Here is a 144,179-nt window from a genome sequence, read left to right as displayed (position 1 = left end):
GCAAAAAGACAAATATATAAAGGAAGCTACTAGTCAAATAGAAAATACTGAATGGTACAGGAAAATATCAGAAGATCCCGCCAATAGGATTCCGACAGAGATACTGACTAAACTTAAAGAAGGACTTGATGAAGGCATATTGGGCTCAAAAGAATGTGATTATATGTGCAAGAAAAACCCGCGCACCCCAGTGATTTACTTCCTGCCCAAGGTGCACAAAAACCTGCAAGATCCACCCGGAAGACCGATAGTCTCCGGGTGTGATTCCATCCTAGAACCAATAGCTAAATACGTAGACGTTTTTTTAAAACCCTTTTTGAGCGATGTAAAATCCCACATTAAGGACACAGCCGATTTCATCAACAAAGTGGAAAATCTTCCGTTTGATGAAAATAATGAACTGTTGGTGGCGTTTGACGTCAATTCATTGTATACTCAGATCCCTCAAGAGGAGGGATTAGAAGCTATTGAGTTTTTCCTAGATACCAGACCAAAACCACAAAGAGTCCCCACAAAATTTATAATTGAATTGGCTAGCGTAGCACTAAAACGAAACTTTTTTCGATTTATGGACACCTTCTACGTGCAGGTGAAGGGCACTGCCATGGGGTGTCTTTATGCCCTGGAGATGGCAGTGCTCTTCATGGCCTTGTTCGAAGAAAGGTTTGTCTACCAAAATAATCCGTATAGTAAACACATTTTAAAATGGTATCGCTATATAGATGATATCTGGTGCCACTGGAATGGGACCCAAGAACAACTAGCCCATTTCCATGAATGGCTCAATAGTGGGCATCCAGATATCAAATTCAGCATGACACATAGCAACTCACGCTTAACATTTTTGGATGTTGAGGTCTTTCATCAGAACAAAGAACTGGCTACTACATTACACCGAAAACAGACAGATAAAAATACCATTCTCCATTACCGGAGCTTCCACCCACAAAATTTAAAAGAGAACCTACCATATAGCCAACTGTTAAGAATTCGAAGAAATTGTTCCAGAAAAGAAGATTACATAACACATGCAGAAATCTTTTGTGAACAATTAAAAGCCAGAGGCTATCCTAAGAAACTGTTGAAGCACGCAACCAAACGTGCATGGTTCACACCGAGAGAAGAGTTGTTAACCAAAAAAGAGAAAAAAACACTGGAACAGCTGGTTTGCGTCACAACGTACGGTCCACTCACAAATCGATACAAATCGATAATTCTAAAAAACTGGCACCTGTTGTCAAATCTTGAAGCTCCATTCGCAAGACCGATGTTTGCCCTCAAAAAAACACAAAAATCTCGGTCAACAATTAATAAGAGCAGACCTAGGCATATCAAAAGTAAAAAGTGACCTTTGCACTATATGGAACCTAAATCCAGTGCAAGGACATCACAAATGTGGCACTTGCATTTCATGTGCAAGTACCATTGAAGGCACTATGTTTGAGCATAACAACATAAAATGGAGCCACAACGAATTCACCAACTGCAAAAGCAAAAATATAGTCTATGTAATAATTTGTCCATGTAATAAAATTTACATTGGAAAAACAAATCAGCAAATAACACAAAGACTGGCACAACACCGTTCCAGGATAAAACAAAAGGTACTGACTGCACCCATGGTGCAACACTTCCTTGACCAAAACCATACTGAAAAAGATCTAAGAAGGTCGGTTCGCTCTGGAATAAAAGCTCCATTAAGAGGAAATGTGGAAACCCTTTTACTCAGGAGAGAAGCGTATTTAATCATGAAGTTCAACTGCGTGACCACAGGACTCAATGAACAATTTGAAACTGAAACATATGACTGTGTCTTCTGTATAAGACTATACCACCAAAAATTGTCAGGACTACATATCCCATAACCGCTGAATCACATGACACGAGTACTATTTAAACAGTCATGTGACCTGCACCGTGAAACAACCCGTTCAACATAGAAGCAGGCAGGAACACTTTGGAAATCATGAACAAACCCTCAGGTAAGAAAACAAACGAGGGGAACACATAAGCCATTTAGTAGAACCCAATACTAAAACTAATCCCTTTCGTCTTTTCAGTCAATGCGACAAAACCCTAGTTGAGAAAAATAGAGACGCCGCGGATATTGCATGAGCAGCGGCCAGCCTACGGGCTGAAACCCCAAGTAAGTAATTGTCAGAAATGGGGAAACAGAGTAAACAAGTCCTGGAAAGGTTTAAATGCTTAAATCACAAATTTTGCAACCCTTTGTCGTTAACACAGACCCTGCCGCTACCTCTTAAACAAAGTGTGAATAAAGAATAAAGAAAACCAGATTTCCAACGACGGCTTTCACTAACAGAGAAAATAGGTAAATGCAAGTCCTGACCTTGTTATATTCAACAGAATGAAAATGACACGAGGCATGTTGTATGTATAGAGAAAACAGACACATGATGTGCTCTTTACCTCTGCAGAACGACCTGCCAGCCAGAAGCCCTGTTAAAGACAGACCCAAACTCCCTTTCGTGGAAAGGTAATACCGAACGTAATCGACTAAAAAGCACTCACCCAATACTAGAGAGAGGTCCCATTCTCAAACGTGTTCCATTTTGTCTTTACATAGGTACCCAACTAACCAACGCCCTGAAGAAGAGCCTGACGATCATACACACAGGCTTGGAAACGCATTGGCTTTCTTTGGTTCACTTTAATAAATGAACTTGAATTGCGCAAAGGGCCTAGAACATTACGTTGCACATTATGGTTAAAAAATAACTTTCGTAAATTTTGCCCTTGCGTTACCAGACCTTAAACACACAAAGGTCACATGATGAAGGTCTGGTGTTGAAACTAGTTAGTAGGGTACAGCTTATAACTCCCTCCATGTAATATATATTGTGAAAACTGTATAGTATAAATGTTCTTGTATATTTGTAACATAATTGTTTGTTTTTGGTGTTAAATGTAAATTTTGTACATAACAAATACCCGCTTGTGTATGACAAGGCAAGTCCTCAGACTACTTTAATAATTCACACAAGTGAAGTAACTTGTACATTGAAAAAAATAATTATAACACCCACTGATTAAACACGGTAGGGTGCAAAAAATCTGCTCAAAATAAAATAAGTGGCAGAATCAAAAAGTGACTGGGTCCCCGTTTATTTCTTCTAATAGTATTGTGTCCTACCCAGGGCTTAACAGGACACGACCCCCTTCTTGTTCTACTCATCCCCCAAGAGACAGAATCATATCCATCCAGGGGCCAATGTCCCACAGCAATTCAGGCGGACATTTACTGTAGGCTGCCGGGCTCTGCTTGGCAGCACAGAATTGGGCAGGTCAACCACCAGAAAGGGAAGGATGCCTCTCCTGCTGGACTGAGCCTGGCTCCAGGCTGATTTGCCTGTTCTCTCCGGCCCTCATGGCATTTCACAAACGGGTGTTTTCTTGGGCCTAGAGGGCATGGCCCAGGTCCTCGAGCAGGCTGAGGAGAACACCACTCAACCCCACCTTCTGCCTTCAAGGGTCAGAGGCACATTCTGTTTGGAGTTGGACTGGAGCCTCACAACAGTCTTGGCAGGCCCAGGCCATAGTTGGCCGCTGAGCACTGTCGCGGTCAGGCTGATGGCCCAAGTGCCATCTTGGGTAACCGATGGGCAGCACAAAGTCAAGTAATTCTACTGCCTCCGTGTATTGGGACCATCTGAAGACCCACTGGCCATCTTCTCCTTAGGTTCCTCTTGTCCCCAGTAATAACAAGCAAGACAATGGCTGGGACGAGGGTGGGAGGGATGGAGCAGACCAGAGATGAAAGCAGAAGGAGAAATTGGAGGCAGGGGGAGTCGATGACTAATGAAAATAAAAGACTGACGTTGAAGCACAACAAGGGTAAGTAACGGCAGCGTGGTTGTGTGTGTTCAGCTGTGAGTGATTGTGTGTGCTTGTGTACATTTTTACTACGTATATGTCTTTACCAACCATACCTTTACAACGAAATTTAAAGAAAAGGCATGCGTGGTAGTTGCATGCATTATTCCGTCACACAACCCATTATTCTGAATTCAATTGTTCTCCAGAACAGGTATGGAGATGTGAGGCTCGGCAATCTGCAGTATTTTACAGACAATGGAAGGAAAGGAAGTCAACAAAGAGAAGTCAAGTTACTATAAATCCAAAGGGATTGAAGTGATTAGGCATCTGAACCAGTGGTGTAACAAAAACCCCTGCAGCCCCTGCAGGCCCTGGGACTGGAGCATGGGGGGGCCTGCATTTCTTTGCAGGGGCCCCCCTCAAGCTTCATTACTCCACTGATGTGAAAATTGTTTTGAGTGCCTGGTCCTGTTCCGGCAAGATAGGTTACATTTGTTATTAAAAAATCAGGTTGCATTTGGAAAAACTAAATGAGGTGTTGGTTGTTTGGTGAGCCAGACATGGTTAAAGAAGAAAAGAGACAGAAACAACACTTCAGGGAAGGATTTTCCTGGTGTCGGTGTGATGGCTCAAAGGAAAGACATTTGGGCAGCACTTAATGGAAGAAGGGGAGAAGTAGCGAAACAGAAAGGTAAACCAGGAGGTAGGCCTGGGCCTGGTCCAGGCAGGCTAGGCAAGCTCGGTGAAACACCAGGCGGGAAAACATCTGGAGGCCATAAGACATAAAGTTGTTTGGAGGATGTCTTGTTTATAAGAAATGGTGCATTGATGCCGTTTGGGTGGGACTTTGTTTAGCAGTTGGAGGAAGGTATACAGCCAGATGCATCAAACCAAAAAGTGCTCGCAAAAACAGCGATTAGCTATTGGCGAGCGCTTTTTGGCATTTTCCAATGCATCAACCAAAAAGAACAATCTCGCAAAATACCGAATCGCTAAATTAGGGAAAAGATCATTTGCGATTCCATATTAGCGAGAAATCAAAAATGCAATAGCAAATAAGGAATCACAAAAAAAATTGCAATACAATGCATGAAAAATCGCTAATAGCGATTTCATCAAAATTCGCTATTTAGCAAGAGCAGATTAAGGGGAATCACAATCAGGTGGTAAAAAAAAAAACCTACTCACCTGCAAATCATCAGAAGGTTATTTAAACTGACCCATGATGCCATAGTGGCCTTTCACAATGGCAGCACTCTACGTGTTTGCGAGGAGGAGGAGGATCCTTGCAGCAGGCCAGCCCAGAAGGAGAATCCAGGAGAGAATCTTCCGCCTGCTCATCACTTTGTTGGGACAAACTGTTGAGCAAATATATGATAAGTACAGGGTGAATGCTGCAATGATTCACTACTTAATAGATGAATTGGACCCACTAATGCAGCGCCAGACACTTAGGACCCAGGCCATCCCAACTCATGTCCAGGTGCTATGTTGCCTGCACCTGCTTGCGTCAGGTAGTTTCCAGGATGTAGTGGCAGAAGCTGGAGGGGTATCACAAAGCTCCCTTTCGCGGTTCTTCAAATCCTTCCTGGCCGCCATGATGGCTATGATCCACAACCACATCACCTTCCCCACAACCCATCAGGAATTGACCCAAACTAAACTGGACTTCTACCAAGTTGCCCAGTTTCCACACGTGATCGGATGCATAGATTGCACCCACGTAGCCATATGTCCCCCAGCAGAAAATCAGTATATCTTCCGTAACCGGAAAGCGTATCACTCAATAAATGTACAAGCAGTGTGCAATGCAAAAAACATCATTACCGACCTCGTAGCACAATACCCTGGGAGCACCCACGATTCATACATCTTTCGCCATAGTGGCATACACACACGTCTGCTCAGGGGCGATTTTGGCGAAGGACACCTGCTAGGTAAATTTCATACATGTACTCATCACTGATGTATGAAATGGCAATGTATACCTGACACTAATACTTTGCTTGTTACCCTGTAGGTGACAGTACATACGCGGTGAGGGATTTCATCATGGCTCCATACTTGAACCCAGCCAGCCCACAACAACAGAGGTACAACGCAGCCCACATCAGAACACGTAATGTCATCGAACGGACATTTGGATTGCTCAAGAGTCGCTACCGCATCCTGCATAAAACTGGAGGAGCAATGCTGCACCAGCCGGACACATGCTGTAGGATAGTGGCTGTATGTGCAATGTTGCACAATATAGCAACTAGGAGAGGTATCCCCATTGAGGAATCCGACACTGAGGACAGCCAGCCCCCAGCACACCCACGCTGGGCCCATTTGGCTAGTTCAGCGGAGGGGCAAAGAAAACGTACAGACATCACCCAGCATTATTTCTGAGGTATGTAATGATGAGACACAACACTTAATTTCAGGAAATGAAAAGTATTTATTAGCACATGAAGCGGTAGGGGTGTTTATTTAAACATAGATGGTGGCCATTAGCACATTTACTGTATGCACTACAGGACAAATGAGACATACAAAGGACTTTATATTCAGTCACAAAGAATGTCTTGGACATGGTTACGTCACCATTAAGAATTCCACGATTCTGATTGTGTTTAGCGTTTCCTCCCTCTCACACCCAAACGTCTTTCACCTGCATCTGCATCTTCATTCCTGGATGCAGCAGGAGGTGTTGGTCTACGGGTACTGCACCTCCCGCCAGTGCTGACTTGTGCAGAGCTGCTGCTTAGGCTGGATGCCTCACTACCCTCTTCCCCTGTTACATTGCCATGCTCACCAGTACTAGACTGCATCAGTTCAATGGCAGTGGTCATTTGGCCGAGTGCTTTGGACACATCTCCACAACAATGGCCCATATCTATCTGCATTTCCACCGAGCGACGTGACAGCAGTGCAATGCTGTTGCATATCTGGTTGTTAGACCTGGTATAGCCAGCCATGCAGGTCATAAACTGGTGATGCCTCCTCCTCTGTGTGTTGTTTGATTGTCTGTTTGCTTTCACAAGTGCTGTAGTCAGTTCCCTCCCACTCTCTGCCATGACTGACATGTTTTTATTCATCTTTGTCATCTGCAGATTGATGGCTCCCATATGCCTCGCTTGCAGGCGCTGCACCCGCAACATCTGTGGCCCCACGCCACCCCACACATTGGGAGTTCCTGCCTCCTGTGCCCCGATAAGGGTCCTTGGCCTGCGTCTTATTCTCATCCGGACATGTGCCTGAGGTGTAGTTGTGGGGCTCACACTTGGACGGCTTGTCTCAGGAGCAGTTCCATGTCCCTGGTCTGTCTCCATTGGCTGCAGTGGTGTGACTGTGGCCCTGCGTTTTGGCGGTGCCTTGGGTTTGGTTGGTGGTGTCACCGGTTTCGACACGGCAGCCTCTTCAATGACCTGTGTGCTGTCTCCACATTCACTGTCATCAGTGTCTACTTCTGCTGCATCTGTGATGTGAAACAGTGCAAAATAATTTTGTGTTGGTTCTAATGTTGTGCAACATTAAATTACTTTACTTTTGAGCCTTCACTCTCTCTCATCACTGACTGTGCTGCATTATTGTAGCATTTAGGCTTACAATGTTGTATTGTGACTGGCAATTTGGCTGTACAGCCTACAGGTCCCATAATGCATTTGGGTCCCTGTGTACAATGTGGACTGGACTATTTTTACAGTGGTTTTGCTGGTTGTTTACAGTTTGGGCACATTTGGTATGTACATTGATATGTTGCTTTTCATGCATCCTACCTTGTGTGCTACTGGCCGCCCCAGATGTATCCAGCTGCGTTACTTCCACAACTGCTTCAGGCTGGATAGTGCCCTCAACCAGGTCCTCCAGGGCTGTGTTTTCTGGGACTGTTGAGCTTCCTCCTCCGGTCACCTTCGCCTCCTTCAGCCTTTGCGCTATCCGCCCCTTGGCACGGCTACGCAGGTCGTACCATCTTTTCTTCAAATCATCTATGCTGCGGTGTGTCACCCCCACAGCATTTACTTTGTTCTTGACCCTGTTCCAAATCCTTCTTTTTTCAGCTTCAGGTACTTTCAGTGAGAGCTTCCCAAAAAGCTTGTCATGGCTGTTTGTCACCGCCTCAATGAGGATCTCCAGTTCTCTCTCACTGAACTTTAGTTTTCGCTTCCTGGACACTGCACCCTCTTCTGTTGTTGTTTGGGACATTTTGGCTGTCGCCACCTGTCAGCAAACAACATTTGTATTTTCTGCTCTCTCCTCCAGCACTCTGCTTCTGCCTCTCAGTTCCTCTGTACACTGGTGGCAGCATGCTCTGATTGACTTCCTGGTTGTGATGTCATCATCCTGCTCCCAATGTGACTGTAGTTTTCCCGATCTCGCAATTTGCGATCTCGCAATTTGCAATCTCGCAATTTGCGATCTCGCAAATTGCGTGATTACAGGTTTTACACAATAGTTCCTAATTATAAGAAACGGGCATAGACCATTATGGTTTAAGCAGCGTAGCCAAAAATGTAAACGTGTCAGCTCAATTTGCACTGATTAAAAGCAGTTATTCCTCTCCCAGTAGCACTTCTTACTGTAGATATTTCATGGTTGAGAAGTATTTGAATATTGGATACCAGGGCCCAGATTTACAGAGGGCTTGCATTCAATCAATCAATCAGGTCATTTGTAGAGCGCACTACTCACCCGTAGGGTCTCAAGGCGCTGGGAGGGGGGGGGTGCCGCTACTGCTCGAACAGCCAGGTCTTGAGCTTCTTCCTGAAGGAGAGGTGGTCTTGGGTCAGGCGCAGATTGGTCGGAAGTGAGTTCCAGGTCTTGGCGGCCAGGTAGGAGAAGGATCTTCCTCCTGTTGTCGCTCTTCGGATGCGGGGGACGGCGGCGAGGGCGTGGTTGGTTGATCTGAGGAGGCGCTTGGGAGTGTAGAAGTTGATCCGGTTGTTGAGGTAGCTCGGGCCTTGGTCGTGTAGGGCTTTGTGCGCGTGGGTGAGGAGCCGGAAGGTGATTCTCTTGTTGACCGGGAGCCAGTGCAGATCTCTCAGGTGTCCGGAGATGTGGCTGCGTCGGGGGATGTCGAGGATGAGTCTCGCCGAGGCGTTCTGGATCCGCTGGAGTCTCTTCTGGAGTTTGGCAGTGGTTCCGGCGTAGAGGGCGTTGCCGTAGTCCAGTCGGCTGGTGACGAGGGCTTGGGTGACCGTCTTCCTCGTCTCGGTGGGGATCCACCGGAAGATCTTACGTAGCATGCGCAGGATGTTGAAGCATGACGAGGAGACGGCGTTGACTTGTCTGGTCATGGAGAGGGAGGAGTCCAGGATGAAGCCCAGGTTGCGTGCGTGGTCCGTCGGTTTGGGTGCGGTGCCCAGGGCGGGGGGCCACCAGGAGTCGTCCCAGGCGGAGGGCGTGGAGCCCAGGATGAGGACCTCCGTCTTGTCTGAGTTCAGTTTCAGGCGGCTGGTCGTCATCCATTCGGCTACGTCTCTCATCCCTTCGTGCAGGTTGGCTCTGGCGGTGGCGGGGTCGTTGGTCAGGGAGAGGATCAGCTGGGTGTCGTCAGCGTAGGAGATGATGTTGAGGTTGTGTTGGCGTGCGATGGTCGCGAGGGGGCTCATGTAGACGTTGAAGAGGGTGGGGCTCAGTGAGGATCCTTGAGGGACGCCGCAGATGACTTTGGTGGCCTCTGACTTGTACGGTGGTAGGCGGACTCTCTGTGTTCTTCCGTCGAGGAAGGAGATGATCCATTCCAGTGCTTTCTCCTGGATTCCGACGGTGCTGAGGCGCTGCACCAGGGTGCGATGGCAGACGGTGTCGAAAGCCGCGGAGAGGTCTAGGAGGATGAGGGCTGCTGTTTCTCCGTTGTCCATCAGGGCTCGGATGTCATCGGTGGCAGCGATGAGGGCGGTCTCGGTGCTGTGGTTCGCTCGGAAGCCGGACTGTGAGGGGTCGAGGGATCCATTCGTCTCGAGGAAGGCGGCCAGCTGTTTGTTGACGGTCTTCTCGATGACTTTGGCCGGGAACGGGAGGAGCGAGATGGGACGGTAGTTCTTGAGGTCGGTGGGGTCTGCTGTGGGTTTCTTGAGGAGAGCGCTGAGTTCGGCGTGCTTCCAGCTCTCAGGGAAGGTGGCGGAGTCGAAGGAGGTGTTGATGATGTCCCGCAGGTGGGGTGCGAGGACAGCGTCGGCTTTGTTGAAGACGTGGTGAGGGCAGGGGTCGGTCGGAGATCCGGAATGGATGGAGTTCATGGTGCGGATGGTGTCTTCGGTGCTGATCGGGGTCCAGGTGCGGAGGGTGGTGGTGGGTGGCGTCGTTGCGGTTGTGGCTTGCGTTGGTTGGTTGTTGAAGCTGTTGTGTATGTCCGTGATCTTGTTGTGGAAGTAGGACGCGAGGGAGTTGCAGAGGTCTTGCGACGGGGTGATGTCGTTGTTTCCGGCGTTGGGGTTGGAGAGCTCTTTCACGATGTTGAAGAGTTCCTTGCAGTTGTGTGCGTTGTTGTCCAGCCGGTCCTTGTATGCATTTTTCTTGGTGGCGCGGATCAGTTGGTGGTGTTTCCGGGTGGCGAGCTTGAGGGTGGTCATGTTGTCCGTCGTTGGTTCCCTTCTCCAGGCTTTCTCGAGGGCTCGACAGTTCTTCTTGGAGCACTTGAGTTCGTCGGTGAACCATGGTGTTTTTCTGCTGCAGGATCTGCTGGGTGGGGTTCTCAGAGGGGCGAGTTCGTCCGCGCAGTCGTTGATCCATTTCGTGAGGTTGTCGGCGGCCTGGCTGGGGTTCGCTGAGTTGGCGGGTGGGTGCTGGCTCAGGGAGGCGGTGAGCTGGTCGGCTGTGATCTTGTTCCAGCTTCTTCGAGCAACCTGTTGCTGGTGGTGGTGGATCGTCGTTCTTCTGAAGGTGAAGTGGACGCAGCTGTGGTCCGTCCAGTGGAGTCCTGTTGCGTGGCTGAAGGTGACGTCTTTGCTGGATGAGAAGACGGCGTCGAGTGTGTGTCCGGCGAGGTGGGTGGGGGTGGTCACCAGTTGCTTGAGTCCGAGGTTGTCGAGGTTGTCGAGCAGGGTGATGGTGTTGCGGTCGTTGTTGTTCTCCAGGTGGAAGTTGAGGTCCCCCAGGAGGATGTAGTCGGCGGAGGGGAGAGCGTGCGGGCTGACGAAGTCGGCGATGTCCTCGCTGAATCGTGTGCGTGGTCCCGGGGGTCGGTAGATCAGGGTGCCTCTGAGGGTGGTCTGTGGGTTGGTGTGGATCTGGAAGTGCAGGTGTTCAGCGGTGGTGAGGGTGTCATCGGTGTTGGTCGTGATGCGGATGGTGTCTCTGTGGATGATGGCAATGCCTCCTCCGGTCTGGTTGTCGCGGTCCCTCCGGGTGATCTTGTAGCCCTCTGGGATGGCGATGGCGATGTCTGGGGCTGAGGAGGCGTTCATCCAGGTCTCGGTGATGAAGGCAACGTCGGGGGCGGTGGTGTCGAGCAGGTTCCAGAGTTCTACGGCGTGTCTGTGGACGGAGCGGGTGTTGAGCAGGATGCACTTGAGGTGGGTGCTGCTGGAGTTCGGCTTGGCGGGTGCAGGGAAGGTCCGGATGCAGGTGAACTTGCAGGCGAGGCAGCTGAAGGGTCCGTGGGTGTGCCTCGGGGCGGCTCGGTGACATCCTGGGATGCGGCCGGTGTTGAGCGCGATGAGGTCGGCGGCGCTGTAAGTTCGTCGGGTCGGCTTCCATCGGTGGGGGCCAGGGGTCCTGGCGCTGGGCGCGGTCCAGGCGCAGACGGGCGCAGACGGGCTTACCTTTGGCGCGCCTTCGGCGCACAATCGGCGCGTCCGCTGCGCGTTCGCACGGTCGCCATTTAAGGCGAAGTGCGCGGGTGGGCGGAGCAGCTGGGAGGCGGGAGCGGGGAGGGAAACAGAAGAGAAAAGGGGCGGGGCTCAAGGCGGTGGCGGGAAGCGGGGGCAAAGCACGACGAGAAACGGCAAGGAACAAGCACAAATCAAAGTAAAAACAGGGAAAAAAGACAGCGACACACGTTCTGGGAATAAAACAAGCACAAATTCAGGCAAAAGAACGGGTAAAAAAGACAGTGACACACGATCTGGTGAAGAAAAATAAACAAGCACAATTTCAGGCAAAAACAAGCACAATTTCAGGCAAAGACTGGGGAAACACCAAGGAGATCGCTCAGGGCGGCAGCGAGGCCGGCGCTGAGACAGAGGCAGGCACTGGGGGCACACGCAGCAGCTGGTGGCCGTGCGGCGCGGGGGTGTCCCACAAGTGCCTTTGCCTTTGCGTCACCCAACGCAACATAAGGCAGCACACGCCCTTAAGTGGGATTTACTAAGCATACGCAAACCGTCTTGTGTGGCTCTGCATGGTTTCAGTAAATCCAAGGTAACACAAGGCAGCGCATTTCACTGCCTTCCATCACCTTGCAGCAGAGAGGCGTTCCGAGGGTGAAGTATGGGTGTTCCCACGCATTCACCCATGGATTTTGGTGCATTCCCAGATTTCCATGTGTCAAAAAGGTACACCTCACACACACAGGTGTAGCGAGGAGAAATATATTTATTTCTCCTCATTACTTTTATACGTATCATGCATTTTGCATCACACATAGAAAAAAGAAACTGCCTTTAATGATTGTTTTTGAGCAGGAAGCTGCCCCTTTCTGCACAAAAACAATCCTGCTTATACCGCTGGCACCCTCGCACCATGGTGCAAGAGTGCCTGCATTGGCGTCAGGCCGCACAGAAGGAACCAGCACAAGGAGGCAGCAGAAATGCGGCATATATTTTTTAATATGGGGCATTCCTGATGTCTCCCTTTCACTCAACACAGCTCAGCAAGTTGCAGTGCTGCGCTGCGTTGCATGAATTGTTAGTAAATCTGCCCCCTAGTGTCTTTGTAAAATTGGGTTATAAATGCACCAGTTGGGCTTCTTTTGAGCTCCCTCACTTCACACCCTCATTACCAGCGACTCAGGGTAGGTCTTTGTGGTACACCACTTTGAAAGATCACCACCTATCACTAAGAGATGTGTATATTTGTATAAAGACCTTCCTGTATATAACATTATCTCATCTCTCTGCTCTAAGCAGCAGTGAACAGCAGAAGGCATCCTTGCAGGAACACGAAGAAGGCAGCAGGGTGTTTCTTTTCTCGGGCTCACCCCCCTAATATCATTTACACAATTAAAGGGTGATGTTGTCTATCGCTATTAAATTCCTTACAACAGCCTTGAACCTCTGTTAATAAAGTCTGCAGTTTCACTTATGAGATTAAATATTGCACGAGTTCGATGGGATGTCCCTGCTGCCCTGGTGCTGTGCTGAAATGATGAATTAAACGTGTTATGTTCTTTGAAAGCAAGTTTCAAAATAAACAGAGGTAAGTGGCGGGGTCAAACAGGGCTTTAGACATTTCATGAGTTAGTGTGATGTGTTTCAGCACAATCAGTGTTGATAGTAGGGCTGAGCCTTGCTCGACTAATCCTCTTACCACCCTTAACTGATGAGATAAAACACTCAGCTTGTCGCTGCTCGTTTAACAGGTTCTGTTTGCTGCTTCACCCAAAGTGATCTCACCGTCTTTCTGTTTTATGTTATTCTTGATACGATTTCCGACCTTGTTGCAGGTTATATTGTGCGGTGTCTCAGAGGGTGATATAATGTACAAATACACCATAGTGCCGAAGTTGATGTGAAGTGGTCAGACGAGTTGGCGCTGTACAATGTCTCAAAAATAATCACAGAATTAAAAAGAATCACTCGCTTAACCTCTTTCCAATTTATCACCAAATAACACACAAATCTACATTAACCGTAACCCATGAAAACTCCTAGCAATACAATCATAAATGCCACACCCATCCCAATGACGAACTTCTAGACACAGAATCACACCTATCACAACCTACTAAACAGTAATAGTGGCCCACTTCTAACAATGCTATTCTAGTCTTAGAATCACATAACTAAGGGGCTCCGTATGATGGCGGGAGGATCGCCACCGCCGGGCTGGCGGTGACGATCCTCTCGCCATCATGATGTGATTCACCCAACGCCAAATTAGGATGATGGTGGGAATCACATTGGTTGCGCTGCGGACGGAAAGTCCATCCGCCATTGTCCTGCAAGGTGGTCCTTTGCGCCCGCCTTGCGGAACTTGGAACCAGGGCATCATTTCGGCGATGTCATGAAGGCACAGCTGTAGTGATTAGCATGAGCCCTTCCACCTGTCTTTTTGCGGCTGATGTCCCGCCGCAAAAAGACAGGCAGAGAGAGGCTTTTGGGGCCCATTGTGGGCCCCCTCTGTGAGTGGGGGGTTCACTGGAGGGGTACGGCCCCCTACATTTCCATGCACAAGATGGCAGGCACCGCATGGTGCCTGCCACGTTGTGCATGTAAATGCACAGTGTGTCATTTTCACATTGAGTATGGTGCTGCAGCCAGCAGCACCGCCCGCAATGTGAAAAGGCCAAGATGCACCCACCAGTGTGGCGGGGAGCATCCTAATTGGGCTAGTGGGACCGCCGCATAGCTGCCCTTTCACCGCTATGATGGCGGGCGAATTGATGTCCACCCGCCATCATAATGAGGCAGCCCACGCAGCAACCCCGTGCACACGCCTAATCCCTGCTGATGAGCGTTAATGAACGCGAAACACGTGTCCAGGGATGGCAAGCACACCAGTGAACACCCTCAGGACTCAAGACTCGGGTAGAAGCGCACCCGCTGATACCGACTACATCGACCATCATGCTCCGGGGTCACACGCTGATGGGACGAGCAGTGTGCGACCTCATTCGGACATACTATTTATACAGGCTCCCTTGAGCCGGTGGAGGTGGCGACCTCGAGACAACGCACCTGCGCGCCTTAAGAGGTATCGGGACCTACGAATATTTTCGCCAGCCCACGCAGCAACCCCGTGCACACGCCTAATCCCTGCTGATGAGCGTTAATGAACGCGAAACACGTGTCCAGGGATGGCAAGCACACCAGTGAACACCCTCAAGACTCAAGACTCAAGACTCGGGTAGAAGCGCACACGCTGATACCGACTACATCGACCATCATGCTCCGGGGTCACACGCTGATGGGACGAGCAGTGTGCGACCTCATTCGGACATACTATTTATACAGGCTCCCTTGAGCCGGTGGAGGTGGCGACCTCGAGACAACGCACCTGCGCGCCTTAAGAGGTATCTGGACCTACGAATATTTTCGCCAGCCCACGCAGCAACCCCGTGCACACGCCTAATCCCTGCTGATGAGCGTTAATGAACGCGAAACACGTGTCCAGGGATGGCAAGCACACCAGTGAACACCCTCAAGACTCAAGACTCAAGACTCGGGTAGAAGCGCACACGCTGATACCGACTACATCGACCATCATGCTCCGGGGTCACACGCTGATGGGACGAGCAGTGTGCGACCTCATTCGGACACACTCGCTTAACCTCTTTCCAATTTATCACCAAATAACACACACATCTACATTAACCTTAACCCATGAAAACTCCTAGCCATACAATCATAAATGCCACACCCAATCCCAATGACGCACTTCTAGACACACAATCACACCTATCACAACCTACTAAACAGTAATAGTGGCCCACTTCTAAAAGATGCTATTCTAGTCTTAGAATCACATAACTAAGGGGCTCCTTATGATGGCGGGAGGATCGCAACCGCCGGGCCGGCAGTGGCGATCCTCCCGCCATCATGATGTGATTCACCCAACGCCAAATTAGGATGACGGTGGGAATCACATTGGTTGCGCTGCGGACGGAAAGTTAATCTGCCATTGTCCTGCAAGGTGGTCCTTTGCTCCCGCCTTGCGGAACTTGGAACCAGGGCATCATTGCAGCGGTGTCATGAAGGCACAGCTGTAGTGATTAGCATGAGCCCTTCCACCTGTCTTTTTGCGGCGGATGTCCTGCCGCAAAACACAGGCAGAGAGAGGCTTTGGGGGCCCATTGTGGGCCCCCTCTGTGAGTGAGGGGTTCACTGGAGGGGTACGGGCCCCCTACATTTCCATGCACAAGATGGCAGGCACCGCATGGTGCCTGCCACGTTGTGCAAGGAAATGCACAGTGTGGCATTTTCACATTGAGTATGGTGCTGCAGCCAGCAGCCCCGCCCGCAGTGTGAAAAGGCCAAGATGCGCCAACCAGTGTGGCGGGGAGCATCCTAATTGGGCTAGTGGGACCGCCGCATAGCTGCCCTTTCACCTTTATGATGGCGGGCGAATTGATGTCCACCCGCCATCATAATGAGGCCCTAAATTCCATTGTAGGAGGATAACATTTACACTAAACACAAAGGGGGTCATTATAATGGTGGTTGGATGAGTGTTCGACCGCCATCGTTGTGAGATTGGGACTTGCCGACAAGTAGTCGGGGGTCCCACCCACCAGATAAGGATGTGATAGCTGTACGGGAGTCATAAACATGCCTTTTTCAATTGCGGCTTGTGCTGCGTGCCGCAATTTAAACAGCATTTACAATGCAACGGTTTCGCCTTTGGAAAAGTTAGAGCTATTGGCATTGTAAATGACAAAATTTGTATTTATGTGTTGGTTCTGAAAACAGATAAATAAATGGCATTGTCATTTACATTGCCAATAGCTTAATCTCTTGCAAATGTGAGACCTATTTTACCCTACGGACGAGCCCACAGAGTGCTTACCTGTCACTGTGCACTATTACACACATCACACAGTGTTACGCATAGTAATGGAAATTCAGCCTTACACAATTCGCTGGAAGGTAATGCATGCATTCAGTGTGCAACCACACAGACTGTGAACTTCTAGCGAATGTGAGCTCCAAAGAGTGCAGTGCTACTGGAAGTGTGCAGTGGTAGTAAGTCTGCACTGCTAGGCACAATACTTCAGTCAGTCTGCAGTGCTATGGAACGGACTCTTGCTACGCCAACGTGCAGTGCTACAATCAGTGGCAAATCTGACATTCAGTTGACAGTGCCACAGGCAGTGAACAGTGTCACAGACAGCAAACTGTGTTGCAGTGTGCATTGATTCATAACAGTGCAGGCAACTTGCAGTGCAACAGGAAAGACGCAGTGTCCCATTTACAGTTTAGTGTCATAAATACTTTTACTGCAGTACAGATGGCAGCTAAAAAGCTAGCAAAGACAATAGGGCTCGCCCTAGGGAACCACCGTCATTGCCAAAGGTTCTAGCCATGCTGTAAAGCACTCCCAATGCTGTGCTCTAACCTCTACAGCATGGCTTAAAAAGTTCTTTGTTTTCCGATCCTAGTTGTATTGGTAAACAAAATGAAATAATAAAAAATAGCATGAGTAAGGGGAAGCAAGGCGAGAGTGATGGGGGAGCGGAATCACGGAGGGCTGGGGGAAGCAACACGGGTGAGCAGGGAAGCAACACAGAGGATGGGGAAGAAACACGGAGGGCGAAGGTGGGGGTAGTGAACATGGAGAGAGGAACGTGGTTACATGGGGGCAGCAAACAGGCAAGAGAGAGCGCAAGGTGGGGCTGGGGTGCAGAAGAACACGGATTCACAAGAACTTGGTGGCATAAGCGCACAAGCAGGGCATCACGTGAAAGGCAGCGAAAGGCCAACACGAGCAAGTGCAGCGGGGTGGGAAGAGTACACAATTAATGAATCAGTGGGTGGGTACACCAAAACACAACGCGACCGCGGCCCCTCGGTAATGCTCTTTCCTAGACGCACTTATTGGGGACCAGTTGAGTGGGAACAGACGTGAGTGGCCAGGCCGTGGGAGGGACTCAGTCTCAGTGCACTGCCGGCTGCTGCACACCTTTATTAACTTTCAGATTCATTAGGGTTTATTTAGGCCCTGTCTCACCTGGTGCACTGAAGGCTCACAACGTCGTCCGGCCGCCGGCCGGGTCACTCACTCAGTAGTAGTGAGTGCAGTAGTCAACGGCCATTGAACGAACCTGCGGGATGGAGACCATCGCTGGGGCGTGGCACTAACTGGACAAATGCTTGCGCACAGCCCCAACCCCCAAGAACCCAAATCAAGCCCTGCCCAACAGTGTCCCGCCCACTGGGCCGGTGGCGACACTGCATCAACATTCAACCCCCAAGAACCCAAATCAAGCCCTGCCCAATAGTGTCCCGCCCACTGGGCCGGCGGCGACACTGCATCAACATTCGAACCACTCCTGCAAGCCGTCTCAGCCGAGCAAGCAGTCAGTGAGATCAGAAAGAAAGTAAAGAATCTGATCGGAGAACTTGAAGAGGCCAACACGAGCAAGTGCAGCGGGGTGGGAAGAGTACACAATTAATGAATCAGTGGGTGGGTACACCAAAACACAACGCGACCGCGGCCCCTCGGTAATGCTCTTTCCTAGACGCACTTATTGGGGACCAGTTGAGTGGGAACAGATGTGAGTGGCCAGGCCGTGGGAGGGACTCAGTCTCAGTGCACTGCCGGCTGCTGCACACCTTTATTAACTTTCAGATTCATTAGGGTTTACTTAAGCCCTGTCTCACCTGGTGCAGCTGAAGGCTCACAATGTCGTCCGGCCGCCGGCTGGGTCACTCACTCAGCCAAGTCCCGTAGCGATAGCGCAGCAACTAAGCAAGTAAATTACGAGTAGTATCAATTAACTACATGCACTAGCGTGTGCACTTAAAACCGTCACATTTTTGGGCTACAATCATAACAAGCATTACGGGCAGAGCTTACTCTCCTGCGGGATACAGAGCAGGGGCTGAAATCACTCTCCACCGGGCGCCATCTTCAACGAAATGCCGAAAACAAACGTATTAAAAAAAAAAAACACTGCCCACCGCCGCATGACGTGGGCAAAAGCCTAAAATTCTCGGGAACGCCCACGAATCTGCTCTGGCATTGACGGACAGATCTCTGTTCCAATGGCTAGCCTCAATTTATGGAGCTAGCCAATGGAACAGGGGCGGGACAACACACACATACTGTAGACATAAGATTTCGCCTGCGCGAAAAGCTGCGCAGTGCGCAGCTTTCGACAGGCGAAACCTTAAAAGGATGTTTCTAAACATCTATATGCACCGTGTGTTGCCTGGCACATGGTGAATGGATGTTTGGTGGGGCAACACATGTGCCTCCCTGGCCGCATAGCTGTGGCTGAGGTGTGGCGGGGGACCTGCAAGAGGCCCCCAAACTCGCTTTCCGGCTGCCTGTTCATGTTGGTGGGACTGCCATATGCAGGCAGTAAGAAAGGGATATCCTAATCCTCACGGTGGTTCTTGCACAGGCACCACCCTCTCCACCGGGCGCCATCTTCAACGAAATGCCGAAAACAAACGTATTAAAAAAAAAAACACTGCCCACCGCCGCATGACGTGGGCAAAAGCCTAAAATTCTCGGGAACGCCCACGAATCTGCTCTGGCATTGACGGACAGATCTCTGTTCCAATGGCTAGCCTCAATTTATGGAGCTAGCCAATGGAACAGGGGCGGGACAACACACACATACTGTAGACATAAGATTTCGCCTGCGCGAAAAGCTGCGCAGTGCGCAGCTTTCGACAGGCGAAACCTTAAAAGGATGTTTCTAAACATCTATATGCACCGTGTGTTGCCTGGCACATGGTGAATGGATGTTTGGTGGGGCAACACATGTGCCTCCCTGGCCGCATAGCTGTGGCTGAGGTGTGGCGGGGGACCTGCAAGAGGCCCCCAAACTCGCTTTCCGGCTGCCTGTTCATGTTGGTGGGACTGCCATATGCAGGCAGTAAGAAAGGGATATCCTAATCCTCACGGTGGTTCTTGCACAGGCACCACCCTCATTATAGGGATTAGGAATACAACTGCTGTCCCGACAGGATCTTTATTCCTGTTGAAGTTGGCGGTTCTAGCACCCCACCCCCACCTCTGCAGTCTGACCAGCTGCTTTGCAATGCAGTGGTCAGACCGATGCCCTAGATAGCGGGGCAGACCGCCAACGACAGCTTGTCGGTAGTGGTCAGCCCACCATCCTAATGAGGACCAAAGTATTATTCTGTGTTTTGTCCTCATATTTATCACTAGTCACAAAATCAGACCAATCCAACCGGACATGGTGGTACAACATTGCTGATATTGGGCTTGATTACGAAATGTACGTTTGCCAAAAGTGGTTGGAAATTGCTTATTGACTTTTTGAAAATGGAAAGGAATTTTACGAACCAACCTTTGTGTTAAATTCTGAATGGTAGTGGCTCGCAATCCAACCTAACCCATCAATATTTATGAGTTAGACCTTAAATTGTGACTCACTACAACTGGACGCCATCACAGTGATGACGGCATGCTGGGGTCAGCAGACCACCATGCCTGTGATAACATTTTAAATAAAGTCACTTTATTTTAATTGTTTTTTTGAGAGTTGGTATGAGAGTTGGTAGTGGTCTTGTGAACCTCTGCCTACCCCCAAACAAACGTTTTTTAACACTCACAAAGGTGAACAGGTTAATACATCCTTTGAGATGTAAAATGTCCATGATTTATAACCGGATTTTGGTCACAAAACAATGATACGTTCACAAATCGCTGTTAGGAAGGGATGCCCTAAATACTCCCCTTCCAAATATAGATATGTTATAGGTTTCTAAACCCATTTTGCAATTTCATAGCCTGTTACCGAATCGCAAAATAGGTTTAGTACATTTGTAGTCGCAAACCCTGTGATTTTGTGAAGCGCATGCTTAGCAACTGCAAAACTGATTTTTACATCAGGCCCCATATTTTTCCTGATACATATGATCAGACATAAATCCAATGTTAGCAGAATAATCTCTGAGGAAGATCAGCTTAAGCGAGTAATGTAACATAACCAACTCTCCACATTGATTCCTTTTAAAGCTCCTAACTATGATTATCATATTCTTATATATAAGAACATATGACTCATGTTATACAAGTCATAACATGACTCAACATCATCTCCTACACCCGACTCATTCTCTCCCTGACTAACAACCCAACGACCATCAAAGACAAGATCCAAATATGAATTAAAGATTGGCTGTCTGGGTGAACAACAACTGTCTCAAACTCAGCACAGAGAAGACAGGAGTTCTCATCTTTGGAAAAGATAAGGGCACCCTCTGGAACAACAAATGGTGACCATCTGAGCTGTGGCAGACCCCCAAACCCACCGAACATGCCAGCAACCTCAGTATCATCCCCGACAGCCAGTTTTCCATGAAGAAGCAGGTCAGGGCAATCTCCGCCGCTTGGTTCCTCACCCTCCGTATGCTCAGGAAGGTCTTCAGATGGCTCCCACCCAACACCAGGCATACCGTCACGCAAGCTATCGTCACCAGCAGACTCGACTATGGCAACTCCCTCTATGTAAGAATCACCACATGAGGAAACTCCAAACCATCTAGAACACAGCAGCCAGAATCATCCTTGACCATGTCAGACAGATGCACATCACCCTCCACTTCAGGAAACTCCATTGGCTATCAGTCGTGAAGAGATGTCAGTTTACCCATGCTTACAAGGCACTACACAACGAAGGATTGGCCTACCTCAACAATCAAGTGAATTTCCACTTATCCACCAGAGAACTTCATTCCAGATCCCTCTCCCTAGCAGCTACCCAATGCACCTGCTGGGCAAACAGCGGAGGCCGCTCCTTGTCCCACCTGGCGGCTAAGACCTGAAACACCCTCGCCCTGTACCTTAGACCCTCACCTTCGCTCCAGCAGTTCAGGAAGGACCTCAAGACTTGGTTGTTCAAACAACAGTAATAGGCAGTGCAATCCCGCAGAATGATCGCACATAGCCCTGAGACTCTCAAGGGTGAAGTAGCTGCGCTTTACAAATCCTGATTGATTGATTGATATTTATTAAGTAATGGTTATTGACATCATCACCAGGCAATAACAGCTGATGATAAAAGCTACTTATGAAAAAGTGTCCAGATTCGATAGCAAGCTATTTTAACATCACGTGTCAGAAGTTCAAGTGGGCTCAGCGTGTGAGAATGAACACCCCTACCCTGCAGGGGACATCTCTGTCAACTTAACACAGATTTGAGCTCAAATCAGATAAGAAAGTAACATCTATTCATCCCTTCTTGGAAATTATGTTTATTGATGTTAGGTATGTTGGTGAGGGAGAGGATCAGCTGGGTATCATTGGCGTTAGAGACGATGTTGAGCCCATGGTTCCTGACGTTGGTTGCGAGGGGGGCCATGTAGACGTTGAAGAGTGTGGGGCTGATGGAGGAGCCCGGTAGGGAGGGAGTCTGACGCGCTGAGTTCTGCTGGTGAGGAAGGAGCGTATCCAGTCCAGGGCCTTACCGCAGATGCCGGCGTCGTGGAGTCTGGTGGCTAGGGTGCAGAGGGAGACAGTGTTGAATGCAGCTGAGTGGTCCAGGAGGATGAGGGCTGCTGTTTCGCCCTGGTCGAGGAGTGAGTGGATGTCGTCGGCGGCTGCAAATAGGGCGGTCTCAGTGCTCTGGTTGCTTTGGAGATGTCCAGGACATTGTTAGCTTTGATGAAGTTTGCTAGCTGGGTGTTAACGGCCTTTTCAATGACCTTGGCTGCGAATGGAAGCAGGAAGATGGGCCTGAAGTTTTTGAGGTCCATCGGGTCCGCAGAGGGTTTCTTCAGGAGGGGTTGACTTTGGTATGTTTCCAGTCATCGAGGAAAGTGGCGGTCTTGAACAAGCGGTTGATCGTCTGACATAGTTTGAGTGCAATGGCAGAGGCAGCTCTGTGGAAGATGTGGTGTGGGCAGGGGTCTGTGGGTGCTCCGAAGTGGATGCCTTTCATGGTTTTCAAGGTGTTTTCTGTAGTGAGAGGGATCTATTTGAGCAGGGTCTGTTGGGTGGCTTCGCATGAAGTGGGAGGTGGAGCAGTGAGGTAGTCTTGGTTGTCTAAGTTGTAGATCATTTTAATCTTGTGGTGGAAGAAGGTGCTGAGTCTGTTGCAGGGGTCTTGGGAGGGTGGGGTGTCTGTTGTTTTTGCTACAGTGTTTGGCGAATTCCTTGATGATGGAGAAGAACTCTTTGGTGTTGTGCACGTTGGTGAGGATTCGGTCTTAGAGGGATTTCTTCCTTGTGGATTTGATGAGTTGTTAGTGTGCAGTGGTGACTGATTTGTAGGTCCACTTTGCGATGAAGATCCGGTAAATTGAAACAAAATGGTGTCTTCTTCTTGATGCGACAATGATGTGTGCACACCCGACGGCCGTGCGGCGACTCAACAATTCTTCTGAGCCGCGACAGGCTCTGCAACGCGCTTCTCCGGTGATGCGACGGCGACACTCTTCTCTGGTGATGTGAGGCGCTTTGGGTGCTGCAATGGCAACAGCAGCAGTGGCAGTATGCTTCTCCGGTGATGCAACGGCGTCTGCTGCGATGGCGACACTCTTCTCCGGGGATGCAACGACAACAGCTGTGGCGGCGGCACATTTCTTCGTCTTGAGTCGCGCTTCTAGCCCCCAATGAGACGCAGTCTCTCAGAAGGCCCAGCTCAACAGCAGACACTTCAATTCCCAGCAAGGGAAGGCAGGGGAGCTGGTTGGTGAAGTTTGTTGTTCCTGAGACTCCAGCAAGAGGCAAGCCCCCTCTCAAGCCCTTGGAGATCCTTTACAAGTTGAGTTGAAAGTTGTCCAAAGCCGTTTTTCCTTTCTTTGGCAGTTAGGCAACCACTGTAGACCAATCCTCCAAACAGCACTCAGCTTAGGGATAGTCTCCCCCTCAGTTTCTCTGGTTCCTCTCCTCAGCAAAGGTTCTTCTTGTTTCTCAAAAGGGATCTAAAGTTCTTGGGTCTGGGGCCCAATATTTATACTAGCAAATCCTTTGTCCTCTGAAGGCAGGGGGTCCTGTATCCAGTCCAATCTAGTTCTGTGCAGTCCTGGAGCACTTTGTTGACAAGACTCCTTCTTTCCTTTGACAGTGTGGGCCAGAGACATCAGATGCACCACAGGAAGTGGAGCCAGCCTTGTGGAAGGCAGGCACAGTCCTATTCAGGTCCCAGGTGCACTCCTTCCACTCATCTACATGCAGATAGCTCTATTCAGCCCTGTTCTGACTCACCCTGTCTCCTGGAATCCCCCAGCCCCTGTCACTCAAACTCCAGACAAGGAATACACAACCTAGAAGAGGCAGGCTTGGATAGTTAGGCAAGAAAATACATACTTTCTAAAAGTGGTATTTTCAAACACAGAATGTTAAAACCAACTTCACTAAAAGATGTATTTTATCATTCTGAGTTCAGGCACACTAAACTCGAATTTCTACCTAGTTCCCTGAGCCAGTTAGGATTATGAGATGTTCTAATCCAACTGCCCATTCTGGCCTATGGGGAACAGGTAGCCTTCAATAGTGAAAAGCGAAAATGGCTGTAATTCACTATGACATGCCACACACATCAGGGCACAACGGAATATGGATAATTGCAGGTGAGTAAACAATTTAATAAATAAAACGAATTTCGTAGCGCACCCATGCAGCGCGCGCTACGAAATTCATTTTATTTATTAAATGGTTTACTTACCTGCAATTATCCATATTCTGTTGTTTACCACCCTCCACCCTGGCGCTCCCCCGCACCGCCTCCCTGCCCCACCAAACTCCCTCCACAGGCCGCGGCTGATTTGGTTTACAAGCCCTCGGCCCATGCAGTGCACTGTACTAGGGTCTGACAAGTAAGCCAAATTAGCCAATCATGGAGTCACTAATTCATACATCAATTTACAATAGGGAGAGCATATGCGCTTTAGCACTGATCAGCAGTGGTAAAGTGCCCAGAGTCATAAAACCAACAAAAACAGGTCAGACAAAATACCGGAGGAAGGCAAAAAGTTCTGGGATGACCCTGCAAACAGGGCCAAGTCCAATAGATAGATAGATAGATAGATAGATAGATAGATAGATAGATAGATAGATAGATAGATAGATAGATAGATAGATAGATAGATAGATAGATAGATAGATAGATAGATAGATAGATAGGTGGGGATGAGGAACGGAATGACAGATGGATGGATGGATAGATAGATAGATAGATGGATGGATAGATAGATAGATGAAGATGATGACTTTATAAAGAACAGTTTCAAATGGACACAATCTGGTATGCTGCGAAAAAGCATCAATAAGAAAAACAAAGCCATTCCAAAAGGAATTTACAAAAGCATTAGCATGAAACAGGAACTGAAAAAGATGGAATGTGTCCTGTGCTCACATATGGAATAAAGCATCCTGCTATCACAACTGGCTTTACACCTAATGGTAACCCTAAAGTAATACTAAAGTAAACACAAAAACACTGGCTTTAGAGGGAACTACTTTGTGTGTAGATGTGCTCCTTGTGAAAGAGCAAACTGCAGTCACTCAAAGTGAAGGTGTACAGTGGCTTTAGCAGGCTGATTCATTGCCCCATGCTGTATGCTTTAGTGGGTGGAAGCAAAATGTGAATGACACAACAACAGAACAGTGAATGTAGAGAGCTTGCTAAAATGTCATTTAAGTAAGTATAGTTTCCATATAATTTTAGAAAATTCAAAAGTCTTGGCTAACACCAGACCTAAAAAACAATTATTAAGTTGTCTACGGAAAGTATGAGATTGTTATGTTATTGGCCCTTTCTATGGCACTTAAGGGGAGCATCTCCTATGTGGCTGGTAATTAAAACCAACAAACGGACTTTAGACTTGTCACTATTTACTGTACAGTCTGAATTCTGGATGAATTTCTCACTTTACTGCTGAAGCACAGAGAATATTTGGCCATGGTCTTAGGTGTAGGTAAGAGTGTCATCTGTGTATAAGTCACTGAAACTGATTAGGATAGTTTTAATCTCTTCAATACCTCTGGGAGAAAGGTTCGATATAGAGATTAAAAAGTGCAAGGAAAAGGGACCAGCTCTGTCTGTACATCCTTGTATACACAGTGTTTCTGTGAGAGACCCATTAATAACTAGTCTAGCTGAGGGAAATGCGTATAGTTGTTGCTTTGAATGAATGAAATTGGCTTGTAACCCAATTTATTTTTAGCACTGGTGGCATATAGCACCACTTTAAATGATCACATTCTTTGTAAGCATTGATGGCCATCATCAACAAAGGCTGTGTGTATGGCTGACATGTAAAGCTCCCATTACATTATGGGTTAAGGTAAACAAATCTCTCCCAGATGTGAAATCATTTTGGTTCTCTTTTACTAGGTCAGAAAGAACACTTTTCATACTAACCTGCAAACACTTGTAATCTATAATAAGGCTATGAACATGAGTCAATTTTTACCTGGTAAGAGAATAAGTGAAATAGCGGTCTCTGTCCAACTCTCTGGAATGAGGATTCCATCCAAAATCATATTTAAGTATTTATAAATGATCTAAATGATACATGATGATACGTGATGAAGTTCGGAGGATAGATTGTTCGGTCCAGCAGCTTTGCTGCTTTTCAGCCATTTGGATGTAAGTCGCTACTTCAAGTGTTGGAGCCGTTCTATCATAATATCAGCTTCCTCTGCATTGATTTTAGGTAAATGTTTCTATCTGATTGTACTTGGAGGTGTTTTCCTTATGTATCTGTTGATAAAAACAAATGTTGCCTGATTACTGTTCCAGACCCTATTACTGTTTGGCTATTACCATATTTGAGTAATAATCGATACATTTCTTATTTCAGTGTGCCTTTCACTTCCAGGCAAATATTTTCAAAGTTTTCTCCCCCTGTTGAATCTCATTGAGAGCACCAACTCCACTATTTTGGATACATCCGCTCTAAATTAAACAGTATACACAGCCTTTTGCACTAGGAGCTTATTATGTAACTTGAGTCTAGAATTGACTTAGAAGCTTACATCTTAAAGACAGAAGTCCCTAATTATTAATTCTGCATCTAACCATTAGCCACTCATGTTTCTTACTTCTAGATGATTTCCAGAAAAAGCCCGTAGTAACACCTCAAAGAAAGGCCTTAAAGGCATCCCCCACACAGCTGCAGTCCTGTCAAAAGAATTCTACTGAATGTTATTGAAGTTCAACCTGGACCTCTTCTTCCAAGAGAATGTTAGCACCTTCTGAGCATCTGTAGCAGAATGAACCAATTGAAGGTCCAGACATAATACTGAATGGTCACACAGATGACAGACCATATATTTACCATCCAACATTCAATGTTTGCGACTTTGGTTTAAGGAATGTAGAACAAATTTCAAGTGCTGCCAGATTTCCATCAATAATGTGAATGAACTGTAACAGCTTTATTCTTCTTCTTCCAAGTATCTGCTCAAATCATTCTGCTTATTAGTTGTCTTTGTGTCCGGTTCTTTGTTTTCTAGATAGAATACACTTCAATGTAGAATAATAAAAGAACCTAAGTACATGTTAAATCCCCAAATAGGACAACCCAAAGGCTATAGTAAGCCAGTGCTAGCTTAATGGTGACTAATGGTTCTGATTCATCAATGTTGTTGCTGTAAATACAAAATTTCCCAGCCTTCAAACACCCACATCGCTAACAACCACCCACCCTAGTTTCCTGTTTTGAGAATTGCACGTTTAGAACTCTACTGTTTTTAACGTGTATTGCAATTTCCCAGGTAACCCCCACAAAAGGTGATAAAACAGCTTATGAAAATCAGTCAGTGTTGTTTGTGCAGACTCCAGAGTGCTTAAGTGGATCACTTGTAGTAAAATTACATGTGCCTCAAAATGGGTAATATTTTCTAATATTAGTCTCACCATGTGAGGATTCCATAAGCCAATGATGTTCTAAGAGGGGAACCTAATTTTGAAAAAGTGTTTATTATTCTTTACTAGAGCTGAGCAGAATGCGGAATAGTTAGAGCAAATTGAAGACAATATGTTTCGTAATATTCACCTCTACCTCATAAACTGACCCCCACCCCAGCACACCTCTCTGGAAAAGCACTTGAATTTCACTGAGTGCAACAAGGCTCAGTGCTCCTCCTGTACTCTTACCCTCGCTGCTTCAAAGGCTTATAAACAATTAAAAACCAATGTTAAAACTGTAGTACAATCTTCACAAACCTAGCAAGTCCCAGACTTTGATTCCTCATGCCTAGATTCTAGTAGTATGAGAAACAGAAATGCCGTGCATGCTGGATATTAGCTAACAAGTTAACAAATCCTTGCCCTCCTCTTGCATTTGACATATATCTTACTTTGGAACATAAATTTGAGGAAAGCAGGAAACTTCAGACCTTATTTAGAGTTTAGCAGACTGGATACTCCATCAAGACATGGCTATAGTGCACCCATAATACAGTGGACGGGACATTTGCCACGTTTGTGACAGAGTAGTGTATCTACCAAACATAGTCCCCATGTGGACTATGTGCCACATTTTTTTGCTGACTGACAATTTGCCATGTGCACTACAGCACCTAATTAAACAGTGCTGCAGATGGAGGTGGCAAAATGCCCATTGGCAAGGTGAGGACGGCAGCACGGGGGGCACCACCCATGAAAATTAAAAACATCTATCACCATGGGCAAACACTGCTGCAAGAGTGGGATGGTGTTTGCATGTCAGCAACACCTTCAATTCCTCCATTTCTGGCTCAATAAAGATTGAATTTCTTCTGTGATATTATTTATATCTGCATGGACTGTGAAAATAAATCCAGCTGCTAGAATCAATTTCTGCTTAATTGCTTCTGTAAGGATGGTTTCCTTGACTAAGAAAATCCTTAAATGAATTAACACCTTTCTTGACTTTAACCTCTTAGGATTAAGTCAAAATGATCCATGTGACTCACTCCCATCCTCGAAGCATCCATCACCACAGTCATCTTCCCCGACACATAGAAACACCCAGAGGTCAAGCAACTCCTAAAGAAACCCTCTGCTGACCCCAGCAAACTCAAACATTACCTCTCACTTCACTACTCTCGTTCCGCACCAAGGTCCGTGAGAAAGCCATCAACCACCAGCTTGCCAAGCACCTGAAAGGTAACAACCTACTCAACACACCCCACTGCGGCTTCCATGCCAAACACAGCACGAGACCGCTCTGATCGCTGCAACCGATGACATCAGAACCCCTATCAATCAAGGTGAAACAGCAGCCCTGATCCTCCTTGACCTTTCAATGAAATTCAACACTGTATATCACAACACCCTCATCAGAAGACTCCACCACATCAGTGTCCAGGGAGAGGCTTTCAAATGGATGGCCTCCTTCATTACAGGATGCACCCAGCGAATCTGCCAACCGACCATCACCTTCAAGCCCAAGAGTACCCTCTGTGCGTCCGCCAAGACTCCTCTCTCACTCCCACCTTTTTCAACACCTGCATGACACCACTGGCTGACATCGTCCGCACCCGTGGACTCAACATCGTCTCCTACGCAGACGGCACCCAACTCATTCTCGCTCTCACAGAAGGCCTCACCACCACCAGAACCAACTTCTGCAATGCCATGACAAGCATCTCTGATAGGATGAGGTCCAGCTGCCTGAAGCTCAACACGGACAAGACGGAAGTGCTTACCTTTGGGAGGAACACCTTACCATGTGATGACACCCTGATGGCCCCCGCACTTGGACCTACACCTACCCCCACGGACCACACCCGCAACCTCAGCATGATCCTGGACAGCAAACTCACCATGAAGTCCCAGGTCAACACAGTATCCCCCTCCTGTTTCCACACCCACTACATGCTTTGCAAGATCTTCAAATGGCTCCCCATCAACACCAGGAAAACAGTCACGCAAGCTCTCATCACCAGCTGAATAGACTAGTAAATGCGATCTATGCTTGCACCGCCACCCAACTTCTCAAGCGACTTCAAACCATACAGAATGCTGTAACGAGACTCATCCTCAACCTCCCCAAACAAACCATCATCACCCCCTACCTCAGAAGCCTCCACTTGCTCCCCATCCAGGAGAGATGCCAGTTCAAGATGCTAACTCACACCTACAAAGCCCTCCACAACCAGGGACCAGCCTACAGTAACTACTGTCCGACATTCCACCAATCCAATAGACATTTGCACTCCGCCTCCCTAACCCTCGTCCACATACCCAACATCCTCTGAAGTCACAGCAGAGGTCATTCCTTCTACTACCTCACCGCCAAGTCCTGGAACTACCTCCACCTGCGAACTTTACCTTCACTTGCTGACTTCAGAAATGGACTCAAGACCTGGTTCTTCGACTAAAGACCCGCGAGACCTCAGTGCCTTGATACGCCCAGGCAGTGCTTAATTTGTGCCGGTGGTTTCCAGTGCTTAGCACCAGCACTTATTTCTCTGTGCCGGGTCTACAGGCGATATCGGTTTGCACGGTCTCCCCGGTGAAGAGCTGATATGTCAGGGCCATACCAGCCTGGGTTTAGCATTGCCAGGTTGGGGATTTTCCGCTCCTATGGTGATATTTTTCTCATTTGTTCGGTAAAAACACCACTGGTGGGTCACTGATTGGGCTGGATTTGGTCCTTTGTGCATAATATTTTTCAAATTGGACACCACGCCCGCCCGCCTTATCATGAGGCACATAACACCAGACACTGCCTGGGTCCCTGCCTCAGCATAACAGGTCCATCAATGATAGTAGCGCTAGTGTGCTACCAATGACCACTTGTAAAATAGATTATTAGCCTGCCTGTCCCTCCTTGGTGCTGAATCATCAAGTGTGTCCCGTGTCCCGAGTTGCACCAATGTAGAACAGTGTCCCCACTTTTCACCCGCCCCAGCATACTTTGGAGCTGCAGCGCTAGTCATACAACAGAAGAAGCAAGCAGCACGTCTCGCAACAGCAGGCCTCAGATTAATTACAACTAAACGGCAGTAAGTAATGATTTCGTAACATATTAGTAGAGCGAAGCGAATAATGGGACATCAAATGTACTCTCACCTCTTTTAACTGATCCCAGGAGCCGCCACACCACCAGCACTGTCTAGAGGTGGGACCTCACAAGTCAAACTTGTTTGGATTAGTAGTCAAGATCAGCCTGATCAGCCTCCTCACCAGGGGAAGGCGCACACCAATACCCTACGTTCCTCTTATGAGACCCACATTAGTTCCCAGGAGCTCGGACCTAGGGCTTTATGGGAAGACATTGTGTTGTTGTTGTCACCCGCCCCGCTCAGCCCCAGTGCTTAATTTGAGCTGATGGTTTCAGGTGCTCAGCATCAGCACTTAATTGTCAACACAGGCACTTGTGACAGTCTGCCACAAGGTGGCATTGTGTGGCTAATTTAGAGATGACCACAACAACAGTTGAATATTAATTCAATCTACATTAAAAATGACTACTACCTGCTGCCAAAGCCATTCTTATAGTTTTGGGGGCCTGAAATTGCACAAACTGTCGCACTTGTAGAAGTGTGATGGTTAGTAGTTGTGTAGGACTGTCATTGGAAGCATGGAAGGGGCAAAGTGTGGTGCAAGGCGCAGTGACCTGATGAGAGCCCTTGCACTTATTGTTTTACAAATTACACACAGCTCAGCCCAGGACTTGGGAAAAAGATATGAAGTGTGGATTCCTGCGGCTAATGAGGGGCGCTATAGGCTGCACTATCGGCAGGATTGTAAATAATCTCTTGACAGACCCAAACGTCTTACACAAAACTTAACTTGTGTACAGGAGCAAAATACAGTGCAGTAATTTGCCTCAAAGCTGCTGGGTGGACACAGGCCTTTAGGCCGAAGATCAAACAATGAGACAACTGCAGAGTAGAGTTGAGACCTCATGTAAAAGTCCCTGTACCTCCACCTTACTTTGCAGCAGGGGTACTCTCACAGTGTTTGCAGCTTGGTTTGAAGGGTGCAGCGTGCTCCCCAGGGCAGCATTTTATTTTCAGGAAGTGGGCCTTCCAGTGAGACGGCATTCAGTGGTTTGTTGATTTAAGCCCCTGTTGGCCTTTGGCACTGGCTTAGATGTGATTGTTGCATTGCACCCCCATTTCACGAAATAAAGGATTTACCACATTTACCATATACAAAGCAAAATTGTTACAAAAACATGTCAATTTAATTTTTGTGCATGGGATTCAGGCACAGCACAAGAGTTCTAATTTGTATAGCTGGGAGACTGCTTGCAGAATCATGTGGGAACTCCAAATAATGTCTGACTTGCCATGACCACCTGCAAAGTGCTGCCAGAGATTGCACGCTCATATGTCAAGGAACAAGTCGAATAAAAGGTGCGCGCTTCATATTCCCACAGTGAGCATGCAGAAATATGTCACCTCTACAGATTGGTCGAGTTCCGACATTAACTTAATTATGAAGGACCTCTGTTAATTTTAATTTCAGTCAGGCCAGCCATAAAGAAAGTGTGCAAAGCTGTCTACTTCACAGGTGCAGCATTATGCTGCAAGACGACAACGGAGAGTTCAGTCTCTCTCTTACGTGAAGAGCTCCTATGCCCCTCAAAAAGAAAATGAATTCTGCCTGTCACCTTCGCTATAATCTCGTCTTTCAGAAGAAAATGTTACCCTTTGATGTCAGAAAAACCTGCCAGTTGGTGGCTGAATTGAGGTGAAAATCTTGGATCACTGCCAGCTTCCCTACTTAGCCAATTTGTGTGTGTGATCCTAGGCTGATATGTTCATTCATTGACTCTCCCTTTTATTCATTGGTGTAAACAAGAAGAGAGCTAAAGCTGAGGACGTCTATTTTTCTGAGATGGTCTTAGATGTGTGTCCCATTCATACCTCTTCACATGTCTCCCAGGCAAAGACAAAGATCTGACATAAAAACTTATTGTTGCTGAGCTGCAACAAGTCCATCCAGAGCCGCAAATCACAGTTGTTGCTTTTCTTTTTTTCTGTTCTATTTTAATAGTTTACAAAAACAAGCAGAGAGACTGTGTTTATTATTGCACTCCTTAGAGAAAAGCTAGAATCTGTTTCTGCATGTTTCGACTTTCTACACGTTCCAAGCTACCGCAGCTTTTTTTTTTACTGGTTTGTATTGAAGTGTTTCTACTATCTGTGTGCAACACATATTCAGCAAGCTTTTGGTGTGTATGATTTTGCAGCACGAGATATTTTATGTTTATTCTTCATGTTTGCAAACATGCTCGCTCTATCACATACGAGCGCTATGCAGCAAGGTTTTAAGTGGTTTGTGGGAAAGGCGATGGTGTGACCAGAAGTTATATGGGATAAAGACGTACACCCTCGTCCTGGACATCATTTAAGGGTCACCAGGGGTCGCAGCTGTGTCCCCTGGCTGTCATCTTGCTACCTCTGGTACTGCCTTTGAGACCCCTAGCCTTAGAAGTGGCAAAAACAGTGCCAGGAACACACTGGCAGCTCGTCCTTATAGACGTTAGTTGGGGCTGCACTATCTTTGTATTCTGTAAATTATATTAATAAACTAATAGTGGATTTTATCTATAATAGCAAGCTTCAGAGATCTTGAACACTGCACCTGGCCTCTACTAGAGTGAGTCCTAAACCCCCTAAATGGTGACTTTTCAGTCCTGGATCCTTGCTTGTGGTGCTGAGGGTACTGCCCCTGTCTAACCCTAAATGTTGAGACTTAGAAACATTGTCACCAAAAAGTGGCCTGAGAACTAACAGACGGCCACAACCTACCTACTCACGGATCCACCTAAGGTGCATTGCTGGTCGACCTGACTCAACGGTAGCTCCCACTGCATTCTTAACTACAGTAACAACTCCTGCTCAGCGGGTCCTCTACCCAAAGGTATCCAGCCTCATGGAGCCCTCGTCGGTTACAGCCTGCAGCTTCGTCTTGCTGGAGATTTTCGACTTTCAAAAAAGTGACAAAGTCTGAGGGTAAAATCTTCACCATGACTGTGTCCAGCAGGGATGTATGACATTACAACGCATGCTTTTACATCGCATGCCTTTACAACGCAAGTATTACAACGCAGTCCATTACAACGCATAGTGCTTTGGGGTGCTGGATAGTGAATAGTTTAATTTACTATTCCAACTCCAGTCCCCGTGGACACTAGGGAAGGTTATTGGATAGTAAATTAACCTATTCCCTATCCTAGAGCGCCCCCCAGAGCAATGCGTTGTAATAGTTTGCGTTGTAATGGTTGCGTTGTAAAGGCTCTGCGATGTAAAAGTTGCGTTGTAAAGGTTGTTTACCGTCCAGCAGCTCCCTGCAACCACACCTCCTTCTCGAACACCGCTGGCTGTCTTGCCCAGTTGAACTTTACCTTCTCTGGAACTTTTCTTCCAAATTTCTTTTAAGTTTGAAGGTAAGCCAAGACTTGGCCCAATCCACCTCATGTAGCTGAAGTGCGCTCTATCGCTGTCAGCTTTAACTTTTGCCCTGGTATTGCAAGACCAGATACCTGGGGTTAGACTTTGATCTTTTAGGCGCAAATTTCCACAAAAGGTTTTTAACATTCAGAACTCCGGTTCTATTCAGGGGCGTAACAAGCTCCAGCGGCCCCCTGCAACGCACAGCACACTAACCTAAGTGTCCGTGTTTGGGAAAGTTTAAGGTTATGATTGCCGCTTTTTGTTGTGTGCTGCTTTTGGGGGATGATTCAGGTCTCACTCTGGCTCATGAGGCAGCGCGGGGGCAGGTCGTGCAGCAGCAAGCAACCCACACCGACACAATGCTGCAGTCAGAAGTGGCGTCCTCGAGCGGGCGTCCTCCTTTTATTTAACCCCGCAGGCCACGCCTGGCCTGCGGATGTGGGGATGCATGTGTGCGTGCCACCACTAGACCGCTGGGGATATTACATCCCTATCCAACTATATATATATATTTCTTTGTTTACACAACAGACAGGAACAGTCCCGGACTACAATATTTGAAAAGAAAAGGGCCGGAGTACTTGCGTGTCCCTTGGTGACAGCTTCACGGTCTCAGCAAACAGGCATAGTCTCTCAGTCTCTGGCTTGGTGGCGGGTTGGGCCGCAGGTTATACCGCTGTTGGTTGGCCCTACCATTTTCGGCATCTTGGCAAACACTACTGGTCGGGATGGCTGGTGTCAGAGACACTGACGCATTCTCGGGTCCCTCTGCCTGCCTTTCCATTAGCGCGTCTTCTTCTCCTCCTTCGGGGGCTGTCGTCACACTCGAGTCGGGGCTCCTTCCGTCTGGCTCTGAGCCCTGTCCATTTCCTGGCGATATGGCCTTGAACCAGGAGGCATTCCTTGACACTTCCTCCTCTCCCTTTTGTGCCGTGACCATGGTGCCTCTCGTGGACGTAACCGTCCAGGTGCCGGGCTCATACCGAGTTTGGAACTTTCCCCCTGGGCGTCTGTTCCGTATAACCACCCGGGTCCCCGGGCTCATTCTTCTCGGGGTGGCTTTTCTGCGGCGACTAGCTCGTTGGTTCCCCTGGTGCCTCCGTTCCTGGGCCTCACTGGTGAAGGCTGGAGGTGGTGTCCACCCCGGCGCATTGGGGAGAAGGTCTCTTCGTGGTCCTTGAAACATGAGGGTCCACGGACTGCTCTGGGTGGTGCAGTGGGGGGTGCCACGATACTCACGCAGGAATTCATGTAGCCTCTGCTCCGGGTCGGCCTGTTCCACCATTGCTATCCGGAATACTTTGTTTAGGGTCCGCATAAATCTTTCAACATCTCCATTTGCCTGGGGCCATTGGGGTGTGATGCGGCGGTGTTGAATTCCCCTTTGTCGGAGAAATGTGGCAAACTCAGCTCCTTGGAACGGTGGACCATTATCACTTCGTATTTCCGACGGGTATCCAAACATGGAGAACATCTTTTTTAGGGCCGGACCCACATGGGTGAATGCAGTGGAAGCTACTTTATCTACTAGTGGATATTTTGAGTAGGAGTCGATTACCACTAGCGTGTGTCCCTCTCCCGGAAAACTCCCAAAGTCTATGCTCACCTTGGTCCAGGGAGATGTACAGGCTTCTTCAGTGATCACGGGTAGGGGTCTTTCAGGATCACTCGTCAGCTGACAGGCCATGCATTGCCGCATGTGTTCTTCCACCATGCTCTCCAGCTCCGGGAACCATACTTTCTCCCTCATGCGCGCCTTCATCTTCGTGGTGCCTTGGTGCCCCCCATGGGCAAGTTGCACCGCTCTGCCTTTCAAGCTCTGGGGAATGACCAGACGCACCCTCTCAGTAACACCCCTTCTTCAGTGGCGCTTAGATCATGTCTGACTCTCCACATCTTCGTGAGGGACTCTCTGTCTTCGGCTGACCGGGAGTTGGAGGGGCTGAGGTACTCAGCCCACGAACCTTCTTGAACCGCCTTCAACGACCTCAGGTAGATGTTGTCGGTGGCAGCTGCTTCTTTAACTTCTTCCAGTGTCATGCTTTGGGGGCATGATCTGAGTGCCACCCACTGGGCATACTCCTCACACTCGTCGTCCACCGACTCTGGTTCGGGTAGGGATGGATGACGTGACAGAAAATCCGCGGGGTTTTTGGCTCCCGGCCGATATACGACTTCCATCTCGTATGGTTGGAGTTGAATTACCCATCGTTCTATGCGGGGTGGCGGATATGGAGCAGTCCCCTTGAAGAGGGATACCAGGGGTTGGTGGTCGGTGACCATGACGAAAGGGTGTCCTCGCAAGTATAGATGGAAATGGCCACAGGCCCACTTGATGGCTAGGGCCTCTCTTTCAACCTGGGCATATCTGGTCTCGGTTGGGGTAAGGGCTTTGCTGGCGAAGGCTAGCGCTGTCCATTGGCCGGGTTCATGTTCCTGAGTCAACACCGCGCCGAGGCCCACCGGGCTGGCGTCCACTAGCACCTCCGTGCGTTTCTTGGGGTCAAAATACGACAGGGTGGCTTTCTCCAGGAGAGCGTCCTTGATCCCCTGGAACGCTTCGTCTTCTTTCGGACCCCACTGCCAGACGGCATCTGCCTTGGTCAGCGCCCTTAGTGGTTCACTCCAGGTAGCTAGACCCGGTATGAATCGGCCACAGTAAGTGGCCATCCCAAGAAAGCTTCTTATTTCTGTTGGGGATTTTGGCGCTAAGGTGTCCTTGATGGCCTTGGATTTCCTTGGGTCTACCTGGATACCTTCCTGATTGAAGACGTACCCGAAGAATTCTATGGAGGGCTGGAAAAACTGACATTTTTCCTTGTGAAGTGTTGCTCCATGGGCACTCAGTCTCCTCAGGACATCCCTGAGGTGTTTGTGATGGTCCGAAGCGGTGGCAGAGTGGATCAGGATGTCATCGCTGACATTGATCACCCCAGGCAGCCCAGACAGAAGTTCTCTAATGGTGTTTTGGAACAGCTCGGCTGCTGAGGAGATGCCAAAGTTCAACCGCTTATATCGTCGTAGACCAAGATGGGTACTAAAAGTGGTGATAAAATTACTCTCCTCCGCCAATGGTAGCTGGGGGTATCCAGCGTTCAGATCAATCTTCGAAAACCACTTCGACCCATTTACGTCCGCAATAATATCGTCCATGGTAGGGGTCAGGTGTCTCTCCCTCCGGATCGCGGTGTTCGGTAGTCGCATATCAATGCACAACCGGATTTCACCCGGTTGTTTAGGTTTTTCCACAATAACCATTGGTGACACCAACGGAGTGGGTCCCGTGACCTTTTCGATGACGCCTAGGCTTTCCAGCTTCTCGAGTTCTTTCTCCACCAGTGGACGTAAGTGGAACGGAATCTGACGGTGTCGAAGGGCGGTGGGGGTGACGGACCTATCGATGTGTAGTCTGATTGGTTCACACTTTGTACAACCCAGGCCCCTGAAGAGTTCGGGGAATCGTCCCAGTAGCTCGTCCACCTGGTGTGCTCTGATGCGATTGGCAAACGCTATTAACTTCAGGTCTTCAGCCGTGTGGCTGCTTAGCAGAGTGTCAGCCTCTCTGTCAATTATGTGGATCGTCGCCACCACCTCCGATTCATCAGCCTTGATGGGTACTGTAATTTTGCCTTTGAGGGGTAGTGGTGTATCCGCTCCATATGCGAATATTCTCGTTTTGGACGGTAGCAGCTGGGGGCGCGGGCATAGTTTCCTGACTGCTGCAAGCCCATGACATTCACGGTGGCCCCGGTGTCGATTATTGACTTAACTTCGTTTCCTGCCACCTGCACAACACACGTCGGCTGTGGCCGCCGCCGCTGCTTGAGTTCCCGCGCAAAAGAGACGATGTATGCCTCTTCATCCTCGGATTCCGAATCTTCGTCCATTGTGGGTAGATATTTCTCTGTTTTCGGTGATGGTGGCTCAGCTAACGACAACTGCCGAATTGCTTTGGTAGGTGTGCGTGGTTTCTTGAAAGTCCTTGACGTGTTCCTCCTTCGGCACACCGCCGCAAAATGGTTTGGAATCCCACAGTTTGAGCAGGTTTTGCCCTGGGCTGGGCAATCTTTGGCCGCATGGGGCTCGTGCCCGCAATACCCACACCGTGCTCGGGACTGGTCTTTCCGGTATTCCTTTTGGGGTGGTCCACGTGGCTGGGTCTTCACCGCATCTGCCCGTTCACTCTTGATGGCCTCTGGTTTGCCTTGGGGTTTGTGGAGTGCTTGTTCCATGGCGGTAGCCCTGACATTCGAGAAGTCATGGGACCTGGCGAAAACTAGGATGTCCTCAAGTGAGATCCCTGACTTGCGTAGTATCGATCCTCTCAGCGCCTTGCCCCGAAACCCTTGAATGATCTGTCTCCGTATGGCTTTCGGTTGGTCCTCGTCAGTACAGGAACTTGCTAGCTCCCTTACGCGAGCATAAAAACGGTCCATGGTCTCGCCTTCCCTCTGACGTGCCTGTCCCAGTTTGAAAACTTTAAAGTCTAGGTTCAATTGTGGGTCAAAATGACCGTTGAGGGCAGCTACAGCAGCGTCATAATCATCCGCCGCCCCCGTATTGGGCAAGTGTTTGAATAGTCTGAATATCTCATCCCCTGCATAATGTAGTAATAGAGACCTCTTCACTGTCTCTCTCGTGACCACAAAATAATTTTCCAGTCTCTCGAGCCATATCTTCCAACGTGGGGACGCAGTAGACGGATCCTCCATTTCGCTGAATGGCGGTAAGACCCCAGATGCAGCATGTAATGGTGGCTGCTGGCGCTTCTTCATCCGCCATGGTGGTCGCTCGTCGGGATGATTACCCCTTCTTCCCCCTTTTCTGCAACCTTATCAGGATGGTGCGTGCCCTCGCTGAGTGTTCCCCCCTTATCACCAATTCCGCGACGCCACGTGGCAGCTGGGCGGCCTACCTCAGCTCCGTCGATTGTTCTGCGGGCGTCTGGGTGTGTAGAGGGGTTGGAGTCCTTTCGCAGGCCAGAATGCTGCCCACTCTCCCTCCAGGGCGCAGTAGGGAACACCAGGAGTCGTTTGCAGCGTCTCACGCGCGAAGCGTGAGCAATGACAGGGTACTCCGCGTACCCGCGACTCGCGCGAGAACCGTGAGGTATGGCACCAGGTCGCACCGTTGGTCCGGTTCCTCTCCCCGATGCACCGACTCCCGGGGCAAACACTGGGGCCTCCCGCGACCCCCAATGTGGAGTGGCAGGGGTGGCCAGGTGGGGTCAGGCTGGGTCAATGCCGCAGGCAGGCACGCTGTAGGGCCGCGTCAGGAAGCAGGGTGCTCTGCTTCACTCTCCGGTGCACGGGTGAGGGTTTGGGCCCCCTCCGCTCGTCGCCAATGTTGTGTGCTGCTTTTGGGGGATGATTCAGGCCTCACTCTGGCTCATGAGGCAGTGCGGGGGCAGGTCGCGCAGCAGCAAGCAACCTACACCGACACAGTGCTGCAGGCGGAAGTGACGTCCTCGAGCGGGCGTCCTCCTTTTATTTAACCCCGCAGGCCACGCCTGGCCTGCGGATGTGGGGATGCGTGTGTGCGTGCAACCACTAGACCGCTGGGGATATTACACTTTTCACTGCATTCTGCACGCGCTCCAACTCTGCCTTCAGCCTCAGGGTGAGGCAGAGCTGCGCTGGTGTGACAGAATTGTCATGCGCAGTGTAAACGACACGTGCAGGGGCCGATGGGTCCGTGTCAGAGTCAGAAAAAAGCAAAATGGAATTGGCAGTTGCGGTCTTCTGCCGCCAGGCACCGGCCTTTGCCTTCCACCGAAGTTACAAGTCTCAGGCAAGTCGGTAAGAGAGAGTAAGGCGATGGCATGACTGGCAGTAGTAGTCCAGCCGCTCATTACTGTCACACTGCACTTTAAGTTCTTAAGAAGAACTGTGTGATGTGAACACGGGAATAAACAGATTAGCATTGACATGCTTCTTTCCTGAGTGCAGCGAGCTTTGGAGGTCTTTGTTTGGCACACCTGCTGTCAGGTTTTGCATGCCTTTTGATATTCCTGTGAGCTAGCAGTTGCGTCTCCCTAGCACAAGTGACTGTTATGCAATCATCTGAGCTGGAGTGAAACTCACGTAAATGGAGCAGGGGAGAGGAGAGCGGCGGTGAAATAATTTCCTGATCGAGTCCCACACCAGCAAGTGAGTCATCCCTTGATAAATTAATGATTTTAGTCTTGTTTGTATGTTCTCCATTTAATGTTTTCAGTTTCAGTTTTCATAAGTCTTTATTTCGGTAAATTAACCATAAAAGACCACACAGAATAGACACAATATAACATTAAAACCAACATAATACATGGATTGCATAATACACGGTACATCACTGACTATTCAGTAATATACATAAAATTCATAAAAACAACACTCATTATATACACATCATTAAGAACCATTTCATTAGAATAATTGATGATAAGTTAAGACATTATTAAATCAATTCAACGAATTGCTAATCACTGGATACCACTACTAAAAAACACTTCATGAAAAATAATTTGGGATAGGATTGATGAAGCCATTCTGTACATACACACTCCGGTCCTGCCGATAATTAATCTCTAGTCTTGTTTTTAAGGGCCGAGGGTAGCGGGACCTAGGATAGAAATCATGGAGTCCCCAGACAGAGATCCGGCCATCCCCTAATTGTGAAAACCAAGTTTGTAGATAAGGCACCACCCGATCGCTCCAGAATCTAACTAACACCAGGTCGCCTGGGAGATCTTTTGGAAGGGGGCCGAGCCATCCCACCCTTCTAACACTTCGAATGGCACCGTCAATGTTAGCTGGCAAGGGTCGATTCCTAGACAGCCAATAGATGACCTTGTGTTTTAGATCCTCTGGTCTCTCGGTTTTTCCCTTTGTAATTGGTGAAACACCAGTAAGAACACAAACAAAGGGGGCGGCCATTGGGGGCAGATGTATATGTTTAGTATAGTCTAGGTTGGCAGTTTTATCCTCATAAGGTGGAGGAACATTTGGCACCCCTACATCAGTGAAGATACTCTTGGTGGAGAAGGGCTCGGTATCGGATGAAGAGGGGATGCATGGGCAGTTCTGTGGAACCATGGGTCTGTTAAGAGGGATGCTACTTCTTTGAGGAGCTAACTTAGAAACCACGGTAGCGGTTAAGGGCTGTGGTTGGCTCAATCCTGCCAGGTTCTTGTTAGGTTGAGTCGGTGCCCTAAATGAGGTCTCAATATCCCTTAACCTATCCCCTAGGGAGTGTCTTGCAGACAATGGGGATATTAGAGAGGTAACCAGGCGTTCAATCTGGTCCAGAAGAGCGGCCTGGTAGGGGGGTGCAAAGGATTCAGTATTATCGCGGGCCTGGGAAGCTGTAGGTGGGGCGCTGACGGACAGTAAGGAACTTATACAAGGCTTAGGCAGTTTAGCTTCCCTCCCCATACTGTTATCCCCGGGGCGCTTTCTTGTGATCATAGGAGTTTTAGGGTTCCCTAGTTGTATAGTGTTTACTTTTACTAACGGGGATAAGAGTGGGGCAACCAGAATGTTATCATTTACGTTCAATAAAGAGTCCGGCAGCAAAGGTACGGGAAGTATTGGGCTGGATAGAACTTGGGGTGGGTCTGGTATGGTTTCAACTGATGCATATCGAATGTGGCATAGGGCGTTCAAATCCTCCAACCAGGACAAACTTGATGCTGTATCGACTAGCTGCTCCTCGGGATGTTTGCAGGCTACGCTATGTGAGGGCAAACGGGTTTCTAAATCTTCCAAATCATGAATCACTGGTAATAAAGCCTTGTCTAAATAGCTGTCTAACCTCCCCCTAATAGAATCACTGGGGAGAGTTCTGAGTTTGGAAGCCCCCTTAAAAGACATGGCAACGGTGCAGCAAACAGAGTCCCGCAGAAAGTCAATGGAATTCCAGATGTCTCTGCAGTGTGAGCAGTGATGTGGGTCAAAGTTTCACTGTACCTTGGTCAGTAGGAGCTAAGGGGGGTGGTCCGTCCGTCCTTCTCGGGCCTCTGAGGGCCACAGAGGGCCCGCCCTTTGCCCGGGCTTTGCCCGGCGCGTCCCGCGCGCGTCCTCATGGGACGAGGGACCTGACCAGTCTTTATGCGCCTCCTGGCGTGCTCCTGCTCTCGTCGCGCCTCCATGGATGCTGGGGGATGTAGTTTTTCAGCTAGACCGGCGGATCCAAGCCTGGCCGGGCGTCCATTGTGCAGGAGGGGCGGAGCCAAGCCCGGCCTCGGGGGGGGGCGGAGCCAAGCCCGGCCTCGGGGGGGCGGAGCCAAGCCCGGCCTCGAGGGAAAGGTCCCTGGGAGCCCCGGTGGGGGAGAGCAGCCCAAACGAGGAAAAAAACAAACAGCAGGACACCAGGGGACTCGGCCCCTGTCCAGTCTTATTGCGCCTCCTGGCGCGCTCCTGCTCTTGTCGCGCCCCTAAGGATGCTGGGGGATGTAGTTTTTCAGCTAGACCGGCGGAGCCAAGCCCGGCCGGTCGTCCAGTGTGCAGGAGGGGCGGAGCCAAGCCCGGCCTCGGGGGGTGGAGCCAAGCCCGGCCTCGGGGGGCGGAGCCAAGCCCGGCCTCGGAGGGCGGAGCCAAGCCCGGCCTCGAGGGAAAGGTCCCTGGGAGCCCCGGGGGGGGGAGAGCAGCCCAAACGAGGAAAACCAAACAGCATGTTTAATTTCAGGCCCCTCTCATACAAGTTCACTTAAAGCGGCCGAGTCCTCCGCTTACACTGTATGCATTAACACAGAGACGTTTTTAGGCATGGGCAAAGTGGGTTTCGGCCTAGGGTAGGGTGACCAGGTGTCCCAGATTTGCCAGGACGGTCCCCGTTTTTCACCAGCTGACCTGACAGATTGCAAGAAATTTAGCTCATGTCCCGGTTTTTAAAGAGGGATGACTGAAAATGGCAGGAGGTGTTTTGTTATGTTTTACGAAGCAGGGATAGTTAGCAGTTGTTTCAAGAAAGCAATTTCATTAACAGACAAGCTACTACACTCAAAATTGTATTTTATGCATGTTCTTACTGCTTGTTATATAATTTTCTGCTGATGAGCGCTGTCATTCTGTGCGCCGTCTTGAAGTAAAATTGTAGTCCTTCTTAAATTTTTTCGAAATGTCCCGTTTTTTGGCTTTAAAATTCTGGTAACCCTTGCCTAGGGACCCATCTTTTAAGAGGGCCTTTCGTAGTTGATCAGAACAGTAAGGCTGTAATAACTACTTTAAAACATTTTTTTTATTGTTTTGTGATCCAATCAGCCTCTGCATCAAAAATTTGCCAATTTGAGCGAGAGTTAATAATGACATCATAGGAGCCATGTTCTGTTTGGGCTTGGCTAAGCGACAGTTACATTTTCATGCCCAGCCCAACTGCATAGGCCTTTCATTCTGCCCCCAAAGACAACTAAAGGGAGGAGTGTGCTGCCACCTGTTGCCTTTTGCCATCAGTGCAATCCACTATAATTGTGCCCAGTGCCATGCATTTGTGGCCTTGCTGGGAGTAAAACAAAGGTTTGCTTAAAAAATAGAGGCAGCATGTTTAAAAAGTGGAAGGCGAACGTGGTGTGTCACCTACAGCTATGTGCTGTTCTTGTCCTGCGCTCGGGGCTGGTTGTGGTCTGCTGTAAGGTGGGGCTGATGTCGGTCCAGTCAAGTCATTGGATGTACTGGCAATCCCACAAGGTATGTTGTAGATGGCAGTGCACAGTGGCATCCCTTCGTCAGTGGCTGCTAAGCATCTCTTCCTGGCCTGATGTGCCCATACTGAGAGCCCCTAGAGATGAGTCTTACTGTTCTCACACTTGCACTGTTCTTTCTGAACTCTTCACTATGTGTTGACAAGCCCATGTAATTTAAGAAGTGGAATACATAGAAGAAAAAGTCATACTAGTCATGACATCCTCAGAATTATGATAAAGGTATATCTGATGAATTTATTTGTGAATATAAGTAAGGCTATCTGTGCAGCGATAAATGAAAGAACCCAGGAGATTATGTTTTTAACTAATGCAGCTGTATTCAAAAGGTGTATAAAACATTATTTAAAAGTGCAAACTGTCCCTTTATGAATGTTCTTCATGTTATTTCTAAAGAGGAGGAAGTTGGGTGGTTCACTCTCCAGTAGCTGCAAGGGGGAGAGGGGACACATACCTAAATAAAATCGTGGCAAATGACTTTTGCAGCTGCTGCAGCCATTCTGAAGGATTATAGGCAGCAATTCCTTTACACCCTTATTAGGAACTATGAAAAAAAGTGGACAATTGGCATTCCATGTCTAAATTGTTTTCTATGATCACATACTTCGTCTATAGGAGCGGTGTGGTGTTCTGTTAATATGGTAATGTTAATTTTTCATTTTGCTAAAAATACCCAACCATGCTTCGCATCCAGACATAAGTGAATTACAAATGCCCCCATTTCTGTTTTTTATGTGAATATTAGGCAATATTTGAAGTGAATATGTACTGCAGAGATGATGTTCGACAACCACTTGCTTGCTTTATTTTCAATTTAGGTGATATGTGATTGTGTATTACAGACATTTTGTAGCGAAATGTTGTGTTTATGTTACATGCATCAGCCATAAAAAAAGGTTTCTTTAAGATCAAATCAGGACCTCACATATGAGAATGTCAGTGTCACGGAGATTATTTGCCGTTAATATTAGTGAGTTGCTGCTGTGTTACCATATTGCAAACACACATCCTATTCCTGAATATTACATGTAAACATTATTTGAATTTGGATGAGTGTGACTGTGCACTGGTTCTGACATGGCCAACGAGGACATGAAAGAGCTGAAACTAGATCGTACATTTTAAGCTGTCCCTAACAGGAGCCCCCAAAATATGCTTGGCCCAGGGCTTCCAAAATCCTTGAGATGTCCCTGGGGCCATCTGTAAATATGATGGTCATAGTTACCAAGTGTGCCGGCATGTCTAGGCCCATTATGGAAAAGACATTTCCATTTCTCTTTGTATTACAAGTGTGCTCACATCCCATTCCCTCAACGTGAAACATTACCTTACTGAAAGAGTATCATGCTGCAGAAACAAACGCTACATCTACAGATATATTTCATCTATACATCTCTGGGTAAATTAAGATGGGCGAATTCTGACTTGGCCGAAATTTACAGAATTCGAAGCTGGTTGAACCGACATAGCATTTTTCAAATGCGAGATTGTGGTTTGTGCAATGCATAGTGAATAGTCTGGCATTTATTTTAACTACACTACTCCAACATGGAAGAGATATTAGTAGTAGTCAGAAGTACTACATATGATTGCACCTACTTCCTCTTCCGTGGACTGGCTAGTGTCAAATAGCAAATATTCTAACTTCAAGTCATCAAGAATGGAACAACAAGATGAGCAGCGTGACAAAGTCTACATTTTTATCAAATGCATGTATTTTAAAACATATTATTCATTCACAAGGGAGGTAATAATGCCTGTCCCCTATGTTATTTACCACAAAATCATGAAAAATATGTTGTATGAACCGGGGCGTGAATAATGTCTCCCTAGCACAGTGGCCTGGAATCCTGAAGTCAATTGGGTGGTGTTGATGGAACCAAACACTGCCTGGCTGCTTTAAATTTGAAATACACTCCAGGTTTTTTTATCAACAGTTGGCATTAATGATGACAATCAATTCCGTGGAGCTGCTGGGGGCTGACAGTGATTTGTGGTTTTCAGACCTGCCTCACTCATGGTACTGTCTAGATAGAGAGGGTCAGCCTGAATAACGATATGTGCTTTTGTCCTCCACTCGCATTTATTTTAGCTTTTAATGATGTTTTTGTCCTGCTTACTAATAAAGACATGATGGTAGAAATTAAAATTGCTTCCTCAGTTCACGCTATTATCATGCACACCCTTGACTGTCGCAAGTGTGTGGCATGCAGATAATTCACTCATTTATCTCTCTTGGGGCTGGCAGGAATCTTAGTTATATCTTGGGTACTCCTCATGTATATTGTCAGTCGAGTCTGTGAAATTAAAGGTTTGGGTTTGCCTTTAAAAGTTTCAAGTTATTGTCAATTAATGGTAAATTCTAATTCAGACGCTAAATAGTTCTTTGTTATTCAGCGGTAGGCAGTTCCTACACAAATAGGACCACTCCTTGGCATTGTTCTGATTGTTGTCTCAGTTAAATAATCTGCTCTTGACAATAAAAAAACTTTGAATGAGAGGCATTTCATTAAATGTTGGCTGGTTTAAATAAAAATATAACAGATTTTTGGGTGGTGGTGAAAAGAGGTAGGTGGTGGGCTGGGCCGCTGGGAGGGGGCCCCCTCCATGTACTTTGCAGGGGGGCCTCCTTAAGTTTTGTTTCGCCACTGGTTCTATTGATTGGATTTCATTTGTTTTGGTGTCATTTTTGTCTTGTGTTGTTTTTTCACTTTATTACTGTTTGTGTGCTGATTAAATACTTTATACTTGCCTCTAAGTTAAGCCTGACTGCTTTTTAGAATTAGGCCTTGACACTACTATAATAGGTAGGATATTTGTGGTGCTTTGCAATAAAAGTCGAGGTATGGCTTTGCAGACAGTGTCTGTACTATGCTTTATAGAGGATGTCTAGTTGAGAGTTCTGTAGAGCAAGTCTGGATGCTAATTTGCCAATCATTCAGGATAGGCTGTTGTAACACGGTTGGTGCTTTGCATTGAAAGGCTTCCTAGTGCTTTGATGAGAGTATCTGGATCAAACTTTAACCCAAAGTGACAATAATTTAGTAAGCTGCCTTACCTGTGTCTCGGTCTTACCGTACGAAGGTTTGAAGGGGGTCCGGACCCCGAAACATGTTGCCCGGTGGACTTTGCATAACAGAGTCTGAAGACCACTGTGATGGAGTGATACTTGGGACTGAGGAGCATGTCGCAGGTGCATAGATAGAATGGCAGACTAGCTGTGTGTATACTGTATGGATGCAAATGCATACATTTCTAGGTAATGCCAGGAAGAATAACACCTGGAGTACTGGAGTTTACCAAACACAATTGAGACATTCATTTTTGATTTTGTCAGGTCAATAAAAGGTATTGAAACTCACCAAAGAAAGAGAACTTAAACTGGGATTTTTTTAATTGTTCAGGATTCAGTGCTGTTATGTGTCTGAGTTCCCAGTTTAAATTTTTGATCGTCTTCTGTAATTTCTACATATATCCTTTTCACATATGAAACAAGTATTTAGGTAGTTTATATATTTGTTGTCATACTAACTTCCTGAGTTGTGAACAGGTTTCAGTTTGCCCCATCAGACTATTGACTACAGCAGGCCCCACTCAGTATATAATGCATTTTAAGAAAGTTGTGCATTTTGCCTGCAATGCATTTCCACATATTTATTTAGAAAAGAAATAAGACACAGATTAATGAAGGAAAGGAAAAGTTAGAGTCCACACAATGTAACTGTTTACTATTTTCTTCAATTGCGACCGTATTTTGGAGATGAGGTTCAGCTGACAGCAAGCCCAATATTTTTCAATCACAAGTGCAGTTCAAGTGGCGAGTTTAGCTGAACCCCTATCTGCATAAGATAGTTTTGAGAAGTTTCTTAGTTTGCTTGTTACTGGGTTCAGCTCTCAAGTTGGCGTTGAGGGCATTCCATGGTCACTTGCTTGTACACTCAGATACATACTCAGCTCTGTGTTTAATACTCCTGAAAGATGGTTGGTTAAGAAGATGGTCAGAGAATGAGTGGATATTTCTGATAGGGCAAAGTGTGATATAATTTTCTCTAGGTGTTCTGGGCCTTTGCCTCAATGTGCTTTATGAGTATTGCACATATCTTTACATCAGATCATAACTTTGACTGGGAGCCAAAGAAGTGCTTTAACAGTGTGTATATGTTGGTCTCACTTATGTGCACTTTTTGGCTGCCTGGTTCTGGAGTCTTTGCATCCTGACAATAAGTTTCCTAGGGAGACCCGAGTAGATGATATTACAATATCCAAGGTGTGCCGAGACGAGGGCTCACATCATCTTGAGTCTATGGTTGTATTAAAAATGTGGAAGGATTTCACAAAGTAAAGAGTGCTGAAGATTCATACCCTTATTCATGGCCTTTTCTTGAGGAGCAAAAGTGAATTTGGTGTTGAAGAGTATACCTAAATTCCATACTTTCAAGGCATTTGAAGAGGGGCAACAAGACCTTGAGTAAGTCAAAAGGTATCAAGTCTGGCTCAGAATCTCAAATTTCTACAATCTGTAGAATATCACGCTTGGCTCCAGTCAGGCACAGGAAGCCGTCATTCATGCAGTGGAAGACATGATCCAGGTATCAGGTGATGTTGATTGGATTCTCTGAACAGTTTTCCAAGTGGAAGTAGATTTATATGTCATCATTCTACATTCTGAGGTTCTCCTGGTAACTGTTCAAGAAGCCGTGCCAGGGACATATTTTGTTGCTGAACTGTAAACGAAGCATTGATGATACTCATGTATGTTCAAAGACACCGTAGGCTTGATTCACAAACTGCACTTTGTAGTATTTTTTGTAGCACAACATAAAGTACAACAAAAAGTATGTGTGGCATTCTCTGCCCCGTTTGTGGAGTCTCCGCAAATGTAAGTATAGATTTTAGTAGTAAATGTGGGAGGGGCACAGGTGAGTGGGTAGGAAAAGGGCAGACTTACTACTAACGGTGATAGGATTCGGGCAGAGAAAGGGGTTACTCTAAGGTGCAGCATATCGTTGTGAATCAGGCCCTGTGTATTGAAGACCTGTCTGACCAATCCTGACATTTTGGCTGTGGTAGTTGAGAAATGATTGCAAATGATCCAGACAAGGTTTAGACTTGCCCACAGTATGCCATGACTGGCTTTGTCTTAAGCAGCGTAAAGGTCGAGGAGTAGAACAGCTGTTTTTTGTCCTCATCCACAGAAAGAAGGAATTCTTCCAAATAAAGGTTGTGGTGGTTTTGGTACTCATAGCTTTTTGTAATCTAGACTGATGGTCACGGATAAGGTGATTTAGCTCCATATACTGTGGAAGTCTGCTTTCAAGATTTTATTGGGATAGGCTAGGAATAGGTTGGTAGTTCACCAATGTCGTCACCTTAGCACTTTTTATTTTTACAAAAGAGCTGCGGATAGGAGACTGGTGTTGCTCATGTCGAATCACTGGCATCGACCACATACCTATTGAGAAAGTAATACTGTCAATAATGTCCTCGTCTTAATGAAGTGTTCTGTAAATTCAAGTGATCACAAAATCATCATAAGTTTTTGGTACGTATTCAGCATTAAATTGTCCATAATATAACCATGAGTCAGATTTGCATTACCAGGGAAAAAAGCTAGTTTTGACTTTTCACTTTTTGTTTTATCCAGCCAGAGTATGTGCTAGGTTTCTGTGTGTTGCAACTGAGGGCCTCATTTACAAGCCCATTGCACTGCTGGTACATCACTTTTTTATGACGCACCGGTGGTGCAGTGTGCCTGCCCATATTTACAAGGCCAAGTAAAGTCACCCTCCGTGACTTGTCATGGCCTTGTAAATATGGGATCCTTCCGCGCATTCCATGGGTGTTGCTGTGTTTGTTCCCATGTATCATCTGTGGAACCTGACACATTCCTAGATTTACAACGTTTTGTAAAGCTGGGAATGCGTCAGAATCCTACGCTTCCCCAAGGGAGGCGTAGTAGTGGCACAACGAGGAGAAATACTTTTATTTCTCCTCTTTTTTCCTCTTTGCACATGTGCTCCATTCCACAACATGCATAGAAAGAGGAAAATGCCATCAATGATTGTTTTTGTGCACGAAGGTGTCCCTTCCTGCACAAAAACAATCATCCTCGCAATTCAGGCACCTTTGCAACATGACACAAGGGTGCCTACGCTGGAGCATGGCAGCCAAGTATGCATCTGCGCAGGCAAAAGCACATGGATACATTGTATTGTTGTTAATACGACGCATCCCGGTGCTTTCAAAATGACGCAGTTCGGTGGAGCAAAATGGCTTGTGGCGCCACGCTGCGTCATTCTTTTGAAACAGAGATCCTAAGGATTTAGCTATAGTTTCACTTTAAGTCCAAATGACAGTGTAATTTAATGAAGTCATGTGAAGGACAAGTCGTCTAGTGGTTAAAGCCTGATTTTAAGGAAAAGATGGAAATACCTGCAGGCCAAGTGTATGTCTATGGCCTTTCTAATTATCATCTAAATGTCCCCAATACCATTTTAGGGTGTGACTGCAAGCTCCTCCACCCCTGCAAATCATGAGGCATATTTCTGCCTAAACAAAAGAATGTGTCATTGATATGTAATACTATTATTTTGTTATATGTTGTATGTCACATGGTGTCTTTTTCAAGAGTGCTTTTAAACTGCAATTTGTACATAACCACTTTTCTTCACAAAGACATAGTGTGGGATTGATTTCTTCCACCACAGATGATCGCACAAAATAGCTGTAAAGTACACCAACTATAGAGGAGTACATTGATAGAGAGACGCCGCCGCATATATAAAGGGCCTGCCAGCTTCTCTGGTAGGCAGGCTTTTTTAATTTACCTTTTGCTTTATTTCCTACAGATACAGTGTGTCAGTGTACAACCCTATATATTAAATATCAGGTGAACACACATTAGGTGTGCACCCCAGTGTTTCATATTCACATGATTCTTTAGGAGTGGTACACACAGGGCTGGCCCTCGTGTGGTCCGAAGAAGAGCTTTAGGGAAAAGCTTGAAACATATTGACCCAGTACTAGGGACACGATACTCATTACAGTTAGATCTTTCCCTAGTATTAACCTGTGATTTTAAAACATACCGACTAGGAGCAGGAATAAAATATTAGCTCACTAACTAGGTATTTTTAACCTATTTTTTACCACTCCACATCACTGCACCACAGATATTTTCCAAAAACTAAGTGCTCCTACGTAGTTCGGAAATCGCAGCATGTCAAAATCTGCAGCAGATTGAGAGGACCCCAATGATGAAGCATGCCACCTAGGGGTAACCCTGGTGGGTGAGGGAACTCTAGAAAATAATTTTTCTTTCTGGAAAGAGGGTTTTTCACACATGTTCAGTGGAATCCCTGTTCTTCCTCTGGTTAGGTTTCTAAATCCGGTATTCCGGATGTTGTGGAACTAATTATCATCACTACCTAAACTACACCTCAGAAAACTGATTGACATACTTTCCTCTGTTATATGCCAATTTTCCATAAACCTCGCTATGGTTAACTGTCAATTTGAAGATTGTCTGCAGGCATTGGATTAAGTTTACTGTGAAATTTAACACTTTTATTATTTTTTCATGTTGAAAAAAACATGAAAATAATATTCCATATGCTGTCTCCCCTTCTTCTATACCCTTTACAAAACGTGTGTGCTTCATGCCTTTATAGTCTCACTTTTACTGTCCCACTTATACTTGTTTTAGTTAGGTTTACATTCACAGGTGCAGATATGTGTGGAAAAAGGCATTGCAAATTGTGTGGATGCCCAACAATTTATGGGCTTCTGAGTATTCACACCGTTTCGACTGCCCCTCTCCCAGCCGTCCCCTGAAACACCCATTTCCATACCTATTAGTGTCACTTTCAACTGCAGAAAAGCTCAGAGGGTTGGTGGATGTGCTGGAGCATTAAGTGGTATTCCTGCACTGAAAATTCAGCACATCCTGATATGTTAATTTGGATCTGTAATAAATGTGCAGAGATGCAATGTTTTTCTACGTGTAAGCCTGTCGTATGTGGGGAAAATGTTTTGTAATTCAGACCCCAAGATCCTGAGTTTGGCACCTAAGCACTTGGGTATGAATTCTTGCTAAAGCACATTTAATGAAAACACTTTATATTCCAATATCTCAACATTTAAAGAGCAGTATCATAAATATGAAAAACTAAGAGTAACGTACTGTTGCAAGTATATGTTAACAGCTGTCACTCCTCATCAAATGTATGTCAGAATTTTGTACAGAGATATATCTTCCATTGGGTGTAGATTTTCTCTTATTAACTCTATTAACTCTACTGGTGTTTTATTATTGTAGATTGTATTTAGGGAATGATATTAAAGGCAGATGATATTCTGACCGCAATACACTGTACCACGCCTTCACCATCACATCCTGGCTTTCGTAATACATTATTAACAGGACCCCACGTGCTATTATGTTCTGTGCCCAGCACGTTCCACTTCACAAAGCTGGCAAAGCTAAACATAAATCTTGTGAAGCTGAAAGGCCTTTGACTACAGAACTCCATGCACCCCTAGTCATGGCCATATAAGGGACGCCTTCTTCCATCTGCTGCTTGAATAAATTAAAAATGGTCTCCCAGAGATATTAGCCAACTATATTTTAATATTAAGCCTTCCCAATCCAAAGTGAATACTACTTTAACCCGTTGCATGCTCGTGACGGAACCGTTCCGTCACGAGCCTCGGGTGGGCTGTGCTGGTGACAGAACGGTTCCGTCACTGCCCGCTCGCCGCGCCTGCGCGGCATGAATTCCGCGCCTGCGCTGAGCGTTCTGATGAGCAGGCGGGGCCGTGACGGAACCGTTCCGTCGCAAGCACAGCTACCCGAGGGCCGTGACGGAGTGGTTCCTTCATGAGTATGGGAGCGCCGCGCGGCCCCGCCTCCCCCTTAGCGCTGCGGCGGAATAGCCGCCGCAGCTAAGGGGTTAAGAAGTAGCAATCTGCTTCATGGCCATCAATCATGCTTCAGATCTTTGAGAGCTATGGTGGTCACAATAGTAAGCATGCAAGTGAACACTTTCATCACCCTAGACGAAGGACATCAGCTGGCCCCAATTCTGCTCAAGCTATCCATGGCATATGGCACTACTGTGTATGTCATTCTATTAAAAACTCTAAATAAGTTGTTGTTTTAAGTGGTGGATATGATAGTTTCTGCTTACCCACAGTCAACTGCTCATATTTGGAATCACCAGTGCTGGATAACCAAGGAGGCAAAGTAGGCAGCAGCCTATGTGCCCCACTCCTTTTAGGGGCCCCACGACAAATGACCAAAACAATATTGATTTGATCTTGAAAGAAAATTACAATCAAGCTTTCTTAAATATTGTCTCCAAAAGATAGAAAACAATGAATCAACTCAAAGAAACGAAAACTTTACCTTAAAGACTCTTTAGAGAAAATTCAGTATTACTGTAATATGCCCATTAACAGCTCATTAACAACTTAAAGTACATAAACTAGAGACATCATATTCACGTAGCAGTTTATCTCTTAAAAACTTCTGGCAGCTGTCAGTTTGTAAACACATCCCGAGCATTGGGTATTAGGAGATAATTTGCGAGGGGGGACCCCGAAATTTCGACAGCCTTGGGGCTTCCACAGGGTTTAATCCGGCACTGGTAATCATCTAGTTTTAATGTGGCACATCACCCCTGACATTCCCCATGGGTTCTCTCACTATCATGTCTACTATTTAATATCTACATATATCCAGTGTCCCATATAATTAAGGAGAACAAATTGGAATTTCAGATGCACGCTGGTACCACACAGATCCTCCTCAGATTAATAAACTGAACCGAGAAACATGTCTGGATGAGATCTATTTGCTGATGCAGGCTAGCTGTGCCTGAACTGTTCAAAAACAGTTCAGTTGCTGACCAGCTAAGAAAACATGCCAGCGATAGTTTTTAATTATTCCCTGGGACCAGAGCATCCCACAACTAATCTGTGAGATACCTTGGTGCTATCACTGATGCAGATCTGTTCCTTTCCACTCACGTTTTACAGGTACTTACCTCCGGCTGACCTTTCTTAGACAAATCTCAGCACGCCTCCAAACATACTCTAGGTGGAGTGACATTCTCTTTCACTAAAGAAAGTCTAAACAATAACAGTGCAATTTATACAGATGTCCAACAACACATCTCACAGCGGAGCCGTGTACGGGGCAAGAAGGAGCTATTCTCTCATGTTGATCGTAGCAGCTTGGCACGATAGTCCCCTACGTTAAGAGGCTCATGAGGCACTCCAGATGGATCAAACAAGTTTTGCGATCAGCAGAAACCATCGACATTCATACTTGTAGGTACATTTTAGCCTGCATTACACTCCACTTTTCTGTAATATCAATTCATTTTTGAGTAAGAATACGTGAGTAGGGTAGGGGATTTGTGCACCCCGTCCTGAAGAAGGAGTTCATACTCCGAAACATGTCAACGCACACAGGTGGTAATGCACATTGTACTGCATAAACACCTCCAATCTCACCTTTTATAGCAGTACCAGCCCGGGGGCCCATTAAAACTTTTTTTTGTGTCTACCCCACGAGCCAGGTCCTTTTTAATTATCACTCACTTGATAACCCCACCACTCACGCACTTTATTATTTTTGAAACCCTCACATGCACCACACATAGATGCAAAAGTAAGTCGTAGGTCGCAGCATGCCGCATCCTGTAGATGATGAAGCATGACCCCAAGGGTCCTTTTGGTGTGTGAGGGGTATTTTACAAACACTGTGTGCTCCCCACCATTGTAGAGAACACACTCTATCCTTTTCGATGCTGATCACGGAACCGCTCCGTCATCAGCCGCGGTGGCGCTGTGCTGATGACGGAGCGGTTCCGTCATGGCCCGCCCAACGCGCCTGCGCGGCGCTAATTTCGCGCCTGCGCGGCGCGTTCTATTGAGCGGGCGGGGCCATGACGGAACCGCTCCGTCATCAGCACAGCTCACCCGAGGCTGGTGACGGAGCGGTTCCGTCACCAGCGTGTGAGCCCTGCGCGGCCCCCCCGCCCGTTAGCGCTGCGGCGGAATAGCCGCCGCAGCGAAGGTGCTATTCATAGTTGGATTCTCATTGTTTATGCGTATATGGATAGGGAGAGCTAATCCATACAAAATCTCTCTCACTCCCCCCTTTTGTTACTTTTAAGAAGGGCAAACCAGGCATCCAGGTGAGCCAGCAAGCTACAGAAACACAGCCATATCAAGCCCATTCTCAAAGCTGCCTCTGCAAGTCTGGACCACACCCCTTGTGCTGAGCATAATGACTCCTGGAATAAGGGGTCTATTTACTTACAGAAGATGGGTCCCTCCATACTCCAGACAGGATCCCCCATCAGTCAGCTCAGAGGTCATTTACCAAGAAATACCAATGGAGAAGATGCAGAGGCAGCTTCCTGGGAGTATCTGGTTTTAGGCTTACACCATGCTAAGAGTACCCTGAGAGAAAAGCCACATTTATTTACAGAAGACACAGCTCTTCTAACTACATTTCATCTAAGTGTTAGTGCTTTTGCAATGAATGTGGATAACATAGGTAGCTGAACTCTTATTTTTTTTTTTAAACCTCGTTGTTAAAGGAAATATCTCTCCATAAAATTACTAATACACAACCATTTTAACTTCCACAACTATTTGAACTAATAAATACTTTTCCATCTTCAGTCATATTGGAATCTACACGTGTTGCCCTTTGACTTATACTATTACCCCATAAGACTCTGTACTCCTCGTGAACGGGTAGGACGTAACAATGTTCACTAGTGTGTGGAATTTCATTTCGAAGTGCAGTGAGATTAATTGTTTGATAGTACATACTCCTCATAGCTAACTAACTAGATAAATGAATAATTATCGGAAAGGAGCCACGATCTGCTTGGGGTGGAAAGGCAGACTCCACCCTATGTCATAATTCAGAATTGATCCACCATGAAGCGTGTTCACAATAGCTGATTATTACCTGCTCTGAGCAGTTTGCTATGTTACATTTATATGTATATTATGTAAACACGACCTAGTAGATCCTGATCCCTTGTGGCTCTTTCACAAACACACTTATGGACCCCATCTCTATTCTGGGCTGAAGGACCAGACAAGTTATTACCCACATTCTCCCTCTACTTACTTACAGATAACGAATATTTGGTACACAACAATGCTGCAGAGTGTTACGCATATTTATTTATATTTATGTTTGTGACTTCTGGCATTCTTTTGTACGAGTGGACACAAGAAATACACACTGGTATTTTTTGCTGTTTTAATTTAAGCCATTTGTAGTGCAGCAGAAGCAGTAAATGTAAGTCTTATGGAAATTAGCATCATGCTTATTCCTAAAAAGCATCAAAAGTATTGCCATATGAGGGATAACGATTCAATAGAATAAGCACACATTTGGACCTGTAATTCATTCATATTTGTTCAGATTGCAGGGCTGTGGGCAAAACAAGGCCTTCCCCTTCTGGAAAATAGGTCATGAGATGAACAACCTCAAATGGCCTTGAATGGCTCGCCTCGCAGCCTCCCTGCTTGTCTGGATGGAATGTCAACGTTCTGGTCTTTCTTTCAGAGAGGGCTGTGAGAGCTATTATATCATTCTGAAAGCTTATTTAAAAAAAAAAGATAAACCTTTTCATTATGATGTAAGATGAGAGAAATAATTAGAGAATCCCCTATCACAACACACATTAAATGCTTTGTATGTAACACATACTGCTGCACAATAATGAAAATAAATGCATCATCTATTTGAAATGAAATGAATAATGACTTACACAGCCTAAACCAATGTCCAAATGCACAATTTAGGACAAAGAAGGCAATCTATATGACAGCTAATGCTATGATGCGTTAATGACAAGGAGGACATCATCTGCAAAGCAATGCATTAGCTATTAAACTGTGTAACTCTGAGCAACCAAACCAGAAACAGCGCCTGACCTTGGCTTTGATGCATATTTGCAACTACCTATTTGCTTTACTTGTTCACCATGTCAGAGTGAAATAGATTAGATACATAATAACTGAGATACTAATTAATTAATGAGTTATGCCTTAAGGTTTCCTCAAATTAGCAACCATATTTACCTAATGTAAATAACATTTTATATATTATTCTTAAAAGAATAACACTGCTTTGACATTATCTTTATTGTGAAAAGCTACTTGTGCTCTCTGAGCCAGGAATCCTGTCACACATCATTTCCAGGAGTAAGACTTAACTATTCAGCTTCACTGCTCCCTCAAAGGCAAAGCCCAAAGAAGACGTACTTAGCAATTCAAGGCGCTTGCAGTATCTGGTTCCTTAGGGGCACATGCATCAAGGGTTTTTGCATTCGCAAACGGTGCGAATCACAAAATTCGGCCGTTTGCAAATGCAAATCCCTTTTTTGGAATGCATGAAGCTTTTTGCTTTTTTCGCAATTTAAGAAATCACAATTTATTTGCGATTTCTTAAATTGCGATTGCATTTAAGAAATCGCAATTTTGCGATTTCTTAAATGCAATGCATGATTTTTTTTAAATTGCGAAATCACAAATAGGTAGTGGTAAATTACCATGAAGTTAACCTTCATGGTAATTTGAAAAAACTTTCAAAAGTGCACAAAAGTGCATTTTTGAAAGTTTCATTTTACACGCACACATGCCCTTGGGGCATGTGTGTGTGAAAAATGTACTTAAAGGTACATTTCAGGGGTGCAGGGGGGTCCTTTGGACCCCCTGCACCCTTGAAATTGCATTCTCATTTTGCGATTCCTTAATTGCGAATCGCAAAATGAGAATGCCTTCACATTCATTCCTATGGGCCTCTAGGCCCTTCGGAATCAATGGAAAGGGATTCCTTAATTGCGATTCGCAAATTGTGAATCGCAATTAAGGAAAATTAAGAAATCGCAAAAAAAATTGCAATTTCTTAATGCATAGCCGTTTGCGAATTCTTAATTGCGATTCCTTAATTTTCGCAATTAAGAATTCGCAAACGGGAACATTGATGCATGTGGCCGTATATGTCCAAGGACCATAGAAATACTTGTCTCAAGAATTGCCATTGAGTCACAAAGGCCGCAGACGACTGGCTCGACACTTGAGCAACCCTGAAGGTTAGTGGAAGCCCAAATAGGAAGTTAATTCCCTCACATAACTTCCTGCCCCCTCTGTGTCCTATGTTAATCCTCTCCTTCATCGGCCCTATGCACGATTTCTGCTATCCTGACTTTCCACTCTGTACTTTGTACCTCTCTGTACCACTTCTGTGCACTGTTTGTAGTAGCCTATTTTCTAAACTTCATATGTACTCCCACCACTGCACAGAGCTCTCTTGCTTTGAAGCTAGGTTCGTGTTATAAAGGTACCCTTGCATACATACATGTATACAATTTTCTGCAAATTCCAGTGAATAGGACAGCACATCACAGGTAAAGGCTTAGTTGCACACCAACCTTTTCAGCCAACTGTGAAAAAGGAATTATTAACTAGGGGAAAGGCATTGTATGGTCGCCCCCACGGTTAAAGAGCATAGAACGCAAGCAGTAAAAAGCATGTTTTACTGAGGAATCTGGGGTTGTCCCTGTTCCCTGTAGCTCAAAGAAAATGCCTTCCTCAGAAATAATGTGTCTAAAGTATTTTAGCTTCACCAAAACAGCATTGTAGTGAAGAAATTAAACAGTAAAATTCTAGAACCAATTTAACAAAGGGAAGGCAACATTAATGATTACAATGGAACATCAATTACAAAAAGTGGGAAAGGGGTCTGGGTATATGAATTTTTGAACACATAATAAAAACTCACCTATGGAAAGCTAAAGGGGTCAAAACCCAATATAGTAGTGGATATGAACTCAAAGAGGAAACAGGTCCCCCTCCCTCCTTCTGCAGAACACAGCCACAAGTCTAGTGTCTACTTAACAGATGATGGATGTCTTCCTCCTGGTCACTTCTAATGCTTCTGAACTGGTAGGAAAGCCTTACAGGATAGGAGGGAACAGAAAGCAGTGGGAAACAGGATTACTCACTCTCTTCAGCCAGGCCCCCAACAACATTACTTCACTTCCCGCTAGTCTGTTGATGAGTATCCAAGGATTCTCTTCTTGTCATTGGTCTACAGGTGGTCAGTTTTCCCGATTCTTTGAGAACCTCTTCTACAACTTCTATAAAAGGGAGAGCAGGACAAATGCCTCAGTCCCCTCACAGGCAGACAGGAAGTCGATTTCTCTTTTTTTTCCTTCTCCAAGTCCAGTAGTTTTCTGATTTCTAAGTGGTGGGAGCTCCATGAAAAGACTTCATCCGCAGCGGTAAGTGGAAGGACTGGAATCTATCCCCAGAGAGTTCCTGCACTTCCTGATTCTACAGGATTTCTCCCGACCATTGTACAATCAATCCCAGGATACATAGTGGCTACTTACACTGCCTAAACTATCTCAGTATGCCCAGTGACTAGTCTACTGCAATTAGGGGCCCGTTTTTCAATGCCCATGAGAAACCTGCTCAAACTGGTCTTGTTTCCCTAAGACCTTCCCCCAACTCTACACCCTGGGTAAGAATAGCCAGCCTGGCAGGGGATAACCAGGGGATAACCAGACTCAAAGTCTGGGGATAACCAGACTCAAAGTCATTCCGACCCTTTAAATCAGTTTTCGTATCAACAAGCCACAGACAGAGGTTCGTAGCTGCCCTTTGTGCCTGGCCAAATGGTTTCAACTCTTTCTTCCTCCCCCTCAGATTTGTTACATGAGTGATGATTGATGTTCCAACAAATAAACTTCTCCTGTCATCCTGCCAGGAATCACCATGCAGTCCAACTTCCCAAAAAGTCCTCTGTTCTCCAGGAATACCCTGATGAGGTTCATTCACATTCAAACAAGGTCAGCTCTGGAGGACATGGTTACAGTCACTGCAAGGGGAGAGGTCCTGGCAGGTCCACTTTAAGGGGTTGCCATGGCTCAAAGAGAAATAAATATTTTTTAAGTAATCGTTAATACTTAAAGCGCACCTTTGCACATTTCAAGGCTGTTTTCATCCGTGCACTGTATCTTTTAAAACTTGTTTCAGAGACAGTGTGAAATACCTACTTGGCATAGCAAACTTCTAGACATTACCAACCCAGGCCTGGTGAGTTCCAAGGCACATTTTACCACTGACCGAGTTAACATTAGAGGTAGGCTTTGTAACATGTGTTAAAACACCTGGGTGTTCCAAATTTGGCCTACAGTAACCTGAGTCGAACCTTCAGGGGGGTGTTTGTGGCTTTACACCCTCCTGATAAATGTATTTTCTTCTAAATAGTTTGGTACAGGTTCTTTCAGTAGGGTATGGTGAGGTGGCTGCCAGATTTCACCAGGAATCTTTACAAAACTGCACACACGCTCTCTCCCTTTCTGTTTTGAATGTTTTACAAAATATTGTTGTACCCCTACCAATCCGCATTCAGCTCCCTGTCCACTGCCCCTTTGGCCCCTCACATGCATCCTGCTTGTAGCATAATGAATTTTACCATTATATGCCCGCGTCATTGTTGGAAAATCTTTCTGACCAAGCTTCGCCCCGGACAGCAATTCAGGGATACAGTGTCAGTCCTTATGTCCTGTTTGTAAAGTTACTCATATAAGTGGTGCAAATCCACAATACAGTTATCATGTGATGTCTGACCTTTATGCCTCTTGTACAGGCTCCCGTACAACTTCACTGTGGCTTTGCAGAAAGGTCAGATAAGCCATTGGCAGTTAGCCTATTATCTATCATGTTTAGAGGTCAGATCACATGCAATGAAAGGTGTTTAGAAGCCTCCCAGTTGGGAACTAGAGGGGATCACAACCTCTTTTGGATCGGTACAACATTGGCTACAAGGGGCATTGCCATATTCTGGATTTCCCCATCCCTTACTCCCTTGTTCAGCTGAGGAATGGTAATGGACTGGTGCGCCAAACAGGAAGAACCCATTTACATCTCCTGTGGGTGTCACCAGAAAAATAAAAAAAAGTGGGGAGGAGGGTGGGTTACCAAGGGTTGAGCGAATGCCTAATAGCATTGAATTGAGGAATAGGGTTGGTTGGATCTGTGATCTATGTGTTGTAACTGTATTTCAAGTGTTGTTGTGGAAGGTGCCTAAAAACATTCAATATTGATTATTTAAAAACAGCCCAGCACCCAGAGCCGATATATGCCTTAAAAACCACAGTTCAATCTACATAAGGCTCATTTCTTTCTGTAGTGGCACCAGTCCTCCACACAATTACTCCAGTCTGTGCTGGAAACCTCTGATGTGTTTGGAAAGTCATCCGTGGACTACCAAATGTGCTAATGGTGATATGAGTACTAAAGCAACAGCACTAATAATGCACAACATATCAGAATAGAAAGGGCCAATGCTTTAACTTGCACAGTAGGCTATGTAGAGCTGCCTTCTGAAAACGGGAGGCACCAGGGCCCTGTCTTCAAGTTGAAAGTATAACCTACAGGGAAAAGGGGAGTGTCAGGGATTAGTTACACTTTAATGACTACCTTCAATTTCAAAGTGTATAAACACAAAGTGTGACAACGAAAATGTTTTAAACCCAGAGTGAAATGTATCAAGTGACCTGCCAATAGTGCAGTTGAGTGTTAGCACAGGAAAGAGTTGCGACCAGACTGGACCGTTGTCCTGTGTTGGATGTAATGACAACTAACTGAAAATGGCCTAGGGTGCAGAGGGGATGTAGCCTAGCGGCCCCTGCGGGGACCTGCCTTCCGGAACCTATGCTACGGTGGACACTCCTGGTCTAAAAGTTTCATAGACGTGTGTCACAGATGATTGATTTTGTGTGTGACAGATTATTGATTCCCTCTTAAAACAATCCATTCGCTGGTCTGGAGCTTACGTTGAATTTCATGGTGTGCGTTACCTGCAAGGCTTGATTAAGCTATCCTGCCCTGCCCTGAAATGTCCTTAGAATGATGACTGTAGGGTTTACCTTTTTACATGTTATAAGACATGAGACCAGGACTCTGATGCCAAGAGGGCTTGCAAAGTCCACATATCTAATGCAGGGTGACTGCGTCCCTTTTACTCATGCTATCTTTCAGTGGTGGCAGCAGTAAAAGTAGTCTGCAGTAAATCCTGTTTTTTTTACCTGCAGCCCTTTGCAATGCAGTCCAACTGACTCTCTTCATGTACACCCTATCCCGTTATCCCCAACTGAGGTCATCTGTCTATATCATGTCTGGGGCATGTATGGTGGATGCTCATCCATGTGTGTGAATGTGCTTTTGGATCTAGTATGGCCTGGAATATGTTGCCCCTAGCCTTGTGGGGCACTCAAGATCCATTGCTGTTCAAGACGAAACTTAAAACGATGCTCTTTTAACCAGATGAGTGCGCATTTCTTTCCTTTCTGAGGCAAGCGCCGGGACACTTTCGAGTAGCCGTGCGCTCTAGAAATTAAATATAACATAACATAACATAACATACTAGGTGTATTTTGGTTTAAAAACTGGAGTCTATTTAACTCCGTGTGTGAGAGCACTGACAGGATGGTGGTTGACTTTGTGAAAGGATGCACAGAGTCCAACTTGGACCATCTTCAACCTAAGAGACTGTACATGCATGTTCACTTGCCCACCTCACCAAACCTATTTGTCTTGGTGAGTGGGGAAACAGCCCAACAGCCCCTTTGAATTAACAGCAGTTGTCTCTGCCAGAGAGAAACGATTCCTTCCCTTCTTCTGCCAAGATCTGCATTTCTGCAGAATCTACCCTCTGCCTGGGGCCAATGTCCATTTAACCTGGACTGGCACAAGGCAGCTCAGGAGGGACTGCAATGCTTCATGACCCAGCCAAGAGTTCATTAGGGTTGTGCATCTCTAGGATTGGAGGAATCCCACAGAATTATGCTTCGGAGATCCAGCTGGGCCTGGTCACCAAGGAAGGTTAAATGCTGGGTCCTCCACGAGGACTTTGTTCAATATTTTCTCTTAGACCAATGGGGGCCTGAACTCCAATGGAAATGAGAATAGATGAGATTCAGGAGTGGAACGCCTACCGGTGGCTAAGCAGTGCTGCATAGAAGAAGGCCTGATTGTTGGAGCAAGTTCCTTAGCGGCCCTTGCATGACAGAGTGATCGACCCCCAAAAAAGAAATAGATTCCAACTGTACAGAAGGACCCGTGTGGGATAAACCGAGAGGCACAGGTTCTGACTCAGCCAGCTGACCTGGATCAAAGAATAATCAGCACAACTGTATCTGGGACCAGGAGATGGTCCCTGCCCTCCACAGTCACCAAGGGTGAGTCAGCTTTGTACCACAGTCAGACTATAATTCCCTTTAGTTTCCCTGAGTTATTGACTTCCTGAATTTCACTACCCTACCATGGGATCACCTCAGGTAGTCAGAGGAGGTTGCCCTGTTCCAGAACCATTTTGTTTCTATCGCAAGGGGTTCCAGAGATATCATTATTCGAACCTCAAGTCAGGACCTCATAGCTGACCTTGTCCCAGCTTGTCTCGGCGCCACCAGTGGCGATCATGGGTGCCTTTGGACATGAGGGTGCCCCAGGCACCAGAAAACCTTGACTCTGACGGATTGGTGTTGAGCTACAACCCCCTGAACTGATTATCACCTGAAAAGGGATACTCAGAATGAACTTTCCAACTTCAAAGAGTATTGGACTGTTGTACTCCACTGGTGTGAGCCATCATATGGCTTTCACTCCATATACTATTTTTATGTGTAGTATTTTGTTCTTAAATATTAATGGCCTTTTCTTTTTTAAAGCAATGAATTGGCCAGGCCGTAACCTGAGTAACTGTTGCTTCTGTGTGCGCTACATTCTAATTCCAACCTCACACCGCCTAATTCACCTACTTGAGCTAGCCTTGGACTGCTCCACCCTGTTACCCTGAGCATCAAGTTCTAAAAGGAAGTGATTGGTCAATCAGTGGAGGTGCAACAGTATTGTGACCCGAAGACACCAGTGGTAAACAACCTCACCCCTAACAGATGAGGCCCAGTTACCCTCTAACTTCCCTTGGATCCCGAGAAAAGGTCTCACAATGTATCTACACGTTACCCCTATCCCCCTCAATGCACTTTAGAATCTAGAGTGTTCCTCATTCCTTCCTATAGCAACCAGAGGGAAATAACAGACTTCTCGCATTTTTTATACTTAGAAAAGGTACAAAGCGCGCTTATTCATTTGCCATACTTTAATGAAGAGTGACGTTTGATGTATGGTTGCACTAATGAGACCTCAGTGAAGTACACAGCCTTTGCGTTGCACTGCAAACGCTTGTCTGGATTCACACCAATATGAGTTGTTGGTCACGTAGGCGGTCATTGCTAAGTCCTCAGGGAAACCAACCATGTAATAATTAATATTGCACCTGAAATAATCGATACAGCAGAGTACCGCAGTTACTAGGTGCAGAATTTACACGGTATTGTGTGTTTCTGACTTTGAAATGGGAATTTCCAACCTGTACTGCTGGTTTTCCGACATTTTGGGGCACTTTTCCTTCATATTTTATGCCATATTTTTATCTGTGAAATACTTGCAAGGAAAAACCCGAAAGCCCACATTACGAGTTCAGGGTTAAATTTCCACCCCTGTGCAATCTTGTATACACAGGGATCCAAATTATGAGTTGTTTGATAATTTTAACACCCTCACAGCTTTCCCCTGATAAATTCCGACAGGTCAAACTCGCCTAAATGTATAGGGGAAAAATAGATGGAAAATGGCAAAACAGGAGCAATTCTGTCTGTTAAAAAACAATTCCACATGTTATGCCTCGTTTTCCTGTTGAAAACTCGAAAAAGGAGGTATTTACCACAAGCAGTAACTACCTCCTCCACGTGTAATGGAATTTTCCATGTGTGGTATAACCCCACCCTATTTCAACAACCTCGCATGAAAGTTGTGGTGTCACAACGCATTTCGTCTTTCCGAATTGGAAGAAAACTCATTAAAAAATAAAAACTGCATAATAGGGCTGTTTCTTGATATGCTGATATTACCCAGACTGGAATATAAGTTTAAAACCTGAGACTTAGCACCCAGTGCCGACCCGTAGTTACTGCTGTGGCCTCCACTTGAACTGCAAACATTGTTTAGGAGTCCCATACCTCCTTTTTAACGTGCGTTTATGTTGTGCCCACAATTCTGAAAACAGGGCACATTTTCTTTAATGTATGTTTGGCATAATCACTGCTAGAAATAGAAACGCATGCTTTTCACAGACTTATGTAAACAAAACCTCTGCCTTTGTTAAAATGTCTGTCATTTTTAGACTGTGTTAGAATCTGGGGACTGGCAGAGCGTGCATGCTTTTTAGTCCATACGCGTATTACGTCATTGTTTACAGCATGGTTGACATAAAAATCAGTTACACGGTACTCACGAAAACTACAACTTGGCCCTGACTTTCATGTTTTGCAGAAGCATACCTGGTGCTTTCCATTTGCATTCATACTCTTTTTTTGTACAAGCTGCAGACAGATTTAGATATATAATAGACCTTGGGTTATTAATACTTTAAACTAGCATTGGCAAAGACAAAGGGGCACATGCATCAAAGCTTTTTGCGATCGCAAACGGTGCGATTAGCAAAAATCGGCCGTTTGCGATTGCAAAATTAGCTTTTGCAATGCATGAAACAACTTGCCCCTCGCTATTTAAGAAATTACATTTTTTTTGTGATTTCTTAAATTGCGATTGCATTTGCGATTCCTTAAATGCAATGCATTAAAGTTAAAAAATCGGCGATTTCGCAAATAGGGGGAGCAATTTGGTAATTTGCAAAAACTTTGAAAAATACACTTTTGTGCATTTTTCAAAGTTTCTTGTTGCGCACACACATGCCCTTAGGTCATGTGTGCGCTCAACATATGTGCACACACCATTTTCAGGGGTGCAACACGGTGTCCTTTTGACACCCTGGCACCCTTGAAATTGCATTCTCAATTTGCGATTCTCAAGAGAATCGCAAATTGAGAATGTCTCCCCATTCATTCCTATGGGCCTCTAGGGCCATTGGAATGAATGGGGAGGCATTCCTTAATTGCGATTCGCAATTTGCGAGTCGTAATTAAGGAATGTTTAGAAATCGCTAATTTTAAAGTGATTTCTACATGCATAGGCTTTTGCGATTCCTTAATTGCGATTCCTTAAAAATTGCAATTAAGGAATCGCAAAAGCCAACATTGATGCATGTGCCTGTTAGTCACAAGCTGAATTTTGTGCTACGTGAAATGGTACTACAATGCTACTACCCATGCAATGCAAAATGCTATTCACAAATCTACATGTGGAGACCTATTCCGCTACCTCTCCAGACGCCAGTGCGGACTTCTTTTAGGTGTACGTTTTATAGTAAAAGTGGGAGGGACCAGGATGAGGGGCTGGAAAAATGGGAAATGATTGTTACTAAAGGGAAGGTATTTAGGGAAATTTAAGGAGGTGTATAGGGAGAAACTTGATAATAGAAACACCAACCCACAAAAGACCAAGACCATTACTATTAAAAAACTATACCTCTAAAGTTACCACAGCCCTACAGGTAACGAAACAGTAATAAATGTACTCAAGCTTTTAGAGTAAGTCTAGCACCAAACGTGGCCCACTCACAGGTACGGCAACACACTCCTCTAAAAAAAACTAAAGGAGGCAGAGGCTTCAATCAATCAACCAACAAGCTTTATTCGGTTTTAAAAAGAAACCATAAAAGCACACAATTAAAATCTCCCAATAAATACCACATCTAATATATCACAGAGAAAAACATAAGAATCCATCTAAAATAGTCGGCAAATCATAAAATTCAAACTTAGACAAAACATGTTAACAGCACTTCCGAACATTTTCTAAAATCATGGTACAGTAAGGACATACTATTAGTCACATTAACAATCTCTAATGCTTAGTGTAATCAGCAACGCTTTAATTCCCTTTGCAAACAATATTTAAAGACGGTCCTGATAAGTTGTTAGAACAGCAATTTTTTTCCTGTGACACAGGGAAGATTTTAAAAAGGAACTTATGCAGGAGCAGACAAGGCGTGAGCTAAGTTGCTGAAGGAAAAGCAGGGCGGGTCTACAGGTAACAAAGCTTGACTTCTAAAGATATGAATTTAAAAGCGCTTGCTGAATGCGACATACAACGTCCAGAAAAAAAGTAAAATGCAATACATTTTGGGTAGATGATTCATCACAAGAACAGATCAAAATTGCTACATGCTGTGGTGGCAGAAGCAAAGTGTGAATGACTGTTGAACAGAATAATGGATGAAGTGGTTTGACACCCTATGTATCTATGGGGCACATGCATCAAAGGAAATTGCATTCGCAAATGGTGCGAATCGCAAAATTCGGCCGTTTGCGAATGCAATTCCCGTTTATGAGATGCATTATCTTTTTTGTAATTTTCGCAATTTAAGAAATCGCAAAATTGCGATTTCTTAAATTGCAATTGCATTTAAGGAATCTCAAATTGAGATTCCTTAAATGCAATGCATCAAACTTTTAAAATTTGCGAATTAGCAAATAAGAGGAGCAAATTACCATGAAGTTGACCTTCATGGTAATTTGCGAAAACTTTGAAAAATGCACTAAAGTGCATTTTTTAAAGTTCCATTTTACACAGTGTGTGCAAATGTACTTCTAAGCAGATTTCAGGGGTGCAACAGGGTGTCCTTTGGACACCCCTGCACCCTTGAAATTGCATTCTTAATTTGCGAATTTCTAATGGTGAATTGCAAATTAAGAATGTCTTTCCATTCATTCCTATGGGCCTCTAGGCCCATAGGAATGGTTGGGGAGGTATTCCTTAATTGCGATTCTCAATTAGAGTATCGCAATTAAGGAATTTTAAGAAATCGCTATTTTTTCAGCAATTTCTTGATGCATTGCAGTTTGCAATTCCTTAATTGCGATTCCTTATTTTTCGCAATAAAGGAATCGCAAAATGCAATATTGATGCATGTGCCAGCATATATCTTGACTTTCATGGATTTTTCTTAGTTTGCCCTATTTCAATGGGCTGGTCATCAAGGTCATGGCATTTTTTGTATAGTTACATTGTCCCGTTTGCGATCCCATGAGGTTCTGATGATGGAGCCCAAATAGACTTTTTGCTAGACTGCAGAAGCAACATGATATGTTGCTTGTAATTCAGACTCAGTATGTGTTCTTTGATATATTTACAAACGTAATGACATTATTATTGCACGTTTATGGCTATTTTTGTTTAGGAAGCATGTTGTGTTTATCGTGACAGAATATTCAATAAGGACCCTTGCATGTTCTTTTGGTTTACTCTGTTGGATTAACAGTCTTGTAAATTCATAAAGTGAAGATGTTCATGCACATATGCATTGCTAAAAATACATTAAAAATATTGCACCGCAGCCAAAAATATCTATTATGCAATATTTTGCTGTTTGCTGTTTCTGGGCCTCATTACAATGCCGGTGGTCCGACCACTGACAGCCTTTCTGTCCAATTGCTATATTATGATACTGGCGATCGGACCCACAGCTGTCAGGCGCAACATCGCCGCTTCCGCCAAGATCATAGAGCCAGATGGTGCGACAGCCAGAGGAGCGTCCCAGAATAGCGGCGGTGCCAATGCAGGCACCGCCATTGGGATTATGATATCCCTTTCCAAAATCTTTTTCATGACGGGAGCCCCACCATGAAAAGGTTGTCAGAAAGGGATCGGGGCTTCAAACAGGGCTCCTGGCCATCGTAGGCCAATGAAAAGTGTCCCTGTGGGCACATGTAGTGTCGCCACTCACCTCCGTGCACAATGTACACCATGGTGCATGGCACACGGTGCATGGATGTGCAGGCGGTGCTGCACAGCACCAGCATGTGCGGCAGCCCTTTTCAAAAGCCGCAGCATGCCATCACCGTGGTACCAATGACTTTTCGACTGTCAGTCCAGTGGTCAAATCGAAATACGACGGTCAGACCGCCACATGCTCGTTAGGCGGTCTCTCGACTGCCTAAATAGCGTCGGGCGATCTGACCACCCGACATCGTAATCAGGCCCTCTGTCTTTCTACTTCTCAACTTCCAAATCAAACTTCAGCTTCGGATTCCTTTTTATAGCAGTCTTCATTGAGAGAACAGTATTAAGCTGCTCGTGTAGTCTGTTAAAAAAAGAGGCTCCACTTTCAGCTTCCACATTGTTGTAACCCAACAGCGTACTTCATTGTGTTATTTTCTTTCTAGGATGGCAGAGAGCAGCACACCTACAGTTATCAAACACTTATCGTAACAAAAATCCAGCCCTATTGGCTTTACCATTACATGTTTAAAAAAGCAAGACCTATTGGCTTGGCTTTGCCAATGTTTGTTGCATTGCCTTTGGAACAATGTTTGACTTCTTTACCTGTCTGTTGCTGCAGTTGTTGTGAATTTGGCATATAACAATAAGAACATCTGTATCCATTCTGGAAAGCGCTATAAATACACATCATATCCATACACAATGGTATACCCAGCCCACTCCTAATGAGGGTCTGAAGTTACCGGGTGTAAGAATACTGGACCTGATTTTAATGGGTGCATGACTGCACCAACTAAAACCTACCACTTTCCACTACATTTAGCAGTACTATAATAGTACTACTAAAAGTATTACAATATACAATCTACTAACCTAAATGCGGTGGTGTATACCTCTGCCTCACCAACTTTTATGTGCGAAAAATTCCTCCCCAACTGTCTTCATCTTTCTGCAATTCTTTTCATCTTTCATCCTACTCTTATGTCTGTATGATGGAGAATCTCTCCCCGGGCGTTTTCTTCTGATGCTAAGGTGACTATTTTGAAATGCTCTTTGATTCCATTGACAAATTACAGAAGGAATTTTATTTATTCACTGTGTGTCGGGTGTTGGATAAGAAAAGGTGTGAGGATGTATGGATATAGAAAAAAATGCCGTGTTGTGCATATAGGTAGGTGTCTTGCAATGATGATACCAATAGAGTATGTTAACTTATGATTTTTTGTACCAATGCCATTGTTAAATGAGATGGCACTCAAGTAAAACAGGAGTAATGAAGCCACTTGGTTAGCATTTGTCTGTGTAGGTTTTGGTCACTGTGTGGCGATTTGCACTGGCATGCAATACTGGATTCTGTGGATAGCAGGAACTTTGTTTCCATATATCTGGATTGGGAATCATAGAGTACACTGTAATAAAATAGCCACTTGGTTGGTACTTAGTTCTTTCTTTTCAAAGGTGATGGGGCACAGTGCATTTGTAAATAGGTTGTGACGAAGCCCCAAAATAAAATACTGTGGAATTTGAATTATGTAGTGCAAGTCTCTCCGGAATCCATGCCAATTGGACTCTGGCTCTCTGGATATTGATATGGGCTCTGCACCCGTGTGCTTGCACCGATCCCACTGGGTGGACGTGGACGGGCTGCTGCAGAACTGTCATTTCATAAGCCGGCTGTTAGACCTGGTGTTGTATCTTTGTACCTTCTTGTATCTTGCTTAATGTTCTATGTTGCTATGCCATGTTCACTGGATTCTAGAGTGTGGAATCCAGGGGGCAGATCAGAGATACACTCTTGCTGAAGAGGTTGCTCCTTGTTTGCCTCTGGGGTTGTAATATTGAATAAACTACTTTTCTACTTCAAACCACTGTACCTCAAGTCATTTCACCTGGCACCTTGGCCTGGGTCTCCCTTCCATTTGTTTTGCTGTTGCCTCATGTTTTTTTGCTGGTAATAGATGCTTTGGGCTCTGTGCCACTGCTGTCCAGTGCCACAGTGCAAGTGCTCCCTATGGTAAATTGATGTATGGATTAGTGATTCCATAATTGGCTGGTTTGGTTTACCTATCAGACCCTAATACAGTGCACCAGAGGTGCCCAGGGCTGATAAATCCAAATGCTGCTAGTGGGTTTGCAGCACTGGTTGTGCCACCCACAGCAGCAGCCTGAAAAAGTGTGTCTAAGGCTTGCCATTGCAGAGCCTGTGTGCAGTCTGGTACTGCCATGCTGACTGGGCAAGAGCACCCACTTGCCAGTCCCTAAACCTTGCATTTTCTTCATATCAGACACCCCTATGGTAGGCCCCAGGGCGGGTGCATTGTAAGTATAAGGTAGGACATGCCCTGGTGTGTGTGGCATGTCCTAATAGTGAATTACAGCCATTATCGTTTTTCACTATTGCAAGGCTATCTGTTCCCCATATGCCAGATTGGGCAGTTTGATTATTACATTTTATAATCCTAACTGATTAAGGGAACCAGGTAGAAATTCGAGTTTTGTATGCCTGAACTCAGAATGATAAGATACATCTTTTAGGGAGAGACAAGAACTCTGTTTATTTAGACCTTAGTCTTTAAACGATCGGAAAAAATTCATACCCTATACAAAATCAGCTAAGAACAGAGAATACAAACCCAATTAAAATCTAACCGTTCCTTCTATACACTCCACCTTGTTACTTCTATTCGACATTTGATTTCAATACTGAAAAACATTAAAATCTTTAAAAGTTTAAAAACTTATGTACAATCTAAAACAGAGAAACACATCATTATCCATTTGCTGTAAAATATTGAATCTGTATGCATTTGCGTCACCCCTTATTTATCCTTCCGGTATTCCTAGGAATATATTACAGATTACAGGGAAGGTTTGCTAAACTTACTTGCCGTTTTCCCTAGCCAGAGCATTCACACCTTTCAAATAATACCCAAGAGCAATTGCTATATCTAGATGTTCCATTCTTAATAATAAATCAATTGCTTTTGCTCTTGCTCTAATGTCATACTTTAAAAATAAGGGTCGCAAAAACTGTTTTCTCGATTCTATACTCTTAAAACAATCCAATAGTATATGCTCTATTCCGCACTTAGTACCTAGCCCACATTTACATATACCATCAGTATACATCATTTCATTCATCACTCTCCCCTCCATTCGCCTGGGGATTATACCAATTCTCATTTTTAAGATGTCCCACCTAAATCCATGGTTCGGCAAGGCTTCCAGATAAGGATACCCGACATCGGCTTCCCATACCTCTATCATATTATTGACCGATTTTTTATTTCTTACATACATTAGGTCTTGTGTTCTAGAAAGTTCCCTTCCTTGTGCTCTTAAAGAGCTTTTTGTGAAATTAACCTCTAAGGAGTTTTGGGTACCCCCCACCTTTAGGCAGCACATTATCTCCTTTATTTTCTTTTTGGCCTCGGTTGCCCATCTTAGGCTACTTTGTCGGATCTCCTCGCTACACCAATGTGAGACCTTTTGGTCTTCCCCCTGGGATTGGCGTTTCCAAAATCTGGCCACTAGCATTTTGGCCTGGGTATTCCACCCTATCATTCCTGTTTCAAGCCTGATCGCCTGCACCATTGCCGACTTAGGAAGGGACAGAAACATTTTTAAAGCCTTACTTTCTTCCCGGTCCCAGTCGCCTTTCCCACTAAAGAGGAGTACCTCTGCTCCGTATAATACTTGTGGGGGGACCATGGCTGTAAAGGCTTCCAGCATAGGTTTGTGTGACATATCGCCAACATTTTTATTACATTTTTTCAAACCACAAATAGATGCTGATGCCTTTACATTCTGGTTTTCCATATGTTTATTCCATTTTAGGTTCGACTCGACCAGAATAGGCCCAGATATTTGTATTCTTTTACTATCTCTAGTTTGGTTTTATCCAGATACCAACAGTAGCTCTTTGACCCTTTCCCGAAGCACATGACCTTTGTTTTTTCCATGTTTACGGTTAACAGTTTATTCTTGCAGTATTCATTAAAAACATTTAATTTCCTCTGCAACCCTAATTCAGTCTGGTCAGTAATAACCAAATCGTTTGCATACAGCAGGCATGAGATCTTTCTGCCACTCATTCTGGGGCTGGCACTTTTTTCCACTTCCAATACTGCTGGTAAATCTGCTAGGAAGATAGAAAAAAGAAGCGGGGCCAGGACGCAGCCCTGTCTTAACCCATTTCCTATGTCTACTTCTTTGTGAGTGCCCCCTGGGTGTCTTTTATTACTTGGGCCCAGTTCCCTCTATGTAGTTCTTTTAATATTTCTAGTAAATTCCGTGGTATATTGTATTTAGTCAGACACTCCCAAAGTTTCCCACGGTCCACAGAGTCGAAGGCTGCACGGAAGTCAACAAAGCAACACCACATACTCCCCCTTTGTTCTATCGACTTCCGTGCTAAGGCCCAAAGTGCATAGCAGTGGTCCACCGTGGAGTGCCCTTCCTTAAATCCCCCCTGTTCTACCGGGATGATTTGGTTAGCTTCTACCCAGTTTTTTAATTTGCCAAGCACTATTTTAGCAAAGATCTTCTCCCCAATGTCCAATAGATTAATTAATCTGTAGTTTTTTGGACTATACATGTCCCCTTTTTTATGTATGGGCCGTATTATTGCCCCTTTCCAGTTTTCAGGGATTTTCCCAGTATCTAGAATAATTTGGAACATGTTTGCGAAGAATTTAGCCCACCAGTCAGGTTGTTTTTTAATTATCTGTGCCGGAAGGTTATCAGGGCCGGCTGCTCTTGTGAGGTTCAAGCCCATTAGCGTTTTTTTAACCTCAGTGACTGAGAAGTCGGGTTTCATATCTATTACCAGACCGCTCCAATCTGTGTACAGATTTTCCTCCCGCTCTGTCCCCGGGCTATACAAGTCTTGTAAATATTCCTCCCAGGCTGTTTCCTCCACTATGCAGTTCATTGCCCCTGGCTGGCGGTCTTCTGCTGAGTGCACTAGTTTCCAGAACTGGCGTAGGCTCTTTGATTCTATTGCCTCAAGTAGTTTTAACCAGGACCCTTCTTTAAATTCTCTTTTAACCTTCCTGATTAGCATATTATACTCTCTTTTTAGGACTTCTAACGCTTTTCTACTGTCCTGGTCCCTGTAACGGGAGTTACGGCGTGCCATCCTCCTGATTTCTCTTTTTTTCACCTGGCATTCCCTTGTAAACCAACCAGTTACTTTCCCCCTCTTTCTATTACTCTGATTGGTTTTATTATTTCCACCATTTCTAGCTTTTAGTCCCTTACTGAGTATTTGGACTACCTCCCCAATTTTATTTGTGTACCACTCGAGATTTTGTCCACTCGCAGTCTCAAGGTCTAGATTTAGTTGTAAATTTGTTAATCTTGAGAGATATTCTTCCCTTACCCTGGTTTTACAACGTCTGGGGTACTCCATCTGTTGTTCCAAAACTACTGAGCGAGGAGCTAGTTGAACACCGGGGAACTCTAAGACTAACATGTTGTGGTCACTTTCTTCTCTATTTATAATCCTAAACCCAGTGGATCTATGGAAGTTCCAAGGAGTCAGATAGATGTAGTCAATCGGGCAGGTTTGAGCACCAATTTTAAAGGTTCTTTTTGCGGGACAGTCTAACTCGCTTCTTCCATTTAAGCAGAAGAGATTTTTAGCACCCAGATAATTTATCAACTCCTTATCCTTTGTTCCTATTATACATGATGGGAAAGTAGCTTGAGATATTTCATACGCCTCTAATATATCTTGGAAGCAACAATCTACATTCTTAGGGTGCAATTTATGATTAAAATCACCAAGTAGTATAATTATGTCCTCACAATATGTCTCGCAAAGGAAGTCCATATCCTCTTTAAACAGAGCCATTTCCTCCCTATACATATCCATGGTAGCCCATTGCATATACACATTTATAATCAAGACTGTGTTAAGTTTTATGCATCCTGATAGCAGTATTCTACAGGCCAACAGCCATTTACATTTCAAGGGTAGTTCAATTACTTTTTTCATTATTTTTGCTGACACCAGGGTCATTATTCCTCCCGCAGGTCGCCCAAATCTACACTTCATAGCTAATCGGTTTAATTGGCAGAATCCATCGAAAGTTGGGGTCTCACCACATAGCCAGGTCTCCTGCATACATATAGTCTCTGTACTTTCTCCCAGCTCTCTTATGCTTTTTTGTTTTTCCTCATTACCTAGCCATTTACGTTCCAGGAGACTAGTCTTATACTATGTGGGTGACCATTTACCTATTCGATGTCATCTAGCCATCCTTCCTCCCCCTGTTCTTCCATGATTTTTACTGCGGGACCTGCCTGTCCAGACTCAATACTCCAATTTCCCCACCAATGGTCAATATTTGAGTTGTTTGCTACTATTTTAATGTTTTCTAGCGGTGCTCCAACCTCATCCTCGAGGTCGCAAAGCATGACCTGTCTCTTTCCTACCCCAGCGTGATTTTTTAGGAAGTTGCTTCCCTGCCCGCCTTTCTCATATGCCTCTGTATGCACCTCATTCTCATCTAGTAGTCTAATTCCCTCCTTCTGGAGATCCTTTGCTGCTTTCTTGATCATATCTTTTACTAGATTTGAGTATAGTGTGATTCTTGTGACCTCCTTCCCTTCTCTTCCTTGTCTGAAGCCCACTACCCTTAGGTTGTTTGTTCCTATTGCTTTCAGGTTCTGGCATTTGGCAAATCCTTGCAGCAGTTGTGATCTGTTTAGGGGCAGCCTTTTTCCTAACTTCTTCCCCCTGCTCTTATTGGGATTTGCTCAAAGTACAGCCCCATGTCCCCATTCTTCTCGCTCCTTGTCCTACTTACTAATGGAGGTTCCATTTTCTTGGCCTTCTCTGCAAATTTTTTGTAGGCTAACAGGGCCTGCTTCCCTTGTAACCCAGGACTGTAGATTTCCTCCCAGTTTCCCCACCCCATTGTGCTGTGCTGTGGGTTTAAGACTATCTAAGTTCCACAGGGTTTTCATGATCTTTGGTGGGGGTGCAGATTTGACCTGGCATTTTAGGGTTTTTTCCCTAAGTATGTTCCTATTGGGGTTCGGTTCCTTTCTTTCCTTATCTTTCGTACATGACTCCTTTTCCAACCCCGGTTCCACCTCGGTGGCTTGCCTCTCTTTTCTTCTTGCCTTTGCTTTTTTCCCTATGCCTCTTGCTCTACTTGTTTGACTACGTCTGGTCTGCTCTACTCTCCTTATTACCCTCATGGGCCACTTTGATATGTATGCCTGCTGGCTCTCTTTGGATTGTTTATCATTCGGGGGCTGCCCTTTTCCACGAATATCCGGGTCTAGGTTTGGGGTTTTATCTACCATCTTTGCCATGTGGTCTATTCCAATTAGAGCTCCATTGCCCTCCCTCTGTGCCTGAAGTTGGGACTCACAGTCAGGCACTTGCCTTACCATATCTGGCATATGAGATCTTATCCCCTGCAGCTCCCCCTCTATTTTTACTAAATACATTTTCTGATTTTTTAAAACGGCATTATTTGAAAGAGTTACTTCAAGCAGTCCTTTCAAGGTTTTTTGTAGGGTCAACATTAAAGTCCAACATAGACGCGGTATGCAGCGTAGAGAGGTCACAATTTAATTCTGGGTTTAACTCCGGGGTCTTATTCAATTCCTCTTCCTGGTTCAAGCTGGTATCTCAGGTTTCCTGCGTTCTTTTATTTTCATCTCTTCTCCCGCATGTCCTACTGCTTAGGGGGGTTTCAGTTGCTCTCTCCATCGCTACCACTGGCACTGGAGTCTGGCTATCCGGGGAGCCTCTCTTCATGTCATAGGAGAAGCGGTCGTGTGGCGATGACGACAGCCGGGGTGATGGCAGGCCACTCTGGTCCAGTAACATCTTTTAGTGAAATTGTTTTTAACATTCTGTGTTTGGAAATACCACTTTTAGAAAGTATGTATTTTCTTGAATAACTAGCGAAGCCTGCCTCTGCTAGGTTGTGTATTCCATGTCTGCAGTTTGAGTGACAGGGGCTGGGGGATTCCAGGAGACAGGGTGAGTCAGCACAGGGCTGAAAAGAGAGATCTACATGTAGATGGCTGGGAGGAGTTGCACCTGGTAACCGAATTAGGTTGTGCCTTCCCGCCACAATGCTGGCTCTGCCTCCTGTGGTGTGTCTGATGTCTCTGTCCTGCACTGTGAAAGGAAAGAAGGAGACAAGTAAACAAAGTGCTCCAGGACTGACCAGAACTGGTTTGGACTAGGCAAATGCCTCTCTGCCTTCAGAGAACAAAGAGAAACCGTGTATAAAAAGGGGGACCCAGACCCCAGTACTTTGGATCACTTTTGGGAAACAAGAAGAAACCTTTGCTGAGGAGAGGAACCAGAGAGACTGGGGAGAGACTATCCGCACACTGAAGTGCTGCTTGGGGGATTGGCCTGCAGTGGTTGCCTAACTGCCTAAGAGAGGAGAGAGGAACTGTGTGTGTACTTTCATCAACTTGGGAAGGATCTCCAAGGGCTTGAGAAAGAGCTTGCCTCCTGCTGAAGTCTCAGGGACAACAGACTTCACCCACCAGCTCCCTAAGAGTTCTTAGGAAGTGCCTGCAGTTGTGTTGGGCTTTTTGAGGGACTGCGTGTCGCAAGGAGCTGCAAGCGCAATTCACAAAGGAGAAGCGTGTCACTGCCGTAGCGGCTGATGTCGCATCGCCGAAGAAAGAGGGTAGACGTCGCATCAGACTCCGCCGCATCAATGGAGAAGCGTGTCCCAGCCGCTGCAGCCGTCGCATCTTCGCCGAAGCGCCTCGCATTGCCAGAGAAGAGGATCGACGTTGCACCAGGCACAGCCGCATCACCGGGAAGCGTGTCGCAGGGCCTGTCGCGGCTCAGAAGAATCGTTGAGTCACCGCACGGCCGTCAGGCGGGCACGCATCATGTCGCATCAAAAAGAAGACACCATCTTCGCTTCTTTGCCCCGGATCTTCATCGCATCACGTCGCTGCTGGTCTCATCACCACGGAAGCGCAGTAAGACACCGACGCATCACCTCCCCTTGCAGAGAAGAACCGACATATCCCCTATTCATCAGTAGGGACCGAGGCATCACTGTTCTTGCGTGTAAGGAACCGACGCATCACCTTCCCTGCAACACTTTTGTTGCATAGCGTTACACATCCTAAGGTACATTGAGCTCAAAGTGTCGCATTTTTACATCTTCATAGAACTAAGCTAATTCTACCATTTTTGAAGTACAGTATTGTGGATTTTTGTTGTTTGTTGTCTTGTGTTAAATCTATATAAAGAATACCTACTTTTTAATATACAACCTGTGTGGGGTCCATCTGTAGTGTTGTCATGGGGTTACTGTATGTGTTCACAAATGCTTTACCCACTACCTCTGAGATAAGCCTGTCTGCTCGTGCCAAGCTACCAAGGGGGTGGGCAGGGGTTATTTTAGTAGTGTACCCCCTTACCCTGACTAGAAGCAAGGGCCCCTACTTGGCCAAAGGTTCCTACCTCTGCCAACTAGAGATCCCCAAATCTAACACCGGCCTATGTTTTTTGTTTTTTTTTAAATAGGAGAAAATCATTTGCAGAATAAAAAAATTTGCAGGAGAAAATCTTAGCAAATCCTGCTTTGGTAGAACATTTTCCCTTATGTTTTAGTGGGACAATTCTATGTCAAAAACTTCTAAATCTCATAATGTCATGAATGTCACACGGCTCCACAGGTGGTATTTAAATTTGGCAAGGCCACCATTGCATTATTTGCCACTTTGATAACAATTTGTATCAGCAAGGGGAAGTGAAACCATCTCCAAATAAGAGCATCGCAAACAAAATGAAGCCTCTGCAATATCCACTACAGAAGAATCCTTCAGTTCAAATAAATTAATTAATATGTACTAACACAAATTTTGCTCAAACTTTTTGCAACAAAATGGATAAAGATTTTAGCTGTTTATTGTATTGAAATATGAGTCAGCTGAAGGAAAATAGCTATACGATGTTAAGATACAACAATATAAGTCAATATTTTACAAATTGCAAGCACAAATGATAAAATCAGTCTTTTCAGTTACAGCACACCACACCTATGCTTACTTTAGTAATATTTTTGCATCTTTACTTAGACCCTAAATGTAAAACAATCTGCCAGATGTATATTTCACTACACTGAAGCAAATAGCATTATTTTGCCCTCAATGCATAGCTGAACTGCATAATTCCTTGTTCAAATACTATACATTAGGAATAACTGTTTCAAGTATATATTCCTAAACTGAATGAGGTCCAATAAAGGCAGCTTACATGGCTTTTGACCTCTTGCAAAGTGTAATATTTCATCTCAATTATGAACTTAAAAATCTGTACATTCGTTTTAAAGTTGTATATGTATGGCCTTCCTTAGTCTGCATCAGCCTAGACATCCCCTGGGAAATAATATTGAAAACATACTGGGGAAAGGTGGCATACACTCTAGCATTAGTACCCTTAGTCCAATAGGCATGTCCCCTATACTCCTTTTGGGGATAATGGATGACATGGACATTTCCTAATGCCATAAGAATTTGGTAGGACTGGGATTCTTACTAGTCAACAGGAAGATTGCCAGATACTGAGGACTGGGACAAACTCCCCCACTATCAGAGAGGACCAGCAGAATGGACAGTTATTCATGCAGTGAGAAATCAATATATCAAGCGTGAGGATGCCCCTGAGAAACATCAGACGATTTGGAGCCCCTGGGTGGATTGCTTTAATACACCTCTCCTTAAGCGACATCCGCTTCATCATGAACACTGCACTCCACAGAAAACTACCAGCACTTCTCCATCACTATAATCACAATGAACATATCATAATTCACCCACTAAGATATTACCATACTCTCTTATAAAACATGAGCAAGAATATTTAGTGTTATAGTTTTGCCTTTCCATGATGATCTCCTACCTGCCATGCCAAAAAAACAATACAAATTGATTAAAAAAATGATGACCCCTAGACGGGAGCATGGCTCTTAATTTGTGGCCCATTCCCACTGTTTCTCATCAATGGCATGGCATAGCAATCAATTGTGCGACAGTTGTAGTGGCAGTATGGAGGAGGTTTTTTATGGTCCCCAGCTGGTAGCTCGCAGCTGGGGCAGGCAGGAAGTAGCTTTCCTGCGTGCAGCCCAGCCTACTAAATTAAAAGATTCTGCTTGTTCGAATATTATATGCATCCAGAAATTGAAAAGTTTGTAATGAAGAGGAAAATGTGTGCATTTTTAGAAATCGTAAGCTGAAGTTTGGAGAAAAAATGACTGGATTTCCAAAATATATTTAAAGCTGATACTTAAGTGATAAATGTTGAGGCGTTTTCGGAGACCTATTACTAATATTATTACCTTGGTGCCAGTGGCAGCTGCTTCCAGGAAGCAGTGGGGGAGGGGTGGCAGGAAGGAGGAGTTTAAAAAAAAATCACTTACCTACTGGCTGTCCGCCGCCTCTCCTCAGTCGTCTCCGTCCTCTTCCTGTCTTCTGTGCGACTGCCAGGAGGAAGCACCCAGGCTCTCCTAAGCCAATCACAGCGCTGCAATGTAGTGTTGTGATTGGTCTGAGCGCTGTGGTTCAGCTCTCAGACAGGGAATGGGACTCTGGGCATGTTCTCCACCGAGACTGTTATTCAGCCTGGGTGGAGAATATGCAAAGTGCGCACGACTGCACGGCCCAAGACGGACGGCCAAACAATCATGGGCACTTAGAGAATGCCACCACTCCCTCCCCGGCACTGCCAAGCCTAGCCCCGCCCCTCCCCACCCCGCAAAACGGCTTCAGCACAGAAAAATAAAATGATAATAACCTCGCATTATTATCATTTTATTTTTCCTTTTTTTGCAGTTCTGAAAGGCAGTGGTGCAACGCTCCTCCACCTAGGCGGAGGAGCCGCCTCTGCTTGGTGCCAAAGGCATTACACCGATGGCTGTCACATATTAGTCCAGTGGAGCCATTCCAAATTGATAAAGCCATTCACACATTACTGCTGGCAATGCTGCCTGATGCACTGAGGGGGTCAGTTCTGGTTATATTATATGGAATGGCCACTAATGTATGACATGCCTACTATTAGCATACTAATAATATTAGCAGCTTGGTGTAGGAGAGTAGGGTCTGCTATCCTATGGTCACCCCAAATTTTTGCTTTTTGCTTCACTGGTTTTCGACTACTGAGGCTGTGGGCCTGCTGATCAGACCCCCAGCCTGCTGTTCTCTCACTAAATTAATGACACATGTGCTATAGGCACATCCCAATTGGAAATGGACTCCTTGTCAGCCCCTGTAGAATGCACTATAGGTGCACAGGGCACAGGAGCCACTAAGGCCTACCAGGGGCTGCAGCATATCTTTTGCCACCCCTGGCTGGTTCTTAAATTGACACAACTGGCTGATCACTCAGCTGGGGTAAGGTGGTGTACACACCCCTTGCTTAGATATAGTATACCTATGTCTAAACCTATATCTGGACACATGTAAACCTGTGAGCCACTCCTATAGACAGGCCTCACCAATCCTGGAGGCTGGGTGCATGGTTTTTATGTGAGATGGAGCTCTAGCATGAGCTGAGCCTGTCTGCAGCCGTCGGGAACAAATCCCTAAGCTGTTTCAGGATAATGCCATACCATATACTATTAAGTGCCTTATAATCCTCGCGGTTATTTAGCAACTCTGGTTTGGCTTTATCAAAACATGTCGTGTAAGGTGTCATACGCTTTGGAATACCATCCCCTCGCCAGTTCTGGCGACGGGGATGGCATTCCACCCCTCTAGAGGGGTAAGACATGTTACTTCACTTTAATGCGGTTGATTTCTCCAAAGGCCTTAAGATCCACAAAATGGATGCCTCTGCCACAGACAAATGTCTGGACCCCTGGAGCTGACCGAAACCCAGTCAAGGGGGTCCTGGACAAAGGGTTTCCTGTCACAGGAGGGTGTCACCGCCCTCCAGACAGGAGATAGTGTATTGTAGCAGGGAGGTTTGAAAGAAACCAGACACTGCCTGGGGCGCACAAGGCTGCCCCTTGCATAATCCGGCCAAACCGGTTCTGGGGCACTCCAGCCCTCGTGCCAGGGCGGCCTGGATCAAAGGAAGGGGGTGTATCCACCCACTTCCTGGGTCCCACCCATAGGAGGGGACCTAGCAGGTAATCACGCCCACCAGATTCGAATAAGAGTGGGAGCAGTGCCAATGCACATCAGATTTCCTGGAAGAAACATTTGAAACGATATTCTGGACCCTTCGCCCTCCATCTCAACGTGGAAGCCCGAAGAATCTCCCTTGTGGTCAAGGAGTGACCACCCTGCAGCAGCAGGCACCATCCAGCCCTCGACGTCTACTTAGTTGCAGTTCCCGCCGGAACTCGAGCGACTGAGATCGACGAGATCAAGCCTGCCCAGCTTCTAACAGCCCGATCCACAGTCCCTGCAAAGCTGAGACCCGTGGAGGCGACCGGAAGCGTGGGGCACGCCATCTTGAAGTGACCACGAGACGCTGACCGTGCAGCCCACGAGTGACCCTCGAAGCTGTACACCGGGGTTTGAGAAGCCCCCACCCTGAGCTACTCCTGAGCCGAAGTTCAGCCCTCCACACTCGACGAGTGCTGCGTGGGGCCCTTTGGCACGATTTGGCTCAACGCGTTGGCCCGGTCACTTGCCAGCTGGCTTGTGGTCCCTGTGCCGACGAACTACCGAAGAAGACTCGTGAATCTGGTTGCTCCAGATCCACACCAGCTCCCCTGAAAAGGAGCCCCGACTCTGACCTTCCTGGTCCGAGTGAGAAGCAATCTTCCGATCCTGCGTGGATTGCTCTTACCAAGGCTTGTTTGCTCCAAACCTGAAGCCGACTGCACCGACGGTGAGAGCCTGCGTGGGACAGATCGTGACCTGCTCCTGGACGTCGCAGATGCCCCAGAGCCCACGTGACAGCGGAGAGAAGCTCCTCGACGACCACCTGATTGCGCCCGACATTGCCTGGTTCCGTCCTGGTTCCACCCTGGTCACTGCTGAGTGACCCAGACTCTGTCCCCTCTGCTTTCAGGTACTCTACAACTTGAGTCCACCCTTGGACTCCACCGGACACTTCGTCTTCACCCTGCCTGCAGCCCTTTCAGCTTCAAGCACCAAGAGCCTGCGTGTAAAAACCCGACGCCACTTCGACCCTGTGCACCCACTTCCTGTGGGTGAGGTAACTTTGCTCCGCCGGTGTTCCCACACTGGTGCACACCTCTAGGGTCTGTGTGTTAAGTTTTGTTCCTCTAGGTTCAGCGGAAGTGTCCTTAAACTTTAACTATTTGACTTTTACGCACCATTGGTTAACATTGGTGCATGCGTGCGCTTTCCGCACATCTCCCGAATCCCGAGGGCCATTCCCGACTTCAGCATTGCTTGTCCTGACTGCTCCCAGCGATTCCCTAGGCCCTAGGCCTAACCACTGTTCGAGTGGCCTCTCTTATACCACTTGTTTAGTATATGGTTTGAGTGGCCCCCTGCCCTCATCCATAATTGTGCAACTTGTATGTTTAAACAGTGCTTTTTGATTTAACGCTTGTGCCCCTTTATTCATAAAGAATACTGGGGATTGTTTTTAGTAATAAACACATATATTTTTATAATATATACTTGTGTGGTGTCCTTTCATTTGGTATTACAGGATTGTATGTGGTAAAACAGCTCGCTTAACACGACCTCTTAAGTTAAGCCTTTAGGCTGCTTAGTCCATGCTACCCCTAGGATAGCTTGTCTAATAAGGTTGACTTACAACCAGACACCATAAGGGATTGTTTGGTCAGGTAGTAGGTGGTTCCAGAATTGGAAACATCCCCTACCAGGCCAACTTCTCACATTGGTGAGCAGCGGTGCGGATTTGAGCTTGCTGTTGTTTTACCATTGCAATCTTTATATCAAATTGAAAGATCACATCAAGTACCTCTAGGTACATATAAAATCAAAAGCTTAGCATATTAAGTTCTACTGAACTTAGTAGTTGTAGGTTGAAGGGATTAGCACACCCTGACTACAACTAACTAGCAAGGTACAGTAGGAAAACACTTAGTGTAGGTAAGTGCACCACTTACACCTCACTAGTAACCATGTCTGACACAGGAAAAGCCTCAGGGTCTGCTCCTGTGACAGTTGACCCTACCCAGGCAACTTTTGGATATGACAAACTAACCCGCAGAGACTTGATTGCCTTGTGCAAAGCAAGAGGGTTAAAAAGGGGCAGAAGCCCCACCTGCCTAACCCTGGTAGAAATCCTAGAACAGGATGACTTAGAGAAGGCTAAAGCAGCTTCCCTAGACACAGGAAATGGAGAGAACCCCCCTGTAGTTGATCCCCCTGAAGAGGAGGATGATGATGACTTGGATGAGGACTCAGATGTTGGGGACTTAGAAGTACAGGATCAGGGTAGCCAGGTTCCAGTTGGTAGGCTTAGCCAGGCCAACTTGGACCTACTGGGGAATGGGGAGGGCCAGCACCTCCCCAGAACCCAACATGTGATTCTCCCAGGCAACAGAAGAGTGAGATCTCCCTCAGGGGACTCTCATCTTTCTAGTGCCTCCAGAGAATCAGAGAGAGGCATGAGTGCTTCTCAGAAAGCTGAGCATAGGGCTAGAATGAGGGCTGTCAGACTCCAGATAGAGAGAGAGGAGGTAGCCCTGAGTCAAGCTAAGCTTACCTTAGCTCAAGCTAAACTTGCCTTGGCAAGAGAGCAGAAATTAAGTGGCTTAGATGTCACTGGTGGCAGCAATTTTCCAAGAGAAAAAGACAGGGCCTATGATAATAGAAACCTGACCAAAATTGTGCCCCCCTTTAAAGAAGGGGATGACATCCACAAATGGATGACTGCTCTTGAGAGAGCCTGCATGGTACAGCAGGTTCCTGAGAATCAGTGGGCTGCAATTTTGTGGTACTCCTTTTCTGAGAAAGGGAGGGACAGGCTCCTCACAGTTAGACCTGAGGATGCCAAAAACTACTCTGTTTTGAAGAGTGCTCTCATTGAAGGGTATGGCCTAACCACTGAGCAATACAGGTTGTTGTTCAGAGACACCCAGAAAGCACAGACTCAAGACTGGACTGATTTTGTGGAGTGTGCCACTAAGGCTTTGGAGGGTTGGTTACAGGGAAGTAAAGTTTCAGACTATACAGGATTGTACAATCTTATGATGAGAGAACAGATCCTTAATAACTGTACAAACCAGCTGTTGCATCAATACCTTATTGACTCTGATCTGACCTCTCCCCAAGAATTGGGAAAGAAGGCAGACAAATGGGTCAGAACAAGGATTAAGCAGAAACCCCAGAACCAAGGTGGTGACCAGAAGAAAACAGACCAGAAGGGTGGTAATCAGAATCAGAAAGATAAAGAAAAAGACCAGAAGTCTTCAGGCCCCCAAACTAATAGTAAGGAGGGTGGTTCCCAAAATGGTAACAAGAAGAAGAAGAACAAAGGTCCAAAGACACCTTGGTGTAATACCTGCAAATCAGTTTCACACTGGGGCAGTGAGTGCACCAAGGCAAATCCAGTTCCCACCACTACAGCTCCTAAAGCAACTGCAACCCCAAGTACAGTAAGCAGTGGTGGAACACAGTCCAAGGGTGTAGCTGGGTTGACCCTGGGTATTGAAGTAGGATCTGGCCTAGTCAGAGTCCCTACACAGGCAGTTCTCCTGTATGATGTGGACATTGAGTTGCCCACTGCAGTAAACCCCACTAAGTCAAGTCAAGTCATAAGATTTATATAGCGCACTACATACCCAGAGGGTTTCAAGGCGCTTAGGAAGGGGAGGAGGATTATTTGTCAAATATCCACGTTTTAAGCTGCTTTCTGAACGCTAGGTGATTCTGGGTGAGGCGAAGGTAAGCGGGGAGTGAGTTCCATGTTTTGGCAGCCAGGTATGAGAAGGATCTGCCTCCCATGGTGGTCTTGTTGATGCGAGGTACAGTGGCGAAGGCTTGGCTGGAAGAGCGAAGTTGGCGGGAGGGGGTGTAGAAGGACAGTCGAGAGTTGAGGCAATCTGGTCCGATGTCGTAGAGTGATTTGTGTGCGTGGGTAAGCAGTCGGAAAGTAATCCTCTTATTGACGGGTAGCCAGTGGAGGTCTTTAAGGTGACCAGAGATGTGTTCGTTGCGTGGGATGTCTAATATGAGCCTGGCTGAGGCGTTTTGGATTCGTTGTAGTTTCTTCTGGAGTTTAGCGGTGGTACCTGCGTAGAGGGTGTTTCCGTAGTCCAGTCGGCTCGTGACTAGAGCGTGGGTGACTGTTTTCCTTGTTTCGGAGGGGATCCAGCGAAATGTTTTTCTGAGCATGCGAAGAATGTTAAAGCAGGAGGAGGATACGGCGCTGACTTGTCTGTTCATTGAGAGTGAAGAATCCAGGATGACGCCAAGGTTCCGTGCGTGGTCTGTCGGGATGGGTGCATTTCCGAGGGCTTCCGGCCACCAGGAGTCGTCCCATGCGGAGGGGGATTTACCTAAGATGAGGACTTCTGTTTTGTCTGAGTTCAGTTTCAGACGGCTTTGTTTCATCCATTCGGCGACTTCTTTCATTCCTTCGTGTAGGTTAGTTTTGGCGGTGCTGGGGTCCTTGGTGAGAGATAGGATCAGTTGAGTGTCATCCGCGTAAGAGATGATGTTGAGGTTGTGTTGGCGGGCGATGGCCGCGAGGGGGCTCATGTATACGTTGAAGAGGGTGGGACTGAGTGAGGATCCTTGTGGTACGCCGCAGATGATTTCAGAGGCCTCGGGCTTGAATGGTGGGAGGCGGACTCTCTGGGTTCTTCCGGTGAGGAACGAGGTGATCCATTCCAGTGCCTTTCCTTGGATTCCGATGTTTCTGAGGCGTTGTAAAAGGGTGCTGTGGCAGACTGTGTCGAAGGCTGCAGAGAGGTCGAGGAGGATGAGGGCGACTGTGTCTCCATTGTCCAGTAGAGTTCGAATGTCGTCTGTTGCTGCGATGAGGGCGGTCTCAGTGCTGTGTTTGGCTCGGAAGCCAGATTGTGAGGGGTCGAGTGATTTGTTGGCTTCGAGGAAGGCGGCGAGCTGGTTGTTGACAGCTTTCTCGATGACTTTGGCCGGGAATGGAAGAAGCGAGATGGGGCGGTAGTTTTTGAGTTCGGTGGGGTCTGCTGTTGGGTTTTTCAGAAGGGCGGTGAGTTCAGCGTGTTTCCAGTCTTCTGGGAAGGTAGCGGAGTTGAGGGAGCAGTTGATGACGCCTCGGAGGTGCGGAGCAATGACGGAGTCTGCTTTGTTGAAGATGTGGTGAGGGCATGGGTCTGTGGGGGATCCAGAGTGGATGGAATTCATCAGGCGGATGGTGTCCTCAGTGGAGATTGGGTTCCAGGCGTTAAGGGTGTTAACGGGGGGAAGATGGTCAGCTGATGGTAGGGTGGGTTGGCTTCCGGGTTGGTTGTCAAAGCTGTTGTGGATGTCAGCAATCTTGTTGTGGAAAAAAGAGGCTAGGGAATCGCAGAGGGTTTGAGAGGGGGTGATGTCGTTGGAGTTGGCCGAGGGGTTGGAAAATTCCTTGACGATGTTGAAAAGTTCCTTGCTGTTGTGGGCGTTGTTGTCAAGTCGATCCTTGAATGCTGTTTTCTTGGCTTTTCGGATCAGTTGGTGGTGAGTACGGATGGCGCTTTTGAATGTGTCCTTGTTGCTGGTGGATGGGTCTTTTTTCCAGGCCTTTTCAAGGGAGCGGCACAGTTTCTTGGACTTCTTGAGGTCATCGTTGAACCATGAGGCCTTCTTGATGCCAAGTTTGTGTTGACGTTTTTTCAGTGGTGCTAAGGTGTCGGCGGTGTTGGATAACCAAAGGGTGAGGTTGGAGGCGGCTACGTTGGCGTTAGAAGAGATGGCTGGGGAGGTTTGAAGGAGCGATGTGGAGATCTGCTCTGTGGTGATTTTGTTCCAGTTTCTTTGTAGAGTTGGTTGGAGGTGGATGATGGGTTTCGGCTTGTTGTAGGTGAAGTGAACGCAGCTGTGGTCAGTCCAGAGGAGATCCGTAGTGTGGCTGAAGGAGACATGGTTGCTGGAGGTGAAGATGGGGTCGAGAGTGTGACCTGCGATGTGGGTGGGGGAAGTGACCAGTTGTTTAAGTCCGAGGTTGGCGAGGTTGTCCAAGAGGGTGGCGGTGTTGCGGTCGTTGATCTTTTCAATGTGGAAGTTGAGGTCTCCCAGAAGGATGTAGTCTTTGGAGGGGAGCGCGTGTGGGGTGATGAAGTCCGTGATGTCTTCACTGAATTTTGCGCGTGGTCCTGGTGGTCTGTAGAGGAGGGTGCCTCTGAGTGTGGTCTTGGGGTCGATATGGATCTGGAAGTGAAGGTGTTCGGAGTTAGCGAGGTTGGCGTCAGAGCTGGTTGAGATTCGGATTGATTTCTTATGGACGATAGCGATTCCACCTCCTGTATGGTCGGTGCGGTCCTTGCGTGTGATCTTATAGTCATCAGGGATAGCGATGGCGATGTCAGGGGCGGAGGAAACGTTCATCCATGTTTCCGTTAGGAAGGCGACGTCAGGAGAGATGGTGTCTAGTAGATTCCAAAGGTCAATGGCGTGCCTGTGGACCGAGCGGGTGTTGAGAAGGATGCATTCTAGGTGGTTGGGTTCGGGAATCTGTGTTGTGGTCGTAGCGGAGATGTTGTCGGTGCCGCTAAATTTGCAGGAGAAGCAGGAGAACGGTCCATGGGTGCGTCCAGGAGCGGCTTGGACGCAGTTGGGTGAGCGACCGGGGTTAAGGGCTAGGAGGGTGGCGGCATCGTAGGTAACGCGGGGGGGCTGGGCAGCGCGAGGGGCAGGGGGTCTGGCGCTGGGCGCGGTCCAGGCGCGGACGGGCGCAGACGGGCTTACCTTTGGCGCACCTTCGGCGCGGATTGGGCGCGGTCGCTGCGCGTGAACGCTGCGCGCGGGAACTACTGTCATATATGGATAGTGGAGGGGGAGGGGCGAGGGCGGCTCAGCTGGGAGGCGTGGCGGGCTCAAGGGACGGGGCACAACAACAACAAGCTCAAAATGGAGGGGAGGGCAGAGCAGGGCGCCGGGGGATCTTACAAACAATGCGCAGGTCGGGTTGAAATGAGCGAGAGTGAAAAACGGAATGCACGCGCTTTTAAAATGCTTTTACAATGGCAAACTAGTCACAGTGCAGCTTTGAGGTAATTACGATATGAAAAACTAAATGCACGCGCTCTGAAATCGCCAGAGTTGGACACAGTGCAGCCTGAGAAATAATCAAGAAATGATAACTTAATGCACACGCTCTAAGGACGCAAAGCTTATTAGCAGAGCAGTTTGGAAATAACGATACCAAGTTGTACAGGGAGCGCAGGCAGGGGAGCGATCACTCGAGCCAGAAGCCAGGGGTGAATCACAGCGCTGCGTGGTCAGAGGACGCGCTTTAACGCTAGTGGGAGGGCGGCTCAGCTGGGAGGCGTGGCGGGCTCAAGGGACGGGGCACAACAACAACAAGCTCAAAATGGAGGGGAGGGCAGAGCAGGGCGCCGGGGGATCTTACAAACAATGCGCAGGTCGGGTTGAAATGAGCGAGAGTGAAAAACGGAATGCACGCGCTTTTAAAATGCTTTTACAATGGCAAACTAGTCACAGTGCAGCTTTGAGGTAATTACGATATGAAAAACTAAATGCACGCGCTCTGAAATCGCCAGAGTTGGACACAGTGCAGCCTGAGAAATAATCAAGAAATGATAACTTAATGCACACGCTCTAAGGACGCAAAGCTTATTAGCAGAGCAGTTTGGAAATAACGATACCAAGTTGTACAGGGAGCGCAGGCAGGGGAGCGATCACTCGAGCCAGAAGCCAGGGGTGAATAACCTGGGCAAATACAGGTAGACTCCCTTAATAAATGAGAAACTGGCTCAAGCTTACAGGGACACATGTGCTAGTGTCACCATGGTGACCCCTGGCTTTGTGGACCCTGGACAGATTGTACTAGGAGAGAGCTACCTAGTAACCAATGCAAGCAACTCCACTACCTCCCATAGTGTGGCAGTTGTGAACTTCTCCTGGGGAGGGGTTGATGGCCTAAAGAAGGTTGTGGTGAGTGCAGACCTACCAGTAGACTGTCTGTTAGGCAATGACCTTGAAAGCTCAGCATGGTCAGAAGTGGAGTACAGGACTCATGCAGAAATGCTAGGGATTTCAGAGCATGTCCTTGCCATGACAAGGGCTCAGGCTAAGAAGTGCCTTCCTGAACCAGTGGTGGATCTTGAGACAATAGACCAGCCACAACCCAAGAGAAGGAGCAAGAGAGGAAAGGCCTCGCCTTCCACCTTGCCCCAGGTTGAGGATCAGCTTTCAGAGGAAACTGATTCTGCAGTCCAAGAGGAGACTGTCTCTGAGGAGCTTGAACCTGACCAGGTTGAGTTCCTGGGGACAGGGGGACCCTCAAGGGCAGACCTGAGGCAGGCTCAATTAGATTGCCCTTCCCTTGAACCCCTCAGACAGCAGGCTGCTGCTGAGGCTGCTGGGGATGCTAAAGGTACCCATACTGTGTATTGGGATGAGGGACTCCTTTACTCAGAGGCTAGAGACCCCAAGCCTGGCATGACCAGGAGGTTGGTCATACCTCTGCAGTTTAGGGGGTTCCTTCTTACCTTGGCCCATGATATTCCCCTTGCAGGACACTTAGGCCAGAACAAGACGTGGGACAGGCTTGTTCCACACTTTCACTGGCCTCACATGTCAGAGGATGTCAAGGAGTTTTGTCGCTCCTGTGTCACTTGCCAAGCCAGTGGTAAGTCAGGTGGCACAACAAAGGCCCCCCTAATACCACTACCTGTGGTGGGGATCCCCTTTGAGAGAGTTGGAATTGATATTGTGGGTCCAATGGACCCCCAAACAGCATCTGGGAACAGATTCATACTGGTGGTAGTGGATCATGCCACCAGGTACCCAGAGGCTATTCCCCTAAGGACCACCACAGCACCTGTGGTGGCAAAAGCCCTCATTGCAGTTTTCTCAAGAGTGGGCTTTCCTAAGGAGGTACTATCAGATAGAGGGACAAATTTTATGTCCAGCTATCTAAAAGCAATGTGGAAGGAATGTGGAGTAAACTATAAGTTTACCACCCCATATCATCCACAATGCAATGGGCTTGTGGAGAGATTTAACAAGACCCTTAAAGGCATGATAAAAGGATTACCAGAGAAGCTCAGGCGGAAATGGGACATTCTTTTACCCTGCCTGCTCTTTGCTTACAGAGAGGTCCCACAGAAGGGGGTTGGCTACAGCCCTTTTGAACTTTTGTTTGGCCACCCTGTGAGAGGTCCATTGTGTTTGGTGAAGGAAGGATGGGAGTTACCTCTCAAAAAGCCCAAACTAGACATAGTGGACTATGTACTTGGTCTCCGCTCCAGGATGGCTGAGTACATGGAAAGAGCATCCAAAAACCTGGAGGCCAGCCAAGAATTGCAGAAAGCTTGGCATGACCAAAAGGCTGTACTGGTAGAGTTCCAACCAGGACAGAAGGTATGGGTACTGGAGCCAGTGGCTCCAGCAGCACTCCAAGACAAATGGAGTGGACCCTATCCTATTATTGAGAAGAAAGGGGAAGTCACCTACTTGGTAGACTTTGGAACACCCAGGAGCCCTCACAGGGTAATCCATGTGAATCGCTTGAAAGCATTTGTAGACAGGGAGGACATGAGCTTGCTCATGGCCACAGATGGGGAACAGGAGGAAGAGAGTGACCCTCTCCCAGACCTGCTTTCCCAGAACCCTGATGATGGTTCAGTTGATGGAGTAGCCTTGGCAGGCAGCCTCACTGACCAGCAACAGAGGGACTGCAGACAAGTTTTGCAGGCTCACAGGCAAATGTTTTCACTCACACCCAGCCAAACTGACTGGTGTACCCATGTTGTGGACACTGGTGACAGTCTGCCTGTCAAGAATAAGATCTACAGGCAACCTGATCATGTCAGGGATTGCATCAAGGCTGAGGTGCAAAAGATGTTGGAGCTTGGAGTGATTGAGCCATCAGAGAGCCCATGGGCCAGCCCAGTAGTCCTGGTGCCAAAACCTCATACCCAAGATGGTAAGAGAGAAATGAGGTTTTGCGTGGATTACAGGGGTCTCAATGCTGTCACTAGGACAGATGCTCACCCCATTCCAAGAGCAGATGAGCTCATTGACAGATTGGCTTCTGCCAAGTTTCTGAGCACATTTGATCTGACAGCTGGCTACTGGCAAATCAGACTAGCTGAGGAGTCAAAAGCCAAAACAGCATTCTCTACCCCTAGTGGACATTATCAGTTTGTGGTAATGCCCTTTGGTTTGAAGAATGCACCTGCCACTTTCCAAAGGTTGGTGAACCAAGTCCTTACTGGGTTGGATGACTTTTGTGCAGCTTATCTGGATGATATTGCTGTCTTTAGCTCCACCTGGGAGGATCACCTGATCCACCTGAAGAAAGTTTTGGAGGCCCTGCAAAAGGCCACAAAGTGCCAGATAGGGCAGAGTAAGGTTGTATACCTGGGCCACCTAGTAGGTGGAGGCCAGGTTCAGCCACTGGAAAGCAAAATCCAGGCCATACAGGACTGGGCTCCTCCAGTTACCCAGACACAAGTCAGAGCCTTCTTGGGCCTGACTGGGTATTACAGAAAGTTTGTGAAAAACTATGGGTCTATAGTGACACCATTAAATGACTTGACATCCAAGAAGATGCCAAAAAAGGTTCAGTGGACAGTTAGCTGTCAGAAGGCATTTGAAGACCTGAAGAAGGCCATGTGCTCTGCACCTATCCTAAAGAGTCCTGACTACTCCAAACAGTTCATTGTTCAGACAGATGCTTCTGAGTTGGGGGTGGGAGCTGTACTCTCACAACTTAATCAAGATGGTCAAGACCAGCCAATTGCTTTCATTAGCAGGAGGCTAACCCCAAGAGAAAAACGTTGGTCAGCCATTGAGAGGGAGGCCTTTGCTGTGGTTTGGGCATTAAAGAAGTTGAGGTCCTACTTGTTTGGAACTCACTTCCTGGTGCAAACAGACCATAAGCCCCTCTTATGGCTTAATCAGATGAAGGGTGAAAATCCCAAACTGCTCAGGTGGTCCATTTCCCTACAGGGGATGGACTTTACAGTGGAGCACCGCCCAGGGACTGACCATGGTAATGCAGATGGTCTCTCCAGGTACTTCCACTTAGAACATGAAGACTTATCTGGTCAAGGTTAGTTTAATGTCCCTGCGTTTGGGGGGGGGTTGTGTAGGAGAGTAGGGTCTGCTATCCTATGGTCACCCCAAATTTTTGCTTTTTGCTTCACTGGTTTTCGACTACTGAGGCTGTGGGCCTGCTGATCAGACCCCCAGCCTGCTGTTCTCTCACTAAATTAATGACACATGTGCTATAGGCACATCCCAATTGGAAATGGACTCCTTGTCAGCCCCTGTAGAATGCACTATAGGTGCACAGGGCACAGGAGCCACTAAGGCCTACCAGGGGCTGCAGCATATCTTTTGCCACCCCTGGCTGGTTCTTAAATTGACACAACTGGCTGATCACTCAGCTGGGGTAAGGTGGTGTACACACCCCTTGCTTAGATATAGTATACCTATGTCTAAACCTATATCTGGACACATGTAAACCTGTGAGCCACTCCTATAGACAGGCCTCACCAATCCTGGAGGCTGGGTGCATGGTTTTTATGTGAGATGGAGCTCTAGCATGAGCTGAGCCTGTCTGCAGCCGTCGGGAACAAATCCCTAAGCTGTTTCAGGATAATGCCATACCATATACTATTAAGTGCCTTATAATCCTCGCGGTTATTTAGCAACTCTGGTTTGGCTTTATCAAAACATGTCGTGTAAGGTGTCATACGCTTTGGAATACCATCCCCTCGCCAGTTCTGGCGACGGGGATGGCATTCCACCCCTCTAGAGGGGTAAGACATGTTACTTCACTTTAATGCGGTTGATTTCTCCAAAGGCCTTAAGATCCACAAAATGGATGCCTCTGCCACAGACAAATGTCTGGACCCCTGGAGCTGACCGAAACCCAGTCAAGGGGGTCCTGGACAAAGGGTTTCCTGTCACAGGAGGGTGTCACCGCCCTCCAGACAGGAGATAGTGTATTGTAGCAGGGAGGTTTGAAAGAAACCAGACACTGCCTGGGGCGCACAAGGCTGCCCCTTGCATAATCCGGCCAAACCGGTTCTGGGGCACTCCAGCCCTCGTGCCAGGGCGGCCTGGATCAAAGGAAGGGGGTGTATCCACCCACTTCCTGGGTCCCACCCATAGGAGGGGACCTAGCAGGTAATCACGCCCACCAGATTCGAATAAGAGTGGGAGCAGTGCCAATGCACATCAGATTTCCTGGAAGAAACATTTGAAACGATATTCTGGACCCTTCGCCCTCCATCTCAACGTGGAAGCCCGAAGAATCTCCCTTGTGGTCAAGGAGTGACCACCCTGCAGCAGCAGGCACCATCCAGCCCTCGACGTCTACTTAGTTGCAGTTCCCGCCGGAACTCGAGCGACTGAGATCGACGAGATCAAGCCTGCCCAGCTTCTAACAGCCCGATCCACAGTCCCTGCAAAGCTGAGACCCGTGGAGGCGACCGGAAGCGTGGGGCACGCCATCTTGAAGTGACCACGAGACGCTGACCGTGCAGCCCACGAGTGACCCTCGAAGCTGTACACCGGGGTTTGAGAAGCCCCCACCCTGAGCTACTCCTGAGCCGAAGTTCAGCCCTCCACACTCGACGAGTGCTGCGTGGGGCCCTTTGGCACGATTTGGCTCAACGCGTTGGCCCGGTCACTTGCCAGCTGGCTTGTGGTCCCTGTGCCGACGAACTACCGAAGAAGACTCGTGAATCTGGTTGCTCCAGATCCACACCAGCTCCCCTGAAAAGGAGCCCCGACTCTGACCTTCCTGGTCCGAGTGAGAAGCAATCTTCCGATCCTGCGTGGATTGCTCTTACCAAGGCTTGTTTGCTCCAAACCTGAAGCCGACTGCACCGACGGTGAGAGCCTGCGTGGGACAGATCGTGACCTGCTCCTGGACGTCGCAGATGCCCCAGAGCCCACGTGACAGCGGAGAGAAGCTCCTCGACGACCACCTGATTGCGCCCGACATTGCCTGGTTCCGTCCTGGTTCCACCCTGGTCACTGCTGAGTGACCCAGACTCTGTCCCCTCTGCTTTCAGGTACTCTACAACTTGAGTCCACCCTTGGACTCCACCGGACACTTCGTCTTCACCCTGCCTGCAGCCCTTTCAGCTTCAAGCACCAAGAGCCTGCGTGTAAAAACCCGACGCCACTTCGACCCTGTGCACCCACTTCCTGTGGGTGAGGTAACTTTGCTCCGCCGGTGTTCCCACACTGGTGCACACCTCTAGGGTCTGTGTGTTAAGTTTTGTTCCTCTAGGTTCAGCGGAAGTGTCCTTAAACTTTAACTATTTGACTTTTACGCACCATTGGTTAACATTGGTGCATGCGTGCGCTTTCCGCACATCTCCCGAATCCCGAGGGCCATTCCCGACTTCAGCATTGCTTGTCCTGACTGCTCCCAGCGATTCCCTAGGCCCTAGGCCTAACCACTGTTCGAGTGGCCTCTCTTATACCACTTGTTTAGTATATGGTTTGAGTGGCCCCCTGCCCTCATCCATAATTGTGCAACTTGTATGTTTAAACAGTGCTTTTTGATTTAACGCTTGTGCCCCTTTATTCATAAAGAATACTGGGGATTGTTTTTAGTAATAAACACATATATTTTTATAATATATACTTGTGTGGTGTCCTTTCATTTGGTATTACAGGATTGTATGTGGTAAAACAGCTCGCTTAACACGACCTCTTAAGTTAAGCCTTTAGGCTGCTTAGTCCATGCTACCCCTAGGATAGCTTGTCTAATAAGGTTGACTTACAACCAGACACCATAAGGGATTGTTTGGTCAGGTAGTAGGTGGTTCCAGAATTGGAAACATCCCCTACCAGGCCAACTTCTCACACTTGGTATCAGTTTTATTGAACATAAGTAGCTTTTATGAAAGAAATGGTTGGAGACCTCTGCTTTTTAAGCAGGGTCCTAGTGTATTCTTTTGCCTTTAAAACAGTATAATTGTGTGTTGTCCTCAAATTAGCTCGTAAGTATTCTTATCAATGAACTAAAATTGTATCAGAAGGTAAAATCTTAAATATTTTAGCCATTCACTATAAGCTATGACACAAATTAGAAACATACAATATGTGGCTTGCCCTTAAGGAACAGCAGAGGCAACACGTTTCAGCATGTGCCCACCGTATATATGCCACACACCATGGAAGGGGCAGCCATGGTGCTTGTGCTAATGGCTCCAAGAACCCATACAGACCGGAAGTAAACCAGCTATAAGGCCCATTGTCAAAAAATGTATGCGACCACACAGTCAACCACTTCCACTCCAAAAGAAACATTATATATATATGGAGGGATGCTGTAAAAGGAAACAAATTAGACGGCAGTCGATCCTATCCTTTTTGAGGTACCTGGAAGTATATAAGGTTATAAGAATATATAAGAAATATCTATATGCAATAGTCATAACATTGATAGGGATGTACGACATTACAACGCGTTCTATTACAACGCGTGCTTTCACATCGCGTCCCTTACTACGCAAGTTGTTACCACGACTTGCGTTGGGGGCACGGATTGAGAATAGTATAATTTACTATTCTAACACCAGTCCCCGTGGACACTAGGGAAGGTGTTGGAATAGTAAATATACTATTCTTAATCCTCTAGCGCCCTCCAGCGCAAGTCGTGGTTACGACTTGTGTTGTAACGGACGCGTTGTGAAAGCATTGCGCAGTAAAATACGCGTTGTAAAGGATGTTCCCCCATTGATAGCTATTGATATACCCACAAAATCTTGAAGAAAGCTCTACATGTGTAGGTTCGGGTGCTGGAACACCTGGCAGACAGATTGGCATAGAAGATGTTTATAACAAGGTAAAGGACATTGCCCACTGATGGCAAGTGAAAAAAGACTATCCCAAATGTAAAGAAGCACCATATCTGTGCTGTAGAAGGCATGGGAATCCAAATGATGACAGTGGCATAGTACTGGTGCTATGGGGCATAAAGCAAGCAACACATATTTACCGCCACTCTCCAACTTAGTAGCAAAAGACATGCATAATTGGAATTCAATGGACTTATGATATTCCTGGGCATTGGTGTCACTGCATCAGCAACAAGAGTGATTGGTGAACCCTGCTGATTGGACTACAGGGCAAGAGTCTCTCCCTGATCTGAAAGGTGATAAACACTTATGTGCTCAACTACTTTGCACTACAAGAGATTAGCAATAGGCATGCGGGTGACAGGGATATTCAAAAGATATTCAAAATATGTCATTTTAGAGGAGGCACAATATTGTCTGTTTGAGGACAGTTAAAAAGAGCTAGATCAAGGTCAGAGAAGCCCATCAATTAATTGAGTTTGCTGTTCAAAATTGAATTAGAATGTTTCTGCATGGAAACATGAATAAATTGATTGAATCTCTGGACCACTGGTACTTGAACATGAAATACCTTGAAAAAATAACATACAAGAGGTGTTTGGGAAAAATTTAACAATACTGCCGGGAGCACAGTCACAGGCATAGGGTCTGAGGACTGTCTCAATTTACAATCTGTCTAACATAGACTTTTACACAGTTCATTGAATGCAATAAAATAGGTCCAGCGATCCTGTTTGGTAAGGAATGTGAACCTCTGTCTTTGGAGCCATAAATTAATGTATTGGATGAGGAATCCAGGTGGGCCTCGGCCTTGCATAAACACAATGTGTCTCTCTCTCAGAACTTGATTCCTGACTGCTTTAAGATAGGACAAGTTACCCCAATACTAAAGAAAACAAATGCAGACCTGTCTGACCTTAATAATTTCCGTACAGTTTCCAGTATCCCGAAATTAGCACGTTACTAGAGCAATGTGTGCACCTGCAACTCTTCAAACACATTTAGAAGTTTCATCTCCTTGACCATTGCCAATCTGGCTTCAGAATGGGACACAGCACTGAAACGGCTCTAACACACTTTGTAGATGATTCCCTGATATTGCTTGATCAGAGCAAACCTTGCTTCCTTATTCTTCTGGATCTCTCCTCTGCGTTTGATACGGTAACAGGATGGATCTATCTGGTCCCCTTCTAAACTGGTTTGCTTCATTCCTACATAACACAGAACAAAGAATCAAAGTCAATCAAACCCTTTCTGACATTACTCCGGTCTCGATCAGAGTGCCTCAAGGATCCACGCTCTCACCCACATTATTTAACTTGTTCATGGAACCTTTCACCAAAATTCTGAAGCTTTCAAACAATCAATACCACATGTGTGCTGACGATACACATTTATACTTGAAAATGTTCTCACCTGAAGATATCACAACTTTCAACTAGATGCTGCTGAAAACCCAATAATGGTTAAGCCACATGCACATTAAACTCAACACACTCAAAATGGAATTCCTCTTGATCGCCCCTCACTACCACTCTGCCCCATAGGAGAAAGGCTCAAACAACTCACAGCTCTCAATTGTGCCCCCCTCCCCCATGTTATTGTCCTTCCTATATCACTAGGTATAATGTTGGATAAATACCTCAATATACAAAATTGTATCAGTGCAACTGCTAGGGGAGCCAATTACCATTTGAGCACACTAAGGAAAATCAAACACTTCTTGCCCCATGATAACTTTCAGTTAGCAGTCCAATCCCTAGTCATCGCCCGATTAGATTACAGGAGTCTTACTCTCGCAGGATTACCTTAAGCAAGGCTGGCCCCGCTAAGGGCCACATTGCACTCACCTGCTAGGCTCATCACAGGATTCAGAAAATCCAACCACTTCATATCAGATCTAAAATACCAAAAATAGCTCCCATTTGAAGCACGGATCCAGCTGAAGATAGCCTGTATGAGCCACAGGGCCCTTGATCATAACACTCCTGTCTACTTGGTCCAATAACTCGAACTGTCCGGTGGTTGTCGTTCCTTAAGAAGCACTTACTCCTTACTGTTGAAACCCCAAAAGTTCAACAAAAAGAAAACTTATAACTGCTCCGTCTCTGGTCTAGCACCAAGAATATGGAACGCACTGCCTCCTGAAACCAGGTCTAAGCCCTCGATTACCTCCTTCAAAAAAGAAGTAAATATGCTTCTATTGCATAGATTCCTTCAATAGTAGCCCTGAACTCACTCACCTTTATTATTTTCCTATGGTCACCTCAGGAACTTGAACCTGCAAGGCCGATTGCTATTTTTTATTCTGTTTTGCTGCTTACTTATTTCCGCTGAACCTGCCAGGCCGATTGTTATATTTTATTCTGTAATGCTGCTTGCCTAGTCCTGCTTTAATTTTTCCTTTTAGGTTTGACCTATCTGGTTTACATTCAGCTTACATTTTTTCCTTGTATGTGTGACTTGTCTGCTTTATGATATAACAACAAGAACAATTTCCCTTATCTATCAAATAATACTAATGTAACAACATAGCAAAATGATTGAATCAATTGTAGGTGACAGAGGCTCATAGATAACCTACATTTATTTCAAATAATAATTTATTTTATTTTTATTTTTATAGATTCCATTAGTTTACATCCATACTTTTTTTATCAATTCTTAATGAAAGATACGAAAAAAATCTATTTTTATAAAGACAGAAACATTTTTTTATACACATAATATGAATAATGAAAAACAGGTAAATCATGACTAAACATTATTTACAATTCCTACAAATCAATACATTTATTAAACCCCTGGAAAAGAATTTTTAAACTTCAACCACACACATACTCAGCAATCCAAGCATTCTCACTCTAGTTGCATACCCTGCCACACCAATTAAAACAAGGAAGTAAGCTCATGAATACAGGTCTCCAAGATCAATGTGAGACCCCGCACTTGGTCTGCTTTATGTACAGCACTCTGATATCCTTACGGGTCATGTTCGCACTTTATAAAACTCTTTAAATAAATACATTATAGAATATATGTGAAGCTTTAGACATTTGAGCCTAACAAGAAAATATACATCATGACGGGCACTCAGAGGCAGAAATAAAAAATAATGCAAAACATACAGGTGCAGAAACCCTCACACTTCATTGTCCCCGTGTTGTGGATGCCCCAGCTTGGAGACAGCCCCAGTACTACCTCTGTGAGAAACTACACTATACACAAAAGCTTAATCGGGAGAGCAGCCTGAGAAGACTTTGAAAGAAAACCAACCTGTCAGAACCCAGTTTAGAGGGCCAAGGTGCACGCAGGAGCTACTGGGCACAACTGTGGGGGTTGAGGCTGTTTACTCTTGATGGCCGGGGCCCAGCCTGTTATGGATTCTGAGCAACTGGGCCAAGAACCCCTGATGCACTTGACTCTCAGTGATAAGTGTGGTCAGGCATTCCAAGCCTCTCTCGGGGAGATGTGGATACAGATTACTGAACACGACATCACAACTTAAAATGCGCACAGTAGCAACAATAAATCATTATCCAGCCAAATACTCGATTTTGTGAACAAAAAGTATTTAATTTCTGCCATGACCCAGACAAAGGAATAATACAATATTCTCCCACAATTACACAGTCCTCCCCTGAGGTTGGGCTCTAGTGTCTGTTACCCCACTCCATCCTCATGATAGCGATTGTGGTTTTGGCCTATTCACTATTGGTAAATTCCATGATATGCCCCACTAGTGGCCCGATTCTCAAGAGTCCACTATGACTCTGACTGAGTGTTCCAGCGTAAATGTACTCAAATTAGCAGCAAGCTCCCCCGGGGCCATCAGGCCTGAAAAATCTTATACGCACCAACAGGTGTAGAGTGTCCCGAGTTCTGGAGTGTGCCCCATCCTCAGGCGCTCACAGTAGCTGCAGCCAAGTTTGTGTAAGATGGTTGCACGTGGCACAGGCCACTGACCTCATCAGGCATAGATTCTCTTACTCGCAGTGGCACTCCTGAAGTGACCGGTGTTGTCTGCAGCACCTCCTGTTGGGTAAGTGTTCCTTCAGCTCCTGATGGAGTATAGCTACGACAATCCTGTTCTTAGTCCCTCACCCAGGTGAAGGTGCACGGGCGCTCCGAAATCATGTTCACTTCTCTGGCAGGGTGGAAAGAACAAGTCACAGTCCTTGGTGCTACTGGTGTCCCTCTTCGACATATGGGGTCACTGCAACTCAGTGTCCATGGGCTCCGGCTTGATCAGCATGGTTAAGTTATCTATGGAGGCCATTCTGGTATCTAGGGTCGTGGCACCACTACTGCTCTAGGCTTTGGCCCATACTGCATGACAGTCTTTTTCTCTGCGACCTCTCCTGACATACAGAGTCACCACATCTCAACCGCACAAGGCTTCCGCCCTTACCACATGGCAGTCTTTTCCTCGGCAGCCCCTCCTGGCCTATGGGGTCACCACATTGCTACCGCACAAGACTTTTGCCCTTTACCAGCATGGCAGTCTTTTCCTTGCTGGCCCCTCCTGACATACGAGGTCACTGCACCACTACCGAACAATATCTTCTGCCTTCACGGATTGTCAGTCTTTTCTTTTGGCTGCCCCTACTGGCATACTGGGTCACCGCGCCACTACCCCACAAGGCGTCTGCCCTTGCTGTATGACAATCTTCCACATGGCTACCTTCGCAGCAGCCCCTTCTGGCATACGGGGTTCGCCCACTCAGTCCTGCACGTGGGCAATGACCAGATCGGTACAGCAGCTGTTGCCTCACACCTCACACCAAGAGTTCCCTCGACAGAGCTCCCCAATGAACCTCGCTCCCTCCAACACTCTCCTCTTCCTCATAGGGTATGCGGTCTTGGCAAGCGGACAGAAACTGGTGTTCCATGTTCCAGGGCAGGTGGTCTTGGATTCCCTGGGTGATGATCCCTCACCAAGCAGTGCCACTAGCAAGCCTTGGCCCCCTGTCCTGGTCACATGCAAAAGTCTTGCAGAGCTTCCCCTCCTCGCGCAGCCTATCTGACTGCTTGCCAGATGACCATTTTTGGGATCCCACCACCCCCTTCTTATAGTCCATTTCCAGCCACCAAATGTGATTTAGGTTCTGAGTCGTTAAAGTTTTATGTTGTAGTTCTGCTTCTATTGAAGTACATACTCCTCTGCTCCATATTCCTCTTGAAAAACAGTCTGTCACAGCAGGAGTATCTCTAAAGCTTATAGCCCTACAACACAGGCCACGGGAGTGAGTAGAGTTCACACCTGGATGTCAGTTGCAGTTATATTTGCATGCTGAATGCCTCCAGCCCTACTCTTTATGACTTATTATCAGCCCAATCTCCTTCCTGAGATGTGCAGTGGCTCCTTCCTTGTGACCTCCCACTGAATCAAAGAACATCTTTTGAAGTGTACGAAGAAGGCCTGGTCCTCTCCTACCCATGCAGGGGATGTCTGGTCCCCTGCTCCCCATTGTATGTCTCACCCAGTTTACAGGAATGCAACAATCCACAAATGTGCCTGGGGGGATTACTCTACCTCCTTTCCATGCGTCACCATGCAGGCCTGGATCTCCCAAAATGTAACCCAGCGCACTCAATGCATTGTGCCATTCACAGGCACACATATGCTCAGTGCATGTATACTGCATACACACACTGCACAATTCTGTGTCCTCCATGCACTGTACCATTCAGAATCACATGTACATCCAGCACTTGCATCTAATTTGTGAGCACTGCCCAGCACTGTATTCTTTATGTATTATCCCACTCATAGACACATATAGACCCAGCATATGCATTTAATATGCATGTACTGTACCGTTCATGTATTGCACAACTTACAGGAACACATACACACAGCACATGCATTTATCCTGCATACATTGTTCAGCACTGCATCCTTCGGGTACTGTATCACCTATAGGCACATGTAGATCCAGCAAATGAATACGCCATGCACTCACTACTCAGTAGTGCATGATTCCTGTATTGTACCCTTCCCAGGCACACATACACCCAGAGCAGGTACACCACTTCTGCCCTGCACAGCACAGCACTTCACACCAACCTGTTGTAGGTCAAGTGTGAGTTAGACACACAGCAGCAGAACTTTCAAAAGTGAGTGAGCCCAGTCCACTGACACCAGTTAAAACTGACAGTGTTGGACTTGAATGTCTCTGTAGGATCACTCCACACATTTTTTACCTTTTCCCTGTATTTAGTTGCTGAATTACTTTTTTGCTGGGCTCTGTGCAATTTACTACTGCTAACCAGTGCTTAAGTGCTTGTGCTCTCTCCTTAAAACATGTAGAATCGTCTTGTACCTAATTGCCACACTTCATTCACTTATAAGTCCATAGTACATTGGTACTACCTGTACCCAGGGCCCGTAAATGAAATGCTACCAGTGGACCTGCAGAATTGATTGTGCCATCTACTTAAGTAGCCCTTTAAACATGTCTCAGGCCTGCCATTACAGCCTGTGTGTTTGCCATGTCATCCTCACAAAGGGAACCTTTTGCCAGGCCCAAACCTTCCTTTTTAATACATATAAGTCACCCCTAGGGTATGCCCTGGATGACCCAAAGGGCAGAGTGCAGTGTATTAAAAAAGGCGGACATGTACTTTAAAATTTTACATGTCCTGGTAGTGAAAAACTCTTAAAGCTGTAAATTTATTGTTTACTAGTGTGAGGCCTCCCTCTCCCATGGGATAAGATTGGGGTACCTTATTACATTTAATAAGTGATAACTTTTGATTGGGAGCAGGTAGGAATATCATGTTTACACTCAAAAGAATTATCATTTAAAATCCCCTTCAAAGATAAAGTTGGATTTTAAGTCCCTGTTCTGAAAATGGCACTTTTAGAAAGTTGGCCATTTCTTGTCCTAACCATTTGGTGCCTGCAGCCTGTATGCTGGGTCACATGACTAGGTGTAGTGGGCAGTTGGCCTTTGAGCATTCCTCCAGACAGTGACACAAAGGGGGAGTAGGAGTTGGCTTGATGTGCCATTCTTCCAGGATGGGATGGGCGGTACTGTGCACAGCCCCACTTACATTTCAAAAAAGCTACCTCAGCCCAATCACAAAGGACTTCCCACTAGCCTTTTGTCACACCGACATCCTTGGACCGGGGCAAAGATGAAGGGAATTTAATAGCAATCTGGGAGTTGAAAACTCCAGACGTTTTTTTTACTTCAAAGCTGGCATCAGGTATTAAAGAAGGACCCTCAAACCCACATATCAATACACTCCTGGACCTGTGGATACTACAGAAGAACGCCCGCTCTGCTGCCAGAGGACTGCTCTGCTGATTGAGGCCTGTCCTGCTCGCTGAGAAGGAACACTTTACTTGTTCCCTTAATTCTAGGCAGACTAACTCCAAGAGTTAGGTGGCTGACCTCCTATTCTGAGCTGCAGGAACACAACAAGCTCCCGGGGCCTCCCTGCTATTTCCCAGCTGACCTACCGCACTGGACCTCCCTAGACCTGCAACTGGATCTGCCTGAGCCCTACTGACCCCTGTTGTAATAAGTTCCTGATCCCCAAAAGGTCCCTTCCCAGGTCCTGGACCATTGGCTGGCCTCCGTTGAGCTCCTCTTGTGAAAAAAAGGAGAAATCCTGACGTTTTCGGCTCTCTGCAACCGTGAATGGGCCCATTCACACTGAGATCTTGCCGCCCGTACGACTGCCAACAAGAAGCTCCTTTGGACCTGACTCTTCGCGCTACAGCGACTGCCATATCATATATATATTTATTAAAGCATATGCCACAATATTACTATGAAATAGAGAAAGCATGCTGCAGCTTAAATGTTGCTGTCATATTCTTCCACTACCAATTTTAAATCAAAAAGAAGCATCTCATAAAATGTTTGAAAAAAGAGTGCATTAAGGTCCAGGTGTATGAAAGCTTTCTGCATACGCAAATGGTTTGAATCGCTATATTGGGCTGTTTACCTATGCAAAAAGCCCTTTTCCTATGTACTAAAGGCATTCAGATCATATTTTTGTGAAATCCGAATGATTAGGGATTAGCTATTTTTGCAAATCCAAATACTGATTTCCTATTAGAAATTTCCTTATCAGATTCTGATTCAGAGGATGGAAACCCACTTCCAAAACCCCAACAGGATGCCTCTCCTGCTGCTAAGGGTAGAGAACCTCGTGCAGACATTACAACACATTATTTTTAAGGTAAGTCACAAACAAACAATGCAAACTCAAGACAACATGTTTGTTATGGTATAACCAAAAAAAACTTCCTTTTACTCCCTTTTTTTAATAGTAAATATTTTCTTTAGAAAATGCTGAACAAATATTTGCCTTTAAAAATATTCTTCTCTTCGTCTGAAGAAACTTAAGAATAAGTAACCGATGATACAGAAAAATTAAATGTAATTAATTTTCTCTGCTTATGCTACTTTTCTCAGATGTAGGAGACTGTGAGGTCTGTATAGTTGCAATTCCCTTTTCGAAAATCGCTCAATAACGACTGTGAATCTTAAATGATTCGCACATGACGATGGATGATTTTCTTTCATTAACATTAGAAATTTCCAAATATCCAATTTGGATAACATCACTATTTGGAAATCGCTAATCTAAACCTTCGTGTATCTGTCCCTAAGTGCTTAGGGCCATATGTATCAAGGGACCAATTTGCGATTCTGTAATAGCGATTTTTAAGAAATCGCTATTTCAGAATCGCAAAATGGTATGTATCAAGAAAAACGCAATTATTTAGCGATTTCTAGATATTCCTTAATTGTGAATTCGCACATTTCGAATTTGCAATTAAGGAATACTTTCCTATTCATTTCTATGGGCCAGGAGGCCCATAGGAAGCAATGGGAATTTTTTCACAATTTGCGATTAGCATCATTTCAAGGGTGCAGGGGTGTCCAAAGGACACCCTGTTGCACCCCTGAAATAAGCATGGGTGCACATGTGGTGCACATACATGCCTTAAGGGCATGTATGTGCGTCACAGGGCCCTTTGAAAAATGCTGAAATGTGCATTTTTCAAGGAAATTGCAACTTACCACCAACTAGAAGTTGGTGGTAATTTGCAATTCCTTAAGGGCATTTTGGAATTTTTTTTGTTTAATACATTGCATTTAAGGGATCATAAAATTTGCGATTCCTTAAATGCAATCGCAAAATAAGGAATGGCAAATTTTGCGATTCCTTATTTTGCACCCAAATTCTTTCATACATACCATTTTGCGAAAATGAGTTCGCAAACGCCGAAATTCGCGAAATTCTGCGAATTTCGGCGTTTGCGAACCCATTTGGCCTTGATACATATGGCCCTTAGAGGCTAACACATGGTGATTTATAGCACTTTACAAAAAAAAAATTACATTACTTTCACGTGTGAACAGTGACACTCATCGAAGGGATTTTAAATATTTTGATTACGCAAATAAGCTAAAATAATTAATTTGATGCTACCCACAGGGATGTGAAATTTCAAGGTACTTTTTAATACATTTTAATTTAGACCGGAAGCAGTGCAGTTAAGAGGCAAACAGTGCACCTGATAATATCCTGATTTACATTTGTATTTACTTACATGTAGAATCACCAAACTAGACATCACAGTTTGTGCGTTTTCTGTTTTTCGAGAGTGAGAGGTATGTGGTTTAGTGATGCGGTTTTCACTTTGTAAAATGTCACTATAACATTGTAGCCGCCGCCGCGTGAGAGTGAAAATTCGGGAATAAACTGGGATAAAATTCAGCTCAGGTGCCAGCAGGAGTCATCGGTAAAATAAATCAATTCAAACGTCCGATTCACGCTCCATTATTGTTTCCTGCTTGCGGCTAAAATCCAGTTCTACAGCTAAACCTGCCAAAAGCTAAAATCTACTTCCGTTCCATTCATTTGACTGCTGTCTATACTCATATTTGCTTGAATAATCTACAATCTCCTCTTCCACTTCCATTCCTGAAAAAATCTTACATTTATAACAATGACAAGTATTTTTTTTTTAATTGAAGTATCTCTCCAGTTCCAAAATAAGCAATAACTGTTTCTAATTTTAAATACTTTTTCTCCAGCTGCCCCTTAAGTGTTTCTTCTTCTTTTGTCTCTTAGCCAGGCCCTTCTGTTCTCTCCCCGCTGATACTTTCTTTGATGGGTGAATCGCACAGCAGCACCTAATACTAGCAGTATTATTTATGTATTATTCGAGAAAACTGCTTCTACAGAAGATACTTAAAACCACATAAAAGGCGACTCCATTACAGTACATAAAATGATAGCAGGCATTCACCACCAGTGGATTTAACAATAATTGGAACATTTATGTTGGCCAGTATAAGCCCAGAGCTCCAACATTCCAATGTTTGTCTTCATGTTTCTTCCTTTTTATTTTAGAACATTTGACCCATAGAAGGTGGAATGTTCTAATAGCCTTATAGCCCTTCTGCCTCAGGCTATACCTGTTGTTAAATGCCCAGACCCTTGTTACAGGCTCGAGCTGCAGGTTCAGAGGCTCTAACAACTGGTATAGACTATTTATATACTATATATAACTGGTCAGATAAATTTTCATTATCAATGTAAAAGACCTGGACAGAAAAATAAAACATGAATCATATCCTGTTTCTTGTCACCGCAATATTGGCAACCTGAATGAAAATAGGTCCCCTTCTTTTTTTCATCCATGTATTTTCTCTAATCCGTAATTGACCAAACTTAAATTTCATAAAATGTCTTCATTCAGAGGAATAAATATTAGTCTTCAAGTAAAATTGCATCACACAACACCTTGCAAATGTGCAGCTCAATTGCAATCTTTTTATCTGTGAGGAGTGGTACAAATCATCCTGAAAACATTTTTGCGACCTTTTATAAACGAAGCTTCAAAATGTTACTATTCTTACATGATAACACCTCATCACATTTCAAATCCACCTGTTTCAAGTTGGAGGGAAAAAAGCTTACCAAATGCATAATCCCCCTTCCTATACTTTGAAAATTCTCATCATATGATTTTATTCAACAAATGTTCCGAGTTACTAAACAGTTGGAAGACATAGTGAATAAAATGGCAATACGCTCAATAATTTATCCCAGTCAAATTTAGCTCAAGACAAATGTATTCAATTGAGCTAGGATTACTAATACCAAGATATCGCTTCCACAAATCAGATTCAATATGAGGTACATTATTATAAGAGGACATCATGTTGTCTCAATACCATACAGAGCTACATTTGCTACAAACACATATAAACGTGAGTGCACATCTCTCTTTCCCTGCGCATAAAAAATTGCAGAAGACCAATGCCAATAGACTTTGATTTAGAGAACTCCAATTTATCCTGATGAGCCCACAAAAGATTGTTTGAAATACTCACTCCCCAATTGGGCGGTAGATTTTTTGAAGATTGTGAGGCCCTTTTTTTTTTAAAGAGGGATTACGTTACTACCTTTCCAGGAATGAGGAATTACATCTACTTTCAAGCAGCATTTATATAATGACTGCAGGATTCCAACCCATAAAGAGAAATCAGCTTTAACAAGTCAAATAAGAATACCATCCAGCTCTGAGGTCTACAATTGTTACGTTCAGAAATAATGTTAGCAATTTCATCCTGAGTGAACTCAAGGTGGCTAGAAGTTAAAGTGAGAGAAAGCAGTCTCGCGTCAAGATGGTTAGTAGTCATTGGTGCATATCGCTTACTGAAGTAAAAATGGCAAGCGGCTTCCTCAACCGGAGTAGGTGTTTTCTTTTTATCCTTACCTACACTTTTTGCTATGGGAAACCAGAATCACGCATATTGCGCTGAGTCACTGCTGATTGGAGATCAAACAAACACTTCTCCACCTGGTTGTTTTTGATGAGTTGCCTTTTGAATTTAGCATGTTTACTGGGTCTAAATAGTGGAGGGTTATTTAGCAGCTTCTGGAGCGCCCTAGACACACTTCACGTAGTCGAGAAAATCTCTCGTAATGAGCTCAAAAAAGCTTCAAAAGAGAGGACATACATTTTGGTGGGTAACACTTTCAAAACGTCAATCAACCAATTAGTTAGTTTATCACTTGCAGCACACTTTCAAACATAGATGCTATTTAGGTGGGATCTTAGTTCAAAGGTAGATACACTAGTATCTCTCGCCTTAACAACGTTGAGGTCAAGAGAAACATAAAGCTGGAAATTGTCACTCCATAAATTAGGGCACATTTCGAAATTTGTAATAAAATGAGTACGCAAATATTGAACAAAACCATAATCAATAAAAGAATGCTGCAAACCTCTTTGGCAAGTAAAATTATTGATGTTCAAATGATCGAATCTTCTATTTATTATAGCCATTTAACTCTAGGCCCAAGTACAGAAGTGGATAGAGCGATGACAACACTTGTTATTTGGGATGGTGGGTGACGTAAATCCTCAAATGACATCGAATTCCAAAACTCAGACTTTACTAGAAGCCAGAGAAGTAAGTCTCATGGTAAAATTTCCTGCCACAATTAAAACTGATTATGGGAACTGAGCTAGCAATTTTAGTAAGACCACTTGCAAGTAATACAACAAGAGTAAACAATTAATAGTGAGCCCAAAATAAACATTGCAAAGTAAGAATTCATACAAAAAAGTAATGTTATCCCATAAATGAACAACAGTAGCATGTGGTAAAATGGCTACCAATTGTGTGTCTTTCCAACTGAAGGAGGATCTCAATAAAATGGATAATCCCCACCCGGGGTGTCCTCTATCTGAAGGAGAGGCAGGGAAACAATAGACCAAATAAGTATCTAGATCAAAATCCTATGTTAGCCAAGTTTATTGTAAGCAAATGATTAATATATCATCAAAAGAAGAGTTGACATTATCTAATGACATGGGGATCATCAGCGACATTCCAGGCGCATAGCTTCCAAAAGGTACTAGGAAGATCGAGTGATAACTAACGTATTGAGGCGCCAAGACGATATATTGTCCTCCGTAGTTAGAAAAAATCTTTACCAGCTACATGCTTCACTTTCTCCTAACACCAGCGTTCACCCTGACATTGCCCAACCCACCCCCTCCTGCCAAACCCCATTTCAAAGGGGCAACACCTCATCCCTTTTATCCGTTACCATCATAGGACTGCTGTCAGATAAGGGAATAGAAGTCACAGAGCCCTCTTGAAGAGAAGGCTTCTATCCCACAGAGGTAATTAGTTCAGGATATTCTGCAAACCTGATTTTTTTCCCCACATGTTTCTTTCTTATTCTGTGTAATTTAACCTGTTTGCTCTTTTTCTGACACTTGGGTGCTGCAGGTCTTGCCGTTTTGTTAGGACAATCATTCTTTATAACATTCTTTCCATTAACAACCTCATCAGTAGTATCAAACCCATTACTCAAATCTGATTTAACCTAGATTCATGGCAAAAGTTTTCTCATGACTAATTCCTAGAGCAGGGGACAAGGAGATCCTACATTTAGAGCTGTCATAACAACTAGTGTCAGAGATCTCATTGTCACCAGATCATCATTGCGAAAGGGAGTTTTGGAACTAGAAGAGGGCTGGCTTACCCTCCAAGGCTGGCCTATTAGGCTGCCTGAAACAATTTGTAGAAATTAAGCAATCTTCAGGGTCAGATATAAAATGACTTTGTACCTCATCATGCGATTTATCGGTAAGTGCTTTCAGAATTGGTGATAGCATCGACAACGAGTGCTCTTCAACTATAAATTGCTTATTAGTCAATTTCAGTAATAAAGATAGCATGGGGTGGATGGAGGGCATCACGCTGGAGATTGGAGAATCCACTATTTGAGGCTGCAGCACATTCTCTCGTGGGTGGGAGAAAGAGTTCCTTCATTCAAAAATCAAAGCTTATTACATTATTTCATTAGAAGTTGATCCGAGGAGAGCGGGTCCTCCATCAAAAAGTCATATCTAATACTGGCGCAATATCTCAGAAGAGAGCACTGCCAAAGCTTGATTATGAAACCCCCTTCATCAACTGAATTGTACTTTTCTTGTTAACGTATGCCAGATGCCCCCAGCGGAATGTTTGAAACATTGGCAAAGAACACAAACAACTACTTTCCACATCTGAGCATTAGCACTCTGGGTGAAGGTGTGCCAAGAAAGCGGGTGCAATGAAATGTGCTTGTTTTGGGAGCTTTGCCCACAAGTGGCCTGTGCGTACCATGAAGGGAGACTAGGTAGTGGCTTTTCGATGACAGCCACAGGAATGTTGCTTAAAACAGTGGGAACAGCAGGCAGTATTACACTCATCCACAGACACTCACAGATAATCTCTATATCAGAGGTCTTCAATTTGTGGGGTGCGACCCCCTAGGGGGCATGGATTCTTGGGAAGGGGGTCGTGCATTTCCAGGCCTCACTTCTGCCTGGATTCCAAAACATGTGCTTTTCCTTTTATAAAAAGACAACAGTCCAGACGCTTCATTCCGAGCTGTAAAATGCTTCATCTGAAGTTAATTGAGCCTCCTGTGCTGTGAAAAGAGGAGGCCGGGCAGACAGGTAAGGCAAACCTTGGTGCCAGGGTGCCTGCTTGCCTGAATGAAATGCAAATGTGCTCTATCAGTTAATCAGCAAATATAAAGGGTGCTTGGCAGCAGCTCTGGCTTTAATTCCTCACTCTGAGCATTGTGATGGAAAGTTTTTTTTTTTTGTTGAATGGTAATATGAAGAGTTAACAACTGTGATGTGAAGTGCATGCTTTTAATTGTAATTGTATTTACACAGCCCTTAGTACCCTGGATGAGGTGTTGCAGGGACAGTTATGCACAAAGAAAATTTGCATTACTTATGGTCTGGTTTTACTAAAATCTAAATTTTTGAAGCTCCATTTTATCCTAAAATTATTTGCATAGTTTGTAGCAGTCTATCTTATATGTGTGTAATGCAAGTATAAAATAATGACTTACACACTCGCTGTGCTTTCTGTCACAGGCCGTGACCTTGTAGCACTAAAAATGCACAAGTTGCTATTTCCACTGCACCAACCAAATTAAATTCTGTGGCTCTCTGGTAACACATAGACCTCGGCAATGCATTAACTAATAGAGGTTTCATAATGTACCACAATTCATTTCCCACTGAGTAACAACTTTTTAAAATGTATTTTTCATTTATGCTACCCATTATTCAATATGTAGCTACCTGAGGGTGAAAGCCCTGAAAAACAAACAAAATATTTTGGGGCTGATTTCTTGAAGCTCTGGTGGCAAAAGCAGTCTCAATCATATCTGAGGCGAGGCAAAGTCACCCTACGGTACTTTGCCTGGCCTCATAGATATGGAGTAGGACAAAGCACCTCTAGTCGCTGTGTCGCCTTACTCTATGTCAAGTAGGCATTCCAAGGGCAGTGCGGTGGGTGTTCCCACGTAACACCCAAGGATTTTGACGCTGCCTCAGATATACAAAACCATGTAAACCTGGGGCAGCACAAAAACCTCCCCACAGCAGGCGTAACTAGGAGAAATTTTTTATTTCTCCTCGTTTTTCCTCTTTCTATGTGTTCTGCATTCTGCAGCACTCTTTGGATTGTTATTGTGCAGGAAGGTGCCCGTTCCTGCACAAAAACAATCCTGCCAACTTAGACGCAATTTGTGCACCAATGCAAGGGGAAGGACAAGAATGCACTGTATTTCATAAATACGGTACATTCCTACTCTTTCATTTTGGCGATGCCCTATGCCAATTCATCATAAATGAGGCCATTTTTTTTTGCCACACCTTTGATCACATTCCCACGCCTACGGACCTTTGGTTTGCTAAACACTGTTTAATAATATTTCCCCACTGTAAAAATTATTTGCTATGGGAATTGGGGGCATTTATAGTTTTTGATAGTTGTCAATGATGGGGCGTACCAAGTTCTAGACATTTTTGTCAGGAGGGGTTCCTTACGCCTAAAAAAGTTTGACAGGGAGGTCTTGGCCTCAAACGGTTTGAAGACCTCTGCTCTATATGGACCCCAGAATGAATAGAGTCTGCCCGAATTACATAGGAATTCAAACTTGTTATTTGCAAGTTGTACGATAATCTCTGCGGCAGAGCATCAACCCACTCAGCAATCACACGCACACAGCTTCAAAGCGCTGTAATTAGCAGGCGTTATTATCCCAACCCAATGGCATTCTCTTTACCGGCCTCAGAATGATCATTGGCTGAAATATTCTCTGGGATTCGAATTTGTAAATTAAAGTTTGTGGAATTATCTCTACAACAGTTGATTAATTTACTGAGCAATCATCGGTTTAGATGAAATAATAAGGAAAGGAAAAGAAAGTAATGGTATTAAGAAAGACCTACCTACCTAATTTGAAACCAACTAAAACAAGTAAAGGCCGAAAAACTTGAAAACGAACGAACTCAAAAGCCAAACCACCCTTAACCAGTCATCGTGAAGAACGCTCAGCAATTGAACTTACCAAAAACATCCGCGTTTTCCACACCAACAATTGGGTCAGATGGCACCATTCCATTAAATCTCAGAGCACGGTCAATAAACGTAATCTTGTATTGCGCATAGCCGGAAAAATATGAGACTTCGGGTGGCATTCCTCAAAGTGTGCCCACCATAAAGCAATCCTAAATTGTCTGCACATTATGCTGCGCCTCTTTCGTAACTCCTATGCGTTGGGGGTCACAAAGGGTCTACAGAGCATCGCTCTATTCTAAGGTGTACTTAGCAAAAATGTGCGTTGGAAAATGATGCACCTGTGAAGAATTAATTTGCACGGGCCCCCGACCCCAATTAGATGTACTGTCAGTCAGGGGCATAGCTTCGAGGGGTGAGGGCGGTTTGGGGTGTTACATCCCCAACAAAAATGTATATCCTAATAATAGTTGGTTACTGGTGCTTTCGGTCGGGTATCTGTCGGATTTCACCAGGAATTCTTACATTCACACAGACAAAAACGCACACACATTCTCTCTCCCTCTGTTTTACAATGCCTAAAAAAAGTGGTTATTTTACTAAATATTATGGGGCAAATTTACAAGCCCCTTACGCCAGATTTGCGCCGCCGTTGCGTCACTTTTGTGGCGCAAAGCCAGCGTCATGCTGTGGGCTATTTACAACGTGACTCATCTAGGGAGATGTGTCACGTTGTAAAGCCCTCTACCACATGTGGGCGTTCCTGCACAGGGGGGGGGGGGGGGGGGGCGTTGCGGCGCAGGAACGCTTCCGAAAAGTGACTGAGTGAGTCACTTTTCCAGGCTATGTTGCGTCAAAACCCTGCGCCTGCTTGAAGCAGGCGTAAAGATTAACGCAGCATGTTAGGGATAGGGGCACCTCAAGCCTTAATGGAGCTGCGTCGCGCTTGTGATGCAACTTCAGCAATGCGCCGCCTTTCCACGGGGGGGTGGGGGGGATGCGACACGCATATGCCCATCTGTGTGCCGCATTGTAAATATGGCGCATCAGTGGTGGCGCACAGGTGGACAGATGCGTCGCAACTCTTCTGGCGCATCCCTGCGCCAGAAGTAGTAAATCTACCCCAGAATTTTCTCTCACTTAGTGCCCCTACCAATCCGCATTCCTCTCCCTTTCCACCGCCCCTTCGGCCCCTCTCATGCACCCCGCTTATCAAATAATTCATTTGAACATTATATGCCTGTGTGATTGTTGGAACATCTGTACCCCCCCCCCGCCCCCGCCCCCGTGCACCAGTCCATATCTACATGTCAAGGTTTGTACAAGGGGAGGGGCAGCCTGGACCGCCCTGCATGGGAAGTGCACCGCACAGTTTATGTAATTTGGCCCTGCATTTTAATGGAAGCATTATTGTTAATTACTTTGAAAACTTGTAGTGGTGATAGTATGACCGCACCCCACAGGACAGATGGCGTAAGCAAGTGCCAGAGGATTATAGGCCTAGGCTGTCAGTCACAAGGTTAGCTACTGCGACTGAGTACTAGCAATTAACTCATACATGTGTTAACCACAGGGGAACATGCTAAACAATTGGAAAACATATATATAACGGAAGTCATGTGAAAAAGTTTACATGCCCGCCATTCAGCTAAGAGCTTCAACAGACCAAGGTGAAAGGAAATGCATACAGCTATTGATACACCCAGAAAATGTTTTAGACATGATTTGTTGGTTTTTGATCCTTCAATGAAGATTCTGTACCCCATTTTAAACAAATATTCCCTGGGGAAAAATGTAAGAAATTGTTTCTCTTCGAATCGACCTCTCTCTAAAAGTTGTGGCAACAGTTAAATGCTACATATGTATTGCGAACTTTCACATCTGATGACTGGAGTGAATGAACCTCTTTAATCCCCATAGAAATGCTTTCCCGAATGACACAGATTTAAAAATAATTGATGAATCCAGTGTATTATCGTTTACTCTGAAGACACTTCTTCACTACTCCACCAAATACTTCTAGACTTCAATGCAGGAAAGGATAATACAGTGGTATGCTGGCTTCATATTGCTAGACAGTGAGGGGCAGATTTACAGGCCCCTTGAGACACTTTTGCGCTGCCGTTGCGTCACTTTTTGTGACACAGCGGCGGCATAAACAATGTGCCACTTTGCGGCCCATTTACAACGTGATGCATCTAGGGAGGTGCGTCACGTTGTTAAGCCCTGCACCACATTATACCTGAGTCAGGTATAATGGGGCTTATTTACAAGAAAAAAGCTTATCTCTGCATTAGAGAAGAGATGCGTCAGTTTCCTTGCACCGGGCAAAGAAACCCTTGCGCCACCATGGATGCGTTGTATTTACAATACGGCGCACTATGGTGCAAGGATTGACAGATGCATCAGAATTTCTGATGGATCTGTCAGCACAAAAGTCATGCATTGCTGGAGTTGTGTTGCAACCAGTGTTCCCTTGAAGGTGCGTGCGCACCTCTGTGCCCCCGAGCGTGCAGTGCTGTGTGTGTGGCGCACACACACACATCCCCCAAGAGCATTTGTGCCGCCGCTGCAGCGCAAAGAAATTGGCATTTCCAACTTGCAGAGGAAGAGGCATTTAGCGGGAGCACTTGCTAAATTTCTTCTTTTTTCTAGAGTGCGGCTGCTGGGCTCATTGTGTGCTTTTGTTTAAGTGTTCATGTTAATTGCAGAGCCCGTCACAAACTGCGATTAACATGAATGCTTTAAACAAAAGCACACAATCTGACCCGCAGCCACACTCTAGAAAACAAAATAAATGCAGCACCAAACACCGTGTGTGCTTTTAGAATCACCTAAAAGCACACGCTGTGTTTGTAGATTTGCTGTGGGGTGATTGTGTGCCTTTTTTAAAGTTTTCATGTTAATTGCCACTCATGAAGGGCGCTGCCATTTTAACATGAAAACGTTAACAAAGGCATACAATCACCTTGCAGCTGCGCTCTATAAAGAGAAGAAATGCAGCAAGCCTACAAATGCCGCATTGCCTTCCAGGTGACATAAACTTAAAAGTGGAAACACAAACCATTGGTCTCCGAGCCGTACAGCTTCTGTCATCAGCACTTCTCCTCCCCTTTTTCACAAGAGCAGTTCAAGCATGAATGGCAAAATATGCTAGTTTGCAAATGTTTTTTATATAATTCTGGTTCTGCTATATTTATAGGATAATGCATCATCTGCTGCATAATTTGACGATTTTAACTAATAAACTGTTTGTAGCTCAAACATATCAAATGTTACAAAAAAATGTGACTAGTGTTTCTGCACAGTGAACGGCCCTTTGCAAAGGTTGACTGATCACCTTTGTCACTGCTGGATTTGTATGTCATATACTACTCACTCGTACTAATAAGGCAACATTTTTCCAGAGACTGTTAGCATCTGTAAAAATAATAAAGTATCAGAAAATATTCTGCATTACGCTGCAGCCTTTTTTGCTGCATAATTTAGTAATTACTGCGGCATCATTTTATCCTCCATTGCTGCATATTTCCAGTGCCCCCAAAGCAGGCAGCACATGTTAAAAGTGCTTGTGCATTAAGCAGAGAGACTGTAAAGTTTGTGAGCTTAATTTGGTGTGCTTTCAAATCCTGCATTGCCGACCCCTGGTGAGTTACAGATACTACTGCTGAAACAAGGCCAACGGAGGGACCAACGGGTGAGGCGGCCTGGCCTCAGGGGCAGGGCCGGCTTTAGCGCTGGTGGAGCCCTGTGCAACAGTGTTTGTTGGTGTCCCCCACAATGACTCCCTTCGCCACTGATTCCCTCACTACCACCCTTTGACAGTGCTCTCAAGTCTCCATAACATACTCTTGCTCAGATGAATTTAACTTGATTTACAGCACCACTGATACCGGTGTAGGGTGTCAGAGCACTTTACATCACACTCATTACACAGAAACAATTAATCATCTGTGTGTAAATCTCTGTATAGGAAATGTTTTGTAAGACAAAGGACTACAAGGTGTAGGAGTCACATGACATCCATACTATTAGGCAGTATAGTTTAATAGTGATTGGTCTGGAGAAACACACTGAATTTAGAACGTAATACAATGATTGGGGGTTCTCTTTAATAACCAGAATTGATTTTTATTCAAATGAACCCTTTTTGCAACATTAGGATAATCAGACTGGGGAAAAACATGCAGCTCTTAGATGACAGTTAATGGCTCACTGTTCTATGTTAGGATTTTGACTAATAAACTACAAGTACCAAAAGGATCTCACTGACAAAAGCAGTAACCCACTGACCCATTTACATTATGTGCACTTTGTGATCTGGATGGTACATGTTCTTTGCAGCAGGTAAATTTGCTCTCTGCGCTACCTTTCCATGAGTCCAAACCTCCACTTGACAAAACTCCATTTCTCTCTAGGAAGAACATGAATCACCGGAGTTATCAAGACATTTTTATTGTTGCCTAAAATTGCTGGAGGCCAGGAAGGAGGCAGCAAGTGCTTTTAGAAACATAATATACTTGCAAGCATGACACCCCACCCGAAGTCAGCACCCGGTGCGATCGCACTGCTCTAGAGCCACCTTGCTCAAGGGTCCTGTGACCTCAGTGACTGTCGCGCTAGGGTGTGCTGCTTCATAGGCCTGCCTGCAAGACTGGAGGTGTACTTCAGTATGGATTGTGGTTGACAGGCCTTTAAGGTTAACCCACAATTGCCACCTTTAGGGTCCACATGCTGGTGCTAAGACACAAGAGCTTTTAAAGTCTAGCAAAGCAATATGCTCTCTCAGGAGAGTGATCTGGTGGGCTGGTCATGAAGGCTGAACCTGGTTCACTAGTTTCAAATTCAGCAGCTCTGACCATAGTGCCACATCTTCTCCTCCACTGAACACCATACTGACCCATTGAGAGAAACTTGCACTGCCTTCAGCTACAACCCAATTATGCCCCGCTATAAACTCCTGGATGCGACACAATTCAAATTATGCATTAGACGAGAGTAATATGCTGCCTAAAAAAAAGTAACAACATCCTGGAAAAAGCGAACAACCATAGGGAATGCAAGTTTTAGTAAAGCATGTGAAATGTAAGCAGGAACAACATGGTTACTTTAACGCTTTTACATTCATTATTCATAAATCAGTGAGGTCTTTTGCCAGCGGCAGAGGAGAAGAGAACACTGTCCTCGTCTTCTCTGGGCAAGAAGGAAAAGACAGAGTTCTTTTCCTTCTCTACCCACCCGCCCCGAACTGCCACGAACGCTGAGCCTTATCTGTGGCCTTGGTTATTTCTGCCATCCTCGGATGCATGTTTAAAATAAAAAAAGCAGGGGAATGGAATCTATCAAATTAAAGAAGTAGGGGCATGCTGTGCCCTGCTAATCACGGCCACTTCAACCACTGCATTTGTGGTGCTTTTAGGAAGCAAGCAGACTACTTCGAGGGTTAATGATTGTCTTGCTACTAGAATGGCTGAGACAGAGTGCAGGAGGTGAATCAATATGATTGGACAGAGTCACTACAAAAAAATGTTTGTGCTTCGAGTAACAAAAGAGAGGGAATCTGATGGACATAGTTTGTTTGTCAGTGTGGGGAGAAAAACCCAGCAGAGCTGCATTTTCATTCTATTGCTGAAAGATGTGTAATTCCCTTCTCTGTGCAGCATGCAGAGTAGTCTAATGAAAGCTCTACTTTTTACTCTTGCGGTCCTGAATCACGTACACTTGGAATTACTAATCCCATTCCCTTTCCCTGAAAACCTAATTCTTGACCCATGAAATGATGTGCCCTCAGCAGCAGCTACCGTGTGACAAAGCAGTAAGACTGCGGCTCCCCATCCTTGTGGAGAAGGTGGTAGCTGAGGTAAGGGTTGGGTAACACCCTGAATCTCCTGAAGTCCATTTTCCAAGAAAAAAATGTGTCTTTTTGAGAGGTGAAGCAAGGTTCATTGACAGCGAGACTAGTTAAACAACGATTATTCGAAAAATGTGGCAAAGCAGATTATTTCCAAAACAAAGTGTTTTGAAGTATTTAAATGATTATTGCTTTAAACCCAGATCATACAAACAGAATGTCTGAAAATATGGATTATAAGCTTCTTTTTAAAAATGTCTCCTAACTCTGCCGGTCGCACTTAAACACTTGTGTGCCGCTCTGATGACAATCAAGTCCCGGGATCAAGTGACAAGTCCAATACTGTGCCTCTGGTTCACGAAAGTACACATGTTCAGAGGGCACGGCAGGGGCTGAGAAATTGACTGTTTTGTCAACAATCTTTGTCTAGGCAGATGCGGGACTCAGGAGGGAGTAGGCCCAGCAGGCTGTGAACCCAAAACATCCTGCGCAAGAGGCTCAGGTAATGCATTTTAATACAGGGATGTGGACACTAGCATTTAAATGCGTTAGTCGAAAACCTGATGCGGCCCTAGCCCGAACCCAGCCCTGAAACTGCAAAAATCAAAATTATAATAACAACGTTATTATAATTCTTATTTTTCCTCCTCAAAGAGAGCATTTGTTAAAGTTTTCATGTTAATCGCAGCGCCCATTATGAGCTGAAATTAACATAACATTTTTAACAAATGCACACAATAACCCTGCAACCCAGCTCTATTAAGAAAAGAAATGCAGCAACATAGATGCCAAGATTTCAAATTGCTATGTGAGACGGTTTCAAACCTGCCTTAACACCGTTCACGTGGATCTGTATGTGAGGAAATGCACTGTCTTTTCAACTTTTTAAGCAAAAGTTTGGAGTGATATTTGGCGCTGCACCCACACGTGCGGTCTGGTTACTGGCACACATAGCCTTGGTTGCAGTGCACATAGACCATACACTGATGCACACAGAGGAAAGGAATTAGAGGGAATATTGGTTTCAACCATAATGCAACTCCAGCAATGCTTGGGGGAGGCCTATTCCTAATACACTGTGTCACATCTTACGCCTGCTCTAAGCAGGCATAAGGTTTTGACGCAGTGGCATCCTAGATTTGGTGCAGTGAAATCTTGTAGATTTCACTGTGTCACTTCTACAAGGCTTTCATACATGGGAACTCCCACCCTGCATTCATTATATCTGACGCAGGTAAAATGTGGCGCAGGGCTTTACAAGGTGACACATCTCCCTAGATGCTTCACGTTGTAAATTGGCCACAATCTGGCGCATTCCTTGTGCGGCCGATGGGTCACAAACAGTGATGCAACGGTGGCACAAATGTGTTGCAAGGGGCTTGTAAATCTGTCCCAATGTCCCCGGATCTCCACGGCGGGGAGCAGCAAGTGTGCTGAGCGAGCGAGCCGAGCAAGCCGGTACAGCGAGCCGGCGTGCGACCCCGGCAAATCCATTACCCGCGGCTGACCACGGCTGACCTTTCCCGCTTTCCCGCTCAACTCCCTATTACTGCGCCCCGTCAGAGCTCCGGTCAGGAGAGGTCCGCGGCTCCCGGCTCCCAGTACAGAGGAGAGAGGGAAGTCCCGGGAGAGTCCGGGAGAGCTGAGGTGTTGCGGTAACCGGCCGACAACCGCGGGGGATTAACGTGCCCCCCCCCCCCGCAGCCCCACGTGGCTCCCCAGTGGAATTTGCCTCCGGCCCAGCGTGGCTGCAGGGAGGTGCCCGTGTGCAGGACGCGTGAAGGGGAGACACTGCACCGCTGCTAAGCCCGCGGGGGCTCTCCAGTAAACAGGTGAGGAGCGAAATTGGGCCTGCCCTTGTAATCTGCTGACCAAGTTGTTGGCTGAGGCCGGTATTGTCTAGGTCGCTTGGGGGAGTGACGTCTGCTGCAGATCCTGCTGCCAGTTGCTGAGGCTGAGGCAGCTCACAGACCCCTCATCCCTCAGCCCCTAGCCCCCAGCTCTCAGACGGCCTGCTCGCTCATGCCACTCGTGACCCAGAGAGGCCGGTGCCGTACGACGGAGTGCGAAGAGGGGCTAAGCGGCGGTGACCATTACCGAATAGCTGGCTTCTACAGGGCTGGAAGGAAGGGCTGGAAGGAAGGAAGAGTGACACCTGGCAACCTTTATCAACCTTTAACCATATCGGAACCCAGTCAGACTGTTCCTGGGCTGTCGCTGTCTTTGTAGCTCCTCAGCTCCTTTCCATTACCTCTGGGCATTCAACACTCACGAGAGGGGACAGGAGGTGTGTAAGTTCCGCCCCCGTCTAGCCCGCAAACAATACCTTGTGGACTTGCCATGGAAAACACTAAGCAGCTTAGAAAATTACCACGGAGAAAGGGCACTACTCTCCGCTCCGCATCTCCCGGGGGGGTTCAACAGGAGTCACCGCCACCTCAAGACACAACGTTACACCCAGGCGGCCCACCATCGCAATCTCGGATCAGCGACTTTTTTGGTAAAACTCCTCTCCAAAAGGGCTCTCCTTCTACCCAACCATTACGGCACGACGCAGATCTAAAAGCTGATATTCAGGTTGACAACCATTGCTCTCCTAGCCCCGCTCACATCAAAAACCCAATCCGGAGAAACCTTCTCTACCCTCGCCCAAATCCTCTGCCTTACATGAGATACACCAGCTGCATACGCTCTCTCAGGAGGTCGCCATTACGACCCAGGACAGTTATCTTGTCTCACTAAGCACCTCCCCCGCAGCACTGGGAAATTCATCCTCACCAGTCCTCAGCTCAGATTCCTTAAACATCACTGTATTTAACACCGCGACTAAGCTGCAAGTTCCCAGCCCAGGTCCACGGCAGTGTCCTGTCAAGACCGCCAGATCATTTTGATAACCGTATCGCGGCGGATCCAATTCTGAAGCCCCAACCACAACACAGCCCAAGCTTATGTTCAGGGGCACCCTCAATCGGTCACAATGACCATTCATCTTTAAATAAGAGTTTCAATTATGATGGATCTTCATTACCTAAAAAACTATCCAACCGATTCTTGGCCTCCTTAGAAGCCCGAATCGAAGAATCACTTGCCCACTCACCGGGCTTTAGCCCGCTCTCAAACTCTTTTAGAACTCTATTAGAGGACCGGGAATCTCCAGTGAATATCTCTTCGGACACCACAAACTCTATCTTGGTCTCACTGACATCTCTTCATGCAAAGCAAGATGCAATTGCTAAAGCCATGCTATGGCAGTTGCAGAAAATGGAGCTGCAGATCGATCTAATGCAGACTCTGGCTTCAGCACTGTCGGACCTGGGCTCCAGGATAAGCTCTCTTGAAGGCCTGGCGGGGCCAATGGGCATCTTGAATTCCTGCTCTTGCTCTCCAATAATCAACAAACTTTCGTCTCTCCCCGAAATCCTGGGTGCAATCTTGAAAAGCGTGAAGTACCACAGTAATGGATACGGGCCATTAGAGACCACGCAAGAGTCTCAAATTTCATTGACCGTTGAAGAGCCTTCATGCTCCACCACAGTACCCGGTTCACCTCCAGAGAGAAAAAATACTCCCCCCTGTGCCGGCCCAGCTACTAAAAGTTTGGCCTGTTTTTTACCAGGGACTAGCCCCTGCCCCCTCATAGCTGGCTTGGAACTCACTGAAACTACCAGTCGAACACCAACGCAATTATTAACCACACGATCCGTCTGCACCGACACTGCCCATATGGACATGGCCCATAGCTTTTCTAATCCTTCAATGAAATCTTCATTGTCAAGGAGGGAGAGAAAGAAACTAAAAAAACAATCTAAAAAGCAACGCTTAGCGAAAAGGAGAGCGGGGCTTGAAGGGTCACCGGCACCCAGTTTGCCAGTTATTAAATCAAGGGGTCTCCCTTATTTCCCCATCTTCAACTTGCCCTCAAAATTCAAAACAAAAACCATCGAGATAAGTACGACCCCCATGGGTTCAAAGGACACTAGTGAACAGCCCGGGCTATCAACTTAAGTAGGTCCCGGGGCCACAAGAGCCATCGAATTAAATTTCACAATGACAGTGAATGAACCACCGTCAAACAAAACCACAGGAACAATTATCCATGACCAAAGACTTGGGAGTCAGAACATCACTGTACAGTCCGTCGCAGCAATGCCAGAAGCACGGAAGAGTCCACTTAAATGTCAGGTAATGGCGAAAACGTTGAACACGGATCCGCAAAGTGCAACAGAGGGCGAAGTAACAGGCCGCTGTGCGTACCATCCACCAGTAGACCCAACTAAAGCTGGTTGGGACTCCTCCACGCACACGCAGAGGCCTTTTCCGCCCCAACTGCCAGAAGTCCCGGGAATGACAAGCCAACCTGGGGGGAACAATCACCTACCTGAAGCACCTCTCCAACTTTTGAAGGCGCCAGCACCTTTAAATGAAACAGCTAGGAGTCAGAATCACCAGAGCCCGGAAAAGGGAGCAGGATTAGTCCTTTTTCCTCACTATGATCATAAGGGCCCACATGACATCCTTAACAGAAGTAATCTCATCCGTTTATTTAACTGTGTTCCAGCGATGTCTGGGGTCACCTCCTCAGACCTTATATCGGTCAAGTTCTCCACAATACCAGGGAAAGGGGGCTCAGAGGCCACCATTACAATGTGGTCCCAGGAATCCATCAGGAATGCAATTCTCAGGGAAGCCAATTTATTTGAAAATTCGGGCATCGAAATGTGGGTTCCTACTCAACAAAAATATCCCCACGTTCTCCTCCCACAGGCCCTGGTGAAGCAGCTTATTAGCGTACTGAAGGGGTCCCGGGGCGCAATCCATGCTTGGCTCCCAGAAGCGTCGAAAGCGGATAATCTCTTAAACATCGCATGCTACAACAACCAACGTCTGATAAGCTGCAAAGTTAATTGCCCTGCCTTCCACGCTAACGACACCCACCACAGTTATCCTGCCCTCGAGCCTCCAACCAATTCTGTCCAGCAGCGCCCTTCCTAACATGGGCGCCAGCTGGTCTAACTCCAAATTAACTATCACATCCTGGAATGTGGCCGGGCTAAAGTCAACTCTTGCCTCAAAATCAGCCATGGAATTCCTGAACAAAAGAGACATAATTTGTCTCCAGGAGACCTGGTCTCTATCCCCATCGCCTCTGCTTGGCTATTACAAACTTTTTCAACCAGCCGTCCAGGCCAACTCTCACAGAAGACCCTCTGGGGGCCTCTCTATTTTCATTAAGCACAGGTGTAAGATAACGGCCACACTTATTCCTCGGAACCTGACAACAGGGCAGACAGTACTTATCACCGGCCTCTCATTGTCAGGTAGGGCCCTCTCTATCCTCCTAATCAACTGTTACCACAATACAGCGAAAACCATAAAATTATCTGCAACTGAGCTACTGATAAAACATCTGGAAGATCTCTTACTGGAATTTGCATTTACGGAAGTACTGTTATTAGGAGACTTTAACATCAAAGACCTTGCAACTAACGGCCTCTTAGCAAAGAAAACTAAAGAGCAGGAAGCGATGACCATTTTCCTAACAACTCATAACCGCCGCTCAGCTCAGCAAATTACTCTGGAACAGCACCGGGTGTTAATTTTTTGCCAACGTTTAGAAACATCTCAACTATTGATTATATTTTTCTATCACGGCTTCTGGGCAATAAACTGGTCAGGATGGAAATTCCCAATCGTTCGGAGAGCGACCACAACCCCCTAATGGTAACAATGCAGTTGCAAATGCCAGTCACCGTTGAAATAACAGAAGTGGGGCACTCATCGCGGGCCGAACTCCACACCTTGGCTAGAAGAATTAAATGGGACTCACTAGGTTCTGTCAAGGTGGGAATTTGGCTTAAGGACGAAATACCTAACTTCAGACTTGATGCTCCCACAGAGTTACATCACCGGTGGGATAATGCCATCGTTAAATTACAGGATCTCCTGGCAGGTCACGTGGTTCAGTCTAGATCATCTGGGCCACGTCCGAAGCAAACCTACGACCCAGCACTAGCCTCCCAAAGAAAGATCCTCAGGAGGGTTGTGCGCCGGCACAAATTGATCTGAACTGCACACACTGCCAATAATGTGGCCTCGCTGTGAAAGACCTTCAAGAAATATTTAAGGGAGATCAAGAGACTAAAAGAACAGTCTGAGTGACTAAAAATATTCGCCCTGCTCAAGGGCAACAGTCAATCCCAGTTTTGGAGTTTTATGAACAAACTCCGTTCCACGAACAAGATGAGAGGAAACGCGGTTTGTGAAGAAGATTGGGCCCTGCACGTGTCCCAACTATATCACAGTGACACCTCGGACCCCGTGGAGATTGAATTAAGAGATCGTGCTGAACCCATCCAAACAGAAACCTACGAGCTGACCACTGTAGTCGAGGTCTCCAAGTATCTGCGAACTATGAAAAACGACGGTGCTCCAGGACCCAACGGCCTTCCGGCTGGGGTATTCAAATGTGCCCTGGAAGAGTGGGCGGGCCTTTTGACTCCCCTATATAACAACGTGTTTATGACATGTCAGCTACCAGACTCATGGTTAGGTTCGATTCTATGCCCCATATTCAAGAAAGGAGACTCCACGCTACCGGCTAATTACCGACTCATTGCCCTACTAGATCTTGAGGCAAAGGCATATGCCCGGTGTCTTCATAGGTTGCTTGAAAAATGGGTTGCAGAAAATAACATAATACCATACTACCGAACTGGGTTTCGGGCATCGGCCTCCACAATAGACAACATCACTACTATAGCCATCCTGAGTCAACAAGCAGCTCAAAAAAAACATCTTCCACTTTACTGCTGTTTTATAGACTACAGCGCGGCTTTCGATAAAGTGTCTTGGAATATCTTATGGAAACTGAACAAGTGGGGGATTCCGCAGAGCCTTCTAGGAGCACTCATCTCCCTGCACAAGAACACATGGGTGCAAATTAAAACAGGCCCAAAGACAGTCTCTTCAAGAATTGCGGTCGAAGACGGGCTAAAGCAAGGCTGCGTTCTTGCCCCTCTCTTGTTCAATCTTTATACAGCCGACCTCGGAGCATTTCTGGAGAATAGCAATCTTCTCCCGCCAAAACTGGGCCCTGCTAAAAAGTCTCTGCACATATTACAATACGCGGATGACATTGTAATAATGGACCAAGCAAAATCGGGTCTCCAACGAGCTTTAAGTATGCTCCATACATATAACACCGCTAATGCTCTGAAAATCAACCAGGCAAAGACCAAGGTACTGGTATTTGGCAGATGTAAGAATAAGAAAAGTTTAAGGTGGAACATTGGGCCTGCCAGGATCAATACAACTGTAAAATACAATTATCTGGGAGTCTGGTTTAACGAGACATCTAGACCTGCAGCTCATCTGGCCGCCTTGCAAAAGAGAGCAGGAGCAATTACATACTCCCTGACCCGGTTGAACCTGTCCCTGAGCAGTCCCTCTGCAGAAGCCATTCTGAAGGTGATCAAAGCTACTCTTCTTCCTGCCTTAACCTACAGGCATCAGGCCTTTCCTGGCGCATGCTCTGCTAGTCTTGATCTCGCCCAAATCTTCACCTATAAAAAAATCTTCCACCTTCCAAGTTTCATTCAGCGGGCAAGACTACGTTTGGAGTTGGGCCTACAAAGACAATCAATCTATTGCGAGGCCGATACCCTGAAATATTTTATGAGGACACTAAAAGCTGGCGACAACACCTTAAAATCCCAGCTAAAAGAAACTTTTTCCAGTCCTGGTAACCCTTGGAACAGTCAGATTGCAAAGGCCATAAGAGTGCTAGAGGTTGACAACGCATCTTCTTTTTCAGACACTATTCCATACTCAGCCTGGAAAAATGCCATTAATAGGCAGGTCAAATTAATTTCCCATCGTATGGACCTGCACTCTGTAAAAACATCCACCATTTTGCTCCCCTTGAACTCTTCGTATCTTCCCGGGAAACCGCAAGCTTATTTCCAGGAAAATTTAAACGCAGTGGCACGGAAGAATATAATGTTTATGCGACTTTTAGGCCTGCGTTTGACGGCCTTTAACAGATGGGCTCCAACAAGAGGGGGGGGGCCTGTAGATTGTGCAAATATCACTCCTAATCATGGTTGCATCTCCTGTGTTGTTGCCCGCCCCTAGCTGCCCCTAGAAGGTCTCTCCTAAAACCCTTGTATTTAAGATGGGGCATTAGGACATGCTGGGAGGCTTCGGCCCTTTGTTTTGCATCTACTGACACTCAAGTGCTTGCAAGGTCAGGAAAATTTGTGAGACTCTTGGACAATCTTTTTTCACCTTCTTCGGTTCCCGCCCTCCTACCCCCTCCGCCTCAAAAACTCATTACCGACTTTTATTCCCCCGTGGTTTAGCACCTTTTTGTTTTAATCATCTTTTATTTTGGTCTAGCTCAGCAAAATGTCTACATCGGCAACTATAAGATTGTTTTCTCTATGAGCATAATGGACACTAAGCCTGGAGAGCTGATTCTCAGCTCTGTCTTTTTAATATGACAAATGTGTTAATGCTGATTTTTATAAATGTGCTAATGCTGACTTTTATAGCAATGGTTTTAAGTAACTGTGCTAAATTAATAAAAAACTTCAAACTTCAAACTGTCCCAATGTATGCAGTGTCGGCGTTCCCATGCAGGAAAGCCTCTTAGAAGTGATGCAGGGAAATCTACAAGATTTCACTGCACCACTTCTAGGACGCCACTGCATCAAAACCCTCCCTACTCCTGCTAAGAGCAGATGTAAGGAGTGACAGAGTGTATTGAGTATAGGCCTCTCCAAAGCATTGTTGCAGTTGCGTCATGCTTGCGACATAACTCCAGCAAAGTGTGACTTTTGCATCAACAGATGCGTCAAAATTTCTGACGCATCTGTCAATCCTTGCGCCGTATTGTAAATATGATGCATCCATGGTGGTACAAGGGTTTCTTTGCCGGGCACAAGGAAACTGACGCATCTCTGCTCTAACTCAGAGATGTGTCAGTTGTTTGTAAATAAGCCCCTGAGTGTCTAATTCAGAAAGGTGGCTTAAACTTTTGAGTAATTTACACTTTTGAGTAAGTTTTCAATTTTTTGGCTAGTCACAAAATCCAAGTGTAAGTTTACTCCAAAATTGTAGTGTACCCTCTGATTTTGTGAGTAGTCCCCTCCGCCCCACCCGACCCTTCAATTTGGTGGAGATATGTCAATTACACTTTTGGAGTAAATTAACATGCCCATTTTTGAATAGCCCAAAAGTAGTAAAGCTACTCATAAGTGTAAATTGCTCAAAAGTGTTAAGTTACCTTTGTGAATCAGGCCCTGAATGCTTTGTTCTCAAGAATATTTTATGTGAGGCCAGTTTTTGCCATGCACAGTAGCAGTTACCTGCTCAGTTTCTTCAGGCTAGGTAGGACCACTGGAATTATGCAGCAGAAGAGGATCCAATTATGCTACAGGGTTGACTAATTTATGAACAACAAAAGGCAAATTGCGCACCATAATGCGACACATGTAGTTTCAATAGCACATTGCTATTTTGTCATTTTTACATATATTAACACTGTCTGGGCAAAGGTTTCACATAATTTGCATCAGTTTAAAACCTAAATGCAGCAATCAGCTACTGAAAGGTAACCTGTCACTGTGCAGTAAAGCGCCTGGCACTGCCCAGCAACACATTTGACAACATTTTAGTAACTTTTGATGCGTTTTAGCTAGAATTTTTGATGTTTTGTTGTTAAAATCTACAATTTATGCAGAAGGTAGTGGATTATGTGTCAAGTGCGGCAAATCTACAGGTATGAAAACACCGTTGCGGCAGAAGTGTATAATTCCAGTGCCCCTAGGTATAGCTTACTCTCGCTGCTTCTTCTGACCTTTTCTTAGGGAGTAGGGTGACCTCAACGTGAAGATAAAAGAGCAAAGTTGCAAATAGGAAAGTAATACACCAAACTGGATAGAACAAACCAAAGGAAATACAGTAGTGACATCCAGTACAGTAACAACGCCGCATATGACTGATCCCAAACTCTGCATGCCATGGGTGCCCAGCATAGTCCAGGAGGGCCAGATCTATGACATATGTCAAGATATGAAACAATAATCTTCCCTTTCATTTTTCAGTTTTGTCTGCGAGCTGTGGCTCTGCTCTCAGGTCTTGTAGGCTGATGCTACTCTGTGGGACTCCAGTGCTCCCTGTATACAGTGGTCCATGACAGGTGGCCCACCGTAGTGGCTGGAGTAAAGCGAGCGAGGAGGCAGGGCACAGTGTTCAGACACCTATGCCTTCCCCGGAGGAGGGTACTCCTCTAGAGGGAGATGAGCTCTAAGATGGAGCCTAGGTCACTGCCGAACTAGACACCCCAGGGATGGAATCGGCTAAGCAAGCAAGAGGACAAGGGGATAGCGGTATCCTTCTGCAGCTTTGCCAGCACCTGACCTAAAAGCAAGAGCAGCTCGACCATGGTAGCTGGAAGCAGATGACCCAGCACAAGGACCAATAGGAATAGTGGACCCATGAGCCACAGCCCTCACCAAGAGCAGCCAGGGCAGGGCAGTGTGACTGGTGCAGCTACACTGGGCGCTGGCCTGGAGGGGGAGCACTGACCTCAGGGGGGCGGGCGATGTTTTTAGCAATAACTTTATTTATTTTACCATTTATTTATTTTACCATTTGTAAAGCGCGACACGAAGGCCCATGGGCATCTCGGCGCTAAGTAACTGCAATGTTTGACCATCGAGGGGGCCAGAAGATCACTGATTAAAAAGCCAAGTTTTGAGGTTTTTTCGGAAAGACCACAATGAAGTGCTGGACTTGATCGAGTGGGGCAGAGAGTTCCACAGTTTTGGAGCAGCAACGAGGAATCTTCTGTCACCCCAGTTGACAGATTTAGTTCGGGGGATCACCAAGTCCAGGGAGCTGGAAGAACGCAGTGCTCTGGATGGACAGTAGAGGGTGAGGTTCTGAGTGAAGAACGATGGAGCAGCGTTATGTAGAGCCTTATATACCAGGCATAAGGTTTTAAACTTAATCCTCTTCCTCACCGGAAGCCAGTGAAGTTGTTTTATGTGGGGTGACACCGGGTGGAATTTAGGGATTCGTCCTAAGAGCCTGGCGGCCGCGTTCTGTATAGACTGCATTTTTGTTAACACTCTCTCCTGGGCCCCTAGAAACAAAGCGTTACAATAATCTAGGGTGGAGAGCACCAGGGAGCTTACCAGCGTTTTCGCCATGTTTTCAGGTATGAAGGGCAAAATTTTTTTGATGAGCCTAAGTTTATGAAAGGCTGAGGAGGATATCTGGTTGGCGTGTGGAAGGAAGTTCAGGCGGTTGTCGAACATGACTCCCAGGTTCCTCACTTTGTCGACCGGGACTGGAGCCTGGCCCATGGATGATGGCCACCAAAAGGGGGACCACTCCGGAGAGAGATTACCAAAAAGTACCACCTCCGATTTATCACAATTTAACTTCAGACAATTGTGTGACATCCAGTTCCCGATAGCCGACATACCCTGGTTGAACATATTGGCTTTCTGAAGCCCATCATTTTTGACGGCTAGGACCAATTGAGTGTCATCGGCGTATGAAGTGAGGCTCATCCCGTGTGCCCTGATGACATTGGCAAGGTCCGACACATAAATGTTAAATAGTGTCGGACTGAGGGATGAGCCTTGGGGCACTCCACACGGTAGTGACAGGGGAGAAGATTCAAAAGGTCCCACAGTAACGACCTGGGTCCTATTGGCCAAAAAAGAGGCCAAAAGATTTTTGGCGTTACCTTGAATGCCTATGCTCTCGACACGGTCGACCAAGGTGGTGTGGTCGACCGTGTCAAAGGCAGCCGACAAGTCTAATAATATCAGGACGGCAGTGCCTCCTGCATCCCGGATGGATCTGATGTCGTCCGCCGCTTTGACCAAGGCCGTCTCGGTTCCGTGGAAGCGACGGAAGCCAAACTGAGATTCATCTAGGCATTTATTATCCTCAATGAAGGAGGAAAGTTGAGCATTCATAATTTTTTCCACTATTTTAGCTCGTAGTGGGAGACTGGCGATTGGGCGGTAGCTTTTGATTTCATCTCTATCGAGGGTGGGTTTTTTGAGCAGCGGTTTTAAGAGTTTAAAGCCCCTGCTGCAGAGTTCTATGTGCATCCAGCTTTCAGGCAGCTATAAAAATGTCAAGATAACTCTTGTGATTTATGTTCCTGCTAGAGAGGGAGTTTTGTCTAGAGGCAGTTTTGACTCACCACAAACTAGCACAAAGGGTTAATATGCCTGCTGCAAAGAACAGATATGCATTTTATCTGGGTGGATTAGTAACGCCAGCCTTTACCAGTGCTTTGAAACAAATGAAATGTATGTAAGAGAAGGTTTATGGACAGTTGAGGGGCACTTTTGCCGGGTGGTAGTGAAGGAATTCGAGGTGGAGGTCATGGGGGGCACCAAAATTGACTGTTGCACCGGCCACCACCAGTGCGAAAGCCAGCCATGAGATAGAGCAGCCTGTATGGTAGGAGCCGGGATTGCAGCAGCAGTACTCCTGTCTCTTCAGTGGTTGGACCTTGTGTGGGGCACAATTGCATGGGACCACTACATGGCCCAGGACCTAGGCCTGGACAAGGAGTAATGTCAATTGAGAGTCGCTGAAAAGATTGATCAAGTGGGCAAACAGAAAATTCCATCATACAATAACAGGGATGATTAAAGAGCTTTGTAAGAGGGTCAGATGATGGCTTCCACCAAATAAAGATGCCACTGCCTCACTGTCCTGAATTCACTGCCTGGTCTGCTTCTATGAGCAAAGGACAAGATGTGCAGCTGGTTAGAGGTGAGAGAATTGCCAGGATGAGGCGAGTGGGCATCACCGGACCCTGCCATGACCACTCGCACCTCCACGGGACTGCCTAGAAAAGCTCTGTTAGAAGGCTCCCCAGCTGCTCTGCTAAACTTTCATTTATAGCACTCATGTTATGTTATGTTATGTTATGTTAAAATCGGTTTTATATAGCGCTCAGCTACTCCGAGGAGTGTCCCGGCGCTTCAATACTCAAAACTCAAAACTCATATGACACTCATTTAGGGTCTGACCTCATGTTACACACAATCTTACTTTTTTTTTTTAAAGAACACGTTCTTGTTACATTTTCATTAATGCAAGTAAATGAGTCCTACTCCTGCCTTTCAATTTATCACTTCATGTAGAAGTCCTTCCTGCACTGACACCACCAATCACTACCCTTAATTTCAAGTATAAAGAGCCCTGTTAGACCTGGCACCATTGGCGTTGGCCTACCTTCCATTTTTTTGCTGTTGCCTCCTATGATTTTACTATGTTTTTGCTGGTCTAGACGCTTTGGGCACTTTGCCACTGCTGTTCAGTGCCAAAGTGCAAGTGCTCCCTATTATAAATTGTTATAATGGATTAGTAACTCCATGATTGGCGTATTTGATTTACTTGTTAGACCCTAGTACAGTGCACCATAAGTGCCCAGGGCGTGTAAATCAAATGCTGCTGGTGGGCTTGCAGCACTGATTGTGCTACCCACAGAAGCAGCCTGTAAAATGTGACTCAGGCCTGCCATTGCAAAGCCTGTGTGCAGTCTGGGCTTGCCATGTCGACTTGGCCAGTTCACCCACTTGCCAGTCCCTAAACCTTCCCTTTTCTACACGTTAGTCACCACTAAGGTAGGCCCAAGGTACAGTATGCGTGTGAGTTTAGCTCAATTTTACTAGAGACCACTTGTGTCTCATTTTTCACGGGGTCTTTTCTTTATGTTTTGTCTCTGCACCTTTCTTGCACTGGACACACACTTTTCATATGAGAAAGTTATCGATGATGACAAGTACGTGGACAAGCTGGTGAGAACCTGCCAGTGGCTCCTCCGGTGGTGCACACGTGAGATACTTTCTCATTTCTCCACACTTTTTTTGTGGTACACATACACTCAGTTAGAGTGCTGTTTGCTGAGTGATATGACTGACTACTGGTTTCTCTTTTTCTTGTTGTTTTAAAATATTAATCAATTAGGCACAGGGGATTAGGTCAGAGTGCATAAATGAGCATCTGAGTTTGGGTGAAGATAAGAATATCTCCTCATACCAATCCTATATAAAAAGTTGATGAGAGCGCCCAGCAGGGCCAGATCTTTGATGTTTGATTATATGTTGACAGGTGGGTGATCTGGCACACAATTCCCTCTATAGCTCCTCGTTGAGAACACCCCATGATGTGTACCAAAGCAATTTCTGGACAACTTTAAATGAATACACAGTATGTCAATAATATAAGAGACATGTGGTTACCCCTATTTACTTTGTTAAGGAAAGAACACTGGATTCAAAAACGTCATTCAAATCCAACTCCTGCATCACCCTACAATGGTTCTCCAGATAGATGGGAACAGTGCTTACAACACCAAGGCTGTGCAGCCTCACCTCTTCCACAGTACTAGGTGAAGGGAAACATTCAGGTAAAACAAGCTCATGTTCTCTGTGGAACTAAGAATTTACCTTTGGAACAAATTAGGGCTCTGGGTGCAGGATGATGCGACACCATAGAAAAGGATGTTTAAAGGCTAAGGACCTCAGTTCACCACATTTTCCGGAGGATAGTATAGCTACCAGAAAAAAAGTCTTTAATGTCAGCATTTTAATGTTCATTAATTCTGGAGGCTCAAATGGTAGATCTTTTAGCACCTCTAGCACATAAAAGAGATCCCAAGAAGGAAGTTCAGACACCACAGGAAGACATATCTTATTAAACCCCCCAAATAAAACGCTGAACCAAACCGAACAGTTCTCCACGAGCTTCTGCAGGCCCTTTTAGCTACCCATTGAGTCTTATCTGTGTAAACTTTAATTCCTAAGTGAAACCCATCTTCAAGCAATGACAGGATGTGGGCTAGATCAACCTCCTGGGGGTCAAAGTGCTTTGAACTGTTGCCTATCATGGGACTCTAGCCCAGGTCTACAAGGTACGGCATCCCTAGCTGGGCCGAGTTCAGTGCACCATAGCTTGGGCAGGGGAGTCCAGGTTATTGTAGCCCCACACAACCCTATAATCATACTTGCTGGTGTGGTGCCCCTGCTTTCTGGGTTACTAACAATCCTGTAAAGGGTTTAGGAATGCAGTAGTAATTTAAATCTAATTTTGTTCTGTAGAATAGCACACTAAAGCACTGCACTAAGAAATGACACTATATATGTTTAGAAATATTTTATTTCAATAGTCTCATCCTGTTGCTTAATACATGAGTAAGAACCACACAGCATATAATTAAAACAGCACTTAAGAATGTCGCTAGCAGTAAGAATAAAATAACAAGTTAGAATGTTCCAAACAGTCTACCAACCGAGACCTCCTTCTATGCGCTACACTATGAAAGCATGGAGTAGATCACTTGCTTCTACAATTTCTTGGGAACCACCGCACTGCATACTTGTTCGCTGCGGCTGTGGTTATAGGACTTCAGTTGGAAGAGAGTGTTCCCTTGGAAGGGAAACACGATCAGCTGGACTCAACTACTCCCATCTCGAGTCTTGGCATCAGAGTGGCTGCTGCAGCAGTCTGGCAGGACCTCTTGTAATATCCTGGAGCGACGGCCTCTCAAATTCCGTAGTCAACTCATGCAGTTTAAATAGGGCTAACCACGGAACTATCCAAATATTGAGCGACTTAAAAAAATATATAGGGTCCAACAAAAGGTAAAAAATCATGGGTCACTAGCCTGAAAAGTCAGATTTCCTATATGTTCAAAGTTTTAAAAGGTCTTGCGCTGGTTTCAGGCCAGTGGCTTCAATGCAACTAAAATACTAACCCCCTTTGGCCAGTAGTTGATTTTTATCTATATTATGAGTAAAACTGTGCAACAACCAAGGTAAAGTTTTGCCAGGTAGAGAATTCTGCTGGTTGCAGTTTTCCTCCAGGCAAGGAGTTTGGATCCCAATTCTGGAGAAATACTGTTTCTACTGCTTACTATGGAGGAAGAGAAAAACGAACCTGCATGATGAAAGGAGAGGAGTAGGCCTGTGGCCAGGACTGGGCAGATCAAGGACCTCTTTACTGAAGCCTGCATAGATGTTGTCTCAGTGAGGGTCCTAGTTGATTGTGATCCAAAACTGAAGTGTTTGTGTAGCCAGAGATCAAGGGCTTGTAGAGCAAAATTATTGATTGAGAATGCATTGTCCCCCTGTCACCTGGTACCATCCCTGATATCAGGCAGCCTATGTATCCTTGTTGTAATCCATAAACGTTGCTACTCCTCACCATAGATTTTTGAGAGGTGTTCTAGTGGTTGCAACTGGTTATCCTGATTCCATTAGCATTTATAAAGTCTCTAGCCCATGCAAGGTCATTATTTGTGCCAGACGAAGTCCTCATGGACGTGGAATATGGGCAGGAATTGTAAATCTGAGATGTCTACAGGCATCTTCTATTTAGTGACGGGAAAATTCATCTGGGTTCATTGTGCCCTTCATGTCTTCAGTGGCTGCACTCTATATTCCTGTTCCTCATTCCAATGGTTGAGTGTGTGTGTCTATTTTGGGCCTCTGGTCCCAAAGATATCCTCATTAACTGAAAGTTTTCATTGAATCTGGTTGGCTATGAAGATTTAAACCACAAGGGATGTACTTTTGGTGCTAATCCTTGTCAGCACCAGTGGTTCCCCCACATTAATATGAGGTCTATAAACCCCTAAACAGATGTCCAGCGGAACTGTATCTCCAAGCCGATACTTATTACTGGACACACTTTTGGCCCGAAAGTCATTGGTTTGGCTTGCTGAAGATGTTCCGCCGTTTCTGTACAACTCTGCGTGTTTTCCTTAATAAGCTCATCCGTCTCCTATTTACTTACTAAGGGCCTAATTTATAATTAGGTGAGCAGCCTGTCGCAGTCAGGGGGTGGAGTAAATTACTCCGACCCAATGGTGGTGGGACTGTTCACTAAATTTATAAATATCCGCCAAGCCGGCAGTCATTTATAATGCATTGGCAGGACCCGCTGTCACTGCAGTTCCTGCCAATGCATTTCGCTGTTGGCACAGCCCTGCACAAAACAGTTTTCTATTTTGATTTTCAAAAAGAAAATCATTAAAGTGGATTTTTTTGGGGGGGAAAAAATAAGTAAGGATCCCCTCGCCATGGGAGTCACCCCCATGGCAAGGAGGGCATTATTTGCAATGTACTGCCAGGGTCTGCCTGGTGGTGATGAACAGTAAAAAGAAATGGCTATCTATCCGCTCATCTTGATTGGGTGGGCGGACATATATCTATTTCTCCAACACGCTTACTCCATCAAGCAGACAGATAGGTTTACCTAAGGCGGTGTCGGAATAGTCACTGCCGCAGCTAAACCCATGGGTTCCATTTTGGAAGACTCAGGGCTGCATCTTGTTTCTGCAGTTTTAGATATCGTGAACTCAATCCAAACATATAGGAGCACTTTACATAAGCACCTGTTACATTATACAAGAATACATTCATTTTTTAAATTCTTTTTTAGGCACAAGAAGATTAATTGATTTGCCCGTAATCACAGGATGTTGAGTTGACACAGAGACTTGAACCTGTTTCGAAAGTTGGCAGTTCTGGTCGTTATACCACATCCTCTCCCACTGCATGGTGAAACGTGAGGAGAGGAGGTAGAGGAATTCCTCTCAGAAATATTTGTGTACTGCTGCATTGCTGTGAGCTGGTTTGGACACAATGCCAAAGAGAGTGCCAGGTTCCCCTGGTACACTTCAAAAGGTGCGTTTGATTCAGAGAGAGGTCACAAGGAACTGGTCTGGGCACATCTCACGAAGGAGATCGGGCTGAAAAGAGAATCATTAAGAGTAGGGCTGAGGCCCTGAGCTAACCTTTTGATACACATATCACTGTTGCTGACATCCAGCTGCGAAGTCTAGTAGCTCACCTGGCCAGCTTTAGGGTCGTTACTGCTGTGATAGTAGCAGCGACCACCATAAACAAAGGGTGGTGGGGTGGGTGGGGTCACACGGGAGGCATCGTGTGGTAGGGGGCCAGGGGAATACAATATAAAAAAATAAAACGTACCTTTTGCCGCCGGCCGCTCCAGCCTCGGTCTTGTCGCACTGCCTCTCCTCTTCCTGCCTGCTGGTCCCAGCAGCCCCTGGCACAGACTCCCATCCAATCACCGCACTGCAGAGCAGTACAGGGATTGGCATGAGCAGGCAGGAAAGACGCCCTGCTCAGACCAGGGAGTCTGTGGGATTTCTCCAGCCCGGCTGCTCAATGCAGCTGGGCTGGAGAAAACCTAAGTGCACATGTGTGTTTTGGTCGGCCTGAGGCGGCCTGCCAAAACACATATGCGCACTTAGGGAGTGGAGTGCATGAAGCACTCCTTCTCCTCCCTCCCGTGTCTCAGCCCCACCCCTTCCAACACCACTGGTGAAGAGCCTGAAAATGTAAATTAAAACGCTGCAAGAACATCGATTTAATTTACATTTGGTGGCTCTGAGCCTCCACCGCAGATTGGGGAGGAGTCGCCACTGTGTGATGACTGTTTTCTGGAGGAAACGGGGGCAGAGGAATGGGCGCTTCGGAAGGAAGCAGACCCCAACATAAACTTTAAAGACTCAGACTCTAAATCACATTTGGTGTCTGGAAATGTACTTTTAGAAGGGGAGCTTGAAACTCCAAAAGTTGTCAACTGTCAAGCAGGCAGTCAGGGTGTGGGAAGAGAAGCTCTGCCCCACTGCTGCCTGTGACCAAGACTGGGCTCTAAGGCCTGCTAGACACCCAGCTAGGTAAGGGGACATCACTCAGGGAATCCAAGGCCACCTGCCCTGGAGCCTGGAGCACCAGTACCTGCCATGCTTGTCAAGACTAGTGTGCCTGGGGGGGAAGAAGAGAGCATTGGTGGGAGTGAAGCCCAGTGGGTAATCCTGTCAAGTGGAAACCCTTAGTGTTGTGATGAGGAAATGGATGCTGCACAGCTTGTCTTTGCTTGTGTGCATGGAAAAGTCGACAATCCTGTATGCCAGGAGGGGCCACCGTGAAGTGAGCAGTGATCGTCTATGTGCCAAACGCATCATCACCTATGTGTAGTGAAGAACTGGTGACCCCGTATGCCAGGAGGGGTCACTATGAAATGTGCTGTGATCATCGTTGTGCCAAATGGGTCATCAGCCATGTCCAGTGAGGGACCGGTGACCCCAGATGCCAGCAGGGGCCACCGTGGGCATATTGCCAGCCTGAGTGGGCTGTATACCGTTTTCAATGATGAGCCGATGACCCCATATACAAGGAGGAGCCACCATGAAGAAATCTGCTGTGGTATTGAGCCCATTTACAGTGGAGAGATGGTGACCCTGTGTTCCCGAGGGGGGTCACTGGAACCAAGCAAGAAGTGTGACCTGGTCGGGATCATCACCGGAGGAGAAAGGCTGATGTGGACCTGCACTGTGACAGAGGAGCAATGTCAGGACCTTCCCACTACTTCTCCCCTACACACCATGAGGCAGACCAATGAACTTACCCAGCTTGGAGAAGCCACTAAGAACATCCGGTCACTGCAGCTGCACCACCATGTGTGAGGAACTGGAGGACCACCGAGTGCAGCCTGCCAGGTCCGCATGCAGAGAACTTAACTGAACCAGCCGCTGCTGCTCCAGTACCTGTGGATGTGGCACAATCAGGAACTCTGATCCTGCAGGTGCAGGCAAGACTGATTTTAGACCAGTCGGCCCGTGGAATTTGCTTGCTAGATATCACTTTGGCGCTAAAACACTTTTGACTTTAGACAGTGTCAAAGTGGAACTTTTGAGAATCAGACTACGGTTGGGGTTTACCCTGGATGTTTTCTATGATGAATGTGGAATAACCACTATCACTAAAGCAAGGAGGAAGTTGTACATAGAGAGCTCCCATAGGAAAACTGGAGCACTGACCTCAGGGGGACTGTGGAAGTTGTTTGTGAACGTTGTATTTACCTATGTGTTGGTAGCTGTAAAAGATAATACTTCTTTTTCATAAAGGTGAGTATTTGACTAGACAATAATATATTGCTGCTGCTAACTGTATTTTGAGTGGTGCGCCTGTATTCACTCCTGCATCTACCTCCCCCCGAGGGGGCCTTGGACTGCTCAAACCATGCTATTACTGAGAGTCAAGTCCTGAAGGGGTACTTGGCCTAATTTCTCAGGATCCATAGTAGGTCAGGCCCGCGTCATCACCAGTAAAAGGCCTCAACACCCACAGTTGTGCCCAGTAACCCCTGCTTGCCCTGTGGCTCTCTGATTGAGTTTGGGCATAAATCAAAAAACAACAGTTTTAAAAAACGAATAAAAAATAAATACATTATTTTGGAAAGAACTGCAGATTTTGGCTGGGACAGCCATTTGTCGCATAATTCCTAGTAAGTGGGTCATGAAATGATATTCACTGAGCTGAGGAAGCGGGAAGGGAGCCTTAACAAGCAGGATAGTGAGGAGTCTCCCATGTGAAAGTGCACCACCCATCAGTAACCGTCTAAGAACTTCCGATAATTGGGGGAGGGGAAAAGTTACAATTATTTGGCGACCTCAAATCTATAGTAAATTGTATTGCAGTGGGGTTAAATAGCTGGTGGGATTACTTACCATAGCAAACAATCATACACATATGCCTCCTCTAATGCTGACATCAATGTGTCCTACTCCCTAGCTATTGAGAGCTGACAAAGGTCTCTGGCTTCCTCCCTAGAAAGGGAAGTGCTTTCCCCCTTTTCCTACTTAATCAAAGTCTGTTGTCAAGTTTTATAGGAAGGGGGTTGTGGGTTTTTGCATTTTATAGTGCTTGCCTATTATGCTAATATCAATAAAAACACAAAATGCCTACACCCAACTTTGCTTTGGAAAGAAGCAAATTACTTCTTAGAGCAATAGGACAAACACATTTTCTTACATTTGACCTGGTGTTTTATTTATACCTATCTACTTCCGTATTTTTCTATTATTTTTATAGTTTATACAGAGAGGGAAAGAACATACATTCACTTATTGACAATTCGATCTGTACCACACTATTTACAAGACAAAAAATATGTACATTTCAACTATACAATTATCATACATTCTACATGTAATACAAAATACAAACAAAGAGAATAATTTAAGACAATATTTGGCTAATAGAGCTAATCTATATTCATAAACAAAAAGAAAAAGGGACAAAGTCAAGAAAGAAGGAGCAAAGACTTCTGTTTGAGAACAACTTGGAAACCGGCATTAGCCAGTTCTAACGCTTGATGTTACAAATAGCTCCCTCGGATGTGCTGACGCGTTTCTAGTCCAAGGAAACCAGTTCCTAGACTTTCATCGGGGCTCTGTCACTTGTCTGTGTCAACATGCAGAAAAACAATAAAGATTTATTATTTTGCTGCATCCATCTTTTGTATTCAAATCACACCACTAATTATACACACTAAAAGTACCTGTCGATTTCTGAAATCCTGGCCTTGCTTGATGCTTTCCAGGTTTGAGTATTCTATACTGCTGTACTACATCTTTGAGTCAAGGACCAAACCACCTACACAAAGGGGAGGAGTTAAGGGCTTCATTAGCACTCTGAAAGTACATCGCTAGACCCATTTAAAGGTCGGAATAACAACTGTATCCTACCTTTCTCATAAAGGTCTCAGTTCCAATCGCGGCTGCCAATCAACTTGTGTGTCCAATTTATATAATTAATTCTGCCAACAAAAATGACCTTATTAGAGCCCTTAACTTGGCATAATCACATCTAAATCATACCCGAGTATTTCCTAAAAGCACATACCTTCATGCAGAAGATGCGCGGGTTATCTTGTTTATAATCAATCGATTCTGCATCTCCTCACGGAGCGCTTACCGCGCAGAACGTGCTGCGCTTTCTGGTTACTGTGAAACGCCTTTCGCACGCGTGGGTCCTCAGTAGAAAAGCCTAGGGAAGCAACTAGTTTCAATTTTTAGGCGTTCTCATCACCTAAACACGGCCATCACTGCGCACGGCTATATTTCGCTGCGAGTACCTGTATAGCTGCAGCCTCTCAAGGACGGGTTTATTCGATACTGGTATAGCGGGGCCATTTTGAAAACTCCTTATACTTCTCTGGTTGATTGTCCCATAGAATTGTGGGACATGTAGTTCCTATTCATTAAAGAGGCTGTTCTAATCACCCACGACGTGGATAGGGCTCTGATTAAAATGATCATGATCATTCAAGGATAATTGTAAAATCGGGGTACGCGTACCCCGCGACTTTTTAAAAAAAATAAATACATTATTTTTGCCTTCGGGGTCCTTGTGGGACCCCCTGAGCAGGTCTAGGGGGTCAGGGTGCTTCTACCCTGCCCCCTTTTTGAGTTCTACATGTTTGTTTTTCTGCTTTCCTGTGCCTCAGTCTACCGAGGCACAAGATGGCTGTCAACAGTTTCTGTTTTGGAGTGTTGACATACATTGGCAGCCAATCAGCATGCAGCTCGTGCGCTTGAGGTACGCTTACCGTACGCGTACGTGCACGTACCGTAAGCGCACCGGTAAGCTCATGGGTAAGCTGCTATAGATATTATATATATTTTTTTAACCTTATTTTCTCAAAATCCACTGGACCGCATATCTTGAGACCTAGCAAAGGCACTTCGGGCTAACAGTCCCTAAAATTTTGCCAAGTTTGGTGGAAATCCATTCAGCCGTTCGGACTAAAAGTGAGTCCAACCGCCCTATGGAAAATTGCATGGGGAAAACACGTTTTGGGACCCCCCTTTTTTCTCAGCCCCCGCTTGACGAATCCCCCCCGAACTTTCAGGGAAGGACCATAGAGTAAATGTGCCATTTTCAGGAAAATTTCAGCCAATTCCGTCCATCAACGCAAAAGTTATTCAACATAGAATTTTGAAAAATTCCATAGGAAAAAAATCCTAACTATATATACCTATATATATATATATATATATATTACCTACTGGCGGTCGCCAGTAGGTATATATAGTTAGGATTTTTTCCCTATGGGATTTTTGAAAATTCTATGTCTAATAACTTTGGCGTTTGTGGACGGAATTGGCTGAAATTTTCAGGAAAATGGCACATTTTGTTTCTGAGCAGCCCTTGAAAATTTGGGGGGGGGTTCGTCAAGGGGGGGCCGAGAAAAAAGGGGGGTCCCAAAACGTGTTTTTAACATTGAGTTTTCCATAGGGCGGTTGGCCTCACTTTTAGCCCGAACGGCTGAATGGATTTGCACGAAACTTGGCAAAATTGTAGGGACTGGTAGCCCGATGTGCCTTTTGTAGGTCTCAATATATGTGCTTCAGTGGATTTTGAGAAATTAACGTTCAAAAAAAGATATATATCTGTAACAGCGGACCGGGCAGCGGTCCAGTTCGCGTACTTTTCGCGCAACGGAGCTTTGTGAAGCGAAGCTGATTGGTTCTCCGGCGTCTGTAAACATTCCAAACAGTCCGTAGCGGCCGCCATCTTGTCTCTCGGTAGGATCGAGAGACAAGAGGAGGCCAAAGCGAAGGGGCAAATGACCATAAGGGGGCATAGTAGATCCTCGCTGACCCCCTAGGTTTGATGTGGAGGTTTTAAAAGGGCCCCGCGGGGCAAAAAAAAATAATAATAATAATAATCGAACGGCTGAATGGATTTGCACGAAACTTGGTAAAATATTAGGGACTGGTAGCCCGATGTGCCTTTGCTAGGTCTCAATATATGTGCTCCAGTGGATTTTGAGAAATTAACGTTCAAAAAAAGATATATATCTGTAACAGCGCTCCGCTTCGCGTAACGGAGGTTTGCGAAGCTGATTGGTTCTCCGGCGTCTGTAAACATTGCAAACAGTCCGTAGCGGCCGCCATCTTGTCTCTCGGTAGGATCGAGAGACAAGAGGAGGCCAAAGCGAAGGGGCAAATGACCATAAGGGGGCATAGTAGATCCTCCTTGACCTCTTAGGTTTGATGTGGAGGTTTTAAAAGGGCCCCGCGAGGCAAAAAAAAATAAAATAATAATAATCGAACGGCTGAATGGATTTGCACGAAACTTGGCAAAATTGTAGGGACTGGTAGTCCGATGTGCCTTTGCTAGGTCTCAATATATGTGCTCCAGTGGATTTTGAGAAATTAACGTTCAAAAAAAGATATATATCTGTAACAGCGCTCCGCTTCGCGGAGATAAAATTATATCTGTATTACCTAGCTGTTGCTAACACCAGTTAGCGACGGCTAGTAGGAGATAGCGACCATCATGGGCCCCACTTTGCATGTGAGTGATATTTATCACTAATGACATGCAAAGTGGGCATGCCAAGATGTTAGCGACTGGAAACAGTCGCTAACATCGCTATCTCCTATTATCAACTTTTGGAAATATTCGCGATAAGCGCGAATATCTCCAAAAGCTAGCACCTGCCCTGAGCAGTTCTAAGGCATGTTATCCAATGGGAGGTGGATAACATGGCTAAGAGCATTAGCTCGGTAATGCATGAATATCGCTGAGTTTTCAGCGATATTAATGCATTGCGGTCGTTTTTTATCGTATTTGTGATAAACCTTGATAATAGCAAGGTTTATCTGCGATAATTTCTGACGATGCTTAGCGGTAAAAAAATTGTTGCTAAGCATCGTTAGGGATAAATATCGCTTAACTTTGGTAATATGCCCCAACGTCTGTTAACGTTCGATTCGAAGGAAATCAGGAAGTGTTGAAAAACATTGTCTGCGCCATCTTGCCTTTTTTCAAATGCCACACTTTTGTCGTGCACGGCAGTCATTTTAGATGCCTTGACCAGACCCACTCTGTGCACGCTGTCGATCCTTAGCATGACTCCCCACCCTCGCAAGCATCTCCCCCAGGCAGTGGTCACCCCCGCTCTCTGTCTTATACATGGGTAATAAACCACCCCCCATCTGCGCTGCTCTTCCCTGAGAATCACACCCTGTGCCCGCCCGACACCTCCCTTTCGCCCTATTCACTACTGCACACTCTGACACTACTTTTCCTCTGTGTCCGATTGTCCAGGCCGGTCCTAGGGTATCAGCTAGCCCTGCAGATGTAGTTTATGGCCCCAGCTGTAAAGAATCACCCCTCTTCAAAGGAGTTATAGTAGATCAAGGCCCACACTCGATGAGATCCGTCACAGCAGACGCGTTCCTATTATCTGAAAACCATCCTGTATTGTGAATGGGGAGGGGACCGAGCCTGAAGCGGAAGATTCCAGGGATGACTCTTTGTACATCAAAGTTTTTACAATTATGTGTCACATTAAAAATATATAGCACTCCAACAAAGTAGTAAGATTATAAAACTTTAATAACTTATAAATATATACAAGAAAACAAAAACAGTAATAACATATAAACATTTTTAGGGAAAAACAACGAAGTAGCGGTCGGCTGTGCGAATAGTCCCAACGCAGCACAACGTCCAGATTTCTGGCGTGGGGCGTCGCGGGGGGTGGGTCATCAGTAGCAAACTGTTGTGCGAATAGTTCCAAGGCAGCAGAACGATGGCACCAAGGTGATGTCCAGTAAGTTGCCGCACTGGTTTTGGTATCCTACAATGCTGCTCCGAATAACGGCGTGGGGCGCCCCGGGGGAGGCGGCGTGAACGGGCCTC

Source organism: Lissotriton helveticus, chromosome 8, assembly GCF_964261635.1.
Source record: "Lissotriton helveticus chromosome 8, aLisHel1.1, whole genome shotgun sequence".
Taxonomy (NCBI): Eukaryota; Metazoa; Chordata; class Amphibia; order Caudata; family Salamandridae; genus Lissotriton; species Lissotriton helveticus.
The sequence above is the reverse complement of the archived record's forward strand: the minus strand, read 5'-3'. Positions refer to the sequence as shown.